General features: G+C 46.9%; 1 protein-coding gene and 1 long non-coding RNA gene across 2 annotated transcripts; both read right to left on the bottom strand.

The window, feature by feature from the left end:
* Window positions 1-58,675: 58,675 nt before the first annotated feature.
* On the bottom strand, window positions 58,676-112,814 carry LOC147105628 (uncharacterized). The gene is made up of 12 exons (XM_086010928.1): window positions 112,807-112,814; window positions 111,113-111,157; window positions 101,481-101,525; window positions 93,111-93,155; window positions 89,928-89,988; window positions 89,788-89,839; window positions 89,447-89,491; window positions 88,175-88,231; window positions 72,574-72,630; window positions 72,233-72,277; window positions 63,452-63,510; window positions 58,676-58,810 (listed from the first exon to the last, which is right to left on the bottom strand). Exons 1-12 carry the CDS (start codon window positions 112,812-112,814, stop codon window positions 58,676-58,678), a joined length of 654 nt encoding a protein of 217 aa, XP_085867054.1.
* A 1,133-nt stretch (window positions 112,815-113,947) lies between these two features.
* LOC147105627 (uncharacterized) lies at window positions 113,948-119,858 on the bottom strand. The gene is made up of 3 exons (XR_015081538.1): window positions 119,768-119,858; window positions 115,138-115,194; window positions 113,948-114,906 (listed from the first exon to the last, which is right to left on the bottom strand). It is a non-coding gene; the product is annotated as an uncharacterized LOC147105627 (long non-coding RNA).
* Between the last annotated feature and the right edge of the window lie 24,321 nt (window positions 119,859-144,179).

The raw sequence follows: 144,179 nt of genomic DNA, 5'->3' as shown, positions 1-144,179 counted from the left end.
GAGGGAGGAGGACGCCATCGGGGCTCTCAACAGGAGGCCTTACCCTTCGCGGTATTCCGAGCACACTTCTCCTACCTCCAATTAAGTGAGGAGCAGTGTAGTAGAAGGCTCCGCTTCAGCAAGGATGTGGTCACCGAACTCTGCAACCCCCTGCAATTGAGCATCAGATCAGGTCGACCACAGCTCTCTCAGTGGCACCGTCGCCCTCAATTTCTTCGCCAGCAGTTCCTTCCAGTCTGCAATAGGAGATATAGCGAACATCCCACAGTTCGCCATCCATCGCTGCATCCAGGAGGTCACAGAGGCTCTCTACAGTAGGAGAAGGGACTACATTTCCTTTCCTATCACTAGACAGAAGCAGGACGAACGTGCATGTGGCTTTGCCCAGATAACGGGCTTCCCCATGGTGCAGGGCCTCATTGACTGCACCCATGAGGCTTTGCGTGCACCGCATAACAATCCTGAGGTCTTCCATAACAACAAAGGCTACCACTCACTTAATGTGCAGTTGGTGTGTGACCACAGACAGCGAATCCTCAATATGAATGTCCGCTATCCTGGCAGCAGCCACGATACCTTCATCCTACGCCAGACCGGTGTGCCAGCACTCTTCCAGCCGTCACATGAAAATCGCGGCAGGCTGGTCGGAGACAAGGGCCAACCCCCCTTCACCTGGCTATTGACTCCCCTCTGCAACCCCAGCTTTCCTGCTCAGCACTCATATAATGAGAGCCATGCTGCCACCAGGAACATCATCGAGCACACCATCAGAGTGCTCAAGCAATAGTTCCACTGCCTTGACCGCTCGGGAGGAGCCCTCCGGTACTGGCCGGAGCAGGTGTCCCATTTCGCCGTAGTCTGCTGCATGCTCCACAATCTGGCCATCATGAGGGTCCAGCCCTTTCCACCAGGGATTGTGGGACCACCTCAGGAGGAGGGAGAGGAGAACGATGATGAGGAGGAAGAGGAGCGAGGGAGGAAGCAGCCATCAATCGGCCTTCTGGAAGGGCGTCCGTGACCGCCTCATCAGACTGCGATTCCAATAAATTAAACCCCAGATCCCCTTTGCTCACCACATCCCCATCATTCCATCCCTGTCACAGGCCATACCACAGCGCAAAGCTGAAATGAGAGACACCACAAAATCATCCAAAGCTAATTAATACATTTATCAATAATCAGTGAACACATATTTGCAATAACAATATTAACCATTAGCCCTTGTGCAATCCCGTAGTGCCCCTTGTTACAGTGCCTTTGCCTACTCTCGTGCTCCTACGAAGTTTTGGCCCAGTGGCAGGTGGAAGGCTGCTGAGTGTCCGTGCAGGAGACTTCAGATGGTCTTGCAGGAGGTCGTCGGCCAGCTCTGGGCCTGGAAGGCCCGGCTGTAGACTGCACCACCTCAGTATGGGCGACAGCAGTCTGGGCTGGCTGGATGACAGGCAGTGACAAGGGCAATGGCGGAGTGCCAGTGGTGGGAGCAGGAATGCTGTCATCTTGAGAGAGGACAGCAGGTTCCTGCTCCACTGGCCCACTGGCACTCCCCTGGGGCAGCACCTCAGCATCACTACCAATCTGCTGGAGCACAGATTTCTGGCCTGCTGCGACACCGTGAAAGCCCCGGTGGATGGTGGTCGACCCAGCCATGATGGCAGCAGTCAGAGCTTGCGTGGCATCAAGTTGAGACTGCATGAGAGCAGTCTGAGAATGGATGGCACCAAGCATAGACTGCATTACAGCACTAAGACGCTGTGTTGCTTCCGCCTGTGCTGCAACGGAAGCTGCGACATCGCCCATCACATGCGGCATGAGGTCTAGGTCACCACGGTCTCTCTGGGAGTCCACCATCCTTTGCAGACTGCGACTGATCGGCTCCATGGTGTGCGCGGCCCTGGTGCATCACCCTGTGCAGATCCCACTACTATACTAGCCTCTAAAGAATGCGTAGTGCCAGTATCTGCGCTGGTGCCTGTGGGTGAGACATGCAGTGATGCGGTGTGTTCTTCGTCCTCCTCTTCCCCCGCCTCGATCTCTATTGTAGCCTCAGGGACAGGCTGCTCAGCTGCTTGCTCATTATCTGAAAGCATAAATACAGAAGAGTCAGCTTAAGGTGAGGGGAGAGGGCCATGGAAGGAAGAAATGCATGCATACAGCATGATTAGCTGGAAAGTGGGAAAGGCTTGTGGGGTGCGGGAGAAGTGAAATGTGAGAAGAAGGAGTAGGGATGAACATACCGTTGTTGTCCCCAAGGGGGTCAACGATGCCGGTGGCCACGGCACTTACCACCTGGTACCCAATGATTTTCAGCATTCTTACCCAACCACTTTCTGAGCTGGAGGAGTCAGGTTGTCGCCCGCCTGTGCGCTCCTGCTCCCTCCTGTTGTGAGTGACCTTGGCCTGCAAGAGAGAGGAAAGTATGTGAGTGAGTGTGGAGCAATGTGTTTGGGAGATGTACCTGCCATAGTTGAATAGCTGTCATTGTGTGCAATGTGTGAGATGTTGGTGTGGGTGTTGGTAGGTGGAGATTGTTGGTGGGCAAGTGCTGGGGGTTTGGTGCTTTGGGCAGTGTGTGAAGATTATGGTTCAGATGATGGTATGCAGCATTTGTTGAAGCATTAACTCACCCTGACCACCCGAGTGAGGTAGTTAAATTTCTTCCTGCACTGTGTGTGGGTCCTGGGGACCACAGTGCTGCCCTGGACCTGCTGGGCTACCTCCCTCCACATGGCGTGGAAGACTTGCGGCGAGGGCCTCCTGCAACTTGCCGGGTACAGAACCACCCTCAGTCTCTCCACAGCGAAGACCAGCGCCTCCAATGCCTGGTCGCAGAATCTGCGAGCTCTCTCCCTGGGCCGTTGGTCTGCCATAATGACAATTCCTTCAGTGGTCCGGTTCCTTCTCCTTGGCCTTCTGATGCTTGATGACAGCTGCAGAAGTGGCAATGCTGAGAATGAGGTTCTGCAGCATGATTGAAGCTTCCCTTTAAGAACTGGAAAGAGCCTGTGGCAATGCTGACTAGCGATTAGACTGCACCTGAAATTGCTTAGCGCTTTGAGTGTAACGCCACTGAGCTAGGTCATTAGCACTTGGTTAAGCGCTCCCATCCTTTGAGCGATTAACGTTTTGTGTGCAGCGAGATTCATTGGCGTCTGGCGCTAAATCTCAAACTTTTCAGAAGTTGGCGCCCATTCCTGGGCGATAATGAATTTCACTCCCAATAGATCCCTATTCAGGTCATGACCTGGTCGAAATTCATCCCTCAACTAATGCCATCACAAACACAGACTGTCGAGCGACTTATCTCCTCGTTGTTTGTGAGACCTTCCTATGTGCAAATTGCCTGCTTTATTTGCCTACAAAATAACAGTGACTGTAAGTTTTGGCTCTAAAGCAATTTGGCTATCTGAGGAAGTGAAAGGTAGTATATAAATGCAAGTTCTTTCTCTCCTTGCGTGTGTGTAAAATCCACAAGGGGCTGTGTTTCATCATCAAGAGCGCTGACATTTTCCTGCACATGAGAGGCTAGATCTTGACTTCGTGCCATAGTGTGAAATGGGTGATAGCGAGTCGGCAGCCCATTTTACATCTCTCCCTTTGGAAATAAATATTGGGAAACGTGCATGGAATTAGAATTGACTCCTATGTCTGGGCTTATATTAAATTTGACTATAGGTTGTTACAAAGTTACAATACAATTATAAATAAAAATAATGTAGTATTCTGTCTGGTATGATTTAGGGGCAGCCTTTTTAAATACAGTCATAGGGGCTAATTATCGCCTCCAACTGCAAACTTGGCTTTTATTGCCCCTGGAATTGATTGGAGTGCTAAATCAGGCGCTACACACGTCTCTTAAGGCGCAAAGGCCGAGGAGCGAGGCGCTACCTCAGAGCACTGGTGAAGCTCATGTGATGTCAGTCAGCAATGGAACACAGACACAATGGCACAGCCAGTTCTTAAAGGGGAGGGTCGATCTTGCTCTCCAGCCACACCCTACTCATTGCAACCTTGAATCTCGGCCTGGAGAGACCTGTACATCAAATTTGCTGGAAAGAACAATGGAGAGCCCCAGGGAAAGAGCTCAGAGTGCAGCCCCCACAGTCTCTTCTAAATCGATGCAAGGAAGGTCAAATGAAATTGAACCTGCAAAGTGCTGCTCAGTACCCAAAACTCCTTCACACAGCGTTGAATCTCTCCAGAAGTTTCACTCTCTCTCTCAGAATGCGTGGTGCAAAAATGTCGCCGACAAAAAAAAGCAGGCAGCGGTCGCCTTTAAATAGCGCTCCCCCAGTCCCTTCCCTACTGTAAAATGTTCCCCTCAACCTGTCGTTGCTAGCGGCAGGTGGTAAGGCAGGGGGCGCCACTCAATATCCAGTCCGGGGTGTTGCACACTCGACTGACGTCACAATCTGCGGGCGCAGGAGATTGTGGTGGTAGTGTTTAGCGCCGCCACAAAATGTCTGGTCAATTTCACGAGTGGCGCAAACATTGCTGCGCCCAGGCGCTCGTGGCTTTGCGCCCCGTTAGCGCCCTCTTAGGACGCTAATGGGAGGCGCAAAGCAACCGAAATTTTTCCCCTGTTATGTTCGAAATAATGGTTGACAAACAAATGTTCATTGCCTTGTACCAGCAATGCAACCCAACTAGGTTTAAGATCGATTTTTTTTAAATGTGGGGCTAAAAATTCTAGTATGCTGGAAACCTGTCGGTAACGGCGCCGGCTAAAGCTGACGGCCGCCTGCTGGGAGAGTGCAGGCAGCACCAGTCCTTTGGTGTTGCCTGCTACATAGCATCAGCAGTGTGGAGATTTTGTGGTGTAAAGTACTCTTTCCAGCGCTAAGCTCAGCTGAAGGCCAAAGGTCGCATCTGTCTCCCGCTTGCAGTGAAGGAGAAAGGGGAAGAAAGGAGTGAACCTGTAGGCCATGTACGGAACAGTTGCAATACATGCTACAACAATATTACCTGCCACCCGATTATGAACTATGTTTGTTGATTTTTTAATATTTCATGAAATGAATGCATCTGCGTTTTCTGCAACACTAATCTTTCCACAATGGTTACTCTTGAAAGTGTTTAAATGTGTAGTAATTGTGCCAGCTTTTAGTGGGTCTTGAATACTCGACACAAAATAAGGATTTCATTAAATAATTGGTTATGGAATTTTGAATAAGTTAATTATAATTCCTTAAAGTCTTAAACAGTTTTGTCCAGATTTGCCAGGGGGTGATGTTCTGGTGATGCTATCATAAAGATAAAAGCGATCTTATCATTGATGATCTTCAAATGTTGCGATGGAGTTCAAGGCAATCTGAGGCTCTTTAGGAATTTGATTTTTTATTTGCTGGGAATCCGCCAAGGGACTTGCAGTTTTGTGCAGGTGTTCAGTTGTGAACTGATAGCTTGTTCCCTAAGGTTTCACCCATTGATTTACTGACCCACAAACACTGTAGGCCTCCCAGAAATCCACCAGAAAATGCAACCCACCCCCCTGCCCCTCTGATGGGCAAAAAATTGAAGTATAAGGGAAGAACCTTGGCAAGGGAAGCTTTTGAAGTTCCGGCATCCATCTGAGCTGTTTTCTACTTGTCAACCTCCATCCTCGTCTAAAATCTGCCAAGTCCTGCCAGTCCTGGCTGTCTTACATTTGACACTTGAAATGTCCTCATGGGTGTTAACGCTGCTGAAGCGCTTTTAGCGGCTGCACGCACGGGCGTGCTTTAGAGAGGGCGGCAAGAGGAGCGGCAATATACAAAATGGACGAGCGGGTATCAACTCGGCAGTGCACGCCGATTGACGTCAAGCTCCAACTCATTACCATACATTCAGTGAGCGCAGGCAACGCTGACCTTCCAAAAATGGCGGCCACCACGGGATCCACCGGCAGCAGGCGAAAGTGCGGTGGCCACCATTTTTTTCCCCTGAATCGGGCAGTAACAGCCGGCAGTAAGACCTTGAGTTTTTAGCCTGTTATCTTTAGCATACAAAATATTTTAATGGCCTTGAATTTCTTCAGGATCTCCGCAAGACTCCGGCTGTAACTCCGGGCTGCACGAGGCCCCCACCAGTCCTGAGATCTCCTGACCGGCCTTGTAAGGGCCATAACCTCTGCCACCTTCTTAAAAATAGATATTTTCTTGAGGTGTCCAGGCCACTCCCCTCAACTGGACCCTTCCAGTAGGGCCCACTTGTACCCATCTGATGGCCGGCACACATAGTGAGAAGACACTGGATGTGTGTCAGGCGTGTCTCAGTGAGTAGCACCCTCGCCTCTGAGTCAGAAGGTTGTGGGTTCAAGTCCCACTCCAGAGACTTGAGCGCAAAAATCTAGGCTGACACTTCAGTACAGAGGGAGCGCTGCACTGGCGGAGGTGCCGTGTTTCGGATTACACGTTAAACCGAGGCCCCGTCTGCTCTATCAGGTGGACGTAAAAGATCCCATGGCACTATTTTGAAGAAGAGTAGGGGTGTTATCCCCGGTGTCCTGGACAATATTTATCCCTCAATCAACATCACTAAAACAGATTATCTGGTCATTATCACATTGCTGTTTGTGGGAGCTTGCTGTGCACAAATTGGCTGCCACGTTTCCTACATTACTTCAGTGACTACACTTTAAAAAAAAAGTACTTCATTAGCTATAAAGCACTTTGGGACGTCCGGTGGTCGTGAACGGCGCTTTATAAAGTGCGAGTGTTTCTTTCTTTTGAAGAAAAGACCTTTTTTTAAAATTCAATTGGTCCCCTTGTACAGGGGGCGAAGGGGGATACACTATGGAGTCTCCTGGTGGTGGGGGGGGCGAGGTGGTCAGGGCTTGGGATACCTCTCCCCCACCCCCCGCCCGCCATGGCAGCCAGATGCTGGATTTTTCAGCTGCACGGGGCAGGCTGGCAGCAGGAATGTATCCGTAGTGGCCCTCGTCCCATGCTTCCCCACCGAACACACAACATCTGGCAGGGTTGCTGCTGGAGGATCCCTGCAGGCAAGATTCTGGCATAATCACTGGGATAAGGGTCTACAGATTTTGGGGGCCATTATCAGCCACTCTTTAAAATACTAACTGTTCATTCTCGTTTTCAGTACAGTGAAAGAGGGGATGAAGTTGACCTCTTTTGAGGAAGGCTACTTTTGCCCAAGTGGAACGAAGCTATCTGAAGACAAGACCACCTGTGTTCATACATGTAAGTTTATTTACCTTAACTCAACAGGAAATCCTTTTGATAGTATTTTGTCCGTGAATGATTGAGACACGGACAGCAGGAGTTGAACAAAAGAAGTCTTTACTGATTGAAGTCAATAGGGAAACTGAAAACACAGAGGCTCACTAGCGCCTTTTATACAGGGGTGGTCACTACCGGTACTGCAGTCTGAGACCAGTTATTCTCTTAAAGGTACATACACAACAGATAGTTTTGTAGTCAATAAAACTAGTAGGTATTAATGATCAGTTTTGAACACTGTGGCCTAGAAATTCGGTGGGCTGCGCCACCAGTTAGCGCCTAAAGAGGGCACTCAGTGGCTTTAGCACCATACAGTCTGATCCCAATACTCCTCTCTCCTCATTCCAATTCATTAATATGCATACCCACTTTGTTTTGAGTGGGCCCACTTGTATGCAAAGAGGTTTTCATACCGTGCCAGCCAGCGTATTTACCGTAAACCCTTCCAAAAAGTAGGGTTCGCCGCTAGACCAATTGGACCGCTGCAGATCCTTCGCGTGGACCAAGGTATGCGCTGCCCCTGTATCTACCAGGTAGTCCCCTTTCTTTCCTTCTACTATTAAATCCACGGTCGGTCTCCCGTGGCTGTCATACCTGAGTGAGCACAGGTATGATAGTTGGCTGGTTCGGCCTCTTCATTGCTCGGAGGGTGCGGATGGTTCCAGTTTAGGTTCCCTTCCATCTCCTCCCTTGAGGAATTACATTTACCTCCAGCCTGGCTTACTACCTTCTCCAAGGCATGGACCAGTCGTACTATTGCATCCTGAAACCCACCACCCCCAGGATTCTTTCTCAGTCCTTCCCTATTCCTCTGCGCATAGCACTCCCGTGATATATGGCTGAGTTTCCCACAATTATAGCATTCTCTGCTATCTCTACCTGATTGGTTACCGACACACATTTTTCCCACAGGTGGCCCCCTCGGCTTTGCTCCTTCATATCTCCACTGTCTCCCCTGGCCCTGTTTAGGGGCCGGGTCTGGAATTACCTGGTGTTTCATCTCCTGTACTTTTCCTTTCTTCCCCCCACCCCCCTTCTACCTTGTTCCTATCCTGCTTGTCCTGTTTATCCTCCCAAAACATAATCAACTTCCTCAACACTTGAGCTTCTGTCATGCCTGGGTCTCCCAAATCAAACCCTGACATGGCTGTATTAGTAACGGGTTCTGTGCGAGCTGTAAGATATCTTAACCATCGGCGGAGACGGCCTCCTGCCAATTGATTCAGATCCAACCCTCCTCCTTGTGATTCATTATAAACAGGCCACAACCCGCTAACGAACACTTCTGAATGTTCCTCCTTCCCCTGCATAGTTTGTGCCGTGATCTTAAATGGATCACCCCTTCTGTACCCGCAAGCTTCTCCAATGTGTCACTTAGTAATGTCCCAATTTACCGCGGGTCGGGCATACTTGGTATCTTGGGGTAGCCCATCCAGAACCGCCCCATCCAGACTAAAAAGCAAACACCTCTTTTTCTCAGATTCATCGAAACCCTGCATCGCAGCCATCTTTTATAAGTGCAAAAAGTGCCCTTCCACATCTCCTCCCTGTCCGAGGGATCCTAAATCCTTTGCTGCTTCCCTTAATTGTGAGGGAGTATAAACTTCACCATAATTCGACACGACCGGGTTTCCCTCAGCCTCCGGTGTCATTTCCGTGTGTTGTACCAGACACATTACTCCTTGCCCTGTACTACCATCACCTTTCTCTTTCACCTTCCACAACTTCCTCTTCTGCCTTCTTCCACCATGTGTCTAACGCATTCCCTTCCTCCACAGCCCCTGCCATAGCACAGACAATACCTCTCTGTCTCTGTGGCTTGTGCTGGAGCCGTTCGATCTCTTCCTCGCATGCTGAATGATTAGCACACGTTTCGAGTTCCTTGTGCTCACAGCACCCGGAACGCCGTCTTTAAGTCACTACACTCCTGAGACACTCGACTATTTTCTTCCCATTCACTATCCACTTCTTCCCGCAATTGTCCGCACTGGTGTTGCAAATCAACTGCCTGTACTTCTAGGTAGCTGCACCTTGTCTCCATCTTTTTCCTTTCTTCTTCTCATTCCTGTCTAACCTCCAACAATTCTTTCATCAATCTCGCTATTACTGCATCCTTTTCCTGCAGCCTTTCATCCTTCTGAAACCTTTCTTCATATCGCTGATGTTCCTGCGCTAACTGTTGTGTTTTTCGCTTATCTACTAACAACCACACACGACATACCCATTTTGGATTTCTCTTGGCCATGGGAGTTTCCTCCCATTCCTCAGCTTCTTTTAGCGGATCGGACGCAGCCACAATGACTCATAACCATCCCTCTTTCAAAGGTAATTTCTTACCCAAATACTGCTCTACCCTATCTTCCAATTTTACTCTATCAGGTCCCTATTCAGGCGCCACTAAATCTGTAGGTAGGTGAACCCGCACCTTCCCTCTTATACTCTAATTCCAGAATCTGACCTGAATTCATCCAGGTGCGGTAAAATGGTCAAGGCTCACAACTCCGTATTCTTTACACTGTTCATTGTACTACGGATAACATACGAACATCAATGCACTGTTCCCTTTAACTTCAAACAGTACTCACAAGCACCGTTCCCTTTAACGCTCTTTAATTTCAAACACCATTCACCCCGGCGATCACTCGGAGGAGTATGTTTCCATCTGCACAGGTGATCAAATCCGTCCGCAGTTCCCTTACAAGTTGCCGAAGTTTGTCCCTAAATGCACCCTTTTTATAATACAAACATACCCATGACAATTGATTGCCGCAACCTCCCCTGCCCCCGCCACTTTGATTGTACCATCTTAATCGTGTCTGTTTCTGCAAATCCATAGAGTACTTGATTTGATCACTTCTCCATCCTGGGTCAGTGAATACTCCATTATCACACAAAGGTGTTTTGATGGGGAAAAGTTCTGGGCTTATCAGCATTCTGAAATGTTGGTGAATGGGTTTAACTCTAGCAACAATTTTGATATTAATATCTCCAAAGGATGAGGGAACCGATCCAGACTCTGTGGAACCAGGGTCGTTACCTGTTGTGTTGATTTGTAGGTTTTGTTAACAGCCTGACCACGGGAGTTCAATGGACAGGACAGTCAGTTAGATTTAAACAAACACATGTCATTGTGTGGTCTGATTACTCCAGCTACTTCCTTGGTTAGCATATTCATATAGTCAATCAATCGTGTCTGTGTCTCTGTATGAATAATTTCCTCCTGCATTCCGTTCAGATCACCGCTCGTTTTAAAAGTTAATTTTAAAGTCCCATTGGTTCCTTGAGGCATGCTGGGATATCTATATTAACGATTTGGAGGAGGGGACCGAGTGTAACATATCAAAGTTTGCAGATGATACTAAGATGGGAGGGAAAGTAGTGAGTGAGGAGGACATAAAAAACCTGCAAGGGGACATAGACAGGCTAAGTAAGTGGGCAGAGATTTGGCAGATGGAATACAATACTGGAAAGTGTGAGGTTATGCACTTTGGCAGGAAAAATCGTAGAGCAAGTTATTATCTTAATGGCAAGAAACTGGAAAGCACTGAAGTACAAAGGGATCTGGGGGTCCTGGTGCATGAAACTCAAAAGGTTAGTATGCAGGTGCAGCAAGTGATTAAGAAGGCCAATGGAATGTTGGCTTTCATTGCTAGGGGGATAGAATATAAAAATAGGGAGGTATTGCTTCAGTTGTACAAGGTATTGGTGAGACCGCACCTGGAATACTGCATACAGTTTTGGTGTCCATACTTAAGAAAGGACATACTTGCTCTCGAGTCAGTACAAAGAAGGTTCACTCGGCTAATCCCGGGGATGAGGGGATGGACATATGAGGAGAGGTTGAGTAGATTGGGACTCTACTCATTGGAGTTCAGAAGAATGAGAGGCGATCTTATTGAAACATATAAGATTGTGAAGGGGTTGGATCGGGTGGATGCGGGGAGGATGTTCCCGATGATGGGTGAAACTAGAACTAGGGGGCATAGTCTTAGAATAAGGGGCTGCTCTTTCAAAACTGAGATGAGGAGGAACTACTTCACTCAGAGGGTGGTAGGTCCATGGAATATGCTGCCCCAAAAAGCTGTAGAAGCTACATCATTACATAAATTTAAAACAGAAATAGACAGTTTCCTAGAAGTAAAGGGAATAAAGGGTTATGGGGAGCAGGCAGGAATTTGGACATGAGTCTAGGTTCGGATCGGTCATGGCCCTGTGGGTAGCGGAGCGGGCCCAGGGGCCGTGTAGCCTGATCCTGCTCCTATTTCGTGTGTCTAATTCTGTTAGATTCAGGAGATGGTTCTGTGATAGTGGATTGGCGGTTAGGATCAGATCAGCCATGATCTTATTGAATGGCGGAGCAGGCTCGAGGGGCCGATTGGCCTACTCCTGCTCCTATTTCTTATGTTCTTATGTTCTTATGAAGCTTGGTCAATTTCTTATGATTGGTCAATTTACAAAACTGCCTGTACAGTACAGATGCTTAACCCTTTAATGTCGATTTATTTTAAGTTAAGTGCGTTCTTGCTGCATGAATGGCTACAGTAATCATGGCTCCGAATAAGGAAATTGAGAGAGTACAATGGCAACATGTTCCCGTAAAGGTCAAGGGTGGGACCAACAAGCCCAGGGAACCTTGGATGTCAAGGGATATACGAGAATGGATTAGGAAAAAAAGGGGGACTTTTGGCAGATACAAAGGACTAAAGACAGAGGAAGCCCCAGAGGAGTATAAAAAGTGCAGGGGGATACTTAAGAAAGAAATTAGGAGAGCGAGGAGGGGCCATGAAATAACACTGGCGAGCAAAATAAAGGAAAATCCTAAGGTGTTTTATAAGTATATTAAGGGCAAGAGGATAACTAGGGACAGAGTAGGACCCATTAGGGACCAAAGTGGCAATCTGTGTGTGGAGCCAGAAGATGTAGGTGGGGTTTTAAATTAATTTTTTGCATCTGTGTTCACTATGGAGAAGGATGATGTAGACATAGAAATCGGGCAGGGGGACTGTGATATACTTGAACATATTAGCATCGAGAGGGAGGAGGTACTAGCGGTTTTAGCAGGCTTAAAAGTGGATAAATCCCCAGGCCCGGATGAGATGTATCCCAGGCTGCTGTGTGAGGCAAAGGAGGAGATTGCAGGGGCTCTGACGCAAATTTTCAGAACCTCTCTGGCCACAGGGGATGTGCCAGAGGACTGGAGAACAGCTAACATAGTACCATTATTCAAGAAGGGTAGTAGGGATAAACCAGGAAATTACAGGCCAGTGAGCCTAACATCAGTGGTAGGGAAATTATTGGAAAAAATTCTGAGGGACAGAATTAGTCTCCACTTGGAGAGGCAAGGATTAATCAGGGATAGTCAGCATGGCTTTGTCAAGGGAAGGTCATGTCTGACCAATTTGATTGAATTTTTCGAGGGGGTGACTAGGTGTGTGGATGAGGGTAGTGCAGTGGATGTGGTATACATGGATTTCAGTAAGGCTTTCGATAAAGTCCCGCATAGGAGACTGGTCAAGAAGGTAAGAGCCCTTGGGATCCAGGGTGCCTTGGCACATTGGATCCAAAACTGGCTTAGTGGCAGAAGGCAGAGGGTGATGGTCGAAGGTTGTTTTCGTGACTGGAAGCCTGTGTCCAGTGGGGTACCGCAGGGATCGGTGCTGGGTCCCTTGCTGTTTGTGGTCTACATTAATGATTTGGATGTGAATGTAAAAGGTATGATCAGTAAGTTTGCAGATGACACGAAAATTGGTGGGGTGGTAAATAGCGAGGAGGGTAGCCTCAGTCTGCAGGGTGATATAGATGGGTTGGTCAGATGGGCGGAACAGTGGCAAATGGAATTTAACCCTGAAAAGTGTGAGGTGATGCATTTTGGACAGACTAACAAGGCGAGGGAATACACAATGAATGGTAAGACCCTAGGAAAGACAGAGGATCAGAGGGACCTTGGTGTGCATGTACATAGATCCCTGAAGGCAGCAGAACAGGTGGATAAGGTGGTTAAAAAGGCCTTCATTAGCCGAGGCATAGAATATAAGAGCAGGGAGGTTATGATGGAGCTGTACAAAATGCTGGTTAGGCCACAGCTGGAATACTGTGTGCAGTTCTGGTCGCCACACTATAGAAAGGATGTGATTGCTTTGGAGAGGGTGCAGAGAAGATTCACCAGGATGTTACCTGGGCTGGAGCGCTTCAGCTATGAAGAAAGACTGGACAGGCTGGGGTTGTTTTCCTTGGAGCAGAGAAGGCTGAGGGGGGACTTGATTGAGGTGTACAAAATTATGAGGGGCATAGATAGGGTAGATAGAAAGGAACTTTTCCCCTTAGTAGAGGGGTCAATAACAAGGGGGCATAGATTCAAGGTAAGGGGCAGGAGGTTTAGAGGGGATTTGAGGAAGAACTTTTTCACCCAGAGGGTGGTTGGAATCTGGAACTCACTGCCTGAAAGGGTGGTAGAAGCAGGAACCCTCACAACATTCAAGAAGCATTTGGATGAGCACTTGAAATGCCATAGCATACAAGGCTACGGACCAAATGCTGGAAAATGGGATTAGATTACACAGGGCTTGATGGCCGACGTAGACGCGATGGGCCGAAGGGCCTCTTTCTGTGCTGTATAACTCTATGACTCTATGGCCTAGAAATTGGGTATAGCCCCGCTTGAGGCGTTAGAACTGGCGATGCGCTAAGTTTATAGCCAGACGCGAGCTATCCGTGACTGCCGCGATATTGGGTTGCATCGCCCCCAAAGGGGATTGAGGCGCTAAATCAGCCGTTGCACGGTGCTCTTAAGGCGCAAAAGGTCAGGCGCTACTCAATTTCGACGCGGACGGGCGCAGCACAGGTGAACTCAATTACGGCAAAGCACGAGACCTGCAGGCGCCGGCCGGCTCTTAAAGGGGTGGGTCAGTCAGACTGAGCTTCAACACCCAACGCCCTGAAGGCCTCAGATTCGGCGCACGCCCTTGTCTGGCAGTACAAAGTTGTTCATTATGGAGAAGGTTAGGCAGAGAGCAGAGCGCTTCAGCACTGAGGCTCTGGACCACTTGGTGGCTGCAGTTGAACACCGTCGACAGGTCCTGTACCCGGATAATGGCAAGAGGCCAAATCAGAAGGCTTATCGACGATCTTGGAGGGAGGCTGCTGTGAGGGTCAACTCCAGCAGCATGGCGACCAGGACCCCTGTTCAGTGCAGGAAGAAATTCAACGACCTCACACAGATCGTTAGGGTGAGTGATGGTTTACCAAACTTGTGCTTCCCTCCATCTGCAGCTGACTTCGGGCACCCTGCTGCAATGATGCGCCACTGGCCATCTGTCAGTATGCACCCATGGCCCTTTCTGGGCAGACACATGGACAGATGTCTCAAGGCCTCATGTAAGGGCTCTTGCACAATAGGGGGCATGCAATGATGTCTCAAGGCCTCATGTAAGGGCTCTTGCACAATGGGGGGCATGCGATGAGGTCTCAAGGCCTCATGTAACAGAACCTCCCCTTCTTTCCCCTGCAGTCCAAGATGGCGCAGATTAGAAAAGAACAGCGTCGAACCAGTGGCGGACCTGCACAAGTGGTCACTCTCACAGATCTGGAGGAGAGAGTGCACCAGATACTTGGAGGACGTCTGTCTGGTCCAGTGACCACTGCATCTGCCGACCCCATTACCGACAGCGAGGGTAAGACTCTCACCTTTTCCACCTGTTGCCTTCCACTTGGTCCCCCCGCCAGCATGCATCCTCAGTGTGCAGCCATGTCAGAGCCATGCCGCAATCTGGCATGCCTTTCAGCAAACCTGTCCTTTTGCTAAAGCCACTCTTCCACCTCCCACTTTCAGATGAAGCAGCACCAACTCGGGCTCAACGCGCTGAAGCTGCCAGTGCCAGTGCCACCAGAGGCAAGGACCAGGAGGAATCCGGACAAGCCGTTGCAGAATCCGGGGAGCTGAGACATCTGCAGACTGGGGATATTAGTCCCCTGGAGGGGAGGGGGGGTGGCTCTGAGGATGAACCAGTTGCCGGACCAAGCGGCATGGAGCAACGCAGGGGGGATAGGCAAGTTCGGCCACCGTCTACCCGGAGGGCAAGGCAGGTCGTCATGACTGCTGCACAGAGTGCAGATGAGGTCCGTCGCCTGGCAGAGATGAGCAACCAGGCCCGGGTCAGACACACGGAGCTGATGGCTGCAGTGGAGAAGATGCCTGAGTCAATAAATTCATTGGCTAGGAATATGTTGGACTTCGGGGCAACAATGGAGAGGACTCTGCAGGGCTTTGGCGCAACAATGGAGAGGTCTCTCCAGGTGTTCGGGGAAACAATGGACAGGTCTATCCAGAGCTTCGGGGCCACAATGGACAGGACTATCCAGGGCTTCGGCCCAACAATGGAGAGGACTGTCCACGGCTTTGAGTCGGCAATGGAAAGGACTGTTCAGGGCTTCGGACAATCCCTGGAAAGGTCTGTGCAGGGCTTGTCCGAGGCAGTGGAGCGGTCGGCTCCTGCCTTGTCCGAGGCCATGGGAAGAACTGTCCAGGCCTTCTCCGAAGCACTGGCACCTGGCACACAGGTCCTCACTGTTGCCACACATTCACTTGCTGGGCTCCTCCACAGCCAAATTGACGCAACGCGATGTCTCACTGCAGCCACCCTCTCTGCATCAGATAGGATCACCCCGTGCCCTTCCACTCCCGTACAAGGCCAGGAATCCGTGGGGCCTGCGATTGTGGCGGATGAGCCGAGCCGCTCCCCTCAGATAGCCAGTGTGTCGTCCGACCATGGTGCAGGTGTCCTCTCTCGTCAGGAGACCATTGCACATGCCAGCGCTGGGACGCCTGCATTGCAGCTGCCACCACCTGCAGCCCACACTGCTTCCAGCCATGCTCAAAGCAAGCATCCTGCGTCCACACCCTCCAAGCCCAGAGGTCGGCCAGGCCGTACCTCAGGGGCTTCTGTGCTTCCAGACAGTCGGCAAGCGTCCCCCAGCCTTGAGGCCGCCACTGGGGTGCAATTACGTCGGAGCAGCAGGGAGGGAAGGGGCCGGGCACGAACGAGAAGTCGTTCTCCCTCAAGGGGCCAGTTGTAGAGGGAGGTGCTGAGACGTTTGTTTGTCCAAATTCAAGGACACCCTCAGCTGCTGTTATAGTTGCAGATTTTTGTTGAGTTTTGCTGCTTTGCCGAACAGGTCACATTTATTTTGGAAGTTATGGTTTCTGCTCACTTTACGTTGTTTAGCTGTAATGAAAGACTTTTGTGTCAATAAACAGAAGTTTAAATGTTGCTTGGTGCATGTGACTACTTTCAGTGATGCTGGCATGCAGAGGCCCTCAAACATCCAAAGTGCGCATGAGGTAAGACTCTCATCATTCCGCCACAGGGGTGTCGAGACGAGTCCAGAGGAGCCTCTGACGTATGGACCTTCCACTTTCAGCAGCCCTTCCATCTTCCTCCTCCTCCTCCTCTGCCTGCTCTTCCTCCTCCTCCTCCTCCTCCTCATACTCCTCCTCCTCTGCCTGCTTGTGCAGGGTCTGAGGGAAGGTAATGAATGGACGCATTCGCCTATAAAGGGCATCTGTCACTTGCCGAATGCAACAGTGGACTGCAGCCTGAGCGACAGTCGCATTGTCCCCAATGGCTGACTGAAAGGATCCGTTGGCATAAAAATGGAGGCCTTCAGTCAGTGTAGCCATCACGGACAGAGAGGTTCTGCAGCATTCACGCGGCTGCAGATCCTGACCAAGCAGGTGGCACAGATCAGTAACAATGTCCCTCCAGATTCGGAGCCTTCGCAAACACTGCTCCTCCGACATGTCAAGGCTTGTCACCTGCTGCCTAAAGACCCTCGCAGCATCCCGTCGGATTGGTCGACCTCCATTGCCCCTCCTCCTTCTGGCCAATCCCGGCCCTCTCTCCCGCCGTCTCTCTGCCCCTTCACAGTGTTGGGCGATGAGGCCGTCGCCCTCCAAACAAGCTCCCATTCCGATGCCAGTTGGTCAAAAGGCTTTTAGGTGTAGTGCTGCAAGTGCTTCGGACAGGGTTGAAGGTCCCAAGTACTGTAAAGCTCAAATCCCAGAACTCCGCTCCACATTAGCTCGCCAACTCTCTCTAGCAGTGATCGCAATGAGCAGGCCAAGTGGCAGAAGATTCTGCACTAGAGCTGTCCCCTTTAAATAGCACCGCCCTTCTCCAAGAAGGGCCTGTTAGCCCTCCCTCGAACTGTCACTAATAGTGCTGGGCGCTAAGACTCCGGGCGCCACCCAATATGCGCTCAGGCGCTCCTAAAAGGCGTTGCACACTGAAATGACGTCATGAGCTGTTTGCGCTCGCAGGCGCGCGCAAACACTTAGCGCAGGCGCTAAATGTATAGTCAATTTCTGAGTCGGCGCTATCCTCATAGCGTTCGCCCCAACATAGGGCTTCACCCCAATTCTAGGTCTCTTTAGGCGCTCAGCGCTGGCGCTACCAACCCAGTTTCTAGGCCTATGACTCTGAGGGATGTGTGCCTGATAATCCCCCCATCATTTAATCTCCAGCCCTTCCCTCCTCTCATGCTCCTTCCCAACTTTTTGGCCAGCTGTTGCTTTCTCCTAAAGCCTCTGGCTCTTCTTAACTCCTGCTTGAACCTTCCCTGCAGTTTCAGCCTCTTCCTTACAATAGGTTTGGGCCGAGGAGTTGCCCCTTTATCCCTCCTTCTGCCCCTCATTAACCTATCCCTTTCCACATGATGCCACCCCACCCCCCACTTCCATGTCTCTGTCCCCCTCTGACTCCTCACTCTTGAGCTCCTCTGTCCCTGCTCCCCATCAGATACATAATCTCCATTAAAGAGTCTTCCTGCTATCATGGTTTATCTCCACCGCTGACCCTTGCTCCCTGTTTCTTCTCTCTCTGGGACAATGGCACATCTTGCTCCCTTCTGACGTCTTTGTCTCCCCACTCCTGTCCTTGTGCCTCTTTAAGGCTCCTGCCTCTTGCACCCTCTCCTTGTCTTGCCCCCTCCTGCTCCCCGAGATGTACAACTCCCCATCTTTCTTTGGAATACTTACACTTACTCCGCACCCCACTCCCACCTCCTCTCGCCCCATGGACACCAGATTCTTTGGGGAGAGCTGAGCCGTATTATGGCTCGACTCTGCCCGCTGCTGCCTTTGTCCTTTTCCACCGTACTTGGTGTGTTTTCCACCATCTCCATCCTGTTCTCTGCTCCGCAATTTTCTGCCTCTTCCTGCGCTCTTTTCTCATTCCATTCACCAGCTGTGTCCTCCGCCTGCTCCGCTGCTCCAGCCACTCCACTCACACCTCCTGCTCCTTCTCCTTCTCGCATCTCATCACTCAAGGGGTTTCCTTCAGCTGCACACTCACAGCGGGTGAGGCCTTTGACACAGCCCACAGCTCCGAGCAATGTGTCCAGACTCACCACAGTTATAACAGTACAAGTACGGACAGCTTCTTGCAAGATGGTCATGTCCAAGGCAATAATAACAAACCATCACCTGCTTATCATGCAGTACCCAGAAGTGCTGCACTCCTTCCATTGTCTCAAATTTCATGCTATACGGCAATGACTTCTCACCCCCTCTGGGAACCGTACCTTTACATAATAGGTTCCATCTGCTACTCGTGTTCCTGGATAGTATCTCCTCTTTATTGCCATGCAAATTTTAATGTCCCATGACTCCAACTTTTTTATTAGCACATCGTTCTCAGTATAAACCAACAGGTTTAAGAATGAGACCACCACATCTTCAGAATATAGCAGAGATACCTCTAAGAACTTATCTCCAACCTTCAAACTCTTTCCACCTCCTCTCGGCCACTGACCATCACCTCGAACCCAACCTTTGGTTTTGGTCGGCAGGCAAAGCAGCTTCCCTCACTGCAGTCCTCATGTACCGCCTGAATAACATCCCAAGCTCGTACCTCCTTATCCCCGCACTGAACCACTGAAGAGGTTTTCTTTTCTAAACCTCCTGGGGTCCCAGCCCAAATCTTTGGGCTTTTTTTCCCCCTCCCCCCCCAACATTTTTTCCCCTGATTAAATACATCCTGGGAACATTGTCTTCTGAGGGTCCTCAGCAGCCACATGGCTGCTGTTTAAGGACCAAAAAGGCCCTGAAACCTGAAAAAAAAAACCACCACCAACTTTTTACAAACTCACTCCAACTCCCTGCAATAATCAAGCACCCAACAACACCTGCTCACTCCTGGCCCCTCTCACCTAGAGTGCTACCCACTGAGCCACAGCAGACTCTCTAAATAAAAGAACTTACATTGCTATAACACTTTTCACAACCTCAGGATGTCCCAAAATGTTTCACAACCAATGAAGTCACTGTTGTAATGTAGGAAAACACAGCAGCCAAATTGTACACAGCAAGATTCCATAAACAGCAGTGAGATAAATGACCAAATTATTTTTTGTCAGGATGTTAGTTGAGGGATAAATGTTGGCCATGACACCGGGAAAACTTTCATGCTTTTTTCAAATAGTGGCATGGGAATTTTTACATCCTTCTGAGAGGGTAGACAGGGCCTCAGTTTAACATATTATCTGAAAGACGGCACCTCTGACAGCGCAGCACTCCCTCAGTGCCTCAAGGCTGATGGGTGACCTAATAGAGGTCTTCAAAATTATGAAAGGTTTTGATAGAGTAGACACAGAGGCCGCGATTTCACCAGGCATGCCGAGTCCGGTGCGGCCGGAGTAGGCAGCGGCCTCAAACTCCGTTCCCGTCTTCATCCCGCCTCCTCCAAGTGATTTTATGGTGATTGGATAGCAAAATACTGCGGATGCTGGAAATCTGAAATAACAATAGAAAATGCTTGAAACACTCAGCAGGTCAGGCAGCATCCGTAGAGAGAGAAAAACAGAGTTAACGTTTCAGGACGATGACCCTTTGTCAGAACTCTGGTTACACATTGCACAGGGGGGCAGAAGCAGGGATGTTGTCAGGAAGATCTAGCTGCAGTGGTGTAAACCTTTCAATGATCTCAGTAGGTCATGAAACATTACTGAAAAGCCACACACAACCTCATCCTTGTCCAATCATTTAAACTAAACACACAAGGGTAGGCAATTGTGTGCTTTAGTCAATGTTCGTGTAAAGTTTCTGTTAATGTGTTGTCAAGCATTGAAATCCTTATTTTCACTACTTCGCCTTCTTGGACAGATTTGTATGCACCTTTGAAAGTGTCTCAGTGAGTTCCAGTGAATGGTGAGACATAACAGCCCAGAAATTCGGGTCCCAACACGTGAGTACACACAGGGTACTCACGCGTAGGCCCAACGAAAGTGCCGGTTTCGTGCATGCACTGCGCATGCGTGGGAAACCGGCACTTCTGCTCCCCTGAAAGAAGGGGTTCAGAAGTCGAACGCGTGCGCTGGAGAGGCAGCGCGTGTGCATGGAACTTACGTTTTTTTTCCAGGTTTCTCCGGGAGGGTAAGTCTCCAGCAGTTACACTTTTAAAAAGCAGGCACAAGGCCTGCTTTTGACAAGGTAAGTGGTGAATTAATTAAAATTAAAACATTTTTTCCACAGGTTTATTATTTTTAAATACTTTAAAGAAAGGTAAGTTTATTTTTAGCCGTTAGAAAATGTAATTAATTTTTTCAAAAATTTAAATTGTTTAAAATAGTTATTTCATGTAATTTATAGTTTATTTTAAAAATGTGATTTAAAAAAAAAATTATTTGAGGTTTTAGTGATTTTTGGGGCTTATAGTATTTATAGGTTTGATAGCTCTTCCTGTCAAACTTATGAATGAAGCATTCCCTGCTACCATCGGCTCTCCATGGCCCATGTGATCCCAGGGGACGCATTGAACTAACTGCGCCCCTGGGATATGCAAGCACTGCACGCCAGCAGTTGGAGGAGGCCCAGGATCGGAATCCCACGCGGGCCCACAGCTCAACGGCCGGCACGCTAGGTAAGTGCAGGTCGGGGGCTTGCACCCGCGGGAAGCCTCTAACCCGAATTTCTGGGCCATGGTCTTCCCCCCCAATGGTGATGAGTGTGAAAGGAATGGCTTGGAAATTGTAGGGATGCTTTATGGTGCTGGTGTGGAGTGGTGCCAATCTGGTGCGTCATGTGGCAGACAGGGTGTACAGTGTTAAGTTTGGAAAATCTGGACATGGTGAGGCCATTGCTGGCGTGCCAGGCAGCAATGTGCATGGGTGATGATGCCGTGTCCAGTGCAGCATCAGTTGATTACGGAGAAGGTTGGTGTGGATGTTGGTACTGCTGGTGTGCCCGGTGATGCTGGTGTTGGGGCTGATCGTGTTGGGATTCTGAGGACCAAGGTGAGATTTTTTCAAGGGCTCTGATGCTGATGGAATAGGTGGCAGGTGAGGTTGAGATGACAGAAGCGATTTGTCAATGGTGAGAGAAGTTGTTCCAATGAGGTGACACTGGATACAAAGTTTGCCCCAAACACTTGCAAGCAGCATAAAGCTCAATCTGTCTTCCAAATACAGTAAGCAACAGCTTCTAACTTTGGAAAGTGGAGACCTATGAAATGGGAGCTTTCATAGACCATTTGCAACTGTCAGGTTAGTAAATCATTCCATGATGACACAACACCTGACCTACTTACCCGACGTGATCCCTGTGCTCCAGGAAACTCGTGGAAAAGCTGGTAAATTGGTAAGTACATGGTAAAATGGTGCTTAACTACCTTTTAACAAGCTTTTAATTGTCTAAATTGGCTGACCCGCCGCTTGGTGTCGGGTCTGTTCAGGGTTGACAGACCCAACACTTGGGAAACTGACAAGGAGGCGGGTTTACAGCGGGATACCGACCCGCTGTCAATCTTTTTGATTTTGACAGAGATGTGAGTTCAGATCTCACCACAGCAGCTGGGGAATTTCAATCCAGTTAATTAAATAAATCTGGAATCAAAAGCTAGTATCAGTAATGGAACTATCGGATTGTCGTAAAAACCCGTCTGGTTCACTAATGTCCTTTAGGGAAGGAAATCTGCCGTCTTTACCTGGTCTGGCCTATATGTGACTCCAGACCCACAGCACTGCCCTCTGAAGTGGCCGAGCGAGCCACTCAGTTGTAACAAACTACTACGAAACAAAAGAAGAAGAAACCGGACCACCCGGCATCGACCTCGGCTACGGACACGGCAACGGCACACCCAGCCCAGTCAACCCTGCAAAGTCCTCCTTACCAACATCTGGGGACTTGTGCCAAAATTGGGAGAGTTGTCACACAGACTAGTCAAGCAACAGCCTGACATAGTCATACTCACAGAATCATACCTGTTAGCCAATGTTCCCGAACTCCTCCCACCGGCAGGACAGACCCACCAGGGGTGGCGGCACTGTGGTATACAGTCGGGAGGGAGTGGCCCTGGGAGTCCTCAACATTGACTCTGGACCCCATGAAGTCTCATGGCTTCAGGTCAAGCATGGGCAAGAAAATATCCTGCTGATTACCAGGGGTGGCAGCACAGTGGTATACAGTCAGGAAGGAGTGGCCCTGGCAGTCCTCAACATTGACTCCGGACCCCATGAAGTCTCATGGCTACAGGTCAAGCATGGGCAAGGAAACCACCTGCTTATTACCACCTACCGCCCTCCCTCAGCTGATGAATCAGTACTCCTCCATGTTGAACACCACTTGGAAGAAGCACTGAGAGAGCAAGGGCACAGAATGTACTCTGGATGGGGGACTTCAATGTCCATCACCAAGAGTCACCACTACTGACCGAGCTCTGAAGGACATAGCTGCAAGTCTGGGCCTGCAACAGGTGGTAAGAGAACCAATGAGGGAAAATCCTACTTGACATCCTCCTCTCCAATCTACCTGTCGCAGATGCATCTGTTCATGACAATATTGGTAGCAGTGACCACCACACATTCATTGTGGAGACGAAGTCCCGTCTTCACACTGAGGACACCCTCCATCGTGTTGTGTGGCACTACCACCATGCTAAATGAGATTCAGAACAGATCTAGCAGCTCAAAACTGGGCATCCATGAGGCGCTGTGGGCCATCAACAGCTGCAGAATTGTATTCCACCACAATCTGTAACCTCGTGGCATGGCATATCCCTCACTCTACCATTACCATCAAGCCAGGGGACCAACCCTGATTCAATGAGGAGTGTAGAAGAGCATACCAGGAGCAGCACCAGGCGTACCTAAAAATAAGGTGCCAATCTAGGGAAGCTGCAATACATGCATGCTAAAAAGTGGAAGCAGCATGCTATAGACAGGGCTAAGCGATCTCACAATCAACGGATCAGATCAAAGCTCTGCAGTCTGCCACATCCAGTCATGAATGGTGGTGGACCATTAAAAAAGTAACCGGAGGAGGCGGCTCCATAATTATCCCCATCCTCAATGATGGTGAAGCCCAGCACATGAGTGCAAAAGGCAAGGCTGAAATGTTTGCAACCATTTTCAGCCAGAAGTGCCAAGTAGATGATCCATATCGGCCTCCTCCTGAGGTCTCCACCATCACAGAAGCCAGTCTTCAGCCAATTCCATTCACTTCACGTGATATCAAGAAATGGCTGAGGGCACTGCATACAGCAAAAGCTATGGACCCCGACAACATCCCAGCTATTGTGCTGAAGACTTGTGCTCCAGAACTAGCCGCGCCTCTAGCCAAGCTGTTCCAGTACAGCTACAACACTGGCATCTATCTGACAATGTGGAAAACTGCCCAGGTTTGTCCTGTCCACAAAAAGCAGGACAAATCCAATCCGACCAATTACTGCCCCATCAGTCTACTCTCAATCATCAGCAAAGTGATGGAAGGTGTCATCAACAGTGCTATCAAGCGACACTTACTCACCAATAACCTGCTCATGATGCCCAGTTTGGGTTCCGCCAAGACCACTCGGCTCCTGACCTCATTACAGCCTTGGTTCAAACATGGACAAAGGAGCAGAATTCCAGAGGTGAGCTGAGAGTGACTGCCCTTGACATCAAGGTAGCATTAGACCAAGTGTGGCATCAAGGAGCCCTAGTAAAACTGAAGTTAATGGGAATCGGGGGGAAACTCTCCACTGGCTGGAGTCATACCTCGCACAAAGGAAGATGGTTGTGGTAGTTGAAGGTCAATCATCACAGCCCCAGTACATCGCTGCAGGAGTTCCTCAGGGCCGAGGCACAAACATCATCAGCTGCTTCATCAATGACCTTCCCTCCAACATAAGGTCAGAAATGGGGATGTTTGCTGATGACTGCACAGTTCAGCGCCATTCACAACTCGTCAGATAATGAAACAGTCCATGCCTGCATGCAACAAGACCTGGACAACGTTCAGGCTTGGGCTGATAAGTGGCAGATAACATTCGCACCACCTAAGTGCCAGGCAATGATTATCTCCAACAAGCGAGGGTCTAACCTCTGCCCCTTGACATTCAACGACATTATCATCACCGAATCCCCCACCATCAACATCCTGGGGGGTCACCATTGACCACTAACTTAACTGGACCAGCCACATAAATATTGTGGCAACAAGAGCAGGTCAGAGGTTAGCTATTCTGCGGCAAGTGTCTCACCTCCTGACTCCTCAAAGCCTTTCCACCATCTATAAGGCACAAGTAAGGAGTGTGATGGAATACTGTCCACTTGCCTGGATCAGTGCAGCTCCAACAATACTCAAGATGCTCGACACCATCCAGGACAAAGCAGCCCGCTTGATTGGCACCCCATCCACCACCTTAAACATTCGCTCCCTCCACCACTGGCGTACTATGGCTGCAGTGTGTACCATCTACAAGATGCACTGCAGCAACTCGTCAAGGCTTTTTCGGCAGCACCTCCCAAACCCACGACCTCTTTCATCTAGAAAAACAAGGGCAGCAGGCGCATGGGAACACCACCACCTCCAAGTTCCCCTCCAAGTCACACACCATCCTGACTTAGAAGTATATCGCTGATCCTTCATCGTCGCTGGGTTAAAATCCTGGAACTCCCTACCTAACAGCACTGTGGGAGTACCTTCACCGCACGAACTGCAATGATTCAAAAAGGCGGCTCACTATCACCTTCTCGAGGGCAATTAGGGGTGGGCAATAAATGCTGGCCTTACCAGCGATGCCCACATCCCATAAATTAATTTTTTAAAATCCAATAGGGAATTTAGGTGAAGCTTCTTTACCCAAAGAATGGTGAAAATGTGGAACTCGCTACCACATCGAGTGGTTGAGGGGAATAGCATAGATGCATTTAAGGGAAAGCTAGATAAGCACATGAGGGAGAAAGGAACAGAATGATATGTTGATAGGGTTAGATGAAAAGAGTTGGGAGGAGGCTTGTGTGGAGCATAAATGTCGGCATAACCCAGTTGAGCCGAATGGCCTGTTTCTGTGCTGTAAATTCTATGTAAGCCAAGAAATCAAAAATGGAATTCAGAAGAAACTTGTTTACCCAGAGAATGTGGAACTCGCTACCACAGGGAGTAGTTGAGGTGAATAGTATAGATGCTTTTAAGGGGAAGCTAGATAAGCACATGAGGTAGAAGGGAATAGAGGGTTATGCTGATAGAGTTAGATGAGGATGGATGGGAGGAGGCTCGAGTGGAGCATAAATACTGGCATGGACTGGTTGGGCCGAATGGCCTGTTTCTGTGCTGTATATTCTATGTAATTCTATGTAAAGCATGGGTAGTTCAACAAAGGCAGATAAGGTCCACAATTATGAATTAAACATTTTTAGACAATTTATGTGCTAGCTTTAATCCCAATGCAAAAGTCTATTCGTACAGTAACTGTTACTTGTCTACACCATTAATATAGGGATGGTATGCAAGCATCTGTAAACAATTATGCAAGTCATTTCTCCTTTTTGGAGGAGTGCTAATAATGTACAAGTGATGGAAGCAGGGCTATGTGATGCCTCAAACACTATAATTTCTGTTTGTTTAATATATGTGACTAGATAGGCAGAGTAATGTGAGTTAAAGATTGGCTACAGGTTAGCTGTATCTTTTGTTTTTGTGACCAGGAGGTAGACAATAATCAAAACTGTTCAGAGAGATCTGCTTTTGCAAGGAAGTCATTTCGCTTAGCTGCCTTATTTGATGCAGTTGCCTGCATTCATAAATTAACACCTATTTTAGATAGTTTTTTTGGTGGCTGTTGCTTGAAATCCACACAATACATAACAGGGTAGATTTTACTTGGACCGGCTGCTGTCAACTGGTAGTGGCCTGAAAATGGCTTAACGCCTCTGTATGCCGGCGCTTTAGTGGCCACCATTCTTAATGGGGCCTTCCTCTGGGCAGCCAGAGCATCTGCCTGTTTCAAGCCTCTCGCGACTCCTCCACTGCTTGTCCATCATCCAGTCCTGGATGAGCCAAAATTTCCTCCAATTAAACATTGGGAAGAAGTTTTCTGTTTCTGTATTTGTATCTGTAAATCTAGGTGTGGTAAGCAGCTTCCTACTGTTTGTACATTTTTGGCTAAAATACATCAAAACTCATAATAAGAGAACTACAAGATGGATTCTATCATTTGCAAATAAATTTATTATCATGTATAAATGCATAAAAGCCAATAGGTTTGCAACAGAGAGGAAAGATTTCTCAAACCCTTGACAACAGAGCAGTATTTTACTTGAAATTAGATTTTCAGTTTGTTATCATGAAGCATATGATTAAAATCAAATTAGTGACTATATTATAAAAGCAATTTTCCCAATTTGATTTACTTTTATATTTCCAAATCATCTACACAGGTTATATGTAGTCGAGCAAATACATTATCAGAGCATGAATTACTTTTCGGTTCCACAATCTTTGCAAGTACATGACTTGATGTAAATATATCTGAAGGTGTGACGTGAAACATCACACTGAAGTTCTAATTGCCTTTCTTCTATCTCACCTTCATGGCAGCATGTACACAGGTGTTTCATCGTGCCTGTGATAATATTATATCTGGAATATGACCAAACCATTCGTCACAGGGAAGCAAACACAAACACTAGATCATTTTACTCATACAACAGTTTCATTAAAGGCATTAAATGATACTTTGTCATGTGTTACCATTAGTAATTACATTGAATGTTTGAAAATATGATTTCAAATGAACCAATAAATGGAAATTGGCAGGGAGCTATGCTTGAAGGGAGCATGATTCAGAGATAAGGCTACAACACCTCCATGGCATTGCCTGTCTTAGACTCTACCTGAACTCTGTTGCTGCTAAAACCCTTATCCATGCCTTCATCACCTCCAGACATGACTACTCTAACACTCTGTTTCTTGGCCTCACAAGACTCTGCCACATGTAACCTGTCCTACACAAATTCCCATTCACCCATCACCTCTGTCCTCGCAAACTTGCACTGGCTCCTGGTCCTCCAGTGTACTACATTTAAAACCCTTATCATCTTTAAACCCCTCTATGGCCTAATACTACTCTATTGCTGCAATCTTCTGCACCGCAATTTCCTCTTCCTAACACTTTGTTCCCCTGGCTCCAGCCTTCTGTACCTTTGCCCTCAATAGTTGGCAGCCACTTCAGTCCGCCTCTTTAGAACTAACTACCTACACTCGCCATCTCTATCTCCACCTTGAAGAATTTCCTTGAGACCCATCTCTTTGACCAAGGTTTTGGTCATCCCTTCTAATCTCTCCATTCCTGGCTTGATATCTGTTTTCTAAATATTTATTTGCAAAACACCTTGGGATATTAGTTACATAGAAGGCACGATATAAATGCAAACTGTTGATCTATAATCAGTACAATTTTGGGCTAGTAATTAGTGGCCAACAGCAGGAAATGGGGAGTTGATCTCTACCCACTTTAATGTTCGCCCATTTTTTGCCATAATTTCTGGCAGGCAGGGAAATGTTTGCCTCAAACAAGAGGAAAATAATTTGAACATAAATTTTTTGTCATGCAGAGCATCAGATGTAAATCAAGCCTGGGTGAAATGAATGCCCAGGGCTGCTTGACAGCAGTAAATGTATGGAAGATGATTGAAAGGACTCCGTCATCCTGTTAAACATTTCTTTACCAACTTTCTTATTTTTAAACCTTTTTTTCACTTGGGTTTTCTTGAATTCTTGATCCAATTGTCATTTTTTTGCCCTGATCCTCGTTATTGGCACCAATGGATTTTCCAATTGGAATTCCTAAACGGACATTAAAGACATGGGAGGACCGAAATTCCTCAGGTCGCGACCCTGGCAGTTAATTGTGGGCTCAGTGGGAGGGCCCCTAATTAGTAGGTAGACTGATCTTGAAAAACTATTTTTTTTTAAATGAACTTAAATTTCTTCAGAGGTCCAAAACTGTTCCCCTGCCCTGAACCTCACCAGTGGGGTCCACATGTTTTTTTCATTTATTCATTGCATGTGCGCGTCACTGGCAACGCCAGCATTTATTGCCCATCCCTAATTGCCCTTGAGAGGGTGGTGGTGAGCCGCCTTCTTGAACCGCTACAGTCCATGTTGTGAAGGTACTACCACAGTGCTGTTAGGCAGGGAGTTCCAGGATTTTGATCCAGTGATGATGAAGGAACGGCAACATATTTCCAAGTAAGGATGATGTGTGACTTGGAGGGGGACTTGGAGGTGGTGGTTGATGTGCCTCAATAAATCCGAGACTCGATGTTAGCGAAACAAAACAAGGCTTTTATTGACTTAGAAGGTAACACACAGAGGAGAGATATCTTCCATCCAGAGGTCTGCCGTACTGGATGTGATGCAGGCTGGGCCAGCTTACATAGGGGCCAGGTATGGGCGGAGCCCTACACACAGTACAATGCAATGGTGAGGAAATGGAACTGAGGTAAGGGAAATGAAACTGAAACCAACCACAGTCACAGGCAGAGAATACCAATGAGTGATGAATGGAATATTTCATCACAGTGGTGTTCCCATACGCCTGCTGGCCTTGTCCTTCTGGTGGGAAAGGTTGCGGGTTTGGGAGGTGCTGTCGAAGAAGCCTTGGCGAGTTGCTGCAGTGCATCTTGTAGATGGTACACACTGCAGACACGGTGTGCCGGTGGTGGAGGGAGTGAATGTTTTAAGGTGGTGGATGGATTGCCATTCAAGCGGGCTACATTGTCCTGAATAGTGTTGAGCTTCTTCAGTGTTGTTGGAGCTGTACTCATCTAGGCAAGTGGAGATAATTCCATCTCACTCCTGACTTGTGCCTTGTAGACGGTGGAAAGTCTTTGGGGAGTCAATAGGTGAGTCACCCAACACATAATAACCAGCCTCTGACCTGCTCTTGTAGTCACAGTTTTTTTGTGGCTGGTCCAGTTAAGTTGATGATGGGGGGATTTGATGATGGTAATGTCATTGAATATCAAGGGGAGGTGGATAGACTTTCTCTTGTTGCAGATGGTCATTGCCTGGCACTTGTGTGGCGCGAATGTTACTTGCCACTTTTCACACCAAGCCTGAATGTTGTCCAGGGCTTGCTGCATGCAGGCACGGACTGCTTCATTATCTGAGGAGTTGCCAATAGAACTGAAGACTGTGCAATCATCAGCGAACATCCCCATTTCTCACCTTATAATGGAGGGAAGGTGATTGATGAAGCAGCTGAAGATGGTTGGACCTAGGGCACTGCCCTAAGGAACTCCTGCAGTGATGTCCTAGGACTGAGATGATTGGCCTCCAACAACTACAACTATCTTCCTTTGTGCCAGGTGTGACTCTAGCCAGTGGAGAGTTTTCCCCCTGATTCCCATTGACTTCAATTTTACTAGGGCTCCTTGATGCCACACTCGGTCAAATGTTGCCCTGATGTCAAGTGCAATCACTTGCACCTCACCTCTGGATTTCAGCTCTTTTATCCATGTTTGGACCAAGGCTGCAATGAGGTCTGGAGCCGCGTGGTCCTGGCGGAACACAAACTGAGCATCAGTGAGTTGACTCATAAATCTCAGTAGTATAAAAAAGGAAGGCTAGAATGCAATTGTCACGGAGTGCAGCTTGGAACAGTGTGTAAGCCTGCGAGTTTGGTGAGTAAGGGAGTTCGGTGAGGAGGGGAGGGAGGTGCTCCTTTCTTCTTTTTCTATCTTTGTCAGCCTCCAGGAGAGCAGGAGTTAAAAATCTGCATGAGAGGGGACAGAGAACCAGCAGGAGTTCGGCTCTGTGAAACCCCCCCAACCACATTCGGAGAAAAATAAAAAAGTGACATCACAGGGAAAAGGCAGAGGCAGTGGACCCGAGTGGGAGTGAGAGCGGAGGCAGAACAAATAAGCAGCGTGGCAGAGGAAGGCCCGAGAGCAGAGGCAGTGGACCTGACAACAAAAACAAGGAGTGACGTTACAGGAAAGCAGGGAAGTGATTGGTTGGTCAGTATTTCTCTGTTTTCTTGGGCATTGGTTTAAATTAAGAGCCGGGATTAAAAACTTAACATTCAAAACTTAAACACTTAATTAATTAAATACATTAGAGATGGCAGGGCAGGCGATGTGTTACTGCTGCAACATGTGGGAGCTGGTGGACACCACTGAGGTCCACGGGGACCACATTTGCAGTAAGTGTTGGTTACTCGAGGAACTTCAGCTCTGTGTTGATGAGTTGGAGTCCAAGCTTCAAACACTGCGACACATCAGGGAGGGGGAGAGTTACCTGGGCGCTTTGTTCCAGGAGACAGTCACACCCCTTAGATTAATTCATTCAAATTTGGTCCGTGGTCAGGGACAGGTGGGTGTGACTACGGGCGAGGCAGGTATGGGGACCCAGGAGGTAGTGGTGGAGGAGCATCAGCCAATGCTCTTGTCCAACAGTTATGAGGTTCTTACTCCCTGTGTGGACGAGAGCAGGGACTGCAGGGAGGATGAGTAAACTGACCACAGCACCGTGGTACAGGGAGCCATTCAAGTGGGGGGAACAAAAAGAAATGTGGTACTGGCAGAGGACAGTACAGTTAGGGGGATAGACACTGTTCTCTGTAGCCAAGAGTGTGAGTCCCAAAGGCTGTGTTGCCTGCCCGGTGCCAGGGTAAAGGACATCTCCTCTGGGCTGGAGAGGAACTTAGAGTGGGAGGGGAAAGATCCAGTTGTCGTGGTCCATGTAGGTACCAATGACATAGGTAGGACAAAGAAAGAGGTTCTGCTGAGGGAGTATGAGCAGCTAGGGGCTAAATTAAAAAGCAGAACCACAAAGGTAATAATCTCTGGATTTCTACCTGAGCCACGTGCAAATTGGCATAGGGTGAATAAGATCAGAGAGATGAATGAGTGGCTCAAAGATTGGTGTGGGAGAAATGGGTTTCGACTCCTGGGGCACTGGCACCAGTACTGGGATAAAAGGGAATTGTTCCGTCGAGATGAGCTTCATTTGAACCAGGCTGGGACCAGTGTGCTGGCAAATCGAATAACTTGGGCTGTAAACTAAATAGTGGTGGGGGAGGGATATGCTGAGTGGAAATTTAAAAGTCAAAGAAAAATGAGAAGGCAAAAGTGTAGGGTAGCGATAGGGGTAATGATAACCAGATTGTGACAGGAAGGGACAGAGCGTATACACATGAGAATGCATCAGAAAGAGGGGTCAGAGTAGGGAAAAATGGTAAAAAGACAACATTAAAAGCTTTATATCTGAATTCACGCAGCATTCGTAACAAGATAGATGAGTTGACAGCACAAATAGAAATAAAAGGGTATGATCTGATAGCCATTACAGAGACGTGGTTGCATGGTGACCAAGGCTAGGAACTGAATATTCAGGGGTGTGATAAAAATAATAACTTCCGGGAAGTTATGTCATCACTTCCTGTGAACTGTGAACTATGAACTATGAACTGTGTACATACCTCACTTCCTGTCATGTGTCACTTCCTGTTGGACTGGTATAAATACTGGTCTGTTCAGTATTGTAAGAGGCTTCTACCAGAGGCATGGTAAAGACCTCTCTTGTATATAGTGTGTTTATAAGTTACTTAAAGCTTACTTTAAAGTTACTTGATGGTAAGCCTCCTTTTTCTTACATCAATTTAAGTAACTTAGTATTTACACTCACAAATACTAGACCTTCGGACAAACTCGGAATTAAGGATCCAGGGAACCACCCATCATGGAGAAAATCCTTAGACCTATTCGTCTGGACTTGGACCCGAATGCACCAGCAGCTGGCAGGGTATGGAAGCATTGGTACCGTACTTTTGAGAATTTTCTGGATGAATGTGAAGCGGATGCTCCTGCTAGATTGAAGATACTTATCAATTATGTGACCCCAAAAGTGTTCGAATATGTTGATGAATGGGATAATTACGATGAGGTGATTTGGGCACTTAAGAAACTGTATGCCAAGACCCCAAATGAGGTCTATGCTAGACATCTACTGGCCACAGCCCGACAAGGGCCAGGGGAATCAATTGACGAATTCCTGCAAGAACTTCGCAGGCTCAGCGTAGATTGTAACTTTCAGGCAGCCTCAGCTGAGCTGTACCGCCAAGAAATGATTCGTGATGCTTTCATCTGCGGGATTGCCTCTCCATTTATACGCCAGTGTCTACTAGAAAGTAAAACACTTGAGCTACAAAAAGCTTTTGACCTAGCTTGTTCACTGGATTTGGCAAAGAAAAATGCAGACCTCTATCAGCTGCCCAGATCTCGATCTGCTGCTGTAGCTGCAACCAGACAATTCAAGCGGTCTCAGGTGAACCCTATCATGGGGGAATCTAATTCTGATAATTCTGATGAAGAAGAGGAGGACGACCCCACTTTAGCAGCCTCTTGGCAATCTAGGAAGGAATGCTTCTTTTGTGGAGATGCTTTTCACCCTAGGAAAACCTGCCCTGCTCGCAATGCAATCTGCAGTTATTGCGGGAAAAAAGGACACTTTGCTAAAGTTTGCCTATCAAGGGCCTCTACGAGGGCCAATCCAGCTAAGGCCTACCGAACTGCCCCAATTAGGGCCTATCAAGATGCTCCAGCTAGGACCTATCAAGCTTCCTCTCGAGCTCTCTCCCGAAGAAGCACACCGAGAGTTTTAGCCACTCTCTGTGCAACGACACCAATTACAGCTGCTTGCCCACAGAACCTGTCTCATGCAGCCACAAAAATTTCAATTAAAGGGCATACCTTAGATGCCTTAATTGACTCAGGAAGTACTGATAGTTTCATTAAGGAACAGATTGTGCGGAATTAAAACCTCAGTTCTTCCGCCCCTCAGATGGTATACTCATACATGCAACCCAACCGATGCAACGACTTAGCATCGATTTTAAGGGCCCAGTGCCCTCTTCAACTCGGAACACATATTTGCTCACCATGATCGACGAATATTCACGTTTTCCGTTTGCCTTCCCCTTCTCCAATATGCTGGCGTCCACAGTAATCTGCTGCCTTGAGCAGGTATTTTCTCTCTGTGGCATGCCGGCTTATATTCACTCAGATCGGGGTCCATCCTTTATGTCGAGGGAACTCAAGGACTACCTCTCAGAACGGGGAATTGCTACAAGCAAAACAACACCATACCATCCCATCGGAAATGGGCAGGTAGAGAGGTATAACGGTATCATCTGGAATTCCGTACGTCTCGCTTTAAGATCTCGGGGCCTACCAGACCAGCAATGGGAAACAGTGCTTCCGGATGCATTGCACTCTATACGGTCCCTGCTTTCTACAGCCACAAATACTACACCTCATGAGCGGTTCTTTGGATTCCAGCGTCGCTCATCTCATGGGACATCACTCCCGTCATGGCTAACTACTCCTGGACCTGTATTACTCCGAAGATACGTTCGGACGTCTAAAAATGACCCTCTTGTAGACGAGGTCGAACTAACCGATGCCAACCCCACCTATGCAAACATACGATATTCCGACGGCCGAGAATCTACCGTATCATTACGGGATCTGGCTCCCTGCCCACCAGGACCTAGTGGGACATCGGGTGATGGCATTTCACCAGGAAACTCTTGGGACCTATTGGGTACCCCTCTCCAGGATCCTGATCGGACACCAACTAGCTTGGTGCCGGTAGAACCCCGTGCTCAAGGTTGCGACCCTCCCAGTACCACGCATGAAAGTACTGGTCCGCCACAGACCAGCTCTGCACCTCCCTCTGAACAGAGGCAGTCTGACTTTGAACCTATTGGGGCTCGTACTCGAAGCCATGATCTCCCCGACCCTTCACAGGGCAATCCAGGCCACACGGACTCTGGCCAATGGCCAACCGCATGTAAGCGAACCAGCGACCCTCTACGACGGGAATCCAAACGGGTGCGACTCTTCCTTGTTCGGCGGCTGCAGACCAAAAGGTAGACCACAGCCTCCTAAACCTGCAGGAGGGAAGAATGTGATAAAAAATAATAACTTCCGGGAAGTTATGTCATCACTTCCTGTGAACTGTGAACTGTGAACTATGAACTATGAACTGTGTACATACCTCACTTCCTGTCATGTGTCACTTCCTGTTGGACTGGTATAAATACTGGTCTGTTCAGTATTGTAAGAGGCTTCTACCAGAGGCATGGTAAAGACCTCTCTTGTATATAGTGTGTTTATAAGTTACTTAAAGCTTACTTTAAAGTTACTTGATGGTAAGCCTCCTTTTTCTTACATCAAGGGGTATTTGCCATTTCGTAAGGATACGCAGAAAGGAAAAGGAGGTGGTGTAGCTCTGTTAATAAGGGATGAGATCAGTGCAGTAATAAGAAATGATATTGGCCTAGAAGATCAAGATGTAGAATCAGTTTGGGTGGAGATAAGAAATAATAAAGGTAGAAAGTCACTGGTGGGAGTGGTCTACAGGCCCCCAAACAGTAGCCACACTGTAGGACAGAGCATAAATCAAGAAATAATAGAGGCTTGTAAGAAAGGTACGACTATAATCATGGGAGATTTTAATCTTCATATTGATTGGACAAAGCAAATTGGCAAAGGTAGACTTGAGGAAGAGTTCTTAGAGTGTATACAGGATGGTTTCTTGGAACAATATTTTGTGGAACCAACCAGGCAGAAGACTACTTTAGATCTGGTAATGTGTAATGAGGCTGGATTAATTAATGATCTCGAAGTGAAGGATCCTCTTGGGAAGAGTGATCATAGCATGAAGAATTTCAAATTCAGTTTGAGGATGAGAAAGCTAGGTCTCAAACTAGTGTCCTGAACTTAAACAAAGGTGATTACAAAGGTATGAAGGCAGACTTGGTTAAAGAGGACTGGGAAATATATATTACAGGGTAAGACTGTAGAAAAGCAGTAGCAAACATTTAAGGAGATATTTCATAACTCTCAGCAAAGATATATTCCAGTGAGAAAGAAAGACTCTTAGAGAAGGATTAACCATTTGTGGCTAACTAAGGAAGTAAAGGATGGTATCAAATTGAAAATAAAAGCATACAATCTTGCGTAGAACAGTGAAAGGCCAGAGGATTGGGAAATTTCTAAAAACCAGCAAAGGACGACTAAAAAAATGATAAAGAGAGAGAAGATAGCTTATGAGAGTAAGCTAGCAAGACATATAAAAACAGACAGTAAGAGCTTCTACAGGTCTATAAAAAGGAAGAGAGTAGCTAAAGTAAACGTTGGTCCCCTAGAGGATGAGTCTGGGGAATTAATAATGGGAAACAGGGAAATGACAGAGACTTTGAACAAATATTTTGTATCGGTCTTCATGGTAGAAGACACTAAAAACATCCCAATAATGGATAATCAAGGGGCTATTGGGGTGAGGGATGGGAACTTAAAGCAATCACTATCACTAGAGAGAAAGTATTAGGCAAACTAATGGGACTAAAGGTGGACAAGTCCCCTGGACCTGATGGCCTGCATCCTAGAGTCTTAAAAGAGGTGGCTACTGAGATAGTGGATGCATTGATTGTAATCTACCAAAATTCCCTGGATTCTGGAGAGGTCCCAGCGGACTGGAAAACCGCAAATGTAACGCCCCTATTTAAGAAAGGAGGGAGACAGAAAGCAGGCAACTATTGACCAGTTAGCCTAACATCTGTCATTGGGAAAATGCTGGAGTCCATCATTAAGGAAGTGGTAGCAGGACATTTAGACAATCATAATATCGTCAAGCAGAGTCAGCATGGTTTTATGAAAGGGAAATCATGTTTGACAAATTTGCTGGAATTCTTTGAGGATGTAACGAGCAGGGTGGATAAAGGGGAACCAGTACATGTCGTGTATTTGGATTTCCAGAAGGCATTCGATAAGGTGCCACATAAAAGGTTACTACACAAGATAAGAGCTCATGGGGTTGGGGGTAGTATATTAGCATGGATAGAGGATTGGCTAACTGACAGAAAACAGAGAGTTGGGTTAAATGGGTTGCTTTCAGGTTGGCAAACTGTAACTAGTGGGGTGCTGCAGGGATCAGTGCTGGGACCTCAAATATTTGCAATCTATATTAATGACTTGGACGAAGGGACTGAGCGTAATTTAGCCAAATTTGCTGATGATACAAAGATAGGTGGGAAAGCAAATTGTGTGAAGGACGCAAAGAATCTCCAAAGGGATATAGATAGTCTAAGTGAGTGGGCAAAAATCTGGCAAATGGAGTTTAATGTGGGAAAATGCAAGGTTATCCACTTTGGTAGGAAAAATAAAAAAGCAAATTATTATTTTATTTAATGGGGCGAGATTACAAAATGCTGAGGCACAGAGGGATCTGGGGGTCCTTGTACATGAATCACAAAAAGTTAGCATGCAGGTACAGCAAGTAATTAGGAAGGCAAATGGAGTGTTGGCCTTTATTGCAAAGGGAATGGAGTATAAAAGCAGGGAAGTCCTGCTACAACTGTGGTGAGACCCCACCTGGAGTACTGCGTAGTTTTTGTCTCCTTATTTAAGGAAGGATATACGTGCATTGGAGGCAGTTTAGAGAAGGTTCACGAGATTGATTCTGGAGATGAAGGGGTTGTCTTATGAAGAAAGGTTGAGCAGGTTGGGCCTATACTCACTGGAGTTTAGAAGAATGAGAGGGGATCTTATTGAAACATATAAGATTCTGAAGGGGTTTGACAGGGTAGATGCAGAGAGGATGTTTCCCCTCGTGGGGGAATCTAGGACTGGGGGCATAATTTCAGAATAAGGGGGCACCCTTTCAAATCGTAAATGAGGAGGAATTTCTTCTCTCAGAGGGTCATGAATCTTTTGAATTCTCTTCCCCAGAGAGCTTTGGAGGCTGGGTCATTGAATATATTTAAGGTGGAGATAGACAGTTTTTGAAAGGTAAGGGAGTCAAGGGTTATGGGGAGCGGGCAGGGAAGTGGAGTTGAGGCCAAGATCAGATGAGCCACAATCTTATTGAATGGTGGAGCAGGCTCAAGGGGCCAAATGACCTACTCCTGCTCCTACGTCTTATGTTCTTATGAGCAGGTTATTGGTGAGTAAGTGCTGCTTGATAGCACTGTTGATGACACCTTCCATCACTTTACTGATGACTGAGAGTAGATGCCAGTGTTGTAGCTCTACTGGAACAGCTTGGCTAGAAGCATGGCTAGTTCTGGAGCACAAGTCTTCAGCAGTACAGCTGGGATGTTGTCAGGGCCCATACCCTTAGCTGTATCCAGTGTGCCCAGCTGTTTCTTGCTATCATGTGGAGTGAATCGAATTGGCTGAAGACTTGCTTCTGTGATGGTGGGAACCTCAGGAGGAGACCAAGATGGATCATCTACTCGGCACTTCTGGCTGAAGATGGTTGCAAATGTTTCAGCCTTGTCTTTTGTCCTGACATGCTGGGCTCTGCCATCATTGAGGGTGGGAATGTTCATGGAACGTCCACTAGTCACGACTGGATGTGGCACGACTGCAGAGCTTTGATCTGAACCGTTGGTTGAGGGATCGATTAGCTCGGTCTATAGCATGCTGCTTTGGCTGTTTAGCATGCATTTAATCCTGTTCTGTAGCTTAACCAGGCTGGCACCTCATTTTTAGGTACACCTGCTGCTGCTCCTGACATGCTCTTCTACACTCCTCATTGAACCAGGGTTGCTCCCCTGGCATGATGGTATTGGTAGAGTGAGGGATATGCCAGGCCATGAGGTTACAGATTGTGGTGGAATACAAATCTGCTGCTGCTGATGACCCACAGCGCCTCATGGATGCCCAGTTTTGAGCTGCTAGATCTGTTCTTAATCTATCCCATTTAGCACGGTGCTAGTGCCACACAACACAATGGTGGATGTCCTCAGTGTGAAGAAGGGTCTTCGTCTCCACAGGGACTGTGCGGTGGTCACTCCTACCATTACTGTCATGGACAGATGCATCTGCAACAGGTAGATTGGTGAGGATTAGGTCGAGTATCTTTCCTCCCTCGTGTTGGTTCTCTCACCACCTACCGCAGGCACAGTCTGGCAGCTATGTCCTTCGGGGCTCAGCTAGCTCGGTCAGTATTGGTTCTACTTAGTCATTCTTGGTGATAGACATTGAAGTCCCAGAGTACATTCTGTGCCCTTGCTACTCTCAGTGCTTCTTCCAAGTGGTGTTCAACATGGAGGAGTACTGATTCATCATACATATTAATGATCTAGACAAGGGAACTAGATGTAATATCTCCAAATTTGCAGACGACACAAAGCTGGGTGGGTGTGTGTGCTGTGAGGAGGGTGCCGAGAAACTACAGGATGATTTGGACAGGTTGGGTGATTGGGCAGAAGCATGGCAGATGCAATATAACATGGATAAATGTGAGGTTATCCACTTTGGTGTCAAAAACAGGAAGGCAGATTATTATCTGAATGGCAATAGATTGGGAGAAGGGGAAGTGCAACGAGACCTGGCTGTCCTTGTGTACCAGTCGCTGAAGGTAAGCATGCAGGTGCAGCAGGCAGTTAAGAAGGCAAATGGTATGTTGGCCTTCATAGTGAGAGGGTTTGAGTACAGGAACAAGGATGTCTTGCTGCAGTTGTACAGGGCCTTGGTGAGACCACATCTTGAGTATTGTGTGCAGTTTTGGTCGCCTTATCTGAGGAAGGATATTCTTGCCATGGAAGGAGTTCAGTGAAGATTCACCAGGCTGATACCTGGGATGGCAGGAATGACGTATGAGGAGAGATTGGGTCGATTGGGCTTGTACTCGCTGGAGTTTAGAAGAATGAGAGGGGATCTCATTGAAACTTATAAAATTCTGGCAGGACTGGACAGACTAGATGCAGGGAGGATATTCCCGATGGTCGGGGAATCCAGAACCAGGGGTCACAGTCTAAGGATAAGGGGTAGGCCTTTTAGGACAGAAATGAGGAGGAATTTCTTCACCCAGAGAGCGGTGAACCTGTGGAATTCTCTACCACAGAAGGCAGTAAAGGCCAATTCATTAAATATATTCAAGAAGGAGTTGGATATATTTCTTAAGGCTAAAGGGATCAAGGGGTATGGGGAGAAAGCAGGGACCGGGTATTGAACTTGGATGATCAGTCATGATCGCATTGAATGGCGGAGCAGGCTCGAGGGGCGAATGGCCTACTCCTGCTCCTATCTTCTATGTTTCTATGTTTCTATCAGCTGCGAGAGGGCAGTAGGTAGTAATCAGCAGGAGCTTTCCTTGCCCGTGTTTGACATGATGCCAGGAGACTTCATGGGGTCTGAAGTCAATGCTGAGCACTCTCAGGACCACCCCCTCCCAACTGTATACCACTGTGTCGCCACCTCTGGTGATACAGGACATACCCAGGGATGGTGATGGAGGAGTCTGGGACGTTGTCTAAAAGGTTTGATTCTGCGAGTATGACTAGAGTTAGCACAAGTCCCCAGATGTTAGTGAGGAGGACTTTGCTGGGTCAACTGGGTGTGCTTTTTTCGTGTCTGAATCCAGTGCCTAGGTCGATGTCGGGTGGTCCGTCCTGTTTTATTCTTATTATTGTTTTTCGTAGTGGTTTGGTACAATGGAGTGGTTTGTCACGCCATTTCAGTGGGCAGTTAAGGAGTCAACCACATTGCTGTGAGTCGGGAGTCACATATATGCAGACCAGGTAAGGACAGCAGATTGCCTTCTCTAAAAGGACTTTAGTGTACCAGGTGGGTGGTTGCATGGTCACCATTACTGATACCAGCTTTTTATTCCAGATTTATTTAATTAACTGAATTTAAATTCCCAGCTGTCATTAGTCCAGGCCTCTGGATTACTAGTCCAGTAATATAACCACTATACCCCCAAGGGAGGTGGGTATACTTCACCTGACTGGCAGTACTTACATCCACAGTTATGGCAGGTCCCAACTGAGCTAGTGAAATGGGAACTTCTGGCATAGGGTGTTCCTGCCTTTGGCTTCAACCCCTCCTGATGATTTTTTTCTTGTAGGGGTGCAGGCAGAGGTTCCACTCCTTACAAGACAAGTCAGATACTCCAAGAAATGGCAGAGACACAGTGCAACTTCAGCCCCACTATTTTCCAAGGTTCTATTGATCTCCCAGTGAAGTTACATTAGGCTGGCAACAAAAATAGGTGCAAAAAAAAAGGCATTTGGGAAACAGAGAAAACTGAAATCAGATACAGCAATAGATGAAAAACAAAATATTCTTCCAAAACTATAATAGCATAAGGGTAAACTGGGAGGAAAGAAAACTTTAAGGAAATCACATGAAGTTGGACGCGAGGATAAATAGGATATAGTTAACATGCTGAGTGGCTGCTTCCAGGAGCTTTTTAACCACGGAGATACTAACAGTATACTTTCCAGCAGGTAACGATAATTGCAAACTTGGAGGAGATAGTTAAGATCTTACAAAGAGAGTTCAAAAGGGTTCGCAACTGGGCTGAACAATTGCAAAAGTTCAATATAGATCAATGCAAGATATTGGATATTGGCAGTACAGGTAGAAGGCACTTGTACTTCATGATGGGGAAGAAATTTGCCGAGGGGGAAGGTGAAAGAGACCTAGGGATGTCTGCTGACTTGTTGATCTTGGGGGCTAAATTCGATAGCCCCCGAAAACAGGCGCGAGGATCACAATGCACAATCGGGTCGTGCCCATTGAAAAGAATGCAGGCAGCAAACGACCTTTGTGCTGCTTCCTAATTACAATGATTGAAGCATTCAGCCCAGCGCTGAACGTGCTCCTGAGTGGCTGAACGCTCAGCAGGGGGCCTGTGTTTGTGCGAGGTTAGCTCCAATTAAAGCCTGCCTCCACTTCGTAAAGGGAAGGTGCATTCTGCCTGCAGCAGCTCATGCAACTGGTTGTGAAGGCAAGGCTCACAAAGAAGAAGAGTGAATATTGGCTCAACAAAGAAAGGGCTCCAAGGTTCTCGGACACAGCACTAGAGGCCTTAGTGCAGGGTTGGAAAGGAGGAGACAGGTCCTCTATCCGCAGGGGGCCAGGAGGCTCTCCAGACACACACTGCGAGCAGATAGCCGATGAGGTCAATGCCAGTAGTCTTGCCCCAAGGACATGGATGCAGTGCTGAAATCAGTTCAATGACCACACATGAGTGGTCAAGGTCAGTGTATGCATTTTCAAATGCCAAATCCCACCAACTGCACCACTAGCCCCACACACTCAATGCACCACATCCCCATCACTCACCTACCAATAATCTCTATCAATCCTAATTCAAACCTCACATTCATAGTTTCATCTCACCCTCACACCCACATCTCACACCTTGCACACACTACCAGCTATTCAACCATGACAGGCACATCACACAAACACACTGCACCACACTCACTGACACACATCACCCAAACACATTGCACCACACTCACTGACACACTTTCCTCTCTCTTGCAGGGTAAGGTGGCTCATAACCACAGGCAGCAGCTGCTAACCGGTGGGGGACGGGCAAGCTTCCATTTCCTGACCCGGCTGGAGGAGACGGTGCTCGACAATATTGGAGGGGCCATCACTGAGGCCATGGCAAGCGGCGAGGCTGAAACCATTGAAGATGACGGTATGCTCATACCTAATCCTCCTTCTCACATCCCACTTCCCCCTCATCCCACAATCTCTTCTCACTTACAAACTGCTGATAGTGTAAGCATGCATATCTTGCTTTTCCTTCCTCCCACCCCGCCCCACCTCAACACAACTTTCTCCTTTCAGATACCCAAGAACTCCAACCTGGCCAGCCAGTGTAGGAAGAGTAAGAAGAAAGTGATGGAGAAGAAGAGACACCATCATTCGATCGCACGTTCGCATGCACCAGCTTAGATACTGGCACTGCACATACTTTAGAGGGTAGTTTAGGAGGTGAGATCTGCACATGGTAAGACACCGGACAGGAGTGGCCTGCAGCCAGGGCAGAGGGTAAGGGTTGTGTAGGTACCAGCTGTCCAGAGGCCGAGGTCGCACACGAGTTCTGCTGCAGAGGACTCAGATGAGAACTTCAATGGGGTTGCCTGCAGAAGAAGGGTGATGGTCATGCACACAGAAATGCTTGGTGCATTGGCAAGCCTGCCAGAGAGCCTGTTGTCACTGTCAAGGAACATGGATGAGTCCGGCACCAACTCTGCAAAGGGCTTTGGGCAGAGCTTGGAGCTCATGATTTCCAGGATGGAAGTGATGGGCAACTTGTGGACCCAACCATGATGCAAAGTCTGATGGCCGATGTTTCAGCTTCCACTACAGCACAAGCGGAAGCAAGCCAACATCTGAGTGCTGCAGTGGAAGCTCAGATTTCTGTCCTGCAAGCTCAGACTGCTCTCATGCAGGCTCAGCTTTCTGCCACACAAGCTCAGACTGCTGCCATCATGGCTGCATTTACCAGTGTTGAAAGGGGAAGCAGGATGTCACAGCAGACCAGTAATCTGTCCTCCAACAGATTACTAGGAATGCTGAGGTGCCGCACTGGGGGAGTGGCAGTGGCTCCGTGGAGCACAAACCTTCTGTCCTCTCTCAGGATGACAGATTTTGTCCTCCCACCCCTGCCACTCCGCCATTGCCCCTGTTGTTGACTGTCAGCCAGACAGCCAGACTTCTGCCGCCCATCCCAAGGTGGTGCAGTCTGCAGCCAGGCCTTCTAGGCCCAGAGCTGCTGGAGGTCGTCCTGCAAAGCCATCTGCAGTCTCACCCAATGAAAGTCAGCAACCTTCCACCAGCCATGCAGCAGACCTCATTACAGCCTTGGTCCAAACATGGACAAAAGAACTGAATTCCCAGTTAAGCAATGCCTCGAGTTTAAAATTCTCATCCTTGTTTTCAAATCCTTCCATGACCTCGTTCCTCCCTATCTCTGTAATCTCCTCCAGCCCCACAACCCCCTTTGCACTCCTCTAATTGGGCCTCTTGAGCAGCCTTGATTTTAATCACTCCACCTTTGGTGGCCGTGCCTTCAGCTGCCTAGGCCCTAACCTCTGGAATTCCCTCCCTAAACCTCGCTACCTCTCTTTCCTCCTTTAAGACGCTCCTTAAAGCCTACCTCTTTGACCAAAATTATCTGCCCTAATTTCTCCTTATGTGGCTCGATGTCAAATTTTGTTTTATAACACTCCTGTGAAGCACTTTGGGACATTTTACGACGTTAAAGGCACTATCTAAATATACGTTGTTGTTATTATTTTCAGTGATTTAAAATCAGGTCACTCACAGGTGGTGGATTAGACACTGATTAAAAATGCTTATTTTTCATGATAAACCCATTTTCAGCTGTATTAATAAAACTACACCAGGTAACCACTCTTAAGTAGATCAATGAATATTTTTTAATGCAATGAGAAAAAAAAGGATCGCGTTCTATTACGCTGACCGATTGTGCTGGTTCATGGAAGATTTTACATTTGTGATTATGCAAATGAAATTTAGAGGAAACCTGAACTGTAACCTAACCAATGCAATTTCAAGTGCATTTTGCACCCAATTTCCCGATTGCTCCCAAAGCGGAAACTTCACCCCGACGTTTGTTCTGAGGAAGAACTATTTCTTATGAATATTATCATAACATTGCTATAAATACTTTCACAAGGTCACAAGACAGATACAGATGAGGAAGGTTTTTCAGGCCATCCGAGCTCATCCATTGAGAAAGAATCTAGAGTCTCCCCCAATCGCAGCATATACCTGTTACTTATATGATTCCAAGGCTTTTTGCTTCCACTCTAATCAAAGAGTCCATTTCACTGGTTTATTACACTTTTATGAAGAAGAACTTCCTGATATCATTAGCACTTTGAATCTTTTCGCACTTGACCTGTTATCCCAGGCAGCCTTCATTCAATTTGGTATGGTCTGTAAATTTGACCAGTGTGCATTCAGCTTCTGAATCATTTCATTAAAGTAAATCTGAAATATTAAGGGTGGGATTTCCCTTTTGCAGCATGGTAGCAGCAGGGCAGCAATTCTGCCCACCCCTCCAGCCCGGTGTGACCTCAACCCATCTCATAATTTCTCATACAAAGCAGTCTCTTGGCAGGATCTCCACCAGCAAGAGGGAAATGGCACTGCAAGGGCAAAAGAATACTGCTGGTTCTACAGAGTGATCGCTGCTGGAGCACTGGAAGAGACAGCCAGGGATTTAACAGGGCAGAAGAGCCCCAAAGAAGAAACAAAGCTTTTTTTTTAGCCCTTCTCCATTCAAAGAATTCAGGGCTCAATGGCATCTTTCTCCAGGTAGTCCAGGGACTGGCGGCAAGAACAGCAGATAGCAGGAAAATCCACCAGAAATCTGGGCCCTGTGTCTCACTGGCATTTGCATGAAGCACGTGGGGAAGGAGTGGCCAGTGTTCAGCCTGGTGAGGTGCAATTTCCGTCTCGGATCAGGAACATGGTGCTAGCCCTTACTTCCTGATTTTGCCACTTTTTGCGCTGCCATCCCACCAATTTCTGGGTAGGATAGTGTAGGAAAATCCAGCCCTAGGTGTCTCATTGGGCCAGAAATTCCAGAACGGGGCTTGCAGCGCGTGCAAGCCCCGTATTTGCACTTACCCCGCGCTCCTGCCGATCAGCTTCTGGGGCGCCTGAACTTGGAGAAATAGAAAGCACATTCCCGGGCAGCGTATGACGTCACGCCGCCCAGGAGTGCAGCCAGCGCGGACCCAGGAGCGTGCAGTGTAAGTGAGACACGCCCCTTGAGGTCTCAGTTTCACTGGACACGCCCCCAATGTTTCTGTCAAGCTGCTTTGCTTTTTTACATGCAAAGCAGCAGTTTAAATAGGTTTTTGGAAGTTTTTTGAAGATTTTGGTAACTTTTATAAACTTTTTAAAATGTTTACATTATTTTGAGTAATCTGAAGTAGTTTTAAAGAGAATTAAAGCAATTTAAAGACTTTTAAAAGCCCTAAAAGAATTTTTTTAATTCCATTTATTTATTTAGCAATGTCGTCGTCATACGTGTCTTCACACTGTTCCCTTTGGGGAACTGTATGAAGTGGTGGAAGGATTTATGGCCGTGATTAACGCTCATTCCGTGACCGTAACCATCTTTGAACCAGCCATTAGGGCAGTTAGTCCTATGGCGGGAGGGTTTTACGGGCTCCCACAAGTTATACAAGGAGGGGGGGCCACCCACACCCACGGACGCAAATATCCCACTGGATGCCAACCCAGAATTTAGAGCCGGAGCTCCGACTCCACTTGCCGGGACTGTCTGGAGCGGGGTTCGAAACCCTACCCTGATCTGGCCCAACGGCGGGGATCCTACCGCTATGACAAACGCCCAATCCGATTAGCAACGTGAAATGGCAGCATAGGGCTCCAGTCACGGGGAGGGAAAAGGCGCAGGAAACGTATGGATGTCACCTTTTGTGCGGAGTGGGCCTTTTGCGTAGCAGTAAGCATCCCCGCCGCTGGGCCAGAAGGAGTAGGGTTTTGAACCCCACTCCAGACAGTCCCGGCAAGTGGAGTCGGAGCTCCAACTTTAAATTCTGGGTGGACATCCAGCGGGATACTTGCGTCCGTGGGTGTTGGTGGCCCCCCCCCCCTCAGATGGGTTGTGGGAGCCCGTAAAACCCTCCCGCCATAGGACTAACCACCCTAATGGCTGGTTCAAAGATGGTTACGGTCACGGAATGAGCGTTAATCATGGCCATAAATCCTTCCACCACTTCATACAGTTCCCCAAAGGGAACAGTGTGAGGATACGTGTGATGATGACCTCTTGCGCAATGCACCTCCTTGGACCCTCAGTCGCAGATGCGAGGGGGCAAGTCGTGCAAGTGTTAAATTTTTTATTTTATTGACATGTAAAATGTTGGCCCAATAATTCCCTTCCAAATGCGCTAGTACGGTCGGGGTACTTACGCATCTGGCCGGATGAAATGCCGGTTTTCAGCATGCACAGTGCATGTGGGGAAAACCGGCATTTCCTGTCCTCTGAACGAAGGGGTTCAGAGGCAGAACGCGTGCAACTGCACAGGCAGCGCATGCGCAGTATAATTCGCCGCTTTCATTAATGCTTTCAGTGAGGTCCAGTCATTACAACTTACACATGAAAAAAGCATGGGTACAGTTGCTACAGAGGCTGCGGAGGAAGATATTTCTTATCGTGGAGCTTCTGAAAGTATGTATGTCTGTATATATTCCTTTGCGTGTTATGTATATTTTCCTTTACTTATGTGTATGAATGTATTATTTAATTATGACTTTCAGAGAAAGTAACTTATTGGAAAATCATAATTAAAAACATACATTCATAGTAAAGGAATATAAAACATACATACATATACGTAAAGGAATATATGTGGACATACATACATAACTCATTCTCACATTCCATTCACACAGCCACAATTGCTCCTTCTACCTACCGTTCTGAAAACCCTTTAAAAAAAAAAAAAAATTTAACTTTAAAACTTACTTAAAATTTCTTAAAATAACTTCCCTCCCTTTCCCAAACAAAAATATTGCATTTCAAAAGCTCCACGATAAAATATATCTTCCTCCGCAGCCAATGAACCACTTTACACTTGCTTTTTTTCAGTGTAACTTCTAAGGACTTAACCTCACGGATTTCATGAATGAAATCCACGAAGTTCACTGCGCAAGCGCTGCCTGTGCAGTCGCACGCGCTCGAGGTCTGGAAATGCCGGCGTTCCCCGCATGCGCTGTTCATGCTGAACGCCGGCATTTCCAACGGCCAGAAGCGTGAGTAAGCCGACCGCACTCACGCTTCTGGCCTGGAATTTCTGGCCCAATATGATCCATGGAGCACTCCACTCAGCACTTTCCCCTATCTGATATTGCTTCTTTTAGGAAGAATAACAGCCAAATCAATTGTAATGCACAAATATTAGATAATTACCTGGCAAAGGACATGAATAGCAGCAATGATAATCATCCCAGACCTTTTCAGACTAATAACAGAAAAAAATATTGAATAATTAATAGACGTTACTTAAATGTGTATCATTATTTTTCTCATATTTTTCCTTCCTCTCTGCCAACCCTTTGGTATCTCAATCATACTTAATGTGTGAGATTAGATAGTGAATTTTACGAGCTACTTAACAGGGTATTAAAGCCCACCCTGATCTGATGTCCATATATGTGTAGGTTACAGCAAGAATTACTAGATTATGACAAGGGAGGCGATTTTGCCAGCCCTGGGGAGGCGGGTATGGAGGCAGGACTGCCGGGAAAATGGCATAATTTGGGGGCGGGTAGCAAACCCAACCCCAACCTGCCACCATGCCATCTTCCCAGGAAGCGGGTAGCCGGCCCGCGCCGGGTCCCGTCTCCTTGGAGGCAGGAAGAGATTAAAGCTGTCTGTTAATGGGCAGAAAATAGAATTATCCCCTTTATGCCCTCACAAGTGCGGGCTTCCTGAAGGCTCCAAAACCCGCCAGCTCAGCGAGGCGAGTACTGGGTCTGCGGGTATCGTGGGTGCAAAAGTGTGGTGTGAAGGTAAGTGATGGGTGCAAGAGTGCAGAGGTGAGTATCTGAAGTAAGTGCTAAGTGTTTTTAAAATTGTACATGCCTTTGTTTCTTCCTGCAGGCTTCAGTCGGTTTCTATGTGGAGAGTCTCGCATCTCCGTGTTGCAGATGAGAAATGGACGTTGCATTCTCAGATGCAACAAACATCTCATTTCTGTAAAAGAAAAAAGGTTGATGAGGTCTTGTATGCAAGACCTCAACAAACTGCAGAGATTGTCACTGTTTGACAGCTTCACAGAGCTGTCAAATGATGACAATTCATCTGTCAAAACATTTTGAGAGATGAAAAGTCATACGTTGACGTGCTCTGCAACTGGCTTTCCCTTAATTGGCCTGCGAAGCCTGCTGGGTGGGCTTAACAACGTCAATCAAGGGAAAATAGCGTGGGTTGGCCACAAATCGATGGAGGCGGGACATCGACCTGACAAGCAGCAGTCTCGCCTCCAGTCACAAAATCACCCCCAAGGAGTTGGAACCCTGGCTAATTTTCCCTTCCCTATCTTAGGACCACTGAGGTCAGTTAAAGTGCTCCCACCATTACCATGGCTGAGATAAACAGTCTCAGCATAGACCAGTGATCAAACCTGAGATTTTGGTAACACACTCATTGGTGCATTTAACCTTTGAGCCATTAGGGAGTCCATGTGAATAATTTATGAAGTCAGAACAAGTGTGATTAACGAAGCACAAATCACACAAGCATGTTAATATTCACAAATGACTTGCAGATATTTATTTTCCCCCAAAGTGAAATATCTCACTAATATTGTTTTGAATTTGATTTCAAAAGGATTTAAGATATATTTGCATTAGTTCAAATTAAACAGTAAAGCACAGTGGATATAGAGATTAAATCTAAGCTTAAACTTAAAAGGCCAGCATATGATGAAGTTAGGACTAACAATATTATAGATAAATATGAGGAATATAAAAAATGTAGTAGATTAGAAGGGCTAACAAGAAATATGAAAAAGGCTAGCAGATAACATTAAATGGAAATAGTAAGGGCTTTTACAAGCATATAAAAAGTAAAATAATAGTTAAAGACAGGAATGAAGGAGGGAGTCTAATTGTTGAGGATCAAGGTATGACAGATGTTAAATAAGTATTTCCCTTTGGACTTTAGAAATAAGGATTAAGTGAGGGCATTGGTTTACTAGAGGAGGCTATGGAACAATCGTAAGAAATAACTGTAGAAAAGGAACTGATTCTGAAAAACAGGTAATGGAACACAAGGTGGATAAGTCACTGCATTAACAACATTAACCCTAGGTTATTGACAACAGTCAGCGAGGAAACAGCAAGGGCTCTAATTACAATTTTTCAATCCTCATTAAATATGAAAATTGGGTTATGGATTGAAGAGTGTTGAATGTAATACCTTTAATCAAGAAGGATAAACAGGGTAACAGTAGATTAGTTAGTCTAATGTCATTTGTGGTAAAAACTTGTAGGAACAATAATTAGGCACAAGATTAATGAGTATTTAGAAATGCTTGGGTTAATTAGGGGTGGAAAGCATGAATTTGTTAAAGGCAAGTCAAGTTTGACAAATTTGTGAGAGAGATTTGACGAGGTGACCATCTGGATAGATAAAGGGAATGCAGTGTATATAAAAATTCAGAAAGTGTTTGATAAGTTGTCTTACAAGAGGCTTGTTAGAAAAATTCAGGTGTATGATATGGAAATGGTTCAGAATGGATAGAAAGTTGGTTGAACAACAGAAAACAAAGGGTTTGGGTAAATAAAATGTCAGCCATGGATCAGTTGGTAGCACTCTCGCTTCTGGGTCAGAACGTTGTGGGTTCAAGTTCCACTCCATGGACTTGAGCACAAAAATCCAGGCTGACACTCCATTGCCGCACTGAGGGAGCACTGCACTGTTAGAGGTGCCATCTTTCGGATGAGACATCAAACTGAGGCCCCATCGGCTCTCTCTAAAAGATCCCATGGCACTATTTCAAACAAGAGCAGGGGAGTTATCCCTGGTGTTTTGGCCAATATTTATCCCTCAATCAACACAACAAAAACAGATTTATCTGGTCATTTTAACATTGCTGTTTGTGGGAGCTTGCTGTGCACAAATTGGCTGCCGCGTTTCCTGCACTACAACTGTGACTACACTTCAAAAAATATTTAATTGGCTGTAATACGCTTTCATGGGTCCAGTGGTCGTGAAAGGCGCTATATAAATGCAAATCCTTTTTCTTTTTGGGGCCTCAGCTTTTCACTATATTTATAAATGACTTGGATGAAGTAATAGAGAGCCATACATCTAAGTTTGCTGACAACACTAAGCTAGGTGGCACAGTAAATAGTGTAGATGGGAGCATGAAGTTGCAAAGGGACATTAATAGAATAAGTGAGTGGGCAATACTGTGACAGATGCCGTTCAATGTGAGAAAGTGTGAGGTCATCCACTTTGGACCCAAGAAAGACAGATCAGAGTATTTTCTAAATGGCACGAAGCAAGAGAGATTTAGGGGTCCAAGTACAGAAATCACTAAAAGCTAGTGGACAGCTACAAAAATTCATTCAAAAACCTAATGGAATGTTGGCCTTTATCTCAAGAGGGCTGGAACACAAAGGGGTGCAAGTCATGTTACAGCTGTACAGAGCTCTGGTTAGACCCCATCTGGAGTACTGTGCTCAGGTCTGGGCACCGCACATCAGGAAGGATATTTTGGCCTTGGAGTGGGTGCAGCACAGATTCATCAGAATGATACCAGGGCTAAAAGGATTACATTTTGAGGGTAGGTTGCCTAGGCTAGGCTTGTATTCCTTTGAATATAGAAGATTAAGGGGTGATCTAATTGAGGTATTTAAGATGATTAAAGGATTTGATACAATTGATAGGGAGAAACTATTTCTTCTGGTGGGGTGCCCAGAACAAGGGGGCAGAACCTTAAAATTAGAGCTAAGCGGTTCAGAAAGCACTTCTTCACACAAAGGATAGCGGAAATCTGGAACTTTCTCCCCCAAAAAGCTGTTGAGGATAGTGTAATGATATCAGCAAATAGTGATGGTATTTGCCTGTTTGATTATGATGCCTTACCAGCATATTTGCCTGTTTGATTATTTATGCCTTACCAGCAGAGGGCATGTGAGAGAGGGAGTTTAGTTTTAGTTTCGTTTTAGATGGATCTCTAAGATGGTGTCTCCTGTAATGCTGTTAACTGAGTTGAACAGACTTTAGATTAAAAGACTAGGGGCTAGATTTTCAGTATAGACAGTTTTGGGGCGCTAAGCTTAGCGCCCGCCTGAAGTTATCGCCCGCCCCAAAGTAGCGCCCCGTTGCCGGAAATTCAGTGGCTTCGCCCTAAGAGGTTGGTGGAGCGCTAAAAGAGGCGTTCCACTAGTATCTTTAGGCGCTAAGCCGGCGGTGGAGAGCGCAACACCTGAGCTCGGGCGCAGCGCACGGCAGACACTCTGGTGCTAGTGAGCTCTTAAAGGGGAAGGGTGCATGTATTTTTTTCAAATGCAAAGTCTGGGGGGGGGGGAGAGGAGGAGGAGGAGGAGGAGGAGGAGGAGGAGGGGGAGGAGGAGGAGGAGGAGGAGGGGGAGGAGGAGGAGGAGGAGGAGGAGGAATTATTATTGGTGCCCGGAAACATGAATAGACCGCTCGCTTACTTCCACACAACACATGCAGAGTGCCTTTTGTACGAGTGCCCTTTAATTTGCGCTCCCCAGGGTGTGTTGCGTTCCATTTTACAAACACTCTGGACGCCAGGCGCACAATGCGGCGGTCCAACTGAAGTTTGGATTCGGGGCGGCCAAAGGGCGTTGCACGATGATGTGACGTCATTTTCTGCGCGCGCATCCGGGCGGCCGCTAAACTTTGCGCCGGCGCTAACGGGCAACTTAATTTGGGGCGGGGCGCAAACTGCGCTGCGCCCAGGCGCTACACGCATAGCGCCCGAAAATCACTTCTCTTAAGGCGCTAACTGCTGGCGCAAGCAACTGAAAATCTAGCCCATTCTCTTTCATCAATGTGTCGTCATTGAACCCACATACAAATCAATACATGGTGTCAGAAGAAGTGATTGAAAGAGATGAAGAGGAAAAATCTGAAGTTAGCAACTCGACGAGATAGTGGCAAGCAAGCTATCCAGCGAAATCAGCTCTCCACATATTAGCAAGCCAAAAGAGAACATCATTACTTACCATTGGAGAATAGCTAACGAAGTGAAAAATGGAAGGTTTACACCCACCGGTGAAGCTTCAGTTGACAGGTAATGTGGCTGAAAATTGGAGGAGATTCAAACAACGTTTGGAGTTGTATTTAGCGGCAATCGGAGCTGACGAGAAAAGTGATAAAATGAAAGCGTCAGTGTTCTTACATGTCGTGGGTGATGAAGCACTGGAGGTGTATAATAACTTCACATTCGCTGCTGATGGAGACAAAATGAAGCTAGATAAAATAATGGAACAGTTTAAGGCCTACTGCATACCTAAACGTAACGTGACGTTTGAGAGGCACAGATTTTTCACATGTGTACAGAAAACGGGAGAGCCTATTGATCAGTGTGTGACTGAACTGAGAAACAGAAGCAAAACGTGTGAATTTGGGGGACTGACAGACTCGCTGATAAAAGACAGACTGGTGTGTGGTATTCCAGATAATGGTCTAAGGGAAAGACTGCTAAGAGAGCAAGATCTAGACCTGGGAAAAGCCATAGCACTGTGTAGGGCTACAGAAACTGTGAAGTCGCAGGCAAAGGAGCTGTTCAGTGACAGTAGCTGCAACGTGGATGCAGTGAGTAAGAACGGACACAAACCGTTTAACAAAAAGAGCGCCAATGTGAAAAAAGAGGCGTGGCCAGCGAACAAAAATGAAAGGGGCAATCGAAAGTCATGTAGTCGATGCGGTACACAGCATACACCAAGAAAGTGTCCAGCATATGGTAAAACATGCAATAGTTGCAACAAAAACAACCATTATGCCCGTTGCTGTAAGAACCAAGCGCAACAAAGCAAGGTCCATGCAGTAGATGAAAGCGAGATAGAGGAGTTCTATGTGGATGTTGTGTCTGAAAACAAAAAAGAAAAAAGAGACTGGATGGTGACACTAAAAGTGAATGACATACACATTCCATTTAAATTGCATACTGGAGCACAAGTTAATGTGATATCAGAGACTGATTTTAAGAAAATTAGACCCAGACCAAAGATACATGGAATAAAAGTGAAAGTGACAGGATACTCAGGTACTGATATACCAGTGAAAGGAAAATGCATTGTCAAAGTAACACACAAAGACAGAGAGCACACGCTAGCATTAATCGTGGTGCCAAATGATGTGCAAGCCATACTAGGTTTAATAGCCTGTGAGAGACTGAACCTGGTAAAGAGAGTCCTCGTTGTGGAAAGCGAAGGAGAGACAGTCTATGATGAACTCATGAAAGAGTACAACGACCTATTTCAGGGTCTAGGCTGCCTTCCAGGAGAACACACGATCAGAGTAGATAAAAGTATGCCAACGGTCATACATCCATGCAGAAAAGTTCCGTTTGCTCTTCAAAAGCAACTGAAGGCAGAGTTGGACAGGATGGAAAGCCTGAACGTGATTCAGAAGATAGATGAGCCAACTGAGTGGGTGAGTTCCCTCGTCATTGTGGACAAAAAGAATGGAAAGCTCAGAATTTGCCTGGATCCAAGAGATCTAAACAGAGCAATAAAGAGAGAGCACTTCAAGCTTCCTACACGTGAGGAAATCATGTCACAGTTTGCAAAGGCAAGGTATTTCAGCAAGTTAGATGCATCATCAGGATTTTGGCAGATGAAACTGGACGAGGCAAGTTCAAGACTGTGCACGTTGAACAGTCCAGTTGGCAGATACGGATTCCTAAGGTTAACATTTGGCATTGCCTCAGCTCCTGAAGTGTATCACAAAACTATCCATATGATCTATGAGCACCTGGAGGGAGTTGATACATCAATGGATGACATCATAGTATGGGGAACCATGAGAACTGAGCATGACGAGAGATTGAAAAAAGTACTGGAAGCAACAAGGAAAACAAACCTGAAGCTGAATAGAGAGAAATGCCAGCTCGGGGTGACAGAACTGACATTCGTGGGAGATATCCTTAGCAGTGAGGGCATCAGACCAGATCCCAGAAAGGTGTCAGCCATTGAGAATATGCCAAAGCCACAATGCAAAAAGGACGTGCAGAGGTTTAATGGAATGATCAACTACATGGGTAAATTCATATCCAACCTCTCAGAAAAGATGGCACCACTGAGACGACTAACTGAAAAGAACATAGAATGGGAATGGAATCATGAGCATGAGAAGTCATGGAGCGATCTAAAGAAACTGCTCACAGAGGAACCAGTTCTGAGGTTTTATGACCCAGCGAGACCCATCAAGATATCATCAGATGCATCACAGAGTGGGCTCGGTGCCGTTCTTCTGCAAAAATATGACTACTGGCAACCTATTGCATATGCATCGCGCTCAATGACAGATGCGGAGATGCGATATGCTCAAATAGAAAAGGAGCTGCTCAGCATCACATACGCCTGTGAAAGATTTCACCAGTTTGTGTCAGGACAAGCAATCAGTGTAGAGACTGACCATAAGCCCTTGATTGCATTGTTCCAAAAGCCACTAAATAGCTGTCCGCTTAGAATACAAAGAATGATGATCAGGCTGCAACGCTATACACTGAATGTTGCATACACACCGGGTAAGCTGATGTATACAGCAGACACGTTGTCCAGAGCTGTTGACCCAAGAGAGCCCGCAAACACCAAAATGGATGAAAAAGTGAATGCCTACATGGACATGATCACAAGTGCACTGCCCATAGCAGATGCAAAAATGGAGCTCATAAAGACTGAGACAAACAAAGATGAAACACTGAGACGACTGAGGAAAAGCATCTTGGATGGATGGCCCAACATGAAGCAAGACTGCTCACCTGACATGGCAGAGTACTGGAACTGCAGGGCGGAACTATCAGTGGTCGAAGACATCATCTACAAAGGAAGTAAAATAGTTATCCCAAAGAGTCTGAGAAAAGAGATGCTAAAAAGGATCCATGGAGGACATCTGGGAATCGAAAAGTGTAAGAAAAGAGCACGAGAGGTGATGTACTGGCCACGAATCAAGCAAGATGTGACAAATGAGGTGTCAAACTGCACAATATGCCTGAAATATCGAGCAAGCAATCCGGTAGAACCACTAAAGCCACACCCAGCACCAGACAGATGTTACCAGAAGGTAGGCGCTGACCTATTCGGATGTCAAGGGAAGGACTATCTTGTAGTCACAGACTATTACTCCCTGTATCCAAAGGTGTGTAGACTGTACACCACCACTGCAGATGCTGTGATAACATGTATGAAAGCCATATTCTCCAGACATGGCGTGGCAAGCGAGGTCTTCACAGACCACGGACCCCAGTTTTACAATGCAAGTTTCCGACACTTTGCCAAAGAGTGGGACTTTGTCCACACAACGTCAAGTCCTCACTTTCCACAGTCCAATGGACTAGTGGAAAAATCGGTCCAGACAGTGAAAAGACTGATGTACAAGGCAAAAGACAGTGGAACTGACTTCTACCAGAGCATGCTTGTATACCGCACAACGCCACTCGAGTGTGGTATGTCACCAGCCCAACTCCTTATGGGACGTCTGCTAAGGTCAAACCTACCCATCCCGGAGAAACTCCTGAAAACAAAAGAGGGGGAGAAAGTGAGGAAGTTCAAAGAACAGAAAGAAAAGCAAAAGTACTACTATGACAGAGGAACACAAAACCTACCTGAACTCCACACTGGTGACCAAGTAAGGTTCAAAGACAAAAGAAACATATGGACTCAGAAGGGAACTGTCCTGAGTGAAGTTCAACCAAGATCATACACCATTCAGACAGATGAGGGTGCTGTTCTGCGAAGAAATCGTCGAGATCTTCTCATGGGACCAGCCACAGCAAGTCAAAAGACTGATACTGTTGAACAACCTGATCACACAGCAGGTCAAAAGATTGATACTGTTGAACAACCTGATCACACAGCTGAGAAATCATCATCTGAGGCAACAACTCAGATTCAAGGACAATCAATCAGAAAATCCTCAAGACGCGTGAAGCCTCCTGAGAGACTCATTGAGCAAGTTTAAGGACTCTTGTTATAGAAGGAAGTAATGTTATCTTATTCTCTCTTCAAGTTTTAGTGTATTTACATATTTCATGTGAACACACAAAACAAGGTTAAAAAACTTTGATAATGATAATGTAAGTTCATTAAGTGTTACAGTTAAAATGCAGAGTAATACAAAGAAAACATGTTGGTAGATAAAAGTAAAATACTTTTGTTTTAAGAAAGGGAGATGTAATGATATCAGCAAATAGTGATGGTATTTGCCTGTTTGATTATGATGCCTTACCAGCATATTTGCCTGTTTGATTATTTATGCCTTACCAGCAGAGGGCATGTGAGAGAGGGAGTTTAGTTTTAGTTTCGTTTTAGATGGATCTCTAAGATGGTGTCTCCTGTAATGCTGTTAACTGAGTTGAACATACTTTAGATTAAAAGACATTCTCTTTCATCAATGTGTCATCATTGAACCCACATACAAATCAATACAGATAGGTCAATTGAAAATTTCAAAACTGCGATTGATATATTTTTGTTAGGACTGGGTATTAGTGTTACGGAGCCAAGGTGGGTAGATAGAGTTAAGATACTGATCAGACATAATATAATTGAATGGTGGAACAGGCTCAAGGGGCTGAATAGCCTGCTCCTGTTCCTATAAGTGGGGTACACTTTCTTACACAGTATATAACGGTGAATTGGATTTGGGTACAGGGGACAATTTTAAAATTTGCTGATAGCACAAAAGTAGGAGGCTTGATGACATAGACAGATTAGCAGAATGGGCAGACAGATGGCAGTACATTTTAATGTGGATAAATGTGAGGTAATACATTTTTTTGAGAACAAGAAATTGAATGGAAAGACAATGAAGGGTGTGGATGAGCAGAGAGATCTAGAAGTTCAAATACATAATTGCCTAAAAGTGCGAGTGCTGCTAGATAAAGCCATAAATAAAGCCAATGCCATTTTGAGTTTTATAAATAAAGAAATAACGATAAATTTATACAAAACACTGGTTATAGTTTTAGGCTCCCCATTATAGGAAGGACATTAAAGCCACAGAGCGCATATAATGCAGATTTTCCAGAAAACTATAGTTATGATGAGAGAATTGAGATACTTGGACTATTTCCACCGGTGATGAGAAGGCAACAAGGGAATTTAATAGAAGTTTTTAAAATTGCAAAATGAATTGTTTTAGTGATTAGCAAAGGACTACTTCTGGTGGGAGAGTCAGTGATATCATTTTAAAATTATACCAAGAGAATGGGGAGATGGGTTTAGCAGAATTTCTTTACACAGAGCATGGAATGCTTTGCCACAGGAAATGTTTGAAGTTGGAACCATTGCATCCTTTAAAGGAAAATTGGATGAATATTTGAAGCAGAGGAATGGGGAGAGCAGGGCACTGGAATTAATTTTCAATAGCTCCAGCAAAGAGCCAGTAGAGACACAATGGACTAAGTGGCTTCCTTCTGTGTTGAAACATCTGTGGTTCTATGTATAAATGTTTTAAAATATTGAAGTAATAATTACACTAATGAAAGTACCTGGATGCAGAAGACAGAACACGTCAAGGAATTTGGCACGGTAAAATTAACCAGTAAGTATTATGTATCAGGTAGACAGCCCAAAATTGCATCCCACAAGTGCTGTCTGATAACCTGTTTCACATTTACTACTTGGTTTCACACAAACCTACAGCTTCTTCCTTGCATCTCATGCACACCTGTATTAGAGTAGGGCACACCTTCAAGAACCAGCATGGAACTGAAACCATGCCAAATTCACATATTCTAAAGGCATCAACGCAAGTCATTGTAAACCAACTTAGATTCCTCCATTCCAATAGTGACTACACTGTAAAGCACTTTGGGAGGTCCTGAGGTTGTGAATAGCGCTAAATAAATGTAAGTCTTTCTTTAGATGCATGACGCATAGACACTTACTGAGACACATTGGAATGCCAGTTGTGCATGTACTCCTTCAATTTCCAGCATCTCAAAACTACTTTTCAGCTTGTGCAACCAAATGACCAATGCAGGTGGAAATCCTAACCCACAGAAAGACCACCCTAGTTAAGTGTAGGTGGTGAAGGCACATCTCCTGTGATATCCTAAGCAGGTTTGGCAGGGTCTGTGTACCCACATGCTTGAGTAATTGAAGATCTATCTAAATCATCTTGGGTGCAGGAAGATCTCCCTTTGAAAATTCCTCTACAACTCCCTCTTATTCTCAAGTTTCCTGAGGGCAATTCAAAGTTCCAGAGGAGTGCCCATCCCATCAGCAAAGGGTTTGAACTGAGAGTAGAACTTTTTTCAATAATAGGTTAAAAATGAAAAAATAAAAACACTAAACTTCAAAAATTAATTGGAAAATGGCCCAAAATTCCCACGAACCAAACTAAATTCAGAAAAAACCAAAGGAACAAACAAAAATCCATTACAATAATTGTAGCTAAACACAGTTTTAAGAGAAACATCAGGAAGTGAGTTACCAAATAAGTAAATGTAAACAGGGCACTCAAATACAATGTTACATTTCAGGATAGATGGAAGACAAGCGCTGGCCTCTATATCATTTTCCAGCCATTACTGAGGCCACTGCAGCATGGGCCTTATGAGCACCCAACCCTACTATTCTGCCTTACATTTTGTACCACCAGTGCATCACAGCAAGAATGTCCTCTTCATGGTACAAACCTCAGAACAGGTTGAGGACTCTCCACATGTGGTTTCATGAATCAGTTGTGTATTGTTTCGACAGCTGTAGTAAATACAAGAGTTATTGGGATCTGGTCCAACCTAGAAATTAAAAACATACCAAAGAAATTGTGATTGTGTGAAAAATGTCAACATTATAAAAAGATGGAATTTATTTAACACTATGAACTGGTAGGAATTTCACATTTAAGACTTAAAATAGTTAATGAAGATAGTAAATGCAGTGGGCTAGATTTTACAAAGTATGGAATATTAAGGGCATTTGGGCAATAAATTGGGCATAATAACATCAATTTTCCACCAAAATGGTGACATAATTTTGTGCTTTATTCTTGCCAATATCTATTTGATGAGGCAGTTATGCTCCACATTAAATGTCAGCACAATGTATATTCTCATTACACTGACACAAGGGGGGTGATTTTCCCAATGGAGGTGGGTTTCGGTTTGGGTGGGTTCCAAACTTGCTTCCACTGAGAGGTACGAAAAAATTGCGATTTTTCCCCTAATTGGCCAGTTGATTTCAGAGGTGTGGGTTCCCCTGTGCCAATTAGTGTTTTGGGACTGAAACTTGCCTCTGTTGATGTCACTTATCCAGCTTCCTTTAAGGGCTGCTTGTTGCCTTGGTTCATTCCACCGGATTTTGGTTGATGGTGCGCCACCTCCAACATTTTTTCAGCTTCAACATTGGCCAACTCCAAGGCAAAGGCCTTCCTGAGGTTCTCAGATGAGGCGCTGGGAATGTTGGTTGAGAGGGTGAAAGCCAGCAGGGAGGTGCTCTTCCCCTCATCTGGGAAGAAGAGGCCTCCCAAAGAAACCAAGGCTGTCTGGGTACAGCTGGCAAGGGAGATCACCTCCAGATGGTGTGCAGCAGAAAATGGATGCAGTGCCGTAAAAGGTTCAATGACCTTGTAAGATCAGGCAAAGTGAGTATACCTTCAGCTTGACCAGCCTTCTGCTCCCCTTCCCTCTCATCACCAGCACTCTGCATTGTCAACCTCCTCCTCCACATTCCACTTTACCCTTACAACCTTTGCAGCCTTCACCATCCCTGTGAACGCAATCACTTGACTATTCGACTATGCTGCCCTCACACTCCCTTTCAATGTTATGCAATGACAACGACTAACAACACACAGGGAGGGCCCTTGGACATGGAACTTCACTCCATCTTTGTCTCCTTCTAAGCATCTATGCTCTGGACTCTACACTCACGCCATCATTCTCACTCCAACTCCACTTGTCTCCCTCACTGCAGGAAAAGAGAGCCCACAATAGAAGGGAAAGGGCAAAGACAGGAGGAGGGCACCCAGGCTGAAGAGGCGGCCTTGGACATCGCCGGCGCAGAGGTGGAAGTGGGGGACGGACAGACGGGCAAGGCAGAGCAAGCTGGTGACAGAATAGTTTTGCCTCTCTCATTTACACTGATTGAATGACTGAAATGGCTGTACATTATTAGAATGCCACTTGAGCATCTGCACTATTGCATGTGCATGCCAGATTTCCGTCAAATGTCTAACCCATGCCTTTACTCCCCCACAGGACCATTCATAGAGCCCGCCCCCCCAACTGTTGACAAGGAAGAGGCTGAGAATCAAGACTCCCCAGGGGAACCTGCAACCTCTGAGGACACAGCGTCAGCAGAATTAAGCGCATCCATCACCAGCGCAGATACGCACACCTCGGTGGGACCTTCGGGACATATATTAATGTTGTCACTGTGTGTATCACATCTCACAGGTGAGCATCAGCAGGTGGTGGAGACAGGGACAGCAGTGGAGAGTCCTTGGTGGAGGGCTCTGCTCCACTGCATGGGGACCCTGTACCTCTGGGTCCATCCAGAAGGAGAGCAATGTTGGAACTCCAGGAGCAGGTGCAGGAGTCTCTGACAGGTCTTGTCCCCAGGGTCACTGCGAGTGTGGAGAGGAAGGAGGAGACCAACTCTAAGCTGAGCAGTGCCGTTGGGGAGGAAATGGCGCATATATGCAGCACCACAGAAAGAATGGCTATGGCCATGGAGGCAATAAGTCACCGGAGTGAGGAAAACATGGTGATTGTTCAGAATAGACTGACATTTCTGGAGGAACGATGGGCAGCTATTGAACAGAGAAACCAGAACTTCATGGAAGTCCTTTTGAGGAGGACTGCCAGTGCATAGACGGGTCCCCATGGCACCCCTGATGTGCAGCAAGGTGCTCTCAAGCCTGCATTGCCGCAGGAGGAGCAGACGTTTGGTGAGCCCTCACAGGCTCGTAAACCCAGAGGACGCCCGCCAAAGGTGTCGAAGCAGGAGCAGCATGAAAGTGAGCAAGGGGCCTCCACTTCTGCTGAAGCCACAGTGGGAGCACCACCTAGGAGCATGCATAAGAGAAAAATAAAGCACCATTAGTCACAGGGGTAGCCACTTGGGTGAATGTTTGTGTATTGACAAAATGCCATCCCTGTTTGAAAGTGTAAAAATGATTTGATGGCAAACTTGGCGTGATGGAATCTGTTATTTTGCCTTAGGCAGCTCCACATTGCGAGCCCCGCAACACTTGCGTGGTCAGGTTGGTGGCCAGAGTGAAAGGAGGCCAGAGAGTCATGTCCATTGTCTAGCATGTCTTAAGACGGAGCCAAGGACATGTGCCAACATGGGCAAGCTATGCAAATCTGGCCAGGATAAGTGCATGCCTTGCATCACGGGCAGCTATGTGCTCGCGTGCTGCCACTGCTGCTGGTCGATAGGCCGGCGTTTGGTCCTCCTCCTGCTCCTCCTCATCTGAGGGGGCTATCAACTGAGCCACTTGCTCATCAGGAAGCTGCAAGCCACGGCACTGTGCCATGTTGTGCAGTGCACAGCAGGCCATGAACATTCTGGAGACCCTGGCTGCTGAATACTGCAGGGCTCCACCTGATCTGTCAAGGCATCAGAATCGCATCTTCAACAAGCCAATGGTTTGCTCGATGATGGATCTGGTCGAAATGTGGCTGGCATTGTAGCACTCTTCAGCCTCGTCAGTTGGCCACCTGATCGGCGTCATTGGCCACTTCTTCAGGGGGTAGCCCTTGTCACCAAGGAGCCATCCGTTAAGTTGGTTTGGCAGATTGAAGAGCGGAGGAACACTAGAGTTCCGCAGGATGAAAGAGTCATGGCAACTACCACAGAACTTGGCGCAAACATGCAAAATCTCCTTCTTGTGGTTACACACCAGCTATATGTTGATGGAGTGGAAGCCCTTACGGTTGACAAAGACAGTTGGGTTGCAATGGGGTGCCCTAAGGGCCACATGTGTGCAGTCTATGACGCCCTGCACCATTGGCAAGCCTGCCGTATTGGCAAAGCCAAATGAATGCGCGGTTACACTTGCTTGATCCCTTGAGAGGGTGGATGTAATTGTGGGCCTTTGCGAAAAGGGCATCGGTAACCTGCGTGATGCAACTGTGGGTGGCTGACTGGGAGATGCCGCTGATCTCTGCTGATCCCTGGAAGGAGCCTGAGGCAAAAAAGTTGAGTGCGGTGGTGAACTTGACAGCCACTGGTAAGGGGTGTCCACCCGCTCCTCTGGGCTCCAGTTGTTGGTGCAGCAGTGTGCAGATGTCTCCAACAACCCCTCGCTAAAGTCTCAGCCTTCTTTGGCACTGCTGCTCACTCATGTTGAGGTAGCTCATCCTCTGTCTGTAAACCCTGAGAGGGGGGTATCTCCTGCGGCGATGTACTTCCATGCGCTGGCGCCTTCTGCCCTGTGCAGCATCAGGTGGGTGAGCAGGAGGTTGGCGTTCCTGCTGCTGTTGCTGCTGAGCTGCCTGGTTCTGCTGCTGCCGTGACTGCTCCTCATCCGAAACTGAGCTCCACGGTGAAAGGAAATAAATGGTTCCCATGCTGCTGACAGATACCTTCATTGGGGAAGCGCTCAGTCCAAGCGGGGAGAGGGTCTTCCAAGGAGGTCCCACAGTTGAGAGATAGAAGCTGCAGCACCTCCGACTTCGGTAGGCCTGCTAAAAGTGCTGAAAGACCTTTGTAACAAAGGTTCTACCACCTACAACTGATCCCTGATGAAAGCTCCGTTTTAATGGTGGAGCTGCAGCTGTGAGGAGGCCACCTCTTGTCAACCTGCCAGGTTTAGCTGGCGTGGTTTAGGAGAGTCGTGGAACACACTGAAAATGTGGTAAAATAACGAGGGCCTGTCAAAATAGGATTATAGAGGCCCTTATCTACCATTTAAGGGTCTTAACTCCCTCTCTGGATTGATGGAGGCGGGATCAAATCGCACCCATCAAAACCGCCTCCGGCAAAATTGCGCGGAGGCAGGTTGGAGGCGGGTTCCAAATCCGCCCTCACTTTTTGCGATTTTGCCAACTGTCTCACCTCCAAACCTGCCTCCTCAGCGCTGGGAAAATCACCCCCAAGAAGTACAATATAACTGGAGTTCACAGCAACGAACTGGAAGTGATGTAACGATTGTGTAGTGGTGTGAGACCATCTGGAGGAGGTAGTTTCATACTGCTTCGGCTTCATCTAGGCCGTGTTTTTTGTAAATGAGCTTATAAATCAAAGAACACAGGAAATCCTCCTACTATGTTTAAGTTGTTTTTCCAGGCTGTAAGCAGAGTAAATTTTCCCCACACTTGATAGAAACTCCATCATAGTACTTGGAGTAAAAGTCAACAAGATGTTTATAATTTTTTTTAATTGATTTTTATACAGGAAGTCTTAATTTAACAGCACTAAATTTGACATACCATACATGAAGGTACTGTAGTTTGAGGCGTAGTACTTATAAGCGTTGAATGTGTAATACCTTAAGAAAAAGAATAAATGTTAAGACATTAACAACCAAAATCCCCAAAATGTGGATGCCTTAGTAGGATGTAAACCGAATGGATCATGGACAGAATTTAGGGAGGAAAGAGGATCTGCCAGTTTTAAGCCCCATTTAGGTTCTGCCCTAAATTCTGCTGGAAATAAGGGAGGGTCTAAAATGCATCTGCTTAATCAAAGGGATCAGATCAGCTGCCCATTGTACGCCAGACAATTTTACTTTCTATTGACTTGGACGCCAGGCTCAAGAGGCAGCACTGCAGGAGATTCAGACCTTCCCGCAGATATCCAGCTACAGGAAACTTTGTTATATCCGGCACCGACGGGACTGAGCTGTTGCCGATCTATCAAAACTGCCGGACATACAAAGTTAATGTTGAAGCATACGGAGACGGCTCCAAACCACGCCAGGTTAGAGCAGGCGGGCCGTCGGGTTGAAGGACTTGGAGGGGCCGCGATGTCGGTGTTCAGGTGAGTGATGGGTGCACGAGTGCAAAGGTAAGTGTGTTTGGTGTGTCTAAAGTATGTAAAGAAGTTTTACTTACCTGTACTTACCTTCACAGCCTTTCTTCCTCTAGGATGCAGGAGTCCATCACTCAGCCGGAACTGAAAGCCGAACGGCTGCGATCTGTCAAAAGTGACAGCCTTCAGCTTTCAGTGCCGGTGACAGTTCTAACTGAGTCTGCGTAGAAGGACTCAGGTTAGAAGTCAGTCTGACAGTGTTTGACAGCTTCAAACAGCTGTGAAACACTGATATTTCATCTGTCAAAAGCTCTTGACAGATGAAATTTCAGTCTGTGACGTCACCTGTTGCCGGGTGGCCCTTAATTGGCCTGCTGAGCCCGCTGGACAGGCTCAACAAGGTCAATCAAGGGAAAATCGCGTCGATAGGCCGGACGTCGATGGAGGCGGGACTAAAACCCGAAAGTTGTAGTCCCGCCTCCTTCCCGACAGCTTAATGAAAATCCAGCCCATAGTGTGGCCCAGAAGTCACTACTGCACTTAATTTCTTGGGGCAACAAGCAACTTCAGCCAAGTTAGTCAGTTTGTTCTACATTCTTGCATGATCCGTTAAAATCATCAAAGTTTATTTGTATTAATCTTATTATACTGAAGCTATAATTAGTAATGCTACTGATTTAGAATAACACGCTCAAGCAGTACCGATATATACACTTGTGTATGCATCAACTGAACCTCAAAAGTAATTTAATGAAGCTCCAAGAACAACACATTTTATTGATCAGCTTTGGCAGAGTGGATTTCATGTGACAATTAGAAACAATATTACTCACCAGTAATTGTAGTTTCAGAAGCTGTAGATGTTAAGTCTGTGTGTTCTAGTTGTAATTACTAACACAGACTACAAGATTAAAGTTCAACAGGTCTTTACTGGTTGGAGGTCAGGACTATACTAAATACAATATTACTACACAGTGCTTATATACCGGTGGTCACCACCGGTATTACGTATACAGCAGCCAGAGAAAGTAGTACATCTCTTAAGGTGGAACAGGCTTACGTTCTCTTAAGGTGGAACAGGTTACATACACCACAATCCTCCCTTTTTAGCTTAACAGACATATCCCCATTTAACATAACATAATAACATATATAACTTCAGGTATAAACAGTTCAAAGGTTCAGTCTCTCAGGAGGCCTTCTGATTCGGTTTGGATAACACCTTTCAGTGGTCTCTGATTCCTGTTGCTGAGGTGACTCCTCTAGTTGGTCTCCCATGCATTGGGTGTTATCATCATCAGGTACATTCCCTGCCGAGGTAGATGCTTCAGGTTCATTAACGTCTTCCACAGTTGTCTCTGTCGCAACCATGTGTTCGACCCTTGCTCTCGATTCTACCAGTTGATCCGCATGACGCCTTATCACATTGTTACCAATATCTACTGTGTACATCAGAGGTCCTTGTCTGGCCCGAATTGTTCCGGACTGCCATTTTTCGTTTCCATAGCCCCTTGCCAACACTGGTTGTCCTACGTCGAAACTTCGAGTGGTCTTGTTATTAAGATGCCGGAACTGTTTGTTTTCCACTTCCCTCCGCACATTTGGTTTTAACAAGTCCAACCTGGACCGCAACCTCCTGTTATAAAACATCATGGCAGGACTTTGGTTAGTCACTGCATGAGCGGCGTTTCGATATGCCATTAGGAAATTGTCCACCTTGTGCTGTAGCGGAATCTGATCATCGTTCATGGCCTTTATTGCCTTTTTGAATGTTTGGACAAATCTCTCGGCCAACCCGTTTGTCGCCGGATGATATGGGGCAGAGGTATAATGTTTCACCCCATTCTTCTTTAAGAATTTTTGGAATTCTTCCGACACGAACTGTGGTCCGTTGTCCGAACAGATCTGTTCTGGCAATCCGTTCCTTGCGAATATTGTTCTTAACACCGCAATTGTCTTTTCTGAAGTAGTGGTATTCATCTTGATCACTTCTGGCCATTTGGAATGTGCGTCCACCGCAATTAGGAACATGGAGTCCATGAATGGACCAGCAAAGTCAATATGTACGCATTGCCATGGGGCTGAAGGCCATTCCCATGGGTGTAGTGGTGCGATCGGAGGTGCATTTTGCACTTTTTGGCACCCAGCGCAGCTTTTCGTCAACTCCTCTATCTGTTGGTCAATACCCGGCCACCATACATAAGCCCTAGCAAGACTTTTCATCTTAACTCCCCCCAGATGACCTTCATGCAGTTCTTTTAGAACTCTTTCCCTTAACTTGGGAGGAATAATCACTCTTGTCCCGTACATCAAAGTACCATGGCAGACGGACAGCTGGTCTCGCCTTGCCGAGAATGCCAGTAACAGAGGATCACCACGTGTTGGCCATCCTTTCACTGTCACCTCGTAGACTCTGGACAGTGTCGGGTCGTTCCTGGTTTCTCTTTCAATACTTGCATTGGTGACTGGTAAACACTCGATGATGGTCGAATGAAATAACTCAACAGGGTCAACTTTCGTCGTTTCTTCTTCTTCAGGTAGTGGCAGGCGCGACAACCCATCAGCATTGCCATGCTGCTTCGTACCTTTGAATTCTATTTGATATTGATGTGCCCCTAGGAAAAGGGACCATCTCTGGAGACGCTGTGCTGTCATCACTGAAACACCCTTCTTAGGGTTAAAAATGGATACCAACGGCTGATGGTCTGTCAGAAGTGTGAATTTTTGGCCCTGCAGGTAATGATTAAACTTCTTCACTCCCCATACAAGGCTGAGAGCCTCCCTATCGTTCTGCACATAGTTGCGCTCAGCGGAGGTCAATGATCTGGATGCAAACGCGACTGGCCTTTCCGTGCCATTTGGCAACTTGTGTGAGAGTACTGCCCCAATACCATATGGAGAAGCATCACAAGCCAACCGAATAGGCAGTGTTGGGTTGAAGTGAGCCAACACTTCCTCTGAGGTGATCAATTCTTTGCTTTTGCAAAATGCCTTCTTACAGTTTTCGCTCCATTCCCATGGTACCCCCTTCTGTAAAAGAGCGTTTAGCGGGTGCAGTACCGTGGATAGATTTGGTAGAAATTTATGGTAATAGTTAATCAATCCTAGAAACGACCTCAACTGAGAGACATTATCCGGAGCGGGAGCCTTTACAACTGCCTCTATCTTGTCAGGAGACTTATGAAGCCCCTCCCGGTCAATGACATGACCACAGTACGAGATCCGCTTCTGGAAGAACTCACATTTCTGCCGATTAACTCTAAGTCCATACTCTTTCAGTCTGTTGAGCAGCAGTTCCAAGTTTGCGAGGTGTTCTTCATCACCATCACCTGTAATCAGAATATCGTCCAGGTAACATTGTGTGCCTGGAATTCCCTGTAATACCTGCTCCATGGCCCTCTGCCAAATTGCTGGAGCTGATGCCACTCCAAAAACCAGCCTATTGTACCGGTACAAACCTCGATGCGTGTTGATCGTGAGGTATTGGCGTGACTCTTCTTCAACCTCCATCTGCAAGTACGCCTGCGCAAGGTCTATCTTGGTGAAGTGTTTCCCACCAGACAACGAAGCAAAAATATCCTCAATCCGCGGAAGCGGATACTGCACCGTGTGAAGCACCGGATTAACGGTGATTTTGAAATCTCCACAGATGCGAACCTTCCCTGGTTCTCCTGGCTTGTTGCTTGAAGGACGTTTCATAACGGGAACAATGGGCGTAGCCCACTCACTCCAATCTACCTTAGACAGTACACCTGAATGTTCTAGCGCTTCCAGTTCCGCTTCTACAGTAGGTCGTATTGCATAGGGTACCGGTCTGGCTTTCAAAAATTTTGGGTGTGCATGTTCATCAATCTTGATGTTTGCCGTAATTCCTCTCAGTGTTCCCAGTCCCTGCTGGAACACCTCTTTAGCATCATCCAATATTTTGGACAATTGTTTAGGTTTGACATCTGTTTCCCCGGAATCTACCGTTAGTGCCTTCAAGGAGTGCCAGTCCATATTCATTTTCCTAATCCACTCCCATCCCAGTAGTGGTGGACCTCCTTCAGGTAGCACATATAAGTCCATTACTTGGCTTTCTTCGCCCTTGTGGACCACTTTTACCTCTATCTTTCCGATGGGGTACACTCTTTGCCCCGTGTATGTTTTCAATATAATCTTTGTATCCCGTAGGGGAATATGTTGGAATAACTTTTTGTAATCTTTCTTATTCATGACCGTCAATGCCGATCCAGTGTCCAATTCCATCTTTACTTGGACTCCTGCTATCTGAAGGGTGACCCAAATTGTCTGGAGATCTGCATCCTTACCAACGTTGTGTACTCTTAAGCTACCCAGTTCATTACTGCTAGCGTCTGAATCTGACTTCTGTTCGGTCGAACTGTTCTTTGTCACCTTGTGTACCTTTATGTATTTTCCTTGCGGTGACTTTTTGTTGCTGGTCTTCTTTCCTGACCGGCATACTTCAGCTATGTGGCCAAGCCTGCCACACGTTCTGCATTCTTGGTTTTTAAACCAACACTGGTTCTGATCGTGCGTTGTCTTTCCACAACGATAACATTTTACAGTACTCAAACCCAATTTATTTGTACTGAGTTCCGGTGACCGTAGCTGCATTACTGCCGTGCCTCTCGCTGCGGCTTCGTGTGCTGCTGCCATAGTGACCGCTTTCTCAAGCGTCAGCTCATTCTCCTCGAGCAGTCGCTTTTGTGTATCTTCTTTTAATAAACCACACACAAATTTATCTCGTAGCGCCTCTGTCAGTCTCGTTCCAAACTGACAGTACTTTGCTAGCTTACGCAATTCCATTAAATATTCAGCATTGCTTTCATCCTTCAGCTGCCTTCTGCTGTAAAATTTAAATCATTCCGCTAGCATCAGCGGCGTGGGGTTTAGATTATTTTTCAGGACAGTAACAATCTCCTCGAACGTCTTATCCGCCGGTTCATCTGGTGATAAAAGGTGTTTCAATTGCCCGTATGTCTTCGCACCCATTAAGTTTAATAATGTTAGTGCTTTCTCTTCATCTGGGATTTTATTTGCTTTACAATAATTTTGTATGCGTTCTACATACATGGCCCAATCTTCGATGTCGCTATCAAAGGTATTAAATGTTCCCATGTTTAGGCATCGTTGCAATTTAATTTATTTTTATTTTTATCCAAGATGGCGGCTTCCCGCTCTTGTCTTCGTCCTCCGCCTACAAAATGGCGGTTTTCCCACGCTTGGCGGTCTTCACCCGTCCCCCGACGCTGTCTCTGCTTCACCGCGGCTCTCGCGCCTTCAGTTGCCCCAGACGCTGCACCTTTTTAGCCCGAATGCGGCCCGGCCCTTATCACCAGCCGCGATCGATGTCCCCGCGCTGCGCCTTTCGGCCCGAATGCGGCCCGGCCCTTATCTCCGGTCGCGATCGATCTCACCGCCCTTATTCCTCCGTCTTCCCTCCCTGTCTGTACAGCCAATGCGGCCGACTTTCTGGTCGCATCGCTGCCCGGCTTACCCACCACCGAGGTAGAAAGAAGATAGCTGACAGCCGCTGATGGAGGCTTCGAGTTCAGGATGTCTTCTGCACTCTGGTTTCTCGATGTCTGCCGCACGACGTGTCTTCCAGCAGGGTGATGAGGGTGGAAGCCTCTCTTCAACGTCCGTTCTGTGAACGAAGCCGCCGTGGATATAAACTGCCGCAGGGTAAGAATCGGACTCGTCGCCACTGTTAAGTCTGTGTGTTCTAGTTGTAATTACTAACACAGACTACAAGATTAAAGTTCAACAGGTCTTTACTGGTTGGAGGTCAGGACTATACTAAATACAATATTACTACACAGTGCTTATATACCGGTGGTCACCACCGGTATTACGTATACAGCAGCCAGAGAAAGTAGTACATCTCTTAAGGTGGAACAGGCTTAAGTTCTCTTAAGGTGGAACAGGTTACATACACCACAGTAGATGCGCTTGTCACTGTAGTTGGTGTTGGCCCTATGTAGCAGAAAGATATTACAAACTATTAATTCTCTAATTGTTATAAATAGATTTCATGTGACAATGAGAAAGAACTGTACTAACAAAACATGGAAGTTTCAGAAGCCAAGTTGCCTGTGAAAGCAACTTACTTATCGAACAATTACAACAGAATTTCCATGTTATCAGCAAACAAGTCATTGGCCATGAAATTCGATAAGGCACACTGCTCAATGCACAATCCCCCCATCACTCACCTACCAACAATCTCTACCAAACATGAGGCACACTTCACATTCCTAGCTTCACCTCAGCCCCTTGGAGGAGACGGTAATGGCCATTCTTGGCACAGCATGGCTGAACCCTTGGCCAGCAGTGGGGCTGAAAGAATACAACATGCTGGTATCCTCATACACTATCCTCCTTCTCACATCCCACAAGATCGTATGATTTACAAGCAGCGCATGATATAAGCATGCACCTCTTTCTTATGCCCGCCTCCCCTCACCACAACCCTACCCTTGTGTCTTCCTCATTTCAGACACCCAAGAAATCCAGTCAGTGGGGCAACAAGAAGAGGGGAAGGAGAGTGAAGAAAGAGAAGAAACACCATCACTCGATTTCACACTCCCAGCCAGCAGCTCCTCGGGGTCATCCTGCAAGGCCATTTGCAGAGTACCCAACTGAAAGCCTTCCACCAGCCATGCTGCAGCCACTCAGGTAGCACTGCATGACAGCACGAGGATAGGCAAAGGCACACGCAAGACACTCACTAAGGAAACGGACAATGCTGATTAGTTATATTTAGTTTTATTGTAATATTGGATGCATATGTGGATAAAGTTGGATTGGAAAGTTTGCTTTGTGGTGGCTTTTATTTCAGCATTGTGGCCAAGAGGATGCTGAGATGGTCAGTAACAGAGGGAAGGTAAGGTGTGAGACTAATGTTGAAAGGGAAATTGAGGTTGTGGTCACTGGTACCGCAGGTGGATGATTCGATCCCGGATATCCTGACCCGAAAGGGGCTGTGTGTGTTGCCTCCTTCCTTCTGCTTTTCCCTCTTTGGCAGAGTAGATTTCACGTGACCTGAAATCTATAATGGCCCAGATCTTCGGGTCTCCACGGGTGAGTATGCACAGGGTACTCACCCGTAGGCCCAATGGAAGTGCCGGTTTCCTGCATGCGCAGGAAACTGGCACATCCGTTCCCCTGAAAGAAGGGGTTCAGAGTTCAAACGCGTGCGCAGGAGAGGCAGCGCGTGCGCATCGAACTTGCGTTTTTTTTGCAGGTTTTCCCAGCAGGGTAAGTCTCCAGAATTTACACATTTAAAAAGCAGTCGTAAGGCCTGCTTTTTACAAGGTAAGTGGTGAATTAATTAAAATTAAAACATTTTTTCCACAGGTTTATTATTTTTAAATACTTTAAAGAAAGGTAAGTTTATTTTTAGCCCCGTTAGAAAATAAAATTATTTTTTTCAAAAATTTAAATTATTTTTTAAAATAGTTATTGCATGTCATTTATAGTTTATTTAAAAATGTGATTAAAAAAAAAAAATTATTTGAAGATTTTGTGATGTTTTGGGGCTCGTAGTATTTCTAAGTTTGACAACACTTCCTGTCAAACTTATGAATGAAGCATTCCCTGCTCCGATTGGCTCCCCATGGCCCACGTGATCCCAGGGGACGCATCGAACTAACTGCGCCCCTGGAATACGCAAGCACTGCGTGCCGGCAGTTGGAGCAGGCCCAGGATCGGAATTCCACGGGGGCCCACAGCTCAACAGCCGGCGCTCAAGGTAAGAGCAGGTCGGGGGCTTACACCCACGGGAAGCCCCCGACCCGAATTTCTGGGCCAATCTTTCACCGTAATAAGTGAATTTAGGCTTCTACCATTATTGACAGCAATCTCCTAATCCTTCAAAATGAAAAAGTAAATTGCAAAAGTATACCAAAATTTAATTGTCAGAATTTGGAGTCTAAATGTAAATAGTGTCTGCCAATCCTCCTCTTCACCATTGCTCAGTACATTTAGGGCAGTATTGATTACACATGCTCATTATAATGAGAAGAAAAAGTTGCTATTATTGTTCTCAAACATGCAAGAGCAACACATCACAAATATCCATTAAAATCAAAGTTACGGAATTGTATTACCTGTAATCTATTCCTAAAGCTATAACTGATAATGCCAGTGATTTAGAATACCAGGCAGCATTCACGTCTCTTAGTGCTATTCATTGCAAAGTTCATACACTCTCAAAATGAATATGCATCAATTACCAGTGGGGGACGTCAAAGCCGACACATTTGTGCTCGCAGTTACTCCTATAGGGCACAGAAAATGTTTCAAAAGATTACATCAAGCCGTCGCTGTTTACCATCACTCAAATTGTTACCCATCAGAAACCACTGTCAGTATAGAGGATCAAAGAAGCAACTTCAATACATAATAAACATACCAAAAGTGATATGGAGCAACTCAACCTGTACTGATTTATACACTTACGTATCCATGGACTGAACAGCAAAAGTACCTCAATGATATTCCAGCAACAACACACTTTATTGGTCAGCTTTGGCGGAGTAGATTTCATGTGACAATGAGAAAAAACATTACTTACTAGTGATGGTAGTCTTTGAAGCTGTAGGTGTGCCTGTCACTGTAGTTGGTGTTGGCCCTATGTAGCAGAAAACATATTACAAATTATTAATTCACTAATTGCTGTAAATACATTTCATGTGACGATGAGAAAGAACTGCACTAATAAGACATGGTAGTTTCAGAAGCTTTTTGTGTGCCTGTCACTGTAGTTGGTGTTGGCACTACATAGTAGAGAAAATATTACAAATATGAAGTCACTGTTAGCTGTAAATGGGCTCCCATATATTTTATTTAGGAGATTATCAATAATTGGTCACAATCGAAAGAGCACGTTACAAAAACAACGAGATCAATAATTACTGCCCAATTATCAGTCGAGCAACTCCAATCAAGAAATAAAATGGTCGTCTTTCAGTGCAAGGTTTTGCCCAAGTTGCCTGTGAAAGTAATTTACTTGTCGACCAATTACAACATAACTCCCATGTTGTCAGCAAACAAGTCATTATCTTTTCTCAACAAGATCTACATTTTGCTTTCAAGTAAAAAATATATTTCACAGAATGCTGCATGATTTATTTTCCAAAGAACAAAGGGCAACATTGTAAAACCCCACTGAATACATTCCACTTCTCATCATTACTTCATTAATTTCTCCATATTGAGAATTTTCCTTCTTTCTGATTTGAAGAAATCATTTCATCAGTCTTTCAAAAAAAGATCTTTGACATGGAAGCAACATCATTGTTCAGAATCAAGAAAACAGAAGCCTTTGGGTAAGGATTCTCCAAATTATATGCTTTCTAGCAAGGCCTTTTGTTCTTAGAAGCAACAAATATTTCTGTAACCATCAATTGACTTGAAATCTATAATCTTTCATGGTAATAAGTGAATTTAGGCTTCTACCATTATTGAAAGCAATCTCCTAATTCTTCAAAATGCAAAGTAAATTGCAAAAATATTCCAAAACTTAATTGTCAGAATTTGGAGTCTAAGGCCGCGAGTTATTCGGCACTCAGAGGGGAGGGTTTGGAGGCGGGTCAGAGGTTAAAATCTTTTTGATTGACAGCGGGTTGCATTCCACCATCAACCCGCCTCCAAACAAGTTTCCCAAGTGCCGGCTGTGGGAGTCCCGATCGGTCCCGCCGCTTGGCCCTTAACAGCTTGTCAACTGCCTGGATAAGCCTATTTTACCAGCGGTTTTCGATTTTTCCACATTTTCTGCGTGTTCCACGCTTTTCCCAAACCACGCCAGTTGATTGTGCCGGCTTCACCAAGTGCCTGACTGCTTGACAGCTGCAGCTCCAGCATAAAAACGGAGCTCTCAACAAGGCTCACTTACAGATGACAGAACTTTGTTTTTTCAGGTCTTGGAAACTATTTGCAGGTCTACTGATCTTGTAAGTGGTGAAGCTGAGATTCATCTCCACTGTGACCACCTGGGAAAACCGTCTCCCCACATTGACTGAGCGCTTCCTCAACTGACATATCTACCAGCAGCATGGGAACCATTTATTTCCTTTCATCCTGGTCCTCAGATTTGGAGGAAGAGCAGCCGTGGCAGCAGCAGAATCAGGAACAACAGCAGCACCAAGAGCTGGAGCGCCAACCACTGGCTGTCAAAGTCACCTCTGCCCTCAATTTTTTTGCTTCAGGGTCCTTCCAAGGATCATCAGCAGACATCAGCCGCATCTCCCAGTCGTCCACACACACTTGCATCACGCAGGTTACCGATGCCCTCTTTGCAAAGGCACACAATTACGTGCACTTCTCTATGGATGAGGCAAGAGTAACCGCGCGTGCGGTTGCCTTTGCAAAGCTGGCAGGCTTGCCAAGGGTGCAGGGTGTCGTAGACTGCACACATGTGGCCATTAGGGCTCCCCATCACAACCCAGCTGTATTTGTCAACCGCAAGGGCTTCCACTCCCTTAACATCCAGCTGGTGTGTAACCACAGGAAGAACATCATGCATGTTTGCGCAAAGTACCCTGGCATTTGCCATGACTTTTTCATCCTGCGGCAGTCTAGTGTGCCTCCGCTTTTCAATCCGCCAACCCAACTTTCCGGATGGCTACTTGGAGACAAGGGCTATCCCCTGAAGACGTGGCTAATGACGCTGTTGAGGAGGCCATCAAACGAAGTAGAGGAGCGCTACGATGCCAGACACATTTCCACCAGAGCCATCATCAAGCATGTTGTGTATGTAACCTGTTCCACCTTAAGAGAGCTTAAGCCTGTTCCACCTTAAGAGATGTACTACTTTCTCAGGCTGCTGTAGACGTAATACCGGGGGTGAACACACCGGTATATAAGCACTGTGCAGTAATCTTGTATTCAGTGTAGTCCCTACCTCCAACCAGTAAAGACCTGTTTTTATTGTTACTCATTAGTCTGTGTCTTAATTAACTAAATAATTCACAGACTTAACACTGGCGACGAGTCAGGTTCTTACCCTGCGGCAGTTATTCCTCGGCGGTTGAAGAGAGGTTTCAAACCACACCACCCCACTGGAAGCGACAGGCATTAGGACCCTGAAGCCTCCATCAGCTTGTGAACCGGAGTAGAAGACAGGGCTGGGGAAGACAGAGGTACAGGGCGATAGCGATCGGCAGATAAGGGCCGGGCCGCTTTGAAGTGAGGGGCGCAGCCGGGCCATCGATCGTAACCACCGATAAGGGCCGCACTCGGGCTGAAAGGGCAGCGGCTGCAGAAATTGAAGGCGCGAGAGCCGCGGTGCACAGCGCGGGCCATCGATCGCGATCGGGAGATAAGGGCTTTGGAGTGCGAGGCGCAGCCGGGCCATCGATCGCAAGCACTGATAAGGGCCGGGCCGCTTTCAAGTGTGAGGCGCAGCCGGGCCATCGATCGCATCCGCTGATAAGGGCCGCACTCGGGCGATCGCGGCGAAGATAAGGGCCGCACTCGGGGGCTGAAGGGAGACGGCGTCAGGGGACGGGTGAAGACCGCCAAGCGCGGGAAAACTGCCATTTTGTGGGCGGAGGACAACGGCAAGAGCGGGAAGCCGCCATCTTTGATAACAAGTAAAGAAAATAAAATCTGAGAAATTGCAAATCTACAATGCCTAAACACAGGAATATTAGCACCTTTGATAGTGACCTCGAAGATTGGGCCATATATGTTGAAAGAGTAAAAAATTATTGTAAGGCCAATAAAATTCGTGACCAAGATAAAGCTCTAACATTATTAAATTTAATGGGTGCGAAGACATACGGGCAATTGAAACACCTGTTATCACCAGATGAACCGGCGGGTAAGACGTTCGATGAGATTGTTACTGTCCTGAAAGATCATCTAAACCCCACGCCGCTGATGCTAGCGGAACGATTTAAATTTTACGACAGAAGGCAGCTACAGCATGAAAGCAATGCTGAATATTTGCTGGAATTGCGTAAATTAGCGAAATATTGCCAGTTTGGAACGGGACTGACAGATGCACTACGAGACAAATTTGTGTGTGGTTTATTTAAACAGGATACACAAAAGCGACTGCTCGAGGAGAATGAGCTGACGCTTGAGAAGGCGGTCACTATGGCAGCAGCACACGAAGCCGCAGCGAGGGGCACGGCAGTAATGCAGCTACGGTCACCGGAGCTCAGTGCACACAAATTGGGTGTGAGTTCTGGCAAATGTTATCGTTGTGGAAAGACAACGCATGATCAGAACCAGTGTTGGTTTAAAAACCAAGAATGTAGAACTTGTGGTAGGCTTGGACACATAGCTAGAGTATGCAGGTCAGGGAAGAAGACCAGCAACAAGAAGTCACCGCAAGGAAAATACGCAAAAGTACACAAGGTAGCCGAACAGGAGTCCGATTCAGACGCTAGCAGTAATGAACTGGCTGGCTTAAGCAGTATTGAACTGGCTAGCTTAAGGGTACTCAACGTTGGTAAGGGTGCAGACCTCCAGACAATTTGGGTTACTCTTCAGATAGAAGGAGTCCAAGTAAAAATGGAATTGGACACTGGATCGGCATTGTCGGTCATGAATAAAAAAGATTACAGAAGGTTATTCCAACATATTCCCCTACAGGATACGGAGATTATATTGACAACCTACACGGGGCAGAGAGTGTACCCCATCGGGACAATAAAGGTTGCAGTGGCCAACAAGGGCGAAGGAAGTCAAATAATGGACTTATATGTGCTACCGGAGGGAGGTCCACCACTACTAGGCCGGGAGTGGTTTAGAAACATAAATATGGACTGGCATTCGCTAAAAGCCATAAAGAGTGAGAACTCGGTGCAGATAATCAGCCCAGACTCTAGAACTGATGATGGTAAGACCAACCCATGTGCAAAAGACAAAGTTTCAGCACAGAATTCCACTGAGCAACAACAACATAGTTTAACAGAGAATTCTGAGTCTGTCAAGTCTACTGATATGCACATTTTGGAGGGACACTGGGCTCGAACTCAACTCCATTTCAAACTACAACAGCAATTAGAACAAATGATTCGCCGTTTTGAGCAAGAGATGAATGAAATAAAAAAGTTCTTTGTTACAGAGTGGGAGAATCTGGAAAGGCAACAGAAGCAACTGATGGAGAAAATGGAGCAGGAGCACACCAACCATCTGCGCGAGGAGGCCGAACGAATCAAAGCTGATTCAGGTTCTGAAGGTGCGTGCCATAATCTGGTGTCAGAAGAGTTAACGGTCAGCCAACTCCTTCATATGCTGAGGGACAAGACTCTGAAATGGGAAAAACTTGAACACGAGCTGCGATCTTCAAAGGAAAAGGGTTCGGAGCTCTCAAAAGTCATTGAGATGGCTGATGTGACGACACAGACTGAAACGACTGCAACAGAGCAGCCATTGGATGCCAAAAGTACGCTGACTCACGTCAATGTAGAACAACAGACCGCTGAAACAGCTGCTCCGGTAGAGGGATTGCATAGTCCGATCAATCAATCTCCAAAGGAAGTTGAAGTATTAAAATCACAAATGAGGTCACTAGTAAACGACTTGCTGAAAGCCCAGAAAAAGCTGGATGCAGAGGTACACATGAAGAAGTCTCTTCAGGAAAGATGTCTGGATTTGGAACAAGAGCTGGCTAACGTCCAGCTGGGTATGGAGGAAATAGACGACCCTCTCACTGGTCTAGCTCAGGACGACACCGAATATTACCATGACCTGGTGGACGACACCGAATATTATGATGTCCTGTCCTGCCCAGCTTGTAACTTCGACTCCCAAAGTGCAGAAATCATGGAGGAGCACCAAAAGTCTACGGAACATCGGGAGAAGCTGGCTCTACGACGGAAACAGGAGGAAGAGAAGGAGGAACTGCGCATGCAGCTGGCAGCTGTGGCAGCTGACAATGGAGCCCAGAGAGTCTCCAAGAAGCAGAAAAGGAAAAGTAAAAACAGAAGATGACCCATCTGAACCATTATCACCTCTACCAGATCACACACGTGGTCCCTCCGAACGGAGCCAAATCAGTTCGGAAGTTCAAGCTGTTAAATCCATGAAAGGACTATTGAATGAGTAACGTGAACCGACTACACCACAGAGATTGAATCTGTGAACTGTTTTCCGCAAAGACTGAATCTGTGATATGTTACGTTAAACATGAAGTTATATATGTGTATATGTTATTACGTTATGTTAAATGGGGGGATGACTATAAAGCTAAGAAGGGAGGAGTGTTGTGTATGTAACCTGTTCCACCTTAAGAGAGCTTAAGCCTGTTCCACCTTAAGAGATGTACTACTTTCTCAGGCTGCTGTAGACGTAATACCAGGGGTGAACACACCGGTATATAAGCACTGTGCAGTAATCTTGTATTCAGTATTGTCCCTACCTCCAACCGGTAAAGACCTGTTTTTATTGTTACTCATTAGTCTGTGTCTTAATTAACTAAATAATTCACAGACTTAACAGAGCAAACCATCGGCTTGCTCAAAATGCGATTCAGATGCCTTGATAGATCAGGTGGAGCCCTACAGTACTCAGCAGCCAGGGTCTCCAGAATCCTCATGGTCTGCTGTGCACTGCACAACATCGCACAGCATCGTGGCTTGCAGCTGCCTGAGGAACAAGTGGCTCAGCGCACAGCCTCCTCAGATGATGATGATGAAGAAGAGGAGGAGGAACACCTTGCGGAGGCAGATGAGCCAGCTCCAGCTGCACACGAGCACATTGCTGCCCGTGATGGAAGGGATGCACTAATCTTTGCCAGATTCGCTTAGGTAGACAAATCAAACACATGTGGCTGGCACCTTCTTATCACACCATACACAATGTACAAGAACCTGTGGGTTCCTATCACTCTCACCACCATCATTACAAATGCATGTTGCCCTGAGCCCTCAATGTGCAACTTCCATTTCCCAGAACACAAAGGCCAGAACTTCAACTGTTTGCCATCACTTTTGTTTTATACATGCACAAAAGGATGACAATGCCAAATATTAAACACAACAAAAGACAACAGAAGAGAACACTCAAGTGACTACCCTTGTGACTAATTGTGCTTTATCTTCCTCTTACATGTGCTTTTACGTGGTGCTTCCCCTGTGACTTTAGCAGATGTGGAGGCACCTTGCTCACTTTCATGCTGCTCCTGCTTCGACACCTTTGGCGGGCGTCCTCTGGGTTTGTGAGGGCTCAGCAACAGTCTGCTCCTCCTGCGGCTGTGCAGGGGCTGAGATGCCTATCTCAGTTGGGTGAGGACTCTGGTGGGGCTCTGACCGAGAGCTACGCAGTGGCATGGGAGTGTGAGCGCTTGGAGAGGAGCCCACACTTCCTTGTTGCCTGCCACCAGCATCCCTCTCATGGGTCAGCCCCACTTCAGTGCTAGCAAGTGGCCATGAGGACCTGTATCTGCACTGGCAGTCCTCCTCCAAAGGACTTCCATGAAGCTCTGGTTTCTTTGCTCAATAGCTGCCCATCGCTCTTCCAGAGATGTCAATCTATTCTGAACATTCACCACGTTTTCCAGACTCTGGCAACTTATTTCCTCCATAACCATAGCCATCCTTTCCTCTACCGTAGCCATCCTTTCCATGGAGGTAGCCATCCTTTCCACGGATGTTGCCATCTTTTCCATGCTGGTGCATTCATGCGCCATTGCCTCCACAAAGGCTCTGCTCATGTTAGCGATGGACTCCACAATCCTCTCCACACTCACAGTGACCCTGGAGATAAAACCTGCCAGAGACTCCTGCACTTGTTCCTGGAGTTCCAGCACTGCTCTCTTTCTGGATGGTCCCAGAGGCACAGGGTCCACATGCAGCTGAGCAGAGCGTGGAGCGCCCTGTGGCCTCCGACGAGGACGCGCCACTGCTGTCCCTGTCTCCACCATCTGCTGATGCTCACTTGTGAGCTGTGACACACCAAGTGACAACTCTACTTGTCTTGTTTTACACACTTTGTACAAAACTAATAACTTGCAGGACAACGGAGTATTCCAGTTTAAACTCTTTTAATGAAGCATTAGGTTTGTTCTGACTCACAGCAGTACAGCACCATGTGGACAAGATTGAGTCAGGACCCCCGGGTCTTCTGAACAATAGCAGTCATTACAGATGCCTGCAGGCCAATGACAACTCAGCATGTGATCACATGTGAATATAATAGGTATTCCTTACAGATGCCTGCGGGCCAATGATAATTCAGTATGCAAATGTTACATCCCCTTTCTTTTAAAAGAAAAATGTTATGCATTACTTTTGAACCATTCTTCCACATAATGTTCTCAGTAGCATCAACATTTAACTAGCACTGAAAACATCTCAACGTTTCAATAACGATGTACAGTTTTTTTTTAGGTCAGCGATCCGCCTACACCCTTTGACAGTTCACAAGTCAAGGATAACTCTAGGCTTGACCTCTCGTCCCGACCTTGTGTGGTATGGAACTGAGCATGCTCCTGAATCGGTCAACAAATCAGGTTCAGGTTTAGGTTCAGGTAAGTATGCTCTGTTCATCACACTCTGTTGCACTGATCCTCTCATCGGAATGACGGTGTTGTTCCTTGGTGTTCAGGAGGTGCCTGCGATTGCGGCGGTACACCTGTCCTTCTGGGGTGTGGTAGTGATACGATCGCTCAGTGTCAGCTGGCTGGATGATGATTGCTGGCTTCCAGTAGTCATGCTCCTGGATTCTGATGGATTCTCCTTTGTGCAGTGGCGGCAGTAGTCTAGCTGACCTGTCATAGTATCTCTTTTGGTGTTGCTGTCTCTGTACACGTTTTGCATGCACTTGCTTGCAGCTGACGACCTGCCGGGGCCTGTCTGGGAAACGGTGAGGTATCATGGGCTCTTTGACATTTGATGGGCGGCGTTCTAGACAAATGGAACATTTTCCGACCACGTCCTCAATGTGTTTGCACATTCCGGGCCAAAACATAATGTCACGTGCTCTTTGTTTCCATTTTTCCATGCCCAAATGTCCAGCATGAATTTTTGTCAACATCTCTTCTCTGAGACTGGTAGGAATGATGATTTTCTCCCCTTTGAAGATGATTCTGTTGATTTGTGACATTTCGTCTCTGTGGTTCCAGAATTCAGATATGCTCTGAGGGCATTTCCTCCTTTCCTCAGGCCATCCTTCATGTATGACTTTGCTCAGCAGTGTGAGTTGTGCATCTTTCTCTGTCCCTGCTCGGATCTCCTTCAGTTTTGAGTCACTCACAGGTAAGCTGTTGTACACCATGTGCACCTGCACATCCATGCCTTCACTGAGGCTGCTGTCCTGGTAGCTAAGAGACTTTCTGGAGAGCATGTCTGCGACAGGAATGTATTTGCCTGGACGGTGAATGATTGTGAAGTCATACTTCTGTAGCTGAAGTATGGTGGGGCTGCGGCTAGTGGTTTCCTCATGATTGACTCAAGGGGCTTGTGGTTGGATTCCACAAAGACTTATCGGCCATAGACGTATTGGTGGAAATGCTTACATCCAAACAGAATTGCATATAGCTCTTTCTCGATTTGAGCATAGTTGATTTCACTGTCTGAGAGAGATCCGGAAGCATAGCCGATGGGCTTTCCTTCTTGCACTAATACTGCGCCTAGTCCGTACTTTGACGCATCCACTTGTAGTCTGAGCTCTTTGTTGGGGTCGAAGTAGGCAAGAACTGGTCCTGGTTCTCTGGTGATTAGGTCTTTCATTTTCTGAAATGCCGTGTCATGTTGTTTGTCCCACAGGAACTCATTGGATTGTTTGAGCAACTGACGCATGGGTGCATTGATTTTGGAGAGGCTCGGGGCAAACTTGGCTAAGTAGTTAACCATGCCTAGTACTGTCTCTAGCTCTGCGCGGTTCTTCGGCGGCTCCATATTCTTGATGGCGGAGATTTTCTCTGGATCCGGCTTAATGCCATCAGTTGAGAGGTGATGCCCGAAATAACTGATCTCCGTGGATCCGATTATGCTTTTCTCGGGGTTGAGCCGGATACCTTTCTCCCGTGATCTTTGTAGCATCGCACGGAGGTTCCTGTCATGTTCCTCTCTATTCCTGCCATAGATGAGGATGTCGTCTACGATTGCGACTACTCCGTCGACGCCTTCATAGGTTTCATCGATCTTCCACTGGAATTCATCCTGAGCTAAGACCAAATGGTAAATGCAGAAATCGGTAGCGTCCAAATGGTGTGTTGAACGTTGTTAGCTTAGATGACTCTTCCGTGAGCTTGATAGTCCAGTATCCTGATCGTGCATCCATTACACTGAAGTAACGTGCTCCCACTAGCTTGGGTGTGATGTCATCTAGCATTGGTAGAGGGTAGTGAGGGCGTTTGATAGCCTTGTTCAAATCTCTGGGGTCGAGACAGACTCTGAGCTTGCCTGTACATGGTTTCTCAACCACTACTAACGCGTTGACCCACTCTGTCGGTTCTGTTTCCCGGACAATGATTTCTGTATTCTCCATGCTCTGCAGCTCCTCCTTCAGGCGACTACGTAGAGCAAGGGGTATCCTTCTCGGTGGGCAAACCACAGGGGTTGCTGCTGGGTCAAGGTGAATAGTGCATTCACCTGGGAATAGTCCAATTCCTTTGAAAACGTCAGCAAACTCCTCCATGACTGTCTGCTTCTCAACTGGTGCTGTCATTGATAGCACTAGCTTGACGAGGTCCATGTCTAAACATGCCCTTAGACCTAGCACTGGAGGTGCTTGAGTGTCAATAATGTAAAAGTCCAACATCATGTCACTTTCTTTGTACTTGCATTTCATCATGCATGTGCCTTTTACAATGAGCTGCTCACCTCCATAGCCGGTCAGTCTGCGTGAGGTGGGCTGTAGCTCACACTCATCCTTCAAACTGTGATACTCACTCAGAGGAATTACATTAACCTGAGATCCAGTGTCTAGTTTAAACTTAAGCTCTTTGCCCTGTTTTCCTATCTCAATATCAGCAAAAGCTTGCTCAGTCTCTGAAATCTGTTTTTTCTGTGACACAGAATCAATAAACAGTTCCTCTGCATTTGATTCTCTATCTGACATTTGGCTGTCACTCACTGTGTGTACTGTTTTTCCGAAAACAGTCCTGCAAACTTTAGCAAAGTGGTTCCGTTTACCACATTTAGTACATTGCCTTCCTTTGGCAGGGCAGTACTCCTTTTCTCCATGCCAGTTGTTTCCATAATATCCACAGTTTTTGAAGAGTTTTATGTCTGTGTCGCCCATTTTTAGAACTCTCGCTGTTCTTTCTGTTCTGAAACACGCTCTCTGGGCAGTGTTCTTTGGTGTGTGTCTATTAACTGCGTGCACTGTCCATTCACTCGAGCTCCTCGTGGTGCCGGTTATGGTTTTCAACTGTGCTTGGGCTATCTCGTGTGATCTAGCTATGTCTATAGCTTTGTCCAGCGTTAGCCCGGACCCAACATTCAAAAGTTTCTCTCTCACTTTAGCTGAATGTATTCCAAGCACAATGCGGTCTCTGACCATCTCATCTTTATCTGCATATACACAGTCTTTTACCAGCAGTTTTAACTCAGTCACGAACTGTTCAAACAACTCACTAGCTCCTTGTACTTTCTCCTGAAACTTGTACCTAGAGAATATCGTATTTGTCTTGGGCATCACATGATTCAAAACGGTCAAAATAACTTTTCAGTACCTTTGCTTCATCCGCGGTGAGAGACCATGTGTTAAAAATGTCTCTCCCTTTTTCTTCGATCCACAGGAATAGGTAGCTGCATCTTTCTTCCTCCCCTTTGCTTTTCAGTGGACCCGAAAACATAAACTCCACGTGTTGCTTGAACTTGCGCGATTCTCTAGGTAAGTTCAAAGATTCCCAATTCATTCGAGGTAAGGGAGCTCAAACGATGTCCATTTCAAATCCCTGTTCTGACACCATGGGGGTCAATTTTCTGGCCGCCGTCGGGCAGCTTTTCATGCAGCCGAAAATCGGTGAAAAAGCAGGTCGGGACTCCCCCCCCGCCTGATTCCCCGCCCCGTCCAACTTTCGGACCGCCGTTTCCCCGTGACCCGCTTCAGTCCCGGCCGCCGCTGGCAGGACTGGTCGTCGGAGCACTAATAAGCAATTATCAGCTTGTTGAGGTAGATTTTCCAGGGCCGTTGCGACTTTGGGGCTTTTCCCACATCAAACCCGCCTGCGGGGAACCCCGCTGCTGAGACCTGGCGTGAAGCTTGCTGGCAGCTGCAGGTCAGGGAAAGCTGCGATTTAAAGGGACAGCACTTGTATGTTGAAGGACCTTGTTGTTGCAGGTTTGGGGCTACTTCTTCAAGGCTTAGGCACAGCTGTGGAAGATTGCAGCCTCACACACTTCTCCAATGCGATCTCCTGGGAAGCCCCTCTCGCCACCCTCACTCAGTGCTTCCTCAGCGGAGGCATCTACGAGAAGCATGGAACGTCTTTTTTTCCTTCCCTCATTGCCATTAGAGGATCTCCAGCAGCAGAGGCGGCAGCAGCAGAACCAGGAACAGCAGGATCAGCAACAGGAGCACCAGGCTGCTGCTCACTCACCTGAAGCTGCACAGGCCAGAAGGGGCCAGCACTTGGAAGTGGCTTGAGAGCACCTTGCTGCACTTTAGGGGGCCATGGGGACCCGTATATGCACTGGCAGTCCTACTCAGAAGGACTTCCATGAAGGTCTGGTTTCTCTGTTCAATAGATGGCCAACGCTCCTCAAGAGATGTCATTCTCTTATGAGCACTCACCATGTTTTCCGTACCCTGGTGAGTTATCTCCTCCATGGAGGTTGCCAACCTTTCCATGGTGATGCATTCATGCGCCAATGACTCCACAAAGGCTCTGCTCATGGTCACTATGGACTCCTCCATTCGCTCCACACTCGCAGCGACCCTGGAGACAAAACCTGCCCGAGACTCCTGCATCTGTGCATGGAGATCCATCACCTCTTCTCTTGCGGATGGACCCAGAGGCAGAGGGTCGACATGCAGCGCAACTGAGCTGAGCTGGCAGAGCCCTGCGCCCTCCGACGAGGACTCTCCACTGCTGTCCCTGTCTCCAGAATCTGCTGAGGCTCACTTGTGAGCTGTGAAACACCAGGTGACAACACTACTCTATGTCCCGAAGGTCCCCCCAAGGTGTGACTGTCTGCGCTGGTGCTGGGTGCGCTTACTTCAGCTGACGCTGCGCCCTCAGAGGTTGGAGGTTCCTCTGAGGAGTCTGGCTGTACAGCCTCTTCCTCCTCCACAGTGAGGACGGGGGCTCTGGATGGTACTGTGGGGGAGTTAAGGAAGGAGTTAGAGATGTAATGCCAAGGTTCTTCTGGTGACTCCCAGCGAGTTGGCATCTGCTGACACCTGCATCCATGCAGCATTGGTCTCAGTGGGAGGCCTCTTCCTCCCTGACCTAGGGAAGAGGACCTCCCTGTGGGCCCTAACCCCATCCAATAATGCCTGCAGTGAAGCCTCGTTGAATTTGAAGGCAGCTCGGGGTCTGGCACTGGCCACAGCTGCTGCAGGCTCCTCTGCCATCCTGTATGGTTCGTTTGGAAGCCTTCAGAGGATGCAGTGTTTGCTATGGACTTTGAAAGCACCACGAATGATGACATCATACTGTGGGGATTTCTGACTCGAATTGGACAATTAGCAAGGCTTCCCACATGCTGGGAATTAATTGGCCACTTGAGGGAAAATTGCATGGAGCTGGCTGACACTTTTTTATGTGTGTCAGAAACCCCACATTCGGGGAAACCCGACCATTTCCCACACAAGCCGAAAATCGGGGCCCATGTCTTGTTTTGCACACTTTGTACAAAACTAATAACTTGCAGGACAATGGAGTATTCCAGTTTAAACTCTTTTAATGAAGCATTAGGTTTATTCTGACTCACAGCAGTACAGCACTGTGTGAACAAGATGGAGTCAGGACCCCCAGATCTTCTAAACAATAGCAGTCCTTACAGATGCCTGCAGGCCAATGACAACTCAGCATGTGATCACATGTGAATATAATAGGTATTCCTTACAGATGTCTGTGGGCCAATGATAATTCAGTATGCAAATGTTACACTATTCTATCTCGCGAAGGTCCCACAGATGAGTGCGTATCTGCGCTGGTGCTGGGTGCGCTTAATTCTGCTGACACTGTACCCTCAGAGGTTGCAGCTTCCTCTGAGGAGTCTTCAGGCTCTTTCTCCTGGACAGTGGGGAGGGGGGCTCTCAATGGTCCTGTGGGGGAGTAAAGGCATGAGTTAGACATATGATATTAACGAAGCATGCACATCAAATTGTGCAGATGCTCATAAGTCAATCTGTATGAGCATCAGATGCCATATCAGTCACTCATGCAATGTCAATGAGAGAGTTACAAATCTATTCTGTAACCAAATTGCTCTGCTGCGCCAATCAGACCATCCCCCACTTCCAGATCCTCATCACTTTCGATTATTTCGAGTGCAGCCTCCTCAGCGTTGGTCATATGGGCAATGGAAGGTGGCCCTCCTCCTGTCCAACCTCTCCCTCTTATTGTAGGCTCTCTTTTCCTGCAGTGAGGGACACAAGTGGAGCTTGAGTGCGAATGATCGAGTGGGTGTAGAGAAGCCATAGCATAGATGCTTAGAAGCAGACAAAGATGGAGTGAGGTGCCAATACCAAGGGCCCTCCCTATGCGTTGTTAGTTGTTGGCATTGCATAACAGTGATAGCGAGTGTGAGGGCCGCATAGTCGAATAGTGAAGTGATTCTGTACATAGAGAGAGAGGGATGGTTAAGGGTTCAAGAGATGTAAGGGTAAAGTGGGATGTGCAGGTGTAGGTTGACAATGCAGAGTGCCGGCGATGAGAGGAGATGGGGAGCAGATTGAGTGTGATGTTATACTCACTTTTCCTGAGTGTACCAGGTCATTAAACCTTTTCCTGCACTGGACTCAGGAGCGAGCACACAATGATCTAGAGCTGATTTTCTCAGCAATTTGCAGCCAGGCTGCTTTGCTGTGCTGAGGAGGCTTCCTCCGGCCAGAGGATGGGAATAGTACCTCCTTGTGCCCTCTCACTCCATCCACAAGACCATGGAGGGAGTAATCATCAAAGCGGGGAGAGGCCATGGCTCTTGCAGCAGTCATGGGAGCAGTTGGCAGCACAAAAACCAACGTAAAAGGATAAGAATGAAAGAAGGCTGCATGGTCCCTGACGTAATAAAGACTCACTACGCACTTGGTTGTACATAAAGCAAGGCTTTAATCGACTTGTAACAAAACATGGAGGTCTAGTTAATAGTCACTAGCTTCTTGTTTCCAGACTGTCTCTGGCCAAGGTGGGCCCCGCCCGAGTATTTATACTCCTCGGGCAGCGCCCTCAGCTGGCCGTTCAGTAGTACTTCTTGTAGAAGTTGCGATTTATGACAGTCCCCTTAAATGCAGTTGGCTGCAGACATCAGCAGAGGCGAGCAACAGACCCGAAACCACTAATTGGGCCAGGTAGCGCGCACACAAGGATTCAATAGGGCAATTAAGGTAAAATTGCTATTTCTGACCGGCTGAAAGCGGAGGCAGGACCAGAACCCGCCGACCACCCAACCCGCCACCAATGATAAAATCGCGGCCTAAATGTAAATAGTGTCTGCCAATCCTCCTGTTCATCATTGCTCAGTACATTTAGGGCAGTATTGATTACACATGCTCATTTTAATGAGAAGAACATTTTGCCATAATTGTTCTCAATCATACAAGAGCAACACATCACAAAGTATCCATTAAAATCAAAGTTATGGAATTATATTAATCTTTTCCTTAAGCTATAACTGATAGTGCCGGTGATTTACAATACCAGGCAGCAGTCACGTCTCTCATTGCTAAATTCATACACTCGCAAAATGAATATGCATCAATTACTAATGGGGGAAGTCGAAGCCGACACACTTGTGCTCACAGTTACTCTTAAAGGGCACAGAAAAGGTTTCAAAAGATTACATCAAGCCTTCACTATTTACCATCACTCAAGTTGTTTCCCATCAGAAACAACTGTCAGTATAGAGGATCAAAGAAGCAAATTCAATACATAATAAACATACCAAAAGTGATGAGGAACAACTCAACCAGTACTGATTTATACACTTTCGTATCCATGGACTGAACAGCAAAAGTACTTCAATGATACTCCAGCAACAACACACTTTATTGGTCAGCTTTGGCACAGTATATTTCACATGACAATGATAAAAAACATGACTTACTGGTGATGGTAGTTTCAGAAGCTGTAGGTGTGCCTGTCACTGTAGTTGGTGTTGTCCCTATGAAGCAGAGAAAATATTACAAAGTATGAATTCAGTAATTGCTGTAAATAGATTTCATTTGACGATGAGAAAGAAGTGCACTAACAAGAGATGATAGATACAGAAGCTGTTTCTTTGTCTGTCACTGTAGTTGGTATTGGCACTACATAGCAGAGAAAATATTACAAAGTATTAATTCACTGTTGGCTGTAAATGGACCCCCGTACATTTTATTTAGGTGATTATCAGTAATTTGTCACACTCGAAAGAGCACTTTCAAAATGCCACGACAAATACAATGAGCAGATCAATAATTATTGCCCAATTATCAGTCAAACAACTCCCTTCAAGGTTGTCGATCAGAGCAAGGTTTTGCCCAAGTTGCCTGTGAAAGTAATTTAGTTGTCGAGCTATTACAACATAACTCCCATGTTGTCAGCAAACAAGTCATTATCTTTTCTCAACAAGATCTACATTTTGCTTTCAAGTAAAAAATATATTTCAAAGAATACTGCATGATTTATTTTCCAAAGAATAAAGGGTAAAATTGTAAAACGGCACTGAATACACTCCACTTCTCATCATCACTTCATCAATTTCTCCATATTGAGAATATTCCTTCTTTCTGGTTTGAAGAAATCATTTCACGGTCATTCCAAACAGAAATTTGACATGAAAGCCACATCATTGTTCAAAATCAAGCAAACAGAATCCTTTGGTTAAGGATTCTCCAAATTATATGCTTTCTAGCAAGTCCTTTTCTTCTCAGAAGCAACAAATAGTACTCTAACCATCAATTGACCTGAAATCTATAATCTTTCATGGTAAGAAGTGAATTTAGGTTTCTACCATTATTGACAGCAATCTCCTAATTCTTCAAAATGCAAAAGTATATTGCAAAGAAACTCCAAAACTTAAATGTCAGAATTTGGAGTCTAAATGTAAACAGTCTCTGCCAACCCTCCTGTTCACCATTGCTCAGTACATTTAGGGCAGTATTGATTACACATGCTCATTTTAATAAGTAGAAAATGTTGCCATTATTGCTGTCACCGTGCAAGAGCAACACAGCAAAAAGAATCCGTTAAAATTAAAGTTACGGAATTACATTAATCTTTTCCTAAAGCTATAACTGATAATGCCAGTGACTTAGAATATCAGGCAGCATTCACGTCTCTTACTGCTATTCATTGCTAAGTTCATACACTCTCAAAATGAATATGCATCAATTACCAGTGGGGAAAGTCGAAGCCGATACACTTGTGCTCGCAGTTACTCCTATAGGGCACAGAAAAGGTTTCAAAAGCTAACATCAAGCCTTCGCTATTTGTCATCCAATGAATTGTTTTTCGTGAGAAACCAATGTGAGTATAGAGGATGAAAGAAGCAACTTCAATACATAAGAAACATATGAAAAGTGATATGGAGCAACTCAACCGGTACTGATTTATATACTTACGTTTCCATGGACTGAACAGCAAAAGTACCTCAATGATACGCCAGCAACAATACACTTTATTGGTCAGCTTTGGCGGAGTAGATTTCAAGTGACAATGTGAAAACACGTTACTTACTAGTGATGGTAGTTTCAGAAGCTTTAGGTGTGCTTGTCACTGTAGTTGTTGTGGACCCGATGTAGCAGCGAAAATTTTACAAAGTATGAATTCAGCAATTGCTGTAAATACATTTCACGTGACGATATGTAAAACTATACTCTCCAGTAATGGTAGTTTCCGAAGCTGTAGGTGTGCATGTCACTGTAGTTGGAGTTGGCCCTATGGAGCAGAGAAAATATTAGAAAGTATTAATTCACTGTTGGCGATAAATGGACCCCTGTACATTTTATTTAGGTGATTATCAGTAATTTGTCACAATTGAAAGAGCACTTCAAAATGCCACTACAAATACAATGAGCAGATCAATCATTACTGCCCAATTATCAGTCAAACAACTCCCTTCAAGAAATGAAATGGTTGTCTTTTAGAGCAAGGTTTTGCCCAAGTTGCCTGTGAAAGTAATTTACTTGTCGAGCTATTACAACATAACTCCATGTTGTCAGCAAACAAGTCATTGAGCAGGATTTTCATTGAGCCGTGGAGTCGGGCTTGGAGGCGTGCGGGGAGTTAAAATCGCAAAAACTGGCGGTCGGGCTGGCGGGGCCCCCGCCCCGCTGCCTGGTTCCTGACTCCGAGCACAGGCCAGAAGGGGCCAGCATCTTGAAGCCCGTCGGTGCAGGAGATACCCCCCAAACAGGGTCTACAGACATAGGGTCACCTATCTCAACATGTCTGAGCAGCAGTGCCAAAGGCGGCTCCAACTTTCGCGAGAGGTAGTGACTGACATCTGCGCAATGCTACAGCAAGGCCTGCTGCCCAGAGGACCAGGTGGACAAGCATTACCAGTGGCCGTCAAAGTCACCACCGCACTCAACTTTTTTGCCTCAGGCTCATTCCAGGGATCAGCAGCAGACATCAGCGGCATCTCCCAGGCGGCCGCACACGATGCCCTCTTTGCCCTCGCGGTTGGATTAGCTCATCTGGCAGGCTTTCCAAGGGTGCAGGGCGTCGTTGACTGCACACGTGTGGCCCTTAAGGCACTCCATCGCAATCCATGTATTTTTATCAACCGCAAGGGCTTCCACTCCCTTAACGTTCAGCTGGTGTGTGACCACAAGAAGGAAATTTTGCATGTTTGTGCCATGTACCCTAGCAGTTGCCATGACTCCTTCATACTGCACCAGTCTAGTGTGCCTCTGCTGTTCAGTCTGCCAGACCAACTTAACGGATGGCTACTTGGAGACAAGGGCTATCCCCTGAGGACGTGGCTGATGACGCCGTTGAGGAGACCATCCAATGAAGCTGAGGAGAGCTACAACTCCAGCCACATGTCCACCAGAGCCATAATCGAGCAAACCATCGGTTTGCTGAAGATGTGCTTCAGATGCCTGGATAGATCAGGTGGAGCCCTGCAGTACTCAGCAGCCAGGGTCTCCAGAATCGTCGTGGTTTGCTATGCACTTCACAACATGGCACAGCGTCGTGGCTTGCAGATTCCTGAAAACCATGAGCTCCTCACATATCCTCCTCAGATGAGGAGGAGGAGGGCGAAAACGAACATCCTGCAGAGGCCCATCAACCAGCGGCAGCATTACGCGAGAACATTGCTGCCCAGGATGCAAGGAATGCACTCATCCTGGCCAGATTTGCTTAGCCTAGTCAATCAAATACTTTTGCCTCGCAGCTTCTTACCAGAGCATTGACAATGGCCAAGAACCAGAGGATTCCTAGCACTCTGACCGCCATACTGACAGTTGCAATTATTCCTAAGGCCTCAGTGTGGAAGTCCCAATAGTGAAATGACAGACGCCACAACTGCAACATTTGTCATGAGAATTTTTATGTACAATTACGACGTGATGGCATTTTTACACTAAACACAAAATTCCACCCAAGTGACTACCCGTGTGACTACTTGTGCTTTATCTTCCTCTTACGCATGCTCCTACGTAGTGCTTCCCCTGTGGCTTCAGCAGATGTGGAGGCCCCTTGCTCACTTTCCTGCTGCTCCTGTCTCGACACCTTTGGCGGGCATCCTCTGGGGTTGCCAGCCTTTAAGGGCTCGTCAACAGTCTGCTGCTCCTGCGGCTGTGCAGGGGTTGAGACGTCTATCTCACTTGGGTGTGGACTCCTGTGGGGCTCTGACCGTGGGCTCTGCAGTGGCATGGAAGTGTGAGCGCTTGGAGAGGTGCCCCCACTTCCTTGAGGTATGCCACCAACCTCCCTCTCATGGGTCAGGTGCCTGCAAGTGGCTGGAGAGCACCTTGCTGCACATCAGGAGGGCCATGAGGACCCCTTCTGCAATGGCAGTCCTACTCAGAAGGACTTCCATGAAGGTCTGGTTTCTCTGTTCAATAGATGCCCATCACTCCTCAAGAGATGTCATTCTATTCTGAACAATGACCATGTTTTCTATACCCTGGCGACAGAGCTCCTCCATGGCCGCAGACCTCCTCTCCTCTACCATAGCCATCGTCTCCTGTATGGTAGCCAGCCTTACCACGGAGGTAGCAATCGTTTCCATGGAGGTAGCCATCCTTTCCGTGGTGATGCGTCATTATCTTTTCTCAACAAGATCTACATTTTGCTTTCAAGTAAAAAATATATTTCAAAGAATACTGCATGATTTATTTTCCAAAGAACAAAGGGTAAAATTGTAAAATGCCACTGAATACACTCCACTTCTCATCATTACTTCATCAATTTCTCCATATTGAGAATATTCCTTCTTTCTGATTTGAAGAAATCATTTCATGGTCATTCCAAACAGAAATTTGACATGAAAGCCACATCATTGTTCAAAATCAAGAAGACAGAAGACTTTGGTTAAGGATTCTCCAAATTATATGCTTTCTAGCAAGTCCTTTTGTTCTCAGAAGCAACAAATAGTACTGTAACCATCAATTGACCTGAAATCTATAATTTTTCATGGTAATATGTGAATTTAGGTTTCTACCATTATTGACAGCAATCTCCTAATTCTTCAAAATGCAAAAGTAAATTGCAAAGAACTTCCAAAACTTAAATGTCAGAATTTAGAGTCGAAATGTAAATAGTGTCTGCCAACCCTCCTGTTCACCATTGCTCAGTACATTTAGGGCAGTATTGATTACACATGCTCATTTTAACAAGTAGAAAATGTTGCCATTGTTGCTCTCAACCATGCAAGAGCAACACATCAAAAATAATCCGTTAAAATTAAAGTTACGGAATTATATTAATCTTTTCCTAAAGCTATAACGGATAATGCCAGTGATTTCGAATTCCAGGCAGCATTCACGTCTTTTAATGCTACTCATTGCTAAGTTCATACACTCTCAGAATGAATATGCATCAATTACCAGTGGGAAAATTCAAAGCCGATACACTTGTGCTCGCAGCTACTCCTATAGGGCACAGAAAAGGTGTCAAAGATTACATCAAGCTTTCGCTATTTGCCATCACCTAAATTGTTTTTCATGATAAACCAATGTCAGTATAGAGGATGAAAGAAGCAACTTCAATACATAATAAACATATCAAAAGTGATATGGAGCAACTCAACCTGTACTAATAATATATACTTACGTATCCATGGACTGAACAGCAAAAGTACCTCAATGATATTCCAGCAGCAAAACGCTCCACTTCTTCCTTGAACAGAAGCCCAACCAATCCCCATCCACCACTACCCTCCTCCGCCTGGCTGAACCTGTTCTCACATTGAACAACTTCTCCTTTGACTCCACTCATTTCCTCCAAATCAAAGGTGTTGCTATGGGTACCCGCATGGGTCCTTGCTATGCCTGCCTTTTCATGGGATATGTGGAACACTCTTTGTTCCAGTCCTACTCGGGTCCCCTCACTCACCTCTTTTTCCGGTACATTGATGACTGTATTGGTGCCGTTTCCTGTTCTCGCCCTGAACTAGACAATTTCATTCACTTTACCTCCAATTTCCAACCTTCCCTCATCTTCACATGGTCCATCTCCAACTCTTCCCTTCCCTTCCTCGACTTCTCCGCCTCCATCTCTGGGGATAAGTTATTGACCAACATTCACGACAAGCCCACTGACTCCCACAGCTACCTGGACTACACTTCCTCCCACCCCGCCTCCTGTAAGGACTCTATTCCATTCTCCCAGTTTCTCCATCTCCGCTGCATCTGCTCCGATGATGCCACCTTCCACACCAGTGCTTCCGACATGTCTTCCTTTTTCCTCAACTGAGGATTTCCCTCTACCGTGGTTGACACGGCCCTTGACCGTGTCCGTTCTATCTCCCGTACTTCTGCGCTCACCCCTGCCCCTCCCTCCCGGAACCACGATAGGGTTCCCCTTGTCTTCACCTTTCACCCCACCAGCCTCCACATTCAACGGATCATCCTCCGCCATTTCCGCCACCGCCAAAGTGATCTCAGCACCAAAAGCATCTTCCCCTCCCCTCCCCTTTCAGCATCCAATAGGGAACACTCCCCCCGAGACACCCTAATCCAATCCTCTATCACCCCCAGCAACTCTTCCCCTTCACCCGGCACCTTCCCGTGCAAGTGCAGGAGATGCAACACCTGCCCTTATACCTCCCCCTTCCCACTGTCCAGGGCCCCAAACACCCCTTCCAGGTGAAACAGCGATTTACTTGTACTTCTTGCAATCTAGTATACTGTATTCGCTGCTCACGATGTGGTCTCCTCTACATTGGGGAGACCAAACGCAGATTGGGTGACCGCTTTGCAGAACACCTCCATTCAGCCCGTAAGGATGACCCCGAGCTTCCGGTCGCCTGTCATTTTAATTCACCGTCCCATTCCCACTCAGACCTCACTGTACTCGGGCTCTTGCATTGTTCCACGGAAGCTCAGCATAAGCTCGAGGAACAGCACCTCATCTTCCGATTAGACACTTTGCAGCCTTCCGGACTCAATATCGAGTTCAACAATTTCAGATCATAACCTCGGCCCCCATTACATTTTTACTTATTTTTTATCCACACCTTTGTTTTGGCCCTTTCCCTCCACTTTTTTCTCTCTCCCACATGGCAGCTGTCTCCCATTCTGCCAGCGCATTTCACACCTAATCTAGGAACGTCTTTTGTCTCCACTAGTCCTATCACCATCTCGTCTCGTTTTGAATACCTCTTAATGTCTCTTCACTTCTCTTTTGTTCTCTCCCAGCCTGGCCTTTGAATCTATTTCATTTCCTGTGCTTTTCCAGTCTCGACAAAGGGTTTCACCTGAAACATTGACTCTATTTTCTCTCCACGGATGTTGCCTGGCCTGCTGAGTTTTTCCAGCATTTTCTGTTGTTACACACTTTATTGGTCAGCTTTGGCAGAGTGGATTTCAAGTGACAATGAGAAAACACATTACTTACTTGTGATGGTAGTCTCAGGTGTGCCTGTCATTGTAGTTGGTGTTGGCCCTATGGAGCAGAGAAAATATTACAAAGTATTAATGCACTAATTGCTTTAAATAGATTTCACATGACGATGAGAAAGAACTGCACTAACAAGACATGGTGGATTCAAAAGCTGTTTTTGTGCCTGTCACTGTAGTTGGTGTTGGCACTACATAGCAGAGAAAATATTCCAAAGTATGAATTCACTGTTGGCTATAAATGGACCTCTGTACATTTTATTTAGGTGATTATCAGTAATTTGTCACAATCGAAAGAGCACTTTAAAAATGCCACGACAATTACAATGAGCAGATCAATAATTACTGCTCAATTATCAGTCAAACAACTCCCTTCAAGAAATAAAATGGTTGTCGTTCAGAGCAAGGTTTTGCCCAAGTTGCCTGTGAAAGTAACTTACTTGTTGCGCTATTACAACATAACTCCTATGTTGTCAGCAAACAAGTCATTGGGCAGGATTTTCATTGAGCCGTGGAGTCGGGCTTGGAGGCGTGCGGGGGGTTAAAATCGCAAAAACTGGCGGGCGGAACCTACCCCCCGCCTGGTTCCTGACTCCGAGCAATTTTAACTCAGGTGTGTCTGATGGTCCTGACTCCGTCCCGCATCCAACAGGTGTGACTGGTCTTTAAGGCCCTTAATAACCACCAAATGGCCTCCATAATCCTATTTTAAAAGGCCCTTGCAAATTTAACCCTTTTCCTACGTAAAACACGCCTGGTGGGAAACACGAATGTGAAACCTGGTGGGAGCACTATTGGATTGCTGACTATCAACTGCAGGTCAACCATTAAAAAGGAGATTTGATCAGCCATCTTTGCAGGTGGCAGGACTTAGTGGTCTCAGATCTGGGGCAACTTTTAGAAGGCTTAACCACACCTGTGGAATGTTGGTGCCTCACACCAATCTCCAGTGTGACCTCCTGGGAAACCCCTCTGGCCAGCTTCACTCAGCGCTTCCTCAACAGAGGCATATACCAGAAGCATGGGAGCCATTTATTTCCTTCCCATCTGGGCATTAGAGGAGCTCGAGCACCAGCCGCGGCACCAGCAGAACCAGGAACAACAGCAGCACCAGCAACAGCAGGAGCGCCAGGCTGCTGCTCACCCACCTGAGGCTGCACAGGCCAGAAGGGGCCAGCGTCTTGAAGCCCGTCGGCGCAGGAAATACCCCCCAAACAGGGTCGACAGACATAGGGTCACCTATCTCAACATGTCTGAGCAGCAGTGCCAAAGGCGGCTCCGACTTTCGCGAGAGGTAGTGACTGACATCTGCACAGTGCTACAGCAAGACCTGCTGCCCAGAGGACCAGGTGGACAAGCATTACCAGTGGCCGTCAAAGTCACCACCGCACTCAACTTTTTTGCCTCAGGCTCATTCCAGGGATCAGCAACAGACATCAGCGGCATCTCCCAGGCGGCCGCACACACTTGCATCATGCAGGTAACCAATGCCCTCTTTGCCCTCGCGGTTGGATTAGCTCATCTGGCAGGCTTTCCAAGGGTGCAGGGCGTCGTTGACTGCACACGTGTGGCCCTTAAGGCACTCCATCGCAATCCATGTATTTTTGTCAACCGCAAGGGCTTCCACTCCCTTAACGTTCAGCTAGTGTGTGACCACAAGAAGGAAATTTTGCATGTTTGTGCCATGTACCCTAGCATTTGTCATGACTCCTTCATACTGCGCCAGTCTAGTGTGCCTCTGCTGTTCAGTCTGCCAGACCAACTTAACGGATGGCTACTTGGAGACAAGGGCTATCCCCTGAGGACGTGGCTGATGACGCCATTGAGGAGACCATCCAACGAAGCTGAGGAGAACTACAACTCCAGCCACATGTCCACCAGAGCCATAATCGAGCAAACCATTGGTTTGCTGAAGATGCGCTTCAGATGCCTGGATAGATCAGGTGGAGCCCTGCAGTATTCAGCAGCCAGGGTCGCCAGAATCATCATGGTTTGCTATGCACTTCACAACATGGCACAGCGTCATGGCTTGCAGGTTCCTGAGAACCAAGTGACTCCTCACATATCCTCCTCAGATGAGGAGGAGGAGGAGGAGGGCAAAAACGAACATCCTGCAGAGGCCCATCAACCAGCGGCAGCATTACACGAGAACATTGCTGCCCAGGGTGCAAGGAATGCACTCACCCTGGCCAGATTTGCTTAGCCGAGTCAATCAAACACTTTTGCCTCGCAGCTTCTTACCAGAGCATTGACAATGGCCAAGAACCCGAGGATTCCTAGCACTCTGACCACCATACTGACAGTTGCAAGTATTCCTAAGGCCTCAATGTGGAAGTCCCAATAGCGAAATGACAGACGCCACAACTGCAACATTTGCCATGAGAATTTTTATGTACAATTACGACGTGATGGCATTTTCACACTAAACACAAAACTCCACCCAAGTGACTACCCTTGTGACTACTTGTGCTTTATCTTCCTCTTACGCGTGCTCCTACTGTCAGGGTTGGTGTCACGGGTCATGTAGACACGGGGCCGTGCTGTCTGGGCGAGGCTGGTTCTGGACCCAAGTGCAGACAGACGAGGCGAGAAGCAGATATGCAGTCTTAAATAACAGTACTTTACTAGAATCACACAGGTAAACAGTTACAAAACATAGGAGCTCAAGACAAGCTACCACATAGGCAAATGGCTAGTCAAGATAGGAACTCAAGACAAGCTACCATGAGGCAACCGGCTTGTCAAGACCGAGCTCAAGACAAGCTACCCCAGGGCAACCGGCTTGTCAAGATAGGAACTCAAGACAAGCTACCATGAGGCAACCGGCTTGTCCAAACTGAGCTCAAGCCAAGCTACCACAGGGCAACCGGATTGTCCAAAACTGAGCACCTAGTCAAGACAGAGCACCTTGTCAAGACTGACTCCCTTGTCAGGACTGAGCCCAGAGGGAAGAAACCACAGAACTTAAATACAAGCAAAACAGGTGAAACCAATAAACCAGATAAAAGGCAGTTAAGTAATAAACACAGGAGACTAGAAACAATTAACAAAGGAAAACAAACCAGTGAAGGTGCCATCTGGGGGTTACTGAAGAAACTGACCAGCACCCTCACACCTACGTAGTGCTCCCCTGTGGCTTCAGCAGATGTGGAGGCCCCTTGCTCACTTTTCTGCTGCTCCTGTCTCGACACCTTTGGCGGGCGTCCTCTGGGGTTGCGAGCCTGTGAGGGCTCGTCAACAGTCTGCTGCTCCTGCGGCTGTGCAGGGGTTGAGACGTCTATCTCACTTGGGTGTGGACACCTATGGGGCTCTGCAGTGGCATGGAAGTGTGAGCGCTTGGAGAGGTGCCCCCACTTCCTTGAGGTATGCCACCAACCTCCCTCTCATGGGTCAGGTCCCCCTCAGCGCCTGCAAGTGGCTGGAGAGCACCTTGCTGCACATCACGGGGGGCCATGAGGACCCGTATCTGCAATGGCAGTCCTACTCAGAAGGACTTCCATGAAGGTCTGGTTTCTCTGTTCAATAGATGCCCATCGCTCCTCAAGAGATGTCATTCTATTCTGAACAATGACCATGTTTTCTATACCCTGGCGACTGAGCTCCTCCATGGCCGTAGCCCTCCTCTCCTCTACCGTGGCCATCCTCTCCTGTATGGTAGCCAGCCTTACCACGGAGGTAGCAATCGTTTCCACGGAGGTAGCCATCCTTTCCGTGGTGATGTGTCATTATCTTTTCTCAACAAGATCTACATTTTGCTTTCAAGTAAAAAATATATTTCAAAGAATACTGCATGATTTATTTTCCAAAGAACAAAGGGCAAAATTGTAAAATGACACTGAATACACTCCACTTCTCATCATTACTTCATCAATTTCTCCATATTGAGAATATTCCTTCTTTCTGATTTGAAGAAATCATTTCACGGTCATTCCAAACAGAAATTTGACATGAAAGCCACATCATTGTTCAAAATCAAGACAGAAGCCTTTGGTTAAGAATTCTCCAAATTATATGCTTTCTAGCAAGTCCTTTTGTTCTCAGAAGCAACAAATAGTACTGTAACCATCAATTGACCTGAAATCTATAACAGACGCATGTGGCAGGGACTAAGGGCCATCACCAACTACAAGGGGAGCTCAGCGGGAGTCACCAACACTGATCCCTCCCTACCAAACAAACTGAATACTTTTTATGCTCGCTTTGAGAGGGAGAACACTGAGCCGGCCATCAAAATCCCCAGCCACCCAGAGGATTACACATTACAGCTGACTGAATCCGAGGTCCGGAGAACCTTCAGGAGGGTGAAAGCACGGAAGGCAGCCAGCCCAGACGGGGTTTCACCCCGTGTCTTCAAGACCTGTGCAGACCAGCTGGCTCCTGTGTTCACGGACATTTTTAACATCTCATTGCAGCAGTCTGTTGTACCAGTGTGCTTCAAGGAGACAACCATTGTGCCGTTACCTAAGAAGACCAAGGTAACAGGCCTCAATGACTATCGTCCCGTGGCTCTAACATCCATAGCCATGAAGTGCCTGGAAAAGCTAGTCATGACTCACATAAGCAGCATCATATCTGATTCCTTGGACCCGTTCCAGTTCGCATATAGGGCGAACAGGTCTGTAGACGATGCCATCTCCCTAACACTACACACTGCCCTGGAACACCTAGACAGGAGGGACACTTATGTCAGACTGTTGTTCATTGACTACAGCTCTGCATTTAATACTATTATTCCCTCCAAGCTGGTCCTGAAACTGAGGGACTTAGGCCTGGGCACCCCCATCTGCAATTGGATTCTGGATTTCCTGACTGGTAGGCCTCAAGTGGTGAAAATAGGGAACAACACCTCATCCACTCTGGTCCTCAACACCGGAGCGCCACAAGGCTGCCGCCTCAGTCCTTGGCTGTACTCTCTGTTTACACATGACTGTACAGCCATACACAGCAACAACCGGATTAACAAGTTTGCCGACGACACCACAGTAATTGGCCTGATAAGCAACGATGACGAGACGGAGTACAGAGATGAGATAGTCCAGCTGATGAGATGGTGCAATGACAACAACCTTGCCCTGAACGTTGGCAAGACTAAGGAGCTCATCGTGGACTTCAGAAGCCACCGAGGGAACCATCGCCGCATCAGCATAGACGGGACACCGGTGGAAGTTGTCAGTTGCTTCCGATTCCTGGGACTGCAGATCTCTGATGACCTGGCCTGGAGCCATAATACTGAGGCTATGCTGAAGAAGGCACACCAGCGCCTCTACCCTCTACGGTGCCTGAGGAAATGCGGCATCAGCACACAGTGGCTTGTGAACTTTTACCGCGGCACCATAGAGAGTGTCCTGACGAGTGGTGTCAATATCTGGTATGGTAACACCACTGCACAGAACAAGAAAGCCATCCAGAGAGTTGTGAATACGGCAGAAAAGATCATCGGGTGTGCACTTCCATCCATCGAGGAGATCTTCCAGACCAGGTGCCGGAACAAGGCCCGCTCCATCATCCAGGACCCCAATCACCCTGGGCACAAACTGTTCTCCCTCCTGCGGTCCGGACGTCGGTACCGCAGCATCCGAACCAGGACCAGCAGGTTTAAGAACAGTTTCTATCCACAGGCAGTGCGCCTACTGAACTGCTAATCGCACAGCCCCATATATTATAGTTATATGTTTATGTAAATATATATATTATACTTATATTACCATATATTTATCATATTACATTACTATTATTTCCAGTGGTAATTGAGGCTTTTTTGCACTATTTATCATATCCTGCAACTTGGACTGTTATTGCTATACTTTCTGCTTATTTGCTTATTGTTTTTATTTATACTTGTTTTTATTTTTTGCTTTTATATATTTATATGCTTGTATTGTGGGAGTGAGTGGGGAGTAAGCATTCCATTGTACTAGTTACATATGGCAATAAAATGATCTTGAATCTTGAATCTTGAATTTAGGTTTCTACCATTATTGACAGCAATTTCCTAATTCTTAAAAATGCAAAAGTAAATTGCAAAGAAATTCCAAAACTTAAATGTCAGAATTTGGAGTCTAAATGTAAATAGTGTCTGCCAACCCTCCTGTTCACCATTACTCAGTACATTTAGGGCAGTATTGATTACACACGCTCATTTTAATAAGTAGAAAATGTTGCCATTGTTGCCCTCAACCATGCAAGAGCAACACATCAAAAATAATCCATTAAAATTAAATTACGGAATTATATTAATCTTTTCCTAAAGCTATAACGGATAATGCCAGTGATTTAGAATACCAGGCAGCATTCACGTCTCTTAATGCTATTCATTGCTAAGTTCATACACTCTCAGAATGAATATGCATCAATTACCAGTGGGGAAAGTCGAAGCCGATACACTTGTGCTCGCAGTTACTCCTATAGGGCACAGAAAAGGTTTCAAAGATTACATCAAGCCTTCGCTATTTGCCATCACCTAAATTGTTTTTCATGATAAACCAATGTCAGTATAGAGGATGATAGAAGCAAATTCAATACATAATAAACATATCAAAAGTGATATGGAGCAACTCAACCTGTACTGATTTATATACTTACGTATCCATGGACTGAACAGCAAAAGTACCTCAATGATATTCCAGCAGCAACATGCTCCGCTTCTTCCTTGAACAGAAGCCCAACCAGTCCCCATCTACCCCTACCCTCCTCCGCCTGGCTGAACTTGTTCTCACATTGAACAACTTCTCCTTTGACTCCACTCATTTCCTCCAAATCAAAGTTGTTGCTATGGGTACCCGCATGGATCCTAGCTATGCCTGCCTTTTCGTGGGATATGTGGAACACTCTTTGTTCCAGTCCTACTCGGGTCCCCTCCCTCACCTCTTTTTCCGGTACATTGATGACTGTATCAGTGCCGCTTCCTGTTCTCACCCTGAACTAGACAATTTGATTCACTTTGCCTCCAATTTCCACCCTTCCCTCATCTTCACATGGTCCATCTCTAACTCTTCCCTTCCCTTCCTCGACTTCTCCGTCTCCATCTCTGGGGATAGGTTATTGACCAACATTCACTACAAGCCCACTGACTCCCACAGCTACCTGGACTACACTTCCTCCCACCCCGCCTCCTGTAAGGACTCTATTCCATTCTCCCAGTTTCTCCGTCTCTGCTGCATCTGCTCCGACGATGCCACCTTCCACACCAGTGCTTCCGACATGTCTTCCTTTTTCCTCAACCGAGGATTCCCCTCTACCATGGTTGACACGGCCCTTGACCGTGTCCATTCTATCTCCCGTACTTCTGCCTTCACCCCTGCCCCTCCCTCCCGGAACCACGATAGGGTTCCCCTTGTCTTCACCTTTCACCCCACCAGCCTCCACATTCAACGGATCATCCTCCGCCATTTCCGCCACCTCCAAAGTGATCCCACCACCAAACGCATCTTCCCCTCCACTCCCCTTTCAGCATTCCATAGGGACCGCTCCCTCCAAGACACCCTAGTCCACTCCTCTATCACCCCCAGCACCCCTTCCCTTTCACCTGGCACCTTCCCGTGCAAGCGCAGGAGATGCAACACCTGCCCTTATACCTCCCCCTTCCCACTGTCCAGGGCCCCAAACACCCCTTCCAGGTGAAACAGCGATTTATTTGTACTTCTTGCAATCTAGTATACTGTTTTCGCTGCTCACGATGTGGTCTCCTCTACATTGGGGAGACCAAACGCAGATTGGGTGACCGCTTTGTGGAACACCTCCATTCAGTCCGTAAGTATGACCCCGAGCTTCCGGTCGCCTGTCATTTTAATTCACCGCCCCATTCCCACTCAGACCTCACAGTACTCGGGCTCTTGCATTGTTCCACGGAAGCTTAGCGTAAGCTCGAGGAACAGCACCTCATCTTCCGATTAGGCACTTTACAGCCTTCCGGACTCAATATCGAGTTCAACAATTTCAGATCATAACCTCGGCCCCCATTACATTTTTATTTATTTTTTATCCACACCTTTGTTTTGGCCCTTTCCCCCCACTTTTTTTTCTCTCCCACATGGCAGCTGTCTCCCATTCTGCCAGCGCATTTCACACCTAATCTAGGAGCGTCTTTTGTCTCCACTACTCCTATCACCATCTCGTCTCATTTTGAATACCTCTTAATGTCTCTTCACTTCTCTTTTGTTCTCTCCCAGCCTGGCCTTTGAATCTATTTCATTTCCTGGGTTTTTCCAGTCTCGACAAAGGGTTTCACCCGAAACGTTGACTATTTTCTCTCCACGGATGTTGCCTGGCCTGCTGAGTTTTTCCAGCATTTTCTGTTGTTACACATTTTATTGGTCAGCTTTGGCAGAGTGGATTTCAAGTGACAATGAGAAAACACATTACTTACTTGTGATGGTAGTCTCAGGAGCTTTAGGTGTGCCTGTCATTGTAGTTGGTGTTGGCCCTATGGAGCAGAGAAAATATTACAGTGTAGGAATTGACGAATTCCTAACTAATAACTGAGGTCGACTCAGGAGATCAATCAAACACGTCTTCAATGTAAGACTAAACGAGTTCAAACAGTTTGTTGAGATCGATACAGGAGAACCACGAAAACAGATCTTAACAAGATGGAGATTCCACGAGGACTGCTTGGGCAGTCACGTGGTTTGCGACGCGACGTCATCGCGTTTACCCGCGCTCTTAAAGGGGCCACGCCCCGTACATACAAAACACTATATACAAAACCAAGTAATGTCTAACACAATGGTACAGGCTTAGGCTGGTGTTAGAACATCGTTAAAGGGAATTATATACAGTTGCCCAGAGTCATTCAGTGGCTCCGCCACATGCGCCCCCCCAGAATTCGCTTTAATGGACAAAGTCAAACGGTGAGGGGGTCTGATGAGCCTGTCGGAACGACTCCTGTACTCCTGAGGTGGAGGCTGTTGGGCGGCTGGCGGTCTGGCGGGCGGTTGCGCTTGGTCTGCCGTAACGGCAATGGGTGGCCGACCCCATCTCGGCGGTTGTGCTGTCTCGACGGGGCGGTCGAGTTCCAGATGTGCTGGCTTTAAGCGATCGACTGAAATGTGGTCTGGTTTACCACCGGCATCTACCGTGAAGGTTTTGTCCCCTGCCTCCAACACGCGGAAGGGACCAGTGTATGGGGCCTTGAGTGGATCCCTATGTGCATCGTGGCGAATAAAGACGTATTCCGCCTTGTGAAGCTCCGTGGGAACATGCGAACTCTGCGGCCTGTGGTGCGAAGTGGGCACCGGCGCGAAACATCTGGCCACCTCCTGGTGACTAGTAAGCTGGTCAGACGCGGACCAAGGCTTCGTCGATGCTGGTAGGAAATCCCCTGGGACTTGCAGCGGTTGACCGTACGCCAGCTCCGCTGATGAAGAGTGAAGGTCTTCTTTGGGGGCCGTGTGAAGGCCCAACAGGACCCACGGTAGCTGGTCTGCCCATCCAGCGTCCTGGAGGCTGGCCCTCAGGGCGACTTTCAGTGACCGGTGGAAACGTTCAGAGACCATTCGCCTGTGGGTGGTAGGCTGTGGTGCGGTGTAATTTGACACCGAGTCCTTGGGCCACTGCATTTCAGAGTTCGGAGGAAAACTGCGGTCCCCTGTCTGAAGAAATATCTGCGGGCACTCCGAAACAGGCGACCCAGGTGGAAATGAACGCCCTGGCCACGTCCGCCGAAGTAGTGGATGATAGGGGAACCGCCTCCGGCCATCTGGTGGTGCGGTCAACCATGGTCAGGGTGTGTGAAAAACCATGGGAGGGTGGGAGTGGACCCACCAGGTCCACATTGACATGGTCAAAACGTCGCTCCGGAATTGTGAAGGTGGCCAACGGAGCTTTGATGTGGCGCTGTACTTTGGCCTTTTGGCAGACCACGCAGGTGTTGGTCCAGTCGCGGACATCCTTGTGCATGCCGTGCCATACGAATTTCGCTGACATCAGCTTCTGAGAGGCCTTCATTCCTGGGTGTGACAATCCATGTATGGCGTCGAACACTTTACGGCGCCAGACGACCGGTACGACAGGGCGAGGGTCCCGTACGGAGACGTCACACAAGAGCGTGGTACCTGCCGAATGGAACTTGACGTCGGCCAACTGGAGGCCAGTGACGGTCATTCTGTAGGCTTGGACTTCTGGGTCTGAGGCTTGATCCGCTGCCATGAGGGCGTAATCGATGCCTAAATGAACCGTATTGACGGTCGCGCGGGAGAGGCAGTCGGCCACCAGGTTGTCCTTACCAGCCACGTGCTGTATATCCGTGGTGAATTCGGATATGTAGGTCAGTTGACGTTGCTGTCGGGATGACCACGGTTCGGCGGTCTTGGCCATGGCGAAGGTGAGCGGCTTATGGTCCACAAAAGCGGTGAAGAAACGTCATTCCAGGAGGAAGCGAAAATGGCGGAGGGCCAGAAAAAGGGCGAGCAACTCCCGGTCGAACGTGCTATATGCTCTCTCATTCCGCCATAGTTGATGGCTGAAGAATGCCAACGGCTGCCATGTCCCGTTCACCCACTGCTCTTGCATGGCGCTGATTGCGTAGTCTGATGCGTCGGTGGTGCGGGCGATGGTGGCTCCTGGCAGCGGGTGCGCCAGCATAGTCGCGTTGGCCAAGGCGCTTTTGGTGTCGGCGAACGCCCGGGCCATGTCATCCATCCAGTCTAGCGTATTCTTGCCAGTCTTGCCCTTGAGGGCCTCGTACAGGGGCTGCATGAGTAGTGCTGCCTTAGGCACGAAACGGTGGTAAAAGTTTACCATGCCTAGGAATTCCTGCAGGGCCTTAATGTTTTGCGGGCGTGGAAAGGATGTCACCGCCTCTACCTTCGCTTGTAAAGGAACCGCACCCTCTGAAGTGATGCGCTGCCCCAGGAAATCAATTTGGTGTAGGCCAAACTGACACTTGGCCGGGTTGATAATCAGGCCGTGTTGGCTGAGACGTCGAAAAAGGGTGCGTAGGTGACAGATATGCTCTTCTTTAGTGGGACTGGCAATGAGAATATTGTCCAGGTAGATGAAGAGGAACTTGAGGTCCCGCAGCATGGAGTCCATCAGGTGTTGGAAAGCCTGGGTGGCGTTCTTTAACCCAAACTGCATTTGTAAAAACTCGAAAAGGCCGAATGGGGTGATGACTGCGGTCTTCTGGACGTCTTGGAGATGAACTGGGACCTAGTGGTAGCCCCGGACGAGGTCGACTTTCGAGAAGACAGTGTTCCCTGCCAAATGGGCGGAGAAATCCTGGATGTGGGGGATCGGGTACCGATCAGGAGTGGTGGCGTCATTTAGGCGTTGATAGTCGCCGCCATCTGCCGCCAGGCTTCGGGACGATGTGGAGGGGTGAAGACCAGGGATTATTCGACCGGCGAATAATCCCTAACTGTTCCATGGTCGCGAACTCCGCTTTTGCGACCGTCAGCTTGTCAGGTTCCTGGCGCCGGGCCCACGCGTAGACCGGGGGGCCGTTGGTGGTGATGTGGTGTTCCACACCATGTTTCGTGGCCGTGGAGGAGAACGTGGATCTTGTCAGGTCGGGGAATTCGCCGAGCAGGCGAGCGAACTCATCCGGAGTCGGAAAAGCACAGGCAACGGTGCGCGACGTAGTGTTACTGCGGTAACAAGGGATAGAATGAAAAGTTGCCACGTTGATCAACTGCCGGTTCTGCACGTCGACCAGGAGGCTGTTGGCGCACAGGAAATCCGCGCTGAGAATGGGTTGCGAAACCTTAGCCGTAACAAACTCCCAGTGAAAACGTTGGCCCCCGAAACACACCTGCACTCACCGTCTGCCGAAGGTCCGAATTGCTCCGCCATTGGCCGCTTCAAGGGCGAGGCCGTGAATCCCGGTCTGCACATTGAGGGCGGACGCGGGTAAAATGCTGCACTGCGCTCCGGTGTCGCACAGAAAACGATGACCGGAGAGAGTATCGGTGATAAACAGCAACTTACCCACGTTGCCGATCGCCATCACGGCCGCGAGGCGCCCGTTAGACCCGTTCCTCGGTGGTCGTAGTTGTCATTGTTTTTTTGGGGGGAAAGCTGCAGGGAGGGCGGCAACGTCTCGCTTTCGCGCCGAACTGCGCGTGGTAGAAACACAGCCCAGCAGGCTGACGAGCTGGGGCGGCATCTGTGGGGGATGGGTGCCTCGTGGCGGTGCAGAAATGCTGAGTAGCCGCGAAAATTTTGTCCGCCTCTGCCGCGATTGCTGCGCAGTCCTCAACTTCGGATCTGGCCAGGGCAGCTTGCACCTGTTCCGGCAGCTGGCTGAGGAATAGTTCACGGAATAGAAAGCATTCCGGTTCTGAGCCAAGGAGTGTGAGCATTTGGCTCATTAACTCCGAAGGCTTGGAGTCCCCGAGCCCAGGCATAGCGAGCAATCGACGGGCGCGCTCCGATTTAGTGAACCCGAAAACTTGCAGCAACCGCGCCTTGAGGGTTTCATACTTGCGCTCCGTTGGAGGGTTCTCGAGGAGGCTGATGATCCGCGAGGCGGTAGAGGTGTCGAGTGTAGAGACCACATAGAGATATTTGGTCTGATCCGCAACGGTGCCCCTCAGGGCGAACTGGGCCTCGACCTGAATGAACCACGAGGTCGCTTGCTGCTCCCAGAACTGCAGTAGCTTCAGCGAAACAGCGTTGGCCTCCATGTTGTGTCCTTTTTGCAAAAAAAGTTCACAAAAAAACAGGGTCACCAATGTAGGAATTGACGAATTCCTAACTAATAACTGAGGTCAACTCAGGAGATCAATCAAACAGGTCTTTAATGTAAGACTAAACGAGTTCAAACAGTTTGTTGAGATCGATACAGAAGAACCACGAAAACAGGTCTTAACGAGATGGAGATTCCACGAGGACTGCTTGGGCAGTCACATAGTTTGCGACGTGACGTCATTGCGTTTACCCGCGTTTTCCCACGCTCATAAAGGGGCCACGCCCCGTACATACAAAACACTATATACAAAACAAAGTAATGTCTAACACCATGGTACAGGCTTAGGCTGCTGTTAGAACATCGTTAAAGAGAATTATATACAGTTGCCCAGAGTCATTCAGTGGCTCCGCCACAACAAAGTATTAATGCACTAATTGCTTTAAATAGATTTCACGTGACGATGAGAAAGAACTGCACTAACAAGACATGGTGGATTCAAAATCTGTTTTTGTGCCTGTCACTGTAGTTGGTGTTGGCACTACATAGCAGAGAAAATATTCCAAAGTATTAATTCACTGTTGGCTATAAATGGACCTCCGTACATTTTATTTAGGTGATTATCAGTAATTTGTCACAATCGAAAGAGCACTTTAAAAATGCCACTACAATTACAATGAGCAGATCAATAATTACTGCTCAATTATCAGTCAAACAGCTCCCTTCAAGAAATAAAATGGTTGTCGTTCAGAGCAAGGTTTTGCCCAAGTTGCCTGTGAAAGTAATTTACTTGATGAGCTATTACAACATAACTCCCATGTTGTCAGCAAACAAGTCATTGGGCAGGATTTTCATTGAGCCGTGGAGTCGGGCTTGGCGGCGTGCGGGGGAATAAAATCGCAAAAATTGGCGGCGGGACCACCCCACCCCCGCCGCCTGCCTGGTTCTTGACTCCAACCAACTTTAACTCAGGCGTGTCTGATGGTCCCGACTCCGTCCCACATCCAACAGGCGTGACTGGTCTTTAAGGCCCTTAATAACCACCAAATGGCCTCTATAATCCTATTTTAAAAGGCCCTTGCAAATTTAACCCTTTTCCTACATAAAACACGCCTGGTGGGAAACACGAATGTGAAACCTGGCGGGAGCACTATTGGATTGCTGACTATCAACTGCAGGTCAACCATTAAAGAGGAGATGATATCAGCCATCATTTGCAGGTGGCAGGACTTAGTGGTCTCAGGTCTGGGGCAACTTTTAGAAGGCTTAACCACACCTGTGGAAGGTTGGAGCCGCACACCAATCTCCAGTGTGACATCCTGGGAAACCCCTCTGGCCAGCTTCACTCAGCGCTTCCTCAACAGAGGCATATACCAGAAGCATGGGAGCCATTTATTTCCTTCCTATCTGGGCATTAGAGGAGCTCGAGCACCAGCAGTACTCAGCAGCCAGGGTCTCCAGAATCGTTGTGGTTTGCTATGCACTTCACAACATGGCACAGCGTCGTGGCTTGCAGATTCCTGAGAACCAAGTGGCTCCTCACATATCCTCCTCAGATGAGGAGGAGGAGGAGGAGGGCAAAAACGAACATCCTGCAGAGGACCATCAACCAGCGGCAGCATTACGCGAGAACATTGCTGCCCAGGATGCAAGGAATGCACTCATCCTGGCCAGATTTGCTTAGCCTAGTCAATCAAATACTTTTGCCTCGCAGCTTCTTACCAGAGCATTGACAATGGCCAAGAACCAAAGGATTCCTAGCACTCTGACCACCATACTGACAGTTGCAAGTATTCCTAAGGCCTCAGTGTGGAAGTCCCAATAGTGAAATGACAGACACCACAACTGCAACATTTGTCATGAGAATTTTTATGTACAATTACGACGTGATGGCATTTTTACACTAAATACAAAATTCCACCCAAGTGACTACCCTTGTGACTACTTGTGCTTTATCTTCCTCTTACGCGTGCTCCTACGTAGTGCTTCCCCTGTGGCTTCAGCAGATGTGGAGGCCCCTTGCTCACTTTCCTGCTGCTCCTGTCTCGACACCTTTGGCGGGCGTCCTCTGGGGTTGCGAGCCTTTAAGGGCTCGTCAACAGTCTGCTGCTCCTGCGGCTGTGCAGGGGTTGAGACGTCTATCTCACTTGGGTGTGGACTCCTGTGCGTATCTGACCGTGGGCTCTGCAGTGGCATGGAAGTATGAGCGCTTGGAGAGGTGCCCCCACTTCCTTGAGATATGCCACCAGCCTCCCTCTCATGGGTCAGGTGCCTGCAAGTGTCTGGAGAACACCTTGCTGCACATCAGGGGGGCCATGAGGACCCGTATCTGCAATGGCAGTCCTACTCAGAAGGACTTCCATGAAGGTCTGGTTTCTCAATTCAATAGATGCCCATCGCTCCTCAAGAGATGTCATTCTATTCTGAACAATGACCATGTTTTCTATACCCTGGCGACTGAGCTCCTCCATGGCCGTAGCCCTCCTCCCCTCTACCGTAGCCATCCTCTCCTGTATGGTAGCCAGCCTTACCACGGAGGTAGCAATCGTTTCCACGGAGGTAACCATCCTTTCCGTGGTGATGCGTCATTATCTTTTCTCAACAAGATCTACATTTTGCTTTCAAGTAAAAAATATATTTCAAAGAATACTGCATGATTTATTTTCCAAAGAACAAAGGGCAAAATTGTAAAATGACACTGAATACACTCCACTTCTCATCATTACTTCATCAATTTCTCCATATTGAGAATATTCCTTCTTTCTGATTTGAAGAAATCATTTCACGGTCATTCCAAACAGAAATTTGACATGAAAGCCACATCATTGTTCAAAATCAAGAAGACAGAAGCCTTTCGTTAAGGATTCTCCAAATTATATGCTTTCTAGCAAGTCATTTTGTTCTCAGAAGCAACAAATAGTACTGTAACCATCAATTGACCTGAAATCTATAATTTTTCATGGTAATATGTGGATTTAGGTTTCTACCATTATTGACAGCAATTTCCTAATTCTTAAAAATGCAAAAGTAAATTGCAAAGAACGTCCAAAACTTAAATGTCAGAATTTGGAGTCTAAATGTAAACAGTCTCTGCCATCCCTCCTGTTCACCATTGCTCAGTACATTTAGTGATTACACATGCTCATTTTAACAAGTAGAAAATGTTGCCATTGTTGCTCTCAACCATGCAAGAGCAACACATCAAAGAGAATCCGTTAAAATTAAAGTTACGGAATTATATTAATCTTTTCCTGAAGCTATAACGGATAATGCCAGTGATTTAGAATACCAGGCAGCATTCACGTCTCTAAATGCTAATCATTGCTCATTTCATACACTCTCAAAATGAATATGCATAAATTACCAATGGGGAAAGTCGAAGCCGATACACTTGTGCTCGCAGTTACTCCTATAGGGCACAGAAAAGGTTTCAAAAGATTACATCAAGCCTTCGCTATTTGCCATCACCTGAATTGTTTTTCATGAGAAAACAATGTCAATATAGAGGATGAAAGAAGCAACTTCAATACATAATAAACATACCAAAAGTGATATGGAGCAACTCAACCTGTACTGATTTATATACTTACGTATCCATGGACTGAACAGCAAAAGTACCTCAATGATACTCCAGCAACAACACACTTTATTGGTCAGCTTTGGCGGAGTAGATTTCAAGTGACAATGAGAAAACACGTTACTTACTAGTGATGGTAGTTTCAGGAGCTGTAGGTGTGCCCGTCACTGTAGTTGTTGTTGACCCTATGTAGCAGAGAAAATTTTACAAAGTATTAATTCACTGTTGGCTATAAATGGACTCCCATATATTTGATTTGTGTGATTATCAGTAGCTTGTCACAATCGAAAGAGCACTTTAAAAATGCCACTACAAACACAATCAGCAGATCAATAATTACTGCCCAATTATCAGTCAAACAACTCCCTTCAAGGTTGTCGTTCAGAGCCGGATTTTGCCCAAGTTGCCAGTGAAAGTAATTTACTTGTCGAGCTATTACAACATAACTCCCATATTGTCAGCAAACAAGTCATTATCTTTTCTCAACAAGATCTACATTTTGCTTTCAAGTCAAAAATATATTTCAAAGAATACTGCATGAGTTATTTTCCAGAGAACAAGGGGAAAATTGTAAAACGACAATGAATACACTCCACTTCTCATCATTACTTCATCAATTTCTCCATATTGAGAATATCCCTTCTTTCTGATTTGAAGAAATCATTTCACGGTCATTCCAAACAGAACTTTGACATGAAAGCCACATCATTGTTCAAAATCAAGAAGGCAGAAGACTTTGGTTAAGGATTCTCCAAATTATATGCTTTCTAGCAAGTCATTTTGTTCTCAGAAGCAACAAATAGTACTGTAACCATCAATTGACCTGAAATCTATAATTTTTCGTGGTAATATGTGGATTTAGGTTTCTACCATTATTGACAGCAATTTCCTAATTCTTAAAAATGCAAAAGTAAATTGCAAAGAACTTCCAAAACTTAAATGTCAGAATTTGGAGTCTAAATGTAAACAGTGTCTGCCAACCCTCCTGTTCACCATTGCTCAGTACATTTAGGGCAGTATTGATTACACATGCTCATTTTAACAAGTAGAAAATGTTGCCATTGTTGCTCTCAACAATGCAAGAGCAACACATCAAAAAGAATCCGTTAAAACTAAAGTTACGGAATTATATTAATCTTTTCCTAACGCTATAACGGATAATGCCAGTGATTTAGAATACCAGGCAGCATTCACGTCTCTTAATGCTATTCATTGCTAAGTTCATACACTCTCAAAATGAATATACATCAATTGCCAGTGGGGAAAGTCGAAGCCAATACACTTGTGCTCGCAGTTACTCCTATAGGGCACAGAAAAGGTTTCAAAGATTACATCAAGCCTTCGCTATTTGTCATCACCTAAATTGTTTTTCATGATAAACCAATGTCAGTATAGAGGATGAAAGAAGCAACTTCAATACATAATAAACATACCAAAAGTGATATGGAGCAACTCAACCTGTACTAATAATATATACTTACGTATCCATGGACTGAACAGCAAAAGTACCTCAATGATATTCCAGCAGCAACACGCTCCGCTTCTTCCTTGAACAGAAGCCTGACCAGTCCCCATCCACCACTACCCTCCTCCGCCTGGCTGAACCTGTTCTCACATTGAACAACTTCTCCTTTGACTCCACTCATTTCCTCCAAATCAAAAGTGTTGCTATGGGTACCCGCATGGGTCCTAGCCATGCCTGCCTTTTCGTGGGATATGTGGAACACTCTTTCTTCCAGTCCTACTCGGGTCCCTCCCTCACCTCTTTTTCCGGTACATTGATGACTGTATCGGTGCCGTTTCTTGCTCTCGCCCTGAACTAGACAATTTCATTTACTTTGCCTCCAATTTCCACCCTTCCCTCATCTTCACATGGTCCATCCCCGACTCTTCCCTTCCCTTCCTCGACTTCTCCGTCTCCATCTCTGTGGATAGGTTATTGACCAACATTCACTACAAGCCCACTGACTCCCACAGCTACCTGGACAACACTTCCTCCCACCCCGCCTCCAGTAAGGACTCTATTCCATTCTCCCAGTTTCTCCGTCTCCGCTGCATCTGCTCCGACGATGCCACCTTCCACACCAGTGCTTCCGACATGTCTTCCTTTTTCCTCAACCGAGGATTCCCCTCTACCGTGGTTGACACGGCCCTCGACCGTGTCCTTTCTATCTCCCGTACTTCTGCCCTCACCCCTGCCCCTCCCTCCCGGAACCACGATAGGGTTCCCCTTGTCTTCACCTTTCACCCCACCAGCCTCCACATTCAACGGATCATCCTGCGCCATTTCCGCCACCTCCAAAGTGATCCCACCACCAAACGCATCTTCCCCTCCCCTCCCCTTTCAGCATTCCATAGGGACCGCTCCCTCCGAGACACCCTAGTCCACCTCTATCACCCCCAGCACCCCTTCCCCTTCACCCGGCACCTTCCCGTGCAAGCGCAGGAGATGCAACACCTGCCCTTATACCTCCCCCTTCCCACTGTCCAGGGCCCCAAACACCCCTTCCAGGTGAAACAGCGATTTACTTGTACTTCTTGCAATCTAGTATACTGTATTCGCTGCTCACGATGTGGTCTCCTCTACATTGGGGAGACCAAATGCAGATTGGGTGACCTCTTTGCAGAGCACCTCCATTCAGTCCGTAAGGATGACCCCGAGCTTCCGGTCGCCTGTCATTTTAATTCACCGCCCCATTCCCACTCAGTCCTCACTGTACTCGGGCTCTTGCATTGTTCCACGGAAGCTCAGCATAAGCTCGAGGAACAGCACCTCATCTTCCGATTAGGCACTTTGCAGCCTTCTGGACTCAATATCGAGTTCAACAATTTCAGATCATAACCTCGGCCCCCATTACATTTTTACTTATTTTTTATCCACACCTTTGTTTTGGCCCTTTCCCCCCACTTTTTTTTCTCTCCCACATGGCAGCTGTCTCCCATTCTGCCAGCGCATTTCACACCTAATCTAGGAACGTCTTTTGTCTCTACTAGTCCTATCACCATCTCGACTCGTTTTGAATACCTCTTAATGACTCTTCACTTCTCTTTTGTTCTCTCCCAGCCTGGCCTTTGAATCTATTTCATTTCCTGTGCTTTTCCAGTCTCGACAAAGGGTTTCACCCGAAACGTTGACTCTATTTTCTCTCCACGGATGTTGCCTGGCCTGCTGAGTTTTTCCAGCATTTTCTGTTGTTACACACTTTATTGGTCAGCTTTGGCAGAGTGGATTTCAAGTGGCAATGAGAAAACACATTACTTACTTGTGATGGTAGTCTTCGCATCACCTAAATTGTTTTTCATGATAAACCAATGTCAGTATAGAGGATGAAAGAAGCAACTTCAATACATAATAAACATATCAAAAGTGATATGGAGCAACTCAACCTGTACTGATTTATATACTTACGTATCCATGGACTGAACAGCAAAAGTACCTCAATGATATTCCAGCAGCAGCACGCTTTATTGGTCAGCTTTGGCAGAGTAGATTTCAAGTGACAATGAGGAAACACATTACTTACTAGTGATGGTAGTTTCAGGAGCTTTAGGTGTGCCTGTCATTGTAGTTGCTGTTGACCCTATGTAGCAGGGAAAATTTTACAAAGTATGAAATCAGTAATTGCTGTAAATACATTTCACATGACGATGTGTAAAACTATACTCACCAATAATAGTAGTTTCAGAAGCTGTAGATGTGCCTGTCACTGTAGTTGGTGTTGGCCCTGTGTAGCAGAGAAAATTTTACAAAGTATGAATTCGGTAATTGCTGTAAATACATTTCACGTGACAATGTGTAAAACTATACTCACCAGTAATCGTAGTTTCAGAAGCTGTAGGTGTGCCTGTCACTGTAGTTGGTGTTGGCCCTATGGAGCAGAGAAAATATTACAAAGTATTAATGCACGAATTGCTTTAAATAGATTTCACGTGATGATGAAGAAGAACTGCACTAACAAGACATGGTTGATTCAGAAGCTGTTTTTGTGCCTGTCACTGTAGTTGGTGTTCGCACTACATAGCAGAGAAAATATTCCAAAGTATTAATTCACTGTTGGCTATAAATGGACTCCCATATATTTTATTTAGGTGATTATCAGTAATTTGTCACAATCGAAAGAGCACTTTAAAAATGCCACTACAAATACAATGAGCAGATCAATAATTACTGCCCAATTATCAGTCAAACAACTCCCTTCAAGGTTGTCGATCAGAGCAAGTGTTTGCCCAAGTTGCCTGTGAAAGTAATTTATTGTCTAGCTATTACAACATAACTCCCATGTTGTCAGCAAACAAGTCATTATCTTTTCTCAACAAGATCTACATTTTGCTTTCAAGTAAAAAATATATTTCAAAGAATACTGCATGATTTATTTTCCAAAGAAGAAAAGGGCAAAATTGTAAAACGACACTGAATACACTCCACTTCTCATCATTACTTCATCAATTTCTCCATATTGAGAATATTCCTTCTTTCTGATTTGAAGAAATCATTTCATGGTCATTCCAAACAGAAATTTGACATGAAAGCCACATCATTGTACAGAATCAAGAAAACAGAAGCCTTTGGTTAACGATTCTCCAAATTATATACTTTCTAGCAAGTCCTTTTGTTCTCAGAAGCACCAAATTGTACTGTAACCATCAATTGATCTGAAATCTATAATCTTTCATGGTAATAAGTGAATTTAGATTTCTACCATTATTGACAGCAATCTCCTAATTCTTCAAAGTGCATAAGTAAATTGCAAAGAACTTCCAAAACTTAAATGTCAGAAATGTCAGAACGACGTAGCTAAAAAAAGGGAAGAGGTCCTACAAGTAGAATTTCGGGAGTTAGGAGCCAAGCTAAAAAGTAGGACCTCGAAGGTAGTAATCTCTGGATTACTACCAGTGCCACGTGCTAGTAAGAGTACAGAGAACAGGATAGTTAGGCTAAATACGTGGCTTGAGCAGTGGTGTAAGAGGGAGGGTTTTAAATTTTTGAGGCATTGGAACCAGTTTTGTGGTAGGTGTGACCTATACAAAAGGGACGGTCTACACCTGTGCAGAGATGGAACTGATGTTCTCGGGGTAATTTTTGATAAAGCAGTTCGGGAGCATTTAAACTAGTATGGCAGGGGGCTAGAAACCTATGTAGTGAAATAGAGGAAAGTGAAAGGCAGACAGAAATAAATGATAAAAGGGTGAGGAACAAAAAACAAAGGGCCAAACTAATTCATAAAAAATGTGAGCATAAAAAAAGCCTGAGGGTTTTATACCTTAATGCGAGAAGCATCAGGAACAAGGTAGATGAATTAGCTGTGGAAATAGAGGTTAATAATTATGACCTAATTGGGATTACGGAAACATGGTTGCAGGGTGAGCAGGGCTGGGAGCTTAACATACAGGGGTATTCAGTATTTAGGAAGGATCGACAAAAAAGAAAGGGAGGAGGGGTAGCATTGCTAGTAAAAGAGGGGATAAATGCAATTGAAAGGAAGGATATTAACTCAGTTAATACAGAATCTATATGGGTGGAGCTAAGAAATAGCGAGGGGCGAAAAACATTAATAGGAGTGGTATATAGGCCTCCAAATAGTAAAATAGAGGTTAGGGAGGGCATCACGAGGGAAATTAGAGAAGCGTGCAATAAGAGCACAGCTGTCATCATAGGTGACTTTAACTTACATATAGATTGGACTAGCCTAATCAGTAAAAATAATGAGGAGGAGGAATTCCTTGAGTGTTTGAGGGATGGTTATCTGGATCAATATGTCGAGGAACCAACTCGGGAACAGGCTATATTGGACTGGGTACTGTGCAATGAGAAGGGACTAATCAGTAATCTTGTTGTACGGGGACCCTTGGGTCAGAGCGATCATAACATGATCGATTTCTCACTCGAAATGGAGAGCGAAGAAATTGACTCAGAGACTAAGGTCCTGAATTTAAACAAGGGGAATTATGATGCCATGAGACGGGAACTGAGTAGGTCTGATTGGACAACGTTCCTGGGAGGACTGGAGGTAGATAAACAATGGCAAACATTTAAAGATAGAATGACAAAATTGCAAAAATTGTTTATACCAATCTGGCATAAAAGGAAATCTAAAAAGGTGACTCAACCGTGGATAACAGGGGAAATTAGAGACAGCATAAAATCCAAAGATAGGGCGTATAAAATAGCCAAAAAAAGCGCCAGAGCGGAAGATTGGGAACAGTTTAAGATAGAGCAAAGGAGGGCAAAGGGCATAATCAAGAGGGGCAAAATAGCTTACGAAAACAAGCTGGCGGAAAATATAAAAACTAACTCCAAAAGCTTTTATAAGTATATCAAAAGGAAAAGACTGGTGAAAACCAAAGTTGGTCCATTGCAGTCAGATACGGGGGAATATATAATGGGAAATAAGGAAATGGCAGATCAACTAAATGCATACTTTGGGTCAGTCTTTACGAAGGAAGACACAAAAAACCTCCCTGGGATATCGGGAAAAATAGGGACATTGGCAAAGGAGGAACTGACGCAAATCAATATCTCTAAGGATATGGTGTTAAGGAAGCTAAAGGGATTGAAGGTGGACAAATCCCCAGGGCCTGATAACATGCATCCTAGGGTACTGAAGGAGGTGGCCCTAGAGATAGCGGATGCACTAAGGATGATTTTTCAGAATTCATTAGACTCGGGAACAGTGCCGATGGATTGGAGGGTAGCTAACGTTACCCCACTATTCAAAAAGGGGGGTAGGGAAAAAGCAGGTAATTACAGACCTGTAAGCCTTACATCAGTTGTGGGCAAAATGCTGGAGTCCATCATTAAGGATGAAATAGCGGAGCACTTAGCAAATGGGGACAGGATAGGACAGAGTCAACATGGATTTACAAAGGGTAAATCGTGCTTGACTAATCTATTGGAATTTTTTGAGGGAGTAACTGGTAGAATAGATGGGGGAGAGCCAGTAGATGTGGTGTACCTGGACTTCCAAAAGGCCTTCGATAAGGTCCCACATAAAAGATTAGCATGGAAAATTGAGGCTCATGGGATAAAGGGGAAAGTTTTGGCGTGGATAGGAAACTGGCTGTCAGATAGAAAACAGAGAGTTGGAATAAACGGCTCATTTTCTGAATGGCAGGCAGTAACAAGTGGGGTACCACAGGGATCTGTCCTGGGCCCCCAGCTGTTCACAATTTACATTAATGACCTGGATCAGGGAGTCGGATGCAGCATTTCCAAATTTGCAGACGACACTAAACTAGGAGGGGGGGTGGGCTCAGAGGAAGAGACCAGGAAGCTCCAGAGCGATTTGGACAGACTGGGCGATTGGGCGGATAAATGGCAGATGCACTATAATGTGGACAAGTGCGAAGTTATCCACCTTGGGTGCAGGAACGGGAGGGCAAATTATTATTTAAATGGCAATAGATTGGGAGAGGGGGAAGTACAGAGAGACCTGGGTGTTCTTGTACACCAGTCACTGAAGGCGAGCATGCAGGTGCAACAGGCGGTCAAGAAGGCAAACGGTATGCTGGCCTTCATAGCAAAAGGGTTAGAATACAGGAACAGGGATACCTTGCTGCAGCTGTACAGGGCACTGGTGAGACCACACCTCGAGTACTGTGTACAGTTTTGGTCGCCTCATCTGAGGAAGGATGTTCTTGCCATGGAGGGGGTGCAGCGGCGATTCACCAGGCTGATACCAGGAATGGCGGGAATGACCTATGAGGAGAGACTATGTAGTTTAGGGATGTACACACTGGAGTTTAGAAGATTGAGAGGGGACCTCATAGAAGTGTATAAAATTCTGACAGGTCTAGACAGACTGGATGCAGAAGGAATGTTTCCCTTGGCGGGTGAGAACAGAACTAGAGGACATAATTTAAGGATAAGGGCTAAACCATTTAGGACAGAGATGAGGGGGAATTTCTTCACTCAGAGAGTGGTGAACCTGTGGAACTCATTGCCACAGAGGGCAGTGTACGCCAGCTCATTAAATATATTTAAGAGGGAATTAGATATATTTCTACGGGCAAAAGGGGTTAAGGGTTACGGAGAGAAGGCGGGGACGGGATACTGAATTAAAGGATCAGCCATGATCTCATCGAATGGCGGAGCAGGCACGAAGGGCCGAATGGCCTACTCCTGCTCCTATCTTCTATGTATCTATGTAAATGTAAATAGTGTCTGCCAACCCTACTGTTCACCATTGCTCAGTACATTTAGGGCAGTATTGATTACACATGCTCATTTTAACAAATAGAAAATGTTGCCATTGTTGCTCTCAACCATGCAAGAGCAACACATCAAAAAGAATCCATTAAAATTAAAGTTACGGAATTATATTTATCTTTTCCTAAAGCTATAACTGATAATGCCAGTGATTTAGAATGCAGGCAGCATTCACGTCTCTTAATGCTATTCATTGCTAAGTTCATACACTCACAAAATGAATATGCATCAATTACCAGTGGGGAAAGTCGAAGCCGATACACTTGTGCTCGCAGTTACTCCTATAGGGCACAGAAAATGTTTCAAAAGATTACATCAAGCCTTCGCTATTTGTCATCACCTGAATTGTTTTTTATGAGAAACCAATGTCAGTATAGAGAATGAAAGAAGCAACTTCAATATGTTGGATTGCAAAAATAGGCCTGTGAATCAAAGCCTGAATCCTCTAGTCTTTAAATATATTAACCAAAGCTGTCGAGAGGGCTGTAGTACTAGAAACCATTCAAAGGATGTTTAGCTTCACGTATTAGGAAATATATATAAAATGAACATGTAGGGGTCGATTTTCCTGAAGCTGTCGGGAAGAAGGCGGGACTACAACTTTCGGGTTTTTGACCCGCCTACTTCGACATCCGGCCAATCCACGCGATTTTCACTTGATTGACCTTGTTGAGCCCACCCAGCGGGCTCAGCGGGCCAATTAAGGGCCACCCGGCAACAGGTGACGTCACAGACTGAAATTTCATCTGTCCAGAATTCCTGACAGATGAAATATCAGTGTTTCACAGCTGTTTGAAGCTGTGAAACACTGACAGTCCGAGTTCTAACAAGAGTCCTTCTGCACAGACTCAGTTAGAACTCTCAGCAGCACTCAAAGCTGAAGGCTGTCGCTTTTCACAGATCGCAGCCGTTCAGCTTTCAGTTCCGGCTGAGTGATGGGCTCCCGACGGCTACAGGAAGAAAGGCTGTTAAGGTAAGTACAGGTAAGTAATAGTTCTTTACACACTTTAGACACACCAAACACACTTACCTTTGCACTCATGCACCCATCACTCACCTGAGCACCGACATCGCGACCCCTCCGACTCCTTCAACCCGACGGCTCAACTGCTCTAACCTGGCGTGGTTGGGAGTCGTCGGGAATCCCACACGAAACCCCTCAAAATAGGGATTAGGCTAAAAACTGCCTGTTAACTACCTGTTAACAGGCAGTTAATTGGTACTAATCCCTTCCTGCCTGGTTTCGGCGGGTCCCAGTGCGGGGCGGGTACCCGCCGCCCCTGAAACTTGCGTGGGGCGGGGTTTTGGGCCGGATGGTGTCGGGACCCCCAAATTTGGGATTCCCCCCCCCCCCACACGCCTGAAACCCCGCCTGACGGCTCCCCGAAAATCTAGCCCTTAGTCTCTGTCTTTGTTGTTATCAGTGTTACAGAAGCAGTGTTTAATGCAGCTGGCCTTCTGAGAGATAAGGGGAACTGAACTTCACAGGGAGTCGGCCATTTCTATCTCTGCCTCAAACACCTTATCTTCCTTTGTAATGTCTGCTCGCAACCAAAAGCGGACATTGTTTATCATCTCAAGAATTAAACGACCTTGCTCACAGAAGCTAGAAACCAGATGTTATGCTGTATGTCAGAACACTTCAGGGTGGCTCCCGACATTGAGTGACTAATCACACCAACCAATAAGGGAGTGACGGTAGTGATGCTATTTGTATGTGTACGCCTACTTTTGCAACTTAATGGGCATTACCTATCGAAAGGTATATCAAGGCTTGTAGATTGTATTTCGTTGAGAGGAAAGGTTCGATTCTGGGGAAATCAGCCTCTTTCCCTTGTGCACAAGCTTTCTAGTTATTTACTAATAAAACCTTTACTTTGTCAGCAGTTCCGTCTCCGTGTGGTTTTGCTCCAAAAATTCGAATCTAACAGTTGGTGTCAGAAGTGGGATACTGGGTGTGCAGGGAGCAGGTAGGACGTAAGGTCCATGGGGCTGTGAGGGGAACCCGACTGAGAAACTAGAGGCAGGGATTGGCCCTGTAACTCTGCAGCAGGGGTTGACCTGAATAAGGGCCCCTGGTAAACGCCCTCGAGACGAGTCGCGCTCGCTGCAGACCTCACCTGCCGCAGTATTAAGTTATCCACATAGTTAAATTACTCCTCACGGAGACCACGGATTGACGGAATTGACTAGACCTGCATGTGTATTTCTGATTTAGAGTATAAGGTGTTATGTTTGTGCCGTTTAAAGTATAAGATTAAAATGAAGTAAGATAGAGCATAAGGATATATGTAATAATTAGACATGAGCGACGAGGGAAGACCTCTTTCATCGGACGCCCCGGCTATGGCCACCAGTGTCACTGTTGTAAAACCGGGTCCAAGAAGGCAAATTTAAAATACCAAAGTGAAATGATTAAGAATGGGTGGAAAGAAACAAGTCCGTTAGTTGATCAAATTGTTAAGGCCATGGAAGCCCAACAAAACAAGACCCCACAACCTACGTGGCACCCCCCACCCCCCGAATATAACCATATCTGCCCTTCAGCACCGCCTCAATCTGGGGCCGGGAAATCCAAACCCATGGCTGGCCCCCGTCCGGATGAATCCGGGAGTTAATGCCAACAATGGAGAAATAGGTGGTAGAGTCCCAGCCTTTCACGCCCCAAGAATGATCTAGCGTTGTCCTTCTCCCAAGAGGGTTCAAGCACTTTCACAAATGCCACGACCTGTCACTGTTTCTGGCCTACGGAGCATGATGGGGATTGTTCAACTACTGCCGCACGTACGTAGCCGACTTCACTGAATTGGCAAGTCTCTTAAATAACCTCCTAAAGGGAGAGCCCCCGGGAGAGGCAAGACTGGATTGGACACCTAAGGCAGTCAAAGCCTTTGATATGGTCAAAATCACTTTGACCAATGCACCTACCCTGGGTCTGCCAGACCCTGCAAAACCCTTCCACCTGTGGAACTGGGTGGGCAATCGGGCATATAGTGCGGTGGTTGGACAATAGGGCCCATGGTAGGCCCCGGTAAGGTAATTCTCCACACCCGCCACAGCCTAGTTAAACTCCTCACGGGCCCAACTAAAGCTCTTAAATTAGCAGAAGGAACAACTGTGAACATATATACTGTACTGACAGCCAGTATGCCTACTCCGTTGTCCACGATTATGCCCGCCTTTGGCAATGACGGGGTTATTTGACTACTTTAGGCCACTCAATTAAACACGCTTCCGCGATTGCTGAACTAATTCGGGCCGCGGATTGCCCCACCTTGGGGGCTGTAATCAAGGTTCGCGCCCACCAAACCGGAGAGTCCCCGGAAATCCAAGGTAACCGAGCGGCTGATTTGGCTGCTAGACAGGCTGCTTTGGCTCTCCCTGTGACAGGCCTTAGTCCTGCAGAAATAATACACCAAGAAGAGGCGTCCCAAACCAATGACGTGACAAAGGATGCACTCCTGACCGCATATCTCTCCGAGTCCCCCGAATGTATGCTTTTGGGTGCAAGAGGGAGCACACCAAGACCCTGGTGGGTTTTGGCATCATGAGGCACAGTACGTGGTCCCTTCGTCGTTCAGACGAACCCTGATACAATCGTATCATGAACCGGCACATCTGGGAGGGTATAAACTATACTACCTCATAGCAGACACCTGGTGGTGGCCCAGCATGGCCAGAGAAATCCACAAGTATGGGTGCCTATGTCTGCCTTGCCTCCAAACGGGAATCGGGGGTCACGTAAGGGTACGTATGGGACACGCCCGACGGCCCAGGGCACCGTGGACACACTTACAAATGGATTTTGCAGGACCTCTCCCTCCCAGTGGCGGGTACAATCATGTCTTTGTAATCATAGACCTTTTCACCCGTTGGGTCGAGGCCTTCCCCACCAGAACGAATACATCTGAAGCGGCCGCAAAAATGAACTGTACTCTAAAACAGTCCATCACTAAGGCTATTTCACAGACCCGGGAGGGGATGGCACTCCGTCCTCCCCGCAATGGTGTTACCCCAAGACGCACCCCTGCAAGGTACAGGGGACACCTCTCAATCTCCTGACGTACCTACGTGTGCTTAGTGAGACCAATCAGGCCAATCACTTTCGAGTTCAACACCTCCAAGAGGCACGGGATGCCAAAAAGTTGGAAGGGGTTTGGAAAACACCCCCTTGTGTGGGACAATGGTTCAGCAACTGGTCCGAGGTGTTTTTGAGCCACAGGGGGATGGACCCTTCCAGATCCTCCTGAGTACAGGTACCTCAGTTTGCTTGAAGGAAAAATTTGATGTAAGGTGGAGACACTGGAGCCAGATTAAGCCCGTGGTGATGCCTGGGGAAGAAATTTCCCCTAACCCTCAGGACCCCTAGGGCTGAGGATAAAAAAAAACTGCCGAGTGTGTGTTCATTCATCTTCAGTGTACTGTCTCTTTAAAAGCCTGTGCTTCCCTCTTCAAGGTCGCAGGCTGCGCGCTTTCTCTCTCTCTCTCTCTCTCGAGGTTGTGACTGCTGCTTGAAGTTGTGATTGAAGTTGCATGGAGTGTGTGTGTGTGTCAACTAATGTGCGATGAATTACGAAATGAGAATGACCCTATGGTTAAGAATAATGCAAGTTAACTTTCTTTCCTTCCTAATATTAGGTTAGGACCAAGTTCGGAGGATTAAGTCAATTCTTTGGGTTGTTATTTACCTCTCTTCCTTACATATTGACCTTTCAACAGCTCAGTTTTTTAATTTAACCAGTGATCCTGCTCACCCTGACTGTTATACGACCCTGACCTGTCCCAGGACATACCTCTGACTTTTGAGTTCTGATTATCTCCCCTTTGTGGTTGCTGTGGTGAAGTCTTCCAAAGCAGTTTGATTTGATTTGTTTAAATGTTAAAAACTAATCTTTCTCCAGTTATATTCAATGTTTTTACAGTATTTTGGAAAGACATCTGAAGAAAGGACAATAAGAAAATATGACGTAATTTACTGTTTTCTGCAAGAATGTGCTATTTTGTTTTGTTTGTCTGTTCATAGTTTTACAAAAGATAAGCTTCTGCCATAAAGTTACAGTTGCCAATGCGCTTGGAAGAAAATTAATTTGAATGTTTACAAGATCTGGATTAAATTGGAGTTATGAGGTTAATTAACCTATTAAAACCAGACTTTCATTGTGGCCACGGTGAAATTCTGGTTGGTGTAAATTTGTGTAGACCGCACTGAATAAAATAACTCCGCTCCGCGAGAACATCCGATAGTTGCAGAGTCCCTTACAAAGACTTACTTAGCTTGTGAACTTTGCTCAATCTCGTCTTCCTTCACTGTCCGTATTACCTCTGTATTCATGTTTAGTTAAAGTGTGAAAACACAACTGTCTTTCGATCGGGAAAGTTTTTTTTTGATTTACGTGAATTGACGCAATTGCGTGCATTTGATAATGTTTTGCTCCACCTCCTCAAAGCCTGCAAAGGAGTTAACTCTTTCCACTGAGAGCTGTTTAAGTTTACCGAGCAACAACTTTACTATGAAGTTTAAATGTATTGGACATTATTAAATTTAAGTTTCTCAATTTTAAGTTAATATTTCCCCACAGTGACAGAAGGAATTTATGATTTGATGAATTAACCCCTTGGGCTCTAAGCAGAGTCACAATGGATTTGCCTCTTTCTTTTGTTATATGGAAGCTACCTTGTAAACTAATTGCAGCACTTCTGTCTCTAATGTTAAAACACTGTGTAAGCCACCAAGCCTGAGAATTACTTGTTTCTGAAATTGGAAATGGAGGATAAATTGAGAGAAATGAATTTGAACATTGACAAAATCTGCCGGTACAATAATACTGCTGTTTGAATTTTGGGATAATTTTGTATTAACAAAATGGAATCAGGCACTATATATTGGGTTACTTTTGGGAAAATAAAAGATCCTCTAAAAAAAAAATGATAAATAAAAAAGTATTAATAACTTGGATCAAGTGAAAACGTTTGATCTATGTTTTCAATGTTAAATGTTGTACTGGACAGTAAAGTTTCTCCAAGACTCATGAATGAGGTATGAATGGCAATTAAAGGAAAGTGATTGCGGGTTTAAATTAAAACAGGAGAATTACACTACTGAATGGGAATTCTCAAAATTTCCTAGTGAAAGTCAGGAAAGTGTAGTTAAAAATAGTAAATTGATAGCTTTCTCTTGGAGACATTTGTGTCCCTGCCTTTAATGAACTTTTAAGAAAACTGAATTTGATAGTCTGGCCACTACCCAAGACATCGGGACCATGCAGAGGAAGATGAGCAAAGATCTCCAGACGACTGCAATCTTTTGATAAGATACCTGAAAGCCCGAGAAAGGCTTGTATCGGATGGCACATGTGGCACGATATTGAGATATCGGTATGAGTGTGCGAATGTGATTCTTCACGTATGAGGTAAATTACCATCCGGGAATGTATGGTGAATCTGCACTGAAGAACGGGTCTCAGACATGCTCAGTTACTTGACAACAGCAAGACATGAAATAGTTAATGTGGCTCAGGCGAGTGAGACAACTTTTAAAGCATTGACACATACTCCATCGAGAAACAATCTAATTAATGAAACTATCAGAATAGAGTTAAACACACTGGTACCTGTTAGATGGATTGAAATTGAAGTTGAAGTGGAGAGTTACATGGAATTTGGATTGGGAGAATTGAGGGCTAAAGAGAAATCATATTTAGTAAGAATTATCCACAAGATGGATAAGAGTAAAAGAGAGATCTGGAGAATCTTTTAAGCCCATGATTTGTTTATTAGATGTTAAACTGTAATGTCACTTGAAATGATTGTAAGTCTGAATTTAACTGTGACTGTAATAATTGTGTTTTGTAGGTAACAGAGCGTGAGAAAAACCAGTATGAATCCAGTATGAGGTGATCAACCAACACGTTTTTAAGTGTGAGCTACACAATTGTGTGACACAATTCGGATATTCGGATACGACACTCCCCTGTTGTTTGAGGGTTTCAGTGAGCTCATGATGCGACTGAACTCCTCCCTAAAGCATTTTTATGTTTTGGGGTAAGACAACTCGAGAATGGATATTGAAATTGACAGCATAGAGGACAACACACACTGGTGAGATTTTGAGCTTAATACATCAGCACACCCTTACGTTCGTATTATTTCACACGTTCTGGTAGTTCTTCAGATTATAATGATAGTGTATTTGATATATGTATACACTATGTAGTAAGACTTTGATACATAAGCCAATTGTATACTCATGCCTATGACTAACCAGCACCAACAAGTTAATTGAGCACACCGAAAGAGAAGATCTGAAGCAACGTAGAGGAAACCCCAGGTGGGGTAACATCAGGATAGATATAAGAAACAGAGGATACCCCAGGCGGGGCAGAATCGAAACACCCATGGATCAGACTGATTTCACACATATTAGTCGTGGTGCAGTTAACACTGGTTTTGAGTTTGCTATGTATGGCATGTAAGAAATGTAAATGGGCTAAAATGAAACACTTTGCGAAACAAGTGGTTAAGACAGTTAGTGCATGCACTGCTCCTCCTACATGCGTTTCGGACGACTTTGGTCGTTTGCAGGAGAGATCAAGCGTATGAATGTTGAGATAGTAGTATAATGAATCGGGAAACACTTTAGTTTAAATTTAAATTAACCATACTCATCTGATGTATACCTGGTGGCCACCGCGACAGGATTCACACCAGGACCTATGCAACAGATGGGTAGTCTTCCTGGAGTAAGCAGAGGTCTAGGGGGGAGGTGTATAACAAAGTAGGTCCGGTAACCGGAAGAAACCTCAATCATTTGTGCTCTTGGTTTCCCAGCATGTTATATCAGCTGCTCGTAGGTATGCACACTTTCCAACCCGCCTCAAGGTTCCCTTTCGGGGGGTTGGAGGGGGGGACTGTTGGATTGCAAAAATAGGCCTGTGAATCAAAGCCTGAATCCTCTAGTCTTTAAATATATTAACCAAAGCTGTAGAGAGGGCTGTAGTACTAGAAACCATTCAAAGGATGTTTAGCTTCACGTATTAGGAAATATATATATAAAATGAACATGTAGCATTTAGGTAGCTGCGAAGTATGATGGGATACTTCACCATCATATTAACCCTCTTAACCAAGTACTGTAGAAATAACATATTTACTAGACTCTTAGGCCTAGAAATTCAGTGGGCTGCGCCACCAGTTTGCGCCCAAAGAGGGCACTCAGTGGCTTTAGCGCCACTGGCCACACCTCCCGCGATATTTAGCGGGGCGCTAATGGCGGCGTTAGCCTGTAGCGCTGCGCCGCCACCGATGACGTCATCGGTGTGCGCAGCGCCCCGCTCCCGCCCCGATGACCATATTTGGTCGCGCCCGCCTCTAACACCGGTCGCAAATCGCGACCGGTTCACAGGGCCTACCTGTGGCAGTAGTGGCGCTAGTTAAGGTGGAGGTGCGGGGCGGCCGCTTTTTCGGCGGCCGCCTGCCAACACCTCCGTCCCCGGCCTCCTAACCCCCACCCCCCGCGGCATTGCCGGCTGTTTCCCGAGAGCCCGGCACTTCTCCTTGGTGCCAGGCTCATTTGCCGGCACTCGTGAGCGGGGATCACGCTGTTGCAGGCAGCTCCCCCTTAACAGTGGGAGGAAGGCCTGCAGTACCGCAGCGTGCCGTGCTGCAGCATGTGGCGCTGCGGCCCTTAGCGCACCGATATTCAGGGTGAGCGCCCCAAGTGGGGCGCGGGGAGCCTCGAGTAGCGGCCCGCTTCCGTTTGGGGCGCAGAAACTGAATATCGGGATGGCGCAAGTGGCTCCGCTCGCAGCGGTAATTCCAGCGCCCAGGCGAGCTTGGCGCCCCAAACGGCGCCCAACTGAATTTTTAGCCCTTAGTCTCTGTCTTTGTTGTTATCAGTGTTACAGAAGCAGTGTTTAATGCAGCTGGCCTTCTGAGAGATAAGGGGAACTGAGCTTCACAGGGAGTCGGCCATTTCTATCTCTGCCTCAAACACCTTATCTTCCTTTGTAATGTCTGCTCGCAACCAAAAGCGGACATTGTTTATCATCTCAAGAATTAAGCGACCTTGCTCACAGAAGCTAGAAACTAGGGCCTAGAAATTCGGTTGGTAGCGCCAGCGATTAGCGCCTAAAGAGCCCGAGAATTGGGGCGTTACCCAATTTCCGGACGGGCGCAGTGAATCTAGCGCCACCTGCCATATTGAGTAGCCTTTTAGCGCCGGCGCTAACTCTTTGCGCGCGCCCGCGGGCGCAGGCAGATCATGACGTCATTTCAGTGTGCAATGCCTTTTTGGCGCCCCGGACCGGATATTCAGTTGCGCCCGCAACCTTTCCGCCTGGCGCTATTAGTGACAGTTGGATGGAATGTTCCCAGGTCCTTCTCACACTCGGGGGGCGCTATTTAAAGGGGACAGCACTAGTATAAAAGCTGCAGCCATTTGGCCTGGCCATTCTGATCATTGCTGGAGAGAGTTGCTGACCTTCAGTGGGACAGTAATCTTCTCATTGAGCCATCGGAGACTTGGGACCTTCAGCCCTGTCCGGAACAGTTGGAACGTTACAGATTACTGCGTCTTGCTCGTCCGGCATAACAATGGGAGCTGCTTTGGAGGGGAACGTCCTCATGGCTGAACATTTGGCAAGGGCACAGAGACGGCGGGAGAGAGGGCCGGGATTGGCCAGAAGGAGGAGGGGCAATGGACGTCGCCCAATCCGACGAAACGCTGCCAGGGTTTTCAGGCAGCAGGTGTCATACCTTACCATGTCGGAGGAGCAGTGTCTGCGAAGGCTCAGATTCGGTAAGGATGTTGTGACTGAGCTGTGCCACCTGCTTGCTGAAGATCTGCAGCCGCATATACGGCGCAGGACCTCTCTGTCGGTGGCCGTCAAAGTCACTGTTGCCCTCAACTTTTTTGCCAGCGGATCCTTTCAGGCAGCCACTGGGGACATAGCTAATATATCACAATTTGCAGTGCATTGCTGCATCCGGCAAGTGACAGCTGCCCTCTATAGAAGGAGGCATGAATTAATCACCTTCCCTGTGACCCTGGAGAAGCAGGGGGAGCGCATGCAGGGCTTCGCTGCTATTGCGGACTTCCCCATGGTGCAGGGGGCCATTGATTGCACACACATGGCTTTGCGGGTGCCATTACAGAATCCCGAGGAGTTCCGCAACCGCAAGGGCTTCCACTCCCTCAATGTCCAGCTGGTCTGTGACCACCGGCAGATGATCATGGCAGTCAACGCACAATTCCTGCGGCAGACCTCAGTGGCTGACCTTTTTGAGGCCCCGGCTCACCCACGAGGCTGGCTTCTTGGCGACAAGGGCTATCCTCTCTGCCCATGGCTCATGACCCCGCTCCGTTTGCCCAGCGCCCCGGCAGAAGAGCTTTACAACAGCAGCCATCAGGCGACCAGGAACATTGTGGAGCACACAATTGGTGTGCTCAAGCAGCGTTTCCGTTGTCTAGACCATTCGGGGGGAGCCCTACAGTACTCGCCGGAGCAAGTGGTGCGCATCGTCGTTGTCTGCTGCATGCTCCACAACCTGGCCATTCGATGTACCCAGCCAATGCCAGCCGACCCTCAAGGTCCAGCAGAGCAGGCGGACGAGGAGGAGGAGGAGGAGGAAGAGCAGGCGGACGAGGAGGAGGAGGAGGAGGAGCATGCAGATGAGGAGGAGGAGGAGGAAGAGGAAGATGGGAGGGCTCCTGAAACTGGAAGGGCCGTCCGTCAGAGGCTCATAAGGACTCGGTTCTAGGCCCCTCTGATGGAATGCTGGGTGTCATTGGATCCGCGCCCTTCGGTTCGCACAAAGCCTATGAAGACCACCATGATTGTAAAGAGTCAGGAGCTCCATTGTAAATTTAAAAAATTCTTTATTTTCCAAAAAGTGCTTCCTTCCAGCATAACAACGTCATGTCAACAGAAGCCATAACCAACTAACTAACTAACTAACAGATAACTCTCTGGCAAAGCCGCGAGACTAACCAAAACATGACAAACAATCACAGCAGGTGTGGACGTCCTTGAATTCGAAAAAAGAGACGTCTCAGCACCTCCCTCCACTGTTGACCCCTTGATGGAAACCGACTTCTCTTTCGAGGTCGGCCCCTTCCCTCCCTGCAGCTCCTCCGTAATTGCACCCCAGTGGCTGCGTCAAGGCTGGGGGACGCCTGCTGAGTGTCTGGAAGCGCAGAAGCCCCTGAGGGACGTCCTGGACGACCTCTGGGCTTGGAGGGCGCAGAAGCTGGCTGCTTCAGCTGGCCATGGCTGGAAGCAGTGTGCCCTGCAGGTGGTGGCAGCTGCACTGCAGACATTCCAGTGGTGGCATGAGCAATGCTCACATGCCGAGAGAGGACACCTGCACCATCGTCGGACGACACACTGGCTTTCTGACGGGGCCGCTTCGGATCATCCGCCACAATCGACTGCTCCACAGATTCATGGCCTCCTGTGGTGCTGGAAGGGCCCGGGGTGATCCTGGCTGATGCAGATAGGGTGGCAGCAGTGAGAGTTCACGTTGCCTCAATCTGGGTGTGGACGAGGCCAGCAAGTGACTGCGTGGCAGCAATGAGGACCTGTGTGGCAGGTGCCAGTGCTTTGGAGAAGCCCTGGACAGTTCTTTCCATTGCTTCGGACAAGGCTGGAGTAGTCCGTTCCACTGCCTCGGACAAGCCCTGGACAGACCTTTCCAGGGATTGTCCGAAGCTCTGGACAGTCCTTTCCATAGCGGCCTCGAAGCCCTGGACAGTCCTCTCCATTGCTGCCCCGAAGCCCTGGACAGTCCTCTCCATTGCTGCCCCAAAGTCCAGCACACTCTTTGCCAGTGTGTCGATCAAATGAGGCATCCTCCCCACTGCAGCCATAAGCTCAGTGTGCCTGAGCCGGGCCTAGGTGCTCATTTTGGCAAGGCTACGCACCTCCTCTGCACTCTGTGCAGCAGTCATCGTGCCCTGCCTTGCCCTCCAGGGAGCCGCGGGTCCCCGAACTTCCCTACCCCCCTCGCGTTGCTGCAGGCTGCTGGTTCCGGCAACTGGCTCCGCATCAGAGCCCCCCGCCACTCCCCTCCAGGGAACTACTATCCCCAGTCTCCAGATGTGTAGGCTCCCCTGAGGCTGGAACAGATGGTCCGGCTTCCTCCTGATCGTCGCCTCCTGAGGCATTGGCACTGGCAGCTTGAGAGCCCGGCTCCCGAGCTGGTGATGCAGCATCTGAAAGCAGGGAGGTGGAAGAGTGGCTTTAGCAAAAGGACAGCTTGGCAGCAAGGGATGCAAGATTGCGGCAAGGCTATGACATGGGTACACAGTGAGAAAGCATGCTGGCGGGGGGAACAAGTGGAAGGAGACAGCTGTAAAAGGTGAGAACCTTACCATCACTGTCGACAATGAGGTCGGCAGCTGCAGTGGTTACAGGACCACTCAGACGTCCTCCAAGAATCTGGTGGACTCTCTCCTCGAGATCCGTGAGAGTGACCACTTGAGGAGGACCTCCACCGGTGCGAAGCTGGTCTTTGCGAATCCTCGCCAGCTTGGACTGCAGGGGAAAGGAGGGGAAGTGATGTTACATGATGCCCTGAGTGATCATCTCATGCCCCCCATGGTGGACGAGCCCTTACATGATGCCTTGAGTCAAATGTGCATGTGTGTGCCCAGAAAGGGCCATGGGTGCTTGCTGGCAGATGGCCAATGGGGCACAGCCCATCCTGTAGCCATAAAGTCAGGTGCAAATGAAGGGATGCAGAAGTTTGCAGAAACAACACCCACCCTCACGACCCGAGTGAGGTCGTTGAATTTCTTTCTGCATTGGACAGTGCTCCTGGTCACGATGCTGCTGGAGTTGACCCTCTGGCATACATCCCTCCAAGCTCGTCGGTAGTCCTTATGATTCGGCCTCCTGCCATTGTCTGGGTAGAGAACATGTCGCCGGCGCTCCACTGCGGCCACCAATTCCTCCAGAGCCTCATTGGTGAAGCGCTCTGGTCTCTGTCTCACCTTCTCCATCTGGTCCACGTTTTTAGCACCAGAGAATGGCCTGCGCCGATTCTGAGGCCTACAAGGCGCAGAGTGCAGATGCTGAAGCTGACTGACCCACCACTTTAAGAGCTGGCAGGCGCGTGGAAGTCTCGTGGTCATCGGTAATTGAGAGCACCTGCGCTGCGCCCGTCCGCCGCGATATTGGGTTGCCCCGGAAGTTTAGCGCCTTAGGAGCCCTGTGTAACGCCTGAACTCGCGCCTGAATCACCTTTGGGGTGCTGCAACCCAATATCGCGCGAGGTGGCGATAAGTTGTGTCTGGCTATAAACTTTGCGCAGTGCCAATTCTAACACCCCAAGCGATGCTATACCCAATTTCTAGGCCTAGATGTTATGCTGTATGTCAGAACACATCAGGGCGGCTCCTGACATTGAGTGACTAATCACGCCAACCAATAAGGGAGTGACGGTAGTGACGCTGTTTGTATGTGTACGCCTACTTTTGCAACTTAATGGGCGTTACCTATCAAAAGGTATATCAAGGCTTGTAGATTGTATTTCATGGAGACGAAAGGTTCGATTCTGGGGAAATCAGCCTCTCTCCCTTGTGCACAAGCTTTCTAGTTATTTACTAATAAAACCTTTACTTTGTCAGCAGTTCCGTCTCCGTGAGGTTTTGCTCCAAAAATTCAAATCTAACAATACATAATAAACATAACAAAAGTGATATGGAGCAACTCAACTGGTAATGATTTGTATACTTACGTATCCATGGACTGAACAGCAAAAGTACCTCAATGATACTCCAGCAACAACACACTTTATTGGTCAGCTTTGGCGGAGTAGATTTCAAGTGACAATGAGAAAACACATTACTTACTAGTGATGGTAGTTTCAGAAGCATTAGGTGTGCTTGTCACTGTAGTTGGTGTTGACTCTATGTAACAGAGAAAATTTTACAAAGTATGAATTCAGTATTTGCTTTAAATACATTTCATGTGACGATATGTAAAACTATGCTCACCAGTAATGGTGGTTTCAGAAGCTGTAGGTGTGCATGTCACTGTAGTTGGTGTTGGCCCTATGGAGCAGAGAAAATATTACAAAGTATTAATGCATGAATTGATTTAAATAGATTTCACGTGACGATGAGAAAGAACTGCACTAACAAGACATGGTAGATTCAGTAGCTGTTTTTGTGCCTGTCACTGTAGTTGGTGTTGGCACTACATAGCAGAGAAAATAATCCAAAGTATTAATTCACTGTTGGCTATAAATGGACCCCCGTACATTTTATTTAGGTGATTATCAGTCATTTGTCACAATCGAAAGAGCACTTTAAAAATGCCACTACAATTACAATGAGCAGATCAATAATTACTGCTCAATTATCAATCAAACAACTCCCTTCAAGGTTGTCGTTCAGAGCAAGGTTTTGCCCAAGTTGCCTGTAAAAGTAATTTATTGTCGAGCTATTACAACATAACTCCAATGTTGTCAGCAAACAAGTCATTATCTTTTCTCAATAAGATCTATATTTTGCTTTCAAGTAAAAAATATATTTCAAAGAATACTGCATGATTTATTTTCCAAAGAACAAAGGGCAAAATTGTAAAACGACACTGAATACACTCCACTTCTCATCATTACTTCATCAATTTCTCCATATTGAGAATATTCCTTCTTTCTGATTTGAAGAAATCATTTCACGGTCATTCCAAACAGAAATTTGACATGAAAGCCACATCATTGTTCAAAATCAAGAAGACAGAAGCCTTTGGTGAAGGATTTTCCAAATTATATGCTTTCTAGCAAGTCCTTTTGTTCTCAGAAGCAACAAATAGTACTGCAACAATCAACTGATCTGAAATCTATAATTTTTCATGGTAATATGTGAATTTAGGTTTCTACCATTATTGACAGCAATTTCCTAATTCTTAAAAATGCAAAAGTAAATTGCAAAGAACTTCCAAAACTTAAATGTCAGAATTTGGAGTCTAAATGTAAACAGTCTCTGCCAACCCTCCTGTTCACCATTGCTCAGTACATTTAGGGCAGTATTGATTACACATGCTCATTTTAACAAGTAGAAAATGTTGCCATTGTTGCTCTCAACCATGCAAGAGCAACACATCAAAAAGAATCCGTTAAAATTAAAGTTACGGAATTATATGAATCTTTTCCTAAAGTAATATAACTGATAATGCCCGTGATTTAGAATACCAGGCAGCATTCACGTCTCTAAATGCTAATCATTGCTAAGTTCATACACTCACAAAACGAATATGCATCAACTACCAGTGGGGAAAGCCGAAGCCGATACACTTGTGCTCACAGTTACTCCTATAGGGCGCAGAAAAGGTTTCAAAAGATTACATCAAGCCTTCGCTATTTGTCATCACCTGAATTGTTTTTTATGAGAAACCAATGTCAGTATAGAGGATGAAAGAAGCAACTTCAATACATAATAAACATACCAAAAGTGAGATGGAGCAACTCAACCCGTACTGATTTATATACTTACCTATCCATGGACTGAAGAGCAAAAGTACCTCAATGATACTCCAGCAACAACACACTTTATTGGTCAGCTTTGACAGAGTAGATTTCAAGTGACAATGTGAAAACACGTTACTTACTAGTGATGGTAGTTTCAGGAGCTTTAGGTGTGCCCGTCACTGTAGTTGTTGTTGACCCTATGTAGCAGAGAAAATTTTACAAAGTATGAATTCAGTAATTGCTGTAAATACATTTCACGTGACGATGTGTAAAACTATACTCACCAGAAATGGTAGTTTCAGAAGCTGTAGGTGTGCATGTCACTGTAGTTGGTGTTGGCCCTATGGAGCAGAGAAAATATTACAAAGTATTAATGCACGAATTGCTTTAAATACCTTTCATGTGATGATGAGAAAGAACGGCACTAACAAGACATGGTAGATTCAGAAGCTATTTTTGTGCCTGTCACTGTAGTTGGTGTTCGCACTACATAGCAGAGAAAATATTCCAAAGTAGTAATTCACTGTTGGCTATAAATGGACTCTCATATATTTTATTTAGGTGATTATCAGTAATTTGTCACAATCGAAAGAGCACTTTAAAAATGCCACTACAAACACAATGAGCAGATCAATAATTACTGCCCAATTATCAGTCAAACAACCCCCTTCAAGAAATAATATGGTTGTCGTTCAGTACAAGGTTTTGCCCAAGTTGCCTGTGAAAGTAATTTACTTGTCGAGTAATTACAACATAACTCCCATATTGTCAGCAAACAAGTCATTATCTTTTCTCAACAAGATCTACATTTCGCTTTCAAGTAAAAAATATATTTCAAAGAGTACTGCATGTTTTATTTTCCAAAGATCAAAGGGGAAAATTGTAAATCGCTGCTGAATACTCTCCACTTCTCATCATTACTTCATCAATTTCTCCATATTGAGAATATTCCTTCTTTCTGATTTGAAGAAATCATTTCACAGTCATTCCAAACAGAAATTTGACATGAAAGCCACATCATTGTTCAAAATCAAGAAAACAGAAGCCTTGTATTAAGAATTCTCCAAATTATATGCTTTCTAGCAAGTCCTTTTGTTCTCAGAAGCAACAAATAGTACTGAAACCATCAATTGACCTGAAATCTATAATCTTTCATGGTAATAAGTGAATTTAGGTTTCTACCATTATTGACAGCAATCTACTAATTCTTCAAAATGCAAAATTATATTGCAAAGAAATTCCAAAGCTTAAATGTCAGAATTTGGAGTCGAAGGGGGAAAAATTCGGTATCGCCCCATATGGGGCGCCATTACTGGCGGTGCGCAAAGTTTAGCGCCTGGCGCTAATTATCGCCTCCAACAGCAAACTTGGCTTTTATCGCCCCTGGAGGTGATTGGAGCGCTAAATCAGGCGCTACACACCTCTCTTAAGGTGCTAAGGCCGAGGAGCGAGGCGCTACCTCAGAGGGCGGGCGCAGCGCAAGTGCTGTCAGTTAGCGATTGAACACAGACACACTGACGCCAGTCAGTTCTTAAAGGGGAGGGTCGATCTTGCTCTGCAGCCACACCCTGCTCACTGGAGCCTTGAATCTCGACCTGGGCAGACCTGTGGCTAAATCTAGCAGCCAGACACTATGGAAAGGGTCAGGGAGCGAGCACAGCGCTTCTGCGAGAAGGCTTTGGATGCTCTGGTTCACGGGGTGGAGCGCAGAAGATCCATTCTGTACCCAAAGAGTGGCAGGAGACCTTTGCCACGTGAGTACAGAAGGGTGTGGAGGGAGGTGGCTCAAAGCGTTTCCTCAAGCAGAGCATGGTGCCTAGAACCCATGTGCAATGTAGGAAAAAGTTCAACGACCTCACTCGGGTCGTCAGGGTGAGTGCCTCTTTTTCAAAACCTCTTCATCCCTCCATCTCAACCTCACTTTATGGCCAGAGGGTCTTGAAAGCCCCAATGCCCAACACTCATCCAACACCTATGGCCCTTTCATCAAACACGCATGCACATTCCACACTTTGCATACAGTAAGGGCTATTCAACTATGGGAGGCACATCAGGCAAGACCATGGCTGCATACAGTAAGGGCTATTCAACTATGGGAGGCACATCAGGCAAGACCATGGCTGCATACAGTAAGGGCTATTCAACTATGGGAGGCACATCAGGCAAGACCATGGCTGTATATTTACTCAGACGCCGTCCTTTTTCTTGCAGGCCAAGCTGTGTCATAATAGGAGACAGCAGCAACGGACCGGTGGAGGGCGGCCTCAGCTTCAACCCCTCAGCGATCTTGAGAAGCGTGTCCACAGGATTGTGGCAAGCCAGGTGATTGGTCCCGTCGCCACTGGAGACGCCGACCCCATTCTGGACAGCAATGGTAAGGTCATCACCTTTTTGCCCTCTCTCCTTCCACTTGTTCCTCACAACAGCAGCCTTTGACACTTTCAATCCAAATCACTAAATCGCTGCACTCATGCCTCCCTTGCTGCCACCCTGTCCTCACGCTAAAGCCACTCTTGTACCTTCCTGCTTTCAGATGGTGATTCACCAGGTGAGGAGACGGGCCCTCAAGCTGCCAGTGAGAGTGAAGCTGAAGGCGAGGAGGAAGAGGAAGCTGTACCATCAGCGCCACCCTCTACCAAGGCAGCCCATGCCCATACTGGGGACACGTCTTCCCTGGAGGGGAGTAGGGGGGAATGGTCTGATGAGGGTGAAGCTCCAGGACCCAGTGGGCTGCAGCAATGCGATGGGGGTAGGGAAGCTCGGGGGTCTTCTCCCTGGCAGGAGAGTTTGGCCTCGAGTCCTGCTGCACTAGACACAGACGAGGAGCGGGTCCTCGCTGAAATGAGCGCCCAGGCGGAGCAAAGGCACACTGAGCTCATGGCTGCAGTGGCAAGGTTGCCCGAATCCATTGAATCACTGGCTAGGAGTGTGGAGCACTTCGCTGTAGCACAGGCGGCTGCCACGCAAATGCTAAGTGCTGCAATGCAGTCAGTGGCTGGTCTCATGCAGACGCAGACTGAGGCCACGCGAGCACTGACTGCTGCCACCCTCGCTGTATCAGGCACATTTCCCCGGGGCTCTCACCGTGCCGCAGCAGGCCAGCAATCTGTGCTCCATCAGATTGCTCCGGATGCTGAAGTGCTGCCCTGTGGGAGTGCCAGTGTGTCGGTCGAACAGGGAGTTGCTGTCCTCTCTCAAGATGACAGCATTCCTGCTGCCACCACTGGCACTCCTCCACTGCAGTTGCCACCACTGCAGGACAGACTGCTGCCGCCCACGCAGAGTTGGTGCAGTCAGCAGCCGGGCCCTCCAGGCCCAGAGCTGGTCCAGGCTGTCCCTCAAGGGCATTTACAGTCTCAGTTTCTGACACTCAGCAGCCTTCCCCCAGCCTTGCTCCAGCCACTGGGGTCCCATTACGGAGCAGCTGCAGGGTGGGAAGGGGGGAATTTCGCAAGGGAAGCAGATCACCCTCGAAGGGCAAAAAGTAGGCGGTGTGGCAAAATGTTTTTCATTGTTTTATTGAAGGCCGAGGTTCGTGGTCAAATTTTTGTTACTGTTTTGGACATTGTCTCCAGGTTGTGAGAGCCAGTTATGTAAATGACTGCTTTTTTTGTGTTTCTTTCTATTACTTTGTCATGCGGAAATCAGAGACACAGGGGGAGAAATTGGGTGGAGCCGCAAACGGGGCGCCAAGCTCGCCTGGGCGCCAGATTTTGCGCTGCGATCAGAGCAGCAGCGATCGCCGGAAATTCAGCTTGTGCGCCCCAAGAGGGACACGGGGCGAGGCTCGAGGCGCTCCGCGTCCCTCTTAGGGAACTGAAACTGAATATCGCAGCGCAACGTGCCGCTGCGCCACACGCTGCGGCACGGCGCGCTGCGGTACTGCAGGCCTTCCTCCCATTCTTAAGGGGGAGGGGTCTGCACCAGCGTGATGAGCGATCGCGAGTGCCGGCAAAAGAGCCCGGCACCGAGGAGAAGTGCCAGGCTCTCGGAAAGCAGCCGGCAATGCCACGGGGGAGAACAGGAGGCCGGGGACGGAGGCGCTGGCAGGCGGCCGCCGGAAAAAACAGCCGCCCCACACCTCCACCTTAATTTGCGCCACTGCCACCACAGGTAGGCCCAGTGAACCGGGCGCAATTAGCGAGCGGCGCTACAGAGGAGGTCGCTGCCAAATATCGCGATCGGGGCAGTAGCGGGGCGCTGCGCACACCGATGACGTCATCGGTCGCGGCGCAGCGCAACAGGCTAATGCCGCCATTAGCGCCCCAGCTAAATATCACGGGAGGCGTGGCCAGTGGCGCTAAAGCCACTGAGTGCCCTCTTTAGGTGCTAACTGGTGGCGCAGCCCACCGAATTTCTCCCCCACAGAGTTTGTGAAATAAAGAAGTGTCTGTATTCAAAATGTACATGTTTGGTCTTTGCACTCATTGTTGCCTTGACCGGCTTAGGGGTTGCGGGATGATTTCATTCAGGTTGTTAAAACGGCAGAAGCCATTCCCTCAGAGGGGGCCTAGAAGCGACTTGCTATGAGCCTTTGACGGACGGCCCTTCCTCTTTGTGCCCCCCTCCCGCCTTGGTGCTGCTGATGATCATCCTCCTCATCTTCCTCCTCCTCCTCTTCCTCTGCTGGTGCTCCAATGCCTGGTGGCATTGGCTGGGTCCTGAGGATTGCAAGGTTATGCCGCATGCAGCACACGACAACGAAGTGGGAGACTCGCTCAGGCAAGTACTGCAGGGCTCCTCCAGAATGGTCCAGACAGTGGAACCATTGCTTGAGCACGCCGATTGTGTGCTCAACAATGTTCCTGGTAGATGGATGGCTCTCGTTGTATTGTAGCTCAACAGGGATGCTGGGCGAACGGAGCGGTGTCATCAGCCAGGTGCAAAGAGGATGTCCCTTGTCCCCGAGAAGCCAACCTCCTGGGTGATGCGGTGCCTGGAAAAGGTCTGCCACAGAAGTCTGGCACAGGATGAAGGCATCGTGGCTGCTGTTGTGTCCGTGTATAATAAGACACAGACTGCAGGAGAACGGTACAACTGGTGTTTGCTCAACGTGGCTCACACTGGAACTGATCTGTACAGATTACTACTCAGTGCTATATACAGGTGTGGTCACTGCCGGTACTGCAGTATACATGAGCTGTAAAAGATAGTTCCCCCCTTAAAGGTATATACATTACAGCTGCTGCCTGGAAAGTGGGCATTGACAGCGAGTATCAGCTGTCTGTGGTCACAGACCAACTGGACGTTTAAGGAATGGAAGCCCTTTCGGTTGCGGAAATCCTCGGCATTCTCTTGCGGCGCCCGCAAAGCCACATGCGTGCAGTCAATGGCGCCCTGCACCATGGGGAAGCCCGCTATCATCGCAAAGCCCGTTGCGTGTTCTTGCTGCTTGTCCGGGGTCATGGGGAAAGAGATGTACTCTCGTCTCCTTTTAAAGAGGGCATTTGTTACCTGACGGATGCAGCAATGCACCGCGAACTGGGAGATATTGGCGATGTCCCCAGTGGCTGATTAAAATGAGCCGGTGGCATAAAAGTTGAGAGCCACTGTTATCTTCACTGCCACTGACAGAGACGTCCTGCTCCTCAGTTGAGGCTGCAGATCTGGCTGAAGCAGGTGGCAGAGCTCAGTGACCACCTCCTTGCTGAATCGCAGCCTTCGCAAACAGTGCTCCTCAGACATATTAATGTAGGAGAACTGGTGGCGGAAAACCCTGGGAGGGCAATGTCTCCTGTACCGAGGCCTGTTGGCCCTCCTCCGTCTGGCCATGACTGCCACTCTCTGCATCTCTGTTCCCTCCGAATGTGATGGAGAAGGACGACGTTCCCATCCATTGCAGCCCCCATAGTATCTGGGCAATCAAAGTTATGAAGGTCAAAAAGCAAAGTACCTGCAAAGTTATGGTCAGAAGCCGAAACTACCTCAGACAGCGTTGACTCAATGCAGAAGTCTTTCTTTCTCTCTTTGTCTCTCTCCAAATCTCTCTCTCTCACAATGAGTGGTGCAAAAATGGCTACCACACAAAAGCCAGGAAGAGGCCCTCTTTAAATAGCGCCCTCCCAGCCCCACAGCTACTGGGATGCGTTCCAGTCAACCTGTCGTTGGTAGCGCCAGGCGGAAAGGAGAGGGGCGCCACTGAATTTCCGGTCCGGGGCGCCCCAAGGGCATTGCACTCTCGAATGATGTCAAGATCTGCGTGTGCAGGAGAACGAGCAGTATTGTTTAGCGCCGCCGCAAAATGTCCGGTCAATTTCGCGAGAAGCGCAAATATCGCCGCGCCCGGGCGCAAGTTGGTTTGTGCCCACTTAGCACCCTCTTAAGGTGCTAATGGGTGGCATTACCAACTGAATTTTTCCCCCTAAATGTTTATAGTGTCTGCCAACCCTCCTGTTCACCATTGCTCAGTACATTTAGGGCAGTACAGGTTGACTATCCCTTATCCGAAAACCTTGGGACCAGCTGTGTTTCGGTTTTTGGAAATTTTCGGATTTCAGAAGGTATTATTTCAGACTGGGAAACTCTGAACATTAAATTAATTTGGTAATTAGTATTTGTATTTAATGTAAATTTTAAAAGTTCAGGCTACCTCTTGCGACTGTTCCGTGTCTCATTCCCCTTCCTGCTTCTCTGTGCTGCCACTCACAGTCTGTTTACAGCTCCCCCTGCTCCATGTCTCATTCCCCTTCCTGCTTCTCTGAATTCCTTGACTGAGCGGGGGTCTGGGGCTCGACTGCCACCGCCAGTTGTGGGAAAGCCGGATATCGGCTGACTCCTACGCTTAGCTGGCCCGCAAATCAGGTCGGGGGGGCGGGGGGAGAAAAGAATATCAGACGGGCCGCTGCAGCTATCGGACGGGCCGCTGTATTGTTGGGTTCACTCTCCCGGTACCTCCATCACACTGCCCGGCTCGGCCTGCAATCTCCTACCCAGGAGGGAGCTTTGTGACCCTCTGCCCTGCTCACAGGGAAAGGCAGAGCTCCCTCAGTCACACTTAACATCGAGAGCGAAGGCCGGCGTGTCGACAATCTGCAGAAATTCTTGTTCTGGGCCCCGGAGGACCACTCCTGTCATGTTTTGCGCCACTCGGGTCATGTCGTGCGCACGACTTACGGTGAACGAAAAAACTTTCGGTTTTCAGAGGTTTTCGGTTTTCGGAAGTTCGGATAAAGGATAGTCTACCTGTATTGATTACACATGCTCATTTTAACAAGTAGAAAATGTTGTAATTATTGCTCTCAACCATGCAAGAGCAACACATCAAAAAGAATCCGTTAAAATTAAAGTTACAGAATTATATTAATCTTTTCCTAAAGCTATAACTGATAATGCCAGTGATTTAGAATACCAGGCTGTAATTCTTGATCTGCTCATTGTAATTGTAGTGCCATTTTGAAAGTGTTCTTTCGATTGTGACAAATTAATGTTATTCTTTGCTAAGTTCATACACTCTCAGAATGAATATGCATCAAATACCAGTGGGGAAAGTTGAAGCCGATACAATTGTACTCGCAGTTACTCCTATAGGGCACAGAAAAGGTTTCAAAAGATTACATCAAGCCTTCGCTATTTGCCATCACCTGAATTGTTTTTCATGAGAAACCAATGTCAGTATAGAGGATGAAAGAAGCAAGTTCAATACATAATAAACATACCAAAAGTGATATGCAGCAACTCAACCTGTACTGATTTATATACTTATGTATCCATGGACTGAACAGCAAAAGTACCTCAATGATACTCCAGCAGCAACACACTTTATTGGTCAGCTTTGGCAAAGTGGATTTCAAGTGACAATGACAAAACACGTTACTTACTTGTGATGGTAGTCTCAGAAGCATTAGGTGTGCCTGTCATTGTAGTTGGTGTTGGCCCTATGGAGCAGAGAAAATATTACAAAGTATTAATTCACTGTTGGCGATAAATGGACCCCCGTACATTTTATTTTGGTGATTATCAGTAATTTGTCACAATCGAAAGAGGACTTTAAAAATGCCACTACAATTACAATGAGCAGATCAATAATTACTGCCCAATTATCAGTCAAACAACTCCCTTCAAGGTTGTCGTTCAGAGTAAGGTTTTGCCCAAGTTGCCTGTGAAAGTAATTTACTTGTCGAGCTATTCCAACATAACTCCCATGTTATCAGCAAACAAGTCATTGGGGGAGAAATTGAGTATAGGCCCGTTTGGGGCGCCAGCCTCGCCAGGGTGCTAAAAGTAGCGCCCCAGAAGCATTCGCAGCTGCCCGCCGGAAATTGAGTGATCGCGCTCCAAAGGGAAGCACGGCGCTACTGGAGGCGCCCCGCATCCCTCTTGGGCCGCTGCGACTGAATATCGTGGCACAACGTGCTGCAGCGCCACACGCTGCGGCACGTCGCGCTGCGGTATTGCAGGCCTTCCTCCGCTTCTCAAAGGGGAGGGGCCTTGTGCAGCGCGATCTAGGGCCCAGCTGGGCCCCAGAGTATCGCGAGTGCAAGCAAAAGAGCCCGGCACCGAGGAGAATTGCTGGGCTCTTGGAACACAGCTGGCACTCCGCGGGGGGGGGGGTTCAGGAGGCCGGGGACGGGAGCGCAGGCAGGTGCTGGCAGGCGGCCAACAACAAAAATGGCCGCCCCGCACCTCTCCTTTAATTTGTGCCTCACCGGCCGCAGGTAGGCCCCCCTGAACCGGTCGGACATAGCGTCCAGCGGTAAATCAGGGGCCGCTTCCAAATATTGCGGTCGGGGCATCAGAGGGGCGCTGCGCACACCGATGACATCATCGGTGGTGGCGCAGTGCTAACGTCTAGCGCCACCACTAGCGTCCCGCGGAATTTAGCGGGAGGTGTGGACAGTGCCGCGCCCGGGCGCCAGTTGGCTTGCAACCCACTTAGCGCCCTCTTAAGGCGCTAACAGGTGGCGCAGCCAACTGAATTTCTCCCCCATTATCTTTTCTCAACAAGATCTACATTTTGCTTTCAAGTAAAAAATATATTTCAAAGAATACTGCGTGATTTATTTTCCAAAGAACAAAGGGCAAAATTGTAAAACGCCGCTGAATACACTCCACTTCTCATCATTACTTCATCAATTTCTCCATATTGAGAATATTCCTTCTTTCTGATTTGAAGAAATCATTTCAGTCATTCCAAACAGAAACTTGACATTAAAGCCACATCATTGTTCAAAACGAAGA

The sequence above is a fragment of the Somniosus microcephalus genome, chromosome 17 (genome assembly GCF_052327205.1).
Source record: "Somniosus microcephalus isolate GS21.2 chromosome 17, FLI_Smic_1.0, whole genome shotgun sequence".
NCBI classification, from domain to species: domain Eukaryota; kingdom Metazoa; phylum Chordata; class Chondrichthyes; order Squaliformes; family Somniosidae; genus Somniosus; species Somniosus microcephalus.
Note: the sequence above shows the minus strand (reverse complement) of the source record. Positions and strands in the feature narration are given on the sequence as shown.

Coding starts and splice junctions, on each gene's coding strand:
- LOC147105628 (XM_086010928.1), bottom strand. Junction 93,156..101,480: donor GGCTTCGACTTTCCCCACTG/GTAATTGATGCA, acceptor TGTGCCCTATAG/GAGTAGCTGCGAGCACAAGT. Junction 58,811..63,451: donor CTACAGTACCTTCATGTATG/GTATGTCAAATT, acceptor TTTAATTTCTAG/GTTGGACCAGATCCCAATAA.